We start from the raw sequence: 144,179 nt of genomic DNA on the forward strand, positions 1-144,179 counted from the left end.
GCCTACAATGTATTTAATCACAACGGTAACGGAATGTGCAGTTTATTTCTTCTATACACATAAAAACCAATAAACTCACCAAAGTAGGCTGAGAAGCTGGAGAAGCTCTAAGAAATCTACAACATTGTGCAAATTGTGTGCATGTGGACTGGTCATTAAAATTAAGTAAAATAAATGGGGTTCTACATATTCAATCCCGATCCTAAGGCACAGTTTGTTATATAAAACGTTTCTGAGTCAAGGGCTGTATCTTCATATCTGCTCCTGGAATCGGAAATTGGCTGACGTCATGTTGACAACTTGGCAGCCAATTAGTGATCATAGCGGGCGGCAGTAGTGGTTTATGTCTATATAGGCAGAGTCGCTGAGCTCCGTTATTGACTGCCGCACTGTCATGTTGTGAGCGCTGCAGCTAATATCAGATTGGACTTGTCACATGACTGTATTTTCTGTCTGAGTGCTGTCCTTGAAAAAAAATGTTGTTCATTTGGGTAGTGCAGATGAGTTATTCTTTTCATTGACTGAATCTGCATGTAAGGAAAATAGAAGCATGCCCCAGTTCCTTCCGTAAGTCGCCAAACAAGTCTATGGATGTGGGAAAAACCCCAGATGCCATCCTGACCCACAGTATATGATAGCATCTGATTTTTACAGATACATTGCAATTCTGTAACATAGGAAACTAAATGTTCTTCGTAATCATTAAATAGCTGCTGCTATAAAGAAAAGCAGACTGCATACGCATGTCAAGTGAGAAAAAAATCATCCCAATTTATTGGATGAAATTCGGAAGGAGTTTTTATACACTCGTGTGAATCTACCAATACTAAGTGAGTAATGTGTTGTTTGCTTATTTTGTGCAGGTTCTAGGTCCTTCATACTATGTTGGGCTGCTGTGTGGGCCATCATACTATGTGTGGGGAGATCTAGGGGGGATCAAATTGTGTATTGGAAATAATAATGTATGGAGGGAGCTGTTCATCATGGTACAAGGGATGAATAACTGGAGTAGTATGATTTACTGCTTTTTATATACTGTATTTTTCGGATTATAAGACTCACTTTTCCTCCCAAAAATTTGTCTTATAATGTGAATGTAGCTTTCTGGGAGGTGGAGAATAGGCGCTGTGCTGGCGTGGTGGGGGCTGTGTGGAGCAGGACGGTGCGCCGGGTGAGATGCACTGTCGGCGTTGTGGGCTTCAAATAATGGTGCCTGGAGTTGGCCCAGGCACAGATGGATCTCTCGGCTCAAGATCTCATCTGTGCACGCTCTGCCTCTGGCCCACTGATCTCCCAGCAGCGGACTTAAGGAAAATGGTGCCCGATGAGATCTCGGCTTGTGTGTGTCTTTGTTTGGGTTAAAAAAATACAATTTATGGGCGGACAGGAACCTGCAAATGAAGAATTAAATTTGACTGAGGCTGAAGAGCAGGAGTGCTCAATCAGAAGGCATAACCCTATAATCTAAGAAAAAGACTAATATGGCACATCCTATCTTTCTAATGTAAACAAGGGCAAACTGAATATGAAACACTAGAAGGTGGCCCGATTCTACGCATCGGGTATTCTAGAATTTACGTATTGTGTAGTTAATGTATGATTTTTGTTATATATATATATATATAGATGTTGTAGTGTGTAGTTACCAAGTGTTTGTGTAGGGCGCTGTACATGTTCTGGGTGTTGTCTGGGTGTGGCGGGGGGTGAGAGCGGTGTTGTTTGTGTGTTGCGTGTGTTGCGTTATTTGTGGAGCCCTGTGTGTCTGTAGCGTTGTGTGTGTGTGTTGCGCGGTTTGTGTGTGTGTGGGGTGTGTGTGTGTTTTGAAGGGAGGTATGTTTTGTGCAATGTGTGTGTTGTGCGGTATGTGCGTATATTTGTGTGTGCCGCGGTGTTTGTGTGTTGGGTGTTGTGTGTGTGCGGCGTTGTCTGTGTGTGTGGGTGTCTGTGTAGGGCAGTGTTTGTGGTTCCCAGTGTGTGTGTGGTGTGTTGTGCAGTGCGTGTGTGGCGGTGTGTGTGTGTGTTTTGGGGGAGGTGTGCACCCTCCATCATGCTCCATCCCCCATGCTGCGCACCCCCCATCGTGCTCCATCCCCCATGCTGTGCACCCCCATCGTGCTCCATCCCCCATGCTGCGCAATACCCATTGTGCTCCATCCCCCATGCTGCGAAACTCCCCATTGTGCTCCATCCCCCATGCTGCGCACTCCCCATTGTGCTCCATCCCCCATGCTGCGCACTCCCCATCGTGCTCCATCCCCCATGCTGCGCATTCCCCATCGTGCTCCATCCCCCATGCTGCGCACTCCCAAACGTGCTCCATCCCCCATGCTGCGCACTCCCCATCGTGCTCCATTCCCCATGCTGCGCACTCCCCATCGTGCTTTATCCCCCATGCTGCGCACTCCCAAACGTGCTCCATCCCCCATGCTGCGCACCCCCCATCGTGCTCCATCCCCCATGCTGCGCACCCGCCATCGTGCTCCATCCCCCATGCTGCGCACTCCCGATTGTGCTCCATCCCCCATGCTGCGCACTCCCCATCGTGCTCCATTCCCCATGCTGCGCATTCCCGATCGTGCTCCATCCCCCAGGCTGCGACTCCCAAACGTGCTCCATCCCCCATGCTGCGCACTCCCCATCGTGCTCTATCCCCCATGCTGTGCACTCCCAAATGTGCTCCATCCCCCATGCTGCGCACTCCCCATCGTGCTCCATCCCCCATGCTGCGCACCCCCCATCGTGCTCCATCCCCCATGCTGCGCACTCCCCATCATGCTCCATCCCCCATGCTGCGCACCCCCCATCGTGCTCCATCCCCCATGCTGCGCACTACCCATCGTGCTCCATCCCCCATGCTGCGCACTCCCCATCGTGCTCCATCCCCCATGCTGTGCACCCCCCATCGTGCTGCACAGTCACACATCAGACAGTATACACGCACACATCTGATCGCATACACTCACACCCCACTTCTCCCTGTGCCCACCGGTGGGCGGTCCCAGCAGCTGTGCTGCACGTCGTGCTCCTCTGCCGACACTCACAGATCCGATCGTATACACTCACACACACACACTCACACACACTCACACATCAGAACACACTCACACACATTCGATCACATACACGCACACACACACTGACGATATCGCACATACGCGCTCACAAAATCACAACATCCGGAGATACCACATGCTTCCGGCCATGTGATCCTCCGGCAGGTCCTGGAAGGTCACTGCACGCACAGTATCGCCGCCGAGAAGCAAGCGATATCACGGGATGTTGTGAGTGTGTGGATGCAATCTGATGTGTGTGTGAGGTGTGTGTGAGATTGAGTGTGATCTGATGTGTGTGTGTGTCTGTTCTTATGTGTGTGCGTGTGTGTGTGTTCCGCCGCTGCAGGACCTTGATGCGCTCACCTGGGAGCCGGTGTACGCTGGTAACCATGCTACAATATTACTCGATGTGTTCCATGGTTACCAGCGTACCCCACTCGCACGGGAGCCCACACCAGCGTACGCCGGCAACCCCAGCAATGCTGGGTTGCCGGCGTACGCTAATGTGGGCTCCCGGGGGTACAGCACTCACCTGGGAGTCGGTTCGGGGAATGCGTGTGGGGGGCGGGGCCAGAGTGAGCGTGCAATGCGTGAGGGGGGGCGGGGCGTGGCCGAGTTGCCAATGCGTGCAGGGGGCCAGGGCGAGAGGCCAATCCGTGCGAGGGGGCGGATCCGAGGCGAGGCAAGTGGCCAATCCGTGCGGGGGGTGGGGCCATGGCGAGCCCAGCAGCCAATCCGCTGTTTGTCACCATAAGGACACAATTTTGGAGCAAGACAGACAGACAGACAGACAGACAGACAGACAATCAGAATAAGGCAATTATATATATAGATAGTAACAAAAAGGAGACAGTTGCTCATTGCAGTGCTAAGATATGTGGAACAATGAATATGGGATATAGACATGCATTACTGCTATGAAAAAACATGTAAAAATTGAAATGTAAAACTCCGCCCATAAATTGTAGGTTTTTTTAACCCAAACAGAGGCATTAATTTGATAAGGACCCAAACAACATGATATCACCTTGCCGCTGGCTGTTGGGCTTACATGAAATCTGGCCAATTGGTGTGCTAAGTATCTAATTTTTTACATGTTTTTTCATAGCAGTAATGCATGTCTATATTCCCATATTCATTGTTCCGCATATCATAGCACTGCAGTGTGCAACTGTCTCCTTTTTGTTACTATGTTTCATATTTAGTTTGAACCTGTTCACATTAGAAAGATAGGATGTGCCATCAGTCTTTTTCTTAGGTTGCAGTCCATGAAAAGACACAGAAATGTGAATAGCACCATAAATTATAATGGGTATATGTATTAGTGCAAAAAACAGATACAACACATACACTATATGCAGCATGGATGTCTGAATGAGGCTGTTCTGTTGTTGTGTCTCTCAGTAATCACACTCAGTGGAGATCTTCAGGTATTAGGCCTGTTTCACACGTCAGTGATTCTGGGACGTTTGTGCTTTTTTTTTAAACGTACCAGAATCACTGACATACGGAGACCCATTATAATGAATGGGTCTGCTCACACAACAGTGATTTTTCACTGCACGTGTCTCCGTGCGGCGTACCCGGGTGTGCGTGTTTGCCGCACGGAGACATGTCCATTTTTTTCTGGCATCACTGATGTCCCCCGGACCACGCAGTGGTGTGGTCCGTGAAACACGTGCCAGAAAAAAACGTGCTTTTAAAATAAAAATCATTTCTACTCACCCGGCTCCAGCAATGTCCTCTGCAGCCCGTGCAGCTTGATGCTTCTGAGCCGGCTCATTACTGTCGCGCATATTCATGATGCACGACACAGCCGACCCGGAAGCAGCTGCTGCGGGGGTCAGCGCCGGCCGGATGCTGCACCGCGGGAGGATTCAGCACCATGGAGAGCGGGAGCGGGCGCAGGTGAGTTAATCTCTAAGTGCAATCACGGGCCACGGAGAACGGAGCCCGGATTGCACTTAGACAACCCACGTGTGCCGTGATTCACGCCACACGGAGGGACATGTGCGTGTTTTACACGCCAGTGAAAAACGTCAGTGTTTTTCACTGACGTGTGAAACAGGCCTCAGGTGGTATTGTCAGCCATTGCATCTCTCCCTGCTGCCTGCACTCTGTCTGCAGTACCAGCGAGTTCCCCCTTGCTCGTGAACACACACAAGAAGAGAGACCCCTAGAGGCCCCTAGGGGACATACAGCATATACATATTGCTACAGAGGCCTTACAATAATTCTAAAATAAAATATAGGAATATAGGAGACAATAAAATCTGAATTAAGTTCAGCCAGTTGGCTCAGCCCTCCACAAGTGCCAAGGTCTCTCATGTGGCTCCTTGAAAAAATTATTTGCCAATCCCTGTTGTATACCATATGGATGGAGTTTTTCTTCCCTTGACAAGTTGTTTTTAGAGGAGAATACAATGGACACAAAACTAAGCTTAGAACAGTAAGTGTAAAGGAATTCATACATGGTTTTCTAATTATTTGAAAATATAAATCTTAAAATTGGGATGTGCATTATAGCCCTAAATGAAATCCTGAGTGACCAATTGCTACTAGAAGTCACATAATTAGAAATCTGAGTCCTTCTGTGTGTAATTTATTCTCAGTATAACTACAAATGTTCTGTGAAGACCTCAGAGGTTTGTTTGAGAACATTAGGGATAAAGTTGTGGAGAAAATTAAAGCAAGGTTAGGTTATAAAAAAAATAGCCCTAGCTCTGAATATTTCACAGATCACTGTTCAATCAATCATCCAAAATGGAAGGAGTATTTCACAACTAGAGCTGAGCAAACCAGTGGAAGTTCAGGTTCTACTGGTCCAACTGAACTTTTTTAAAGTTTAGTTTTGGACCTGGACTTGACTTAAACTTCATTTAAAGTCACTGATTGACAGTTCGGATCTTCACCCACATGCAGCCAGCCATAAACAGAACACTTCCGGGGGTAGATGGGCAGGTTTTTATCATTTTCATTTATTTATTTTTTTAGCTGGGTTGCACACCACATCTGATCACGCTCTTGTTACCCCCAGTGTGAGCCGTTCAAAAACTGCAAGCGGATCGCTCTGGGACGAGCACCGTGAATATCCAAGCACAGCGATGCTCGTGTGAGTGTTTTGCATTAGTAAAGCACTCGAACTTTGAATCTGAACTTTGTTTTCTTGGAAAAGACTGAGTTTGTTCGCTCATCTCTAGTCACAACTGCAAACCTACCAAGACATAGCCGTATACCTAGACTGACACCCCAAGCAAGAAGAGCACTAATTAGAGAAACAACCAAAAGACACATGGTCACTCTGGAGGAGCTGCAGAGATCCACAGCAGCTCAGGTCGAAAAATCTGTCCACAGGAAAACTATTAGTCATATACTATACAAATCTGGCCTTTATGGATGAGTGGCAAAAACAAAGCCACTGTTGAAAGGAAGCCATAAGAAGTCCCATTTGCAGTTTGTGAAAAGAAAATTTAGGGGACAGAGCCAATATGTGGAAGAAAGTGCTCTGGTCAGATAAGATCAAAGTAAAACTTTTTTGGCTGAATGCAAAACATTATGTGTGATGGAAAACTAACACTGCACATCACAATGAAAACACCATCCCCACTGTCAAACATGGTGGTGGCAGCATCATATTGTGGGGATGCTTTTATTCAGCAGGGACAATGAAGCTGGTCAGAGTTGATGGAACTAAATACAGTCAAATCTGTAGAGGATGCAACAGACTTGAGACTGGGGTGTAAGTTCAGCTTCCAGCAGGACAACAACCCTAAATATACTGCCAGAGCTACAATGGAATGGTTTAGATCAGGGGTCTCAAACACGCGGCCCGCGGGCCGCATGCGGCCCTTCAGGTGGCTTCTTGCGGCCCGCTGGCCCGTGGACCCGGTAAAGATGGCGACCGGTGCAGGGGCCGCAGCTGCCAGCTATCTATTTCACTTTACAGTTTTGCCTTTGCCAGGCACAGTAAAGTTCTTGCTGCAGAACACAATAACAGCCGCCTGCCAATCAGAGGCAAGCACCTGCTCCATATGACCTCAGATGCTTACCTATGATTGGCCAGTGGCTGTTGAGCAGTGAGAACTGCTCTGAGTGCTCTGCACGCGCCGGCAGGAAGTTCAGCAGTGACAGGCAGGAGCTCTGATCATTATCGGGTCCACATGCCTGCATGCTGCTGAGCCGACGGAGGATAGGTGAGTAGAATGTTTTTGTGTGTGTGTGTGTGTGTGTTTCTGCCGCTGGCTGAGCCTGCACAGTGTGTGTGTGTGTGTGTGTGTGCTGAGGCTGCACTGTGTGTGTGTGTGTGTGTGTGTGTGTGCGCGCGCGCGCTGAGGCTGCACAGTGTGTGTGTGTGTGTGAGCTGAGGCTGCACAGTGTGTGTGTGTGAGCTGAGGCTGCACAGTGTGTGTGTGTGTGTGTGTGTGAGAGCTGAGGCTGCACAGTGTGTGTGTGTGTGAGAGCTGAGGCTGCACAGTGTGTGTGTGTGTGTGTGTGTGAGCTGAGGCTGTACTGTGTGTGTGTGTGTGAGCTGAGGCTGCACTGTGTGTGTGTCTGTGTGTGTGTGTGTGTGTGAGCTGAGGCTGCACAGTGTGTGTGTGAGCTGAGGCTGCACTGTGTGTGTGTCTGTGTGTGTGTGTGTGTGTGAGCTGAGGCTGCACAGTGTGTGTGTGTGTGTGAGCTGAGGCTGCACAGTGTGTGTGTGTGTGTGTGTGAGCTGAGGCTGCACAGTGTGTGTGTGTGTGTGTGTGTGAGCTGAGGCTGCACAGTGTGTGTGTGTGTGTGTGTATGTGTGTGTGAGCTGAGGCTGCACAGTGTGTATGTGTGTGTGTGTGTGTGTGAGCTGAGGCTGCACAGTGTGTGTGTGTGTGTGTGTGTGTGTGTGTGTGTGAGCTGAGGCTGCACAGTGTGTGTGTGTGTGTGTGTGTGAGCTGAGGTTGCACTGTGTGTGTGTGTGTGTGTGAGCTGAGGCTGCACAGTGTCTGTGTGTGAGCTGAGGCTGCACAGTGTGTGTGTGTGTGTGTGTATGTGTGAGCTGAGGCTGCACAGTGTGTGTTTGTGTGAGAGCTGAGGCTGCACAGTGTGTGTGTGTGTGTGTGTGTGTGTGAGCTGAGGCTGCACAGTGTGTGTGTGTGTGTGTGTGTGTGTGTGTGTGAGCTGAGGCTGCACAGTGTGTGTGTGTGTGAGCTGAGGCTGCACAGTGTGTGTGTGAGCTGAGGCTGCACAGTGTGTGTGTGTGTGTGTGTGTGAGCTGAGGTTGCACAGTGTGTGTGTGTGTGTGTGTGAGCTGAGGCTGCACAGTGTCTGTGTGTGAGCTGAGGCTGCACAGGGTGTGTGTGTGTGTGTGTGTGTGAGCTGAGGCTGCACAGGGTGTGTGTGTGTGTGTGTGTGTGTGTGTGTGTGAGCTGAGGCTGCACAGTGTGTGTGAGCTGAGGCTGCACAGGGTGTGTGTGTGTGTGCTGAGGCTGCACAGGGTGTGTGTGTGTGTGTGTGTGTGCTGAGGCTGCACAGTGTGTGTGTGTGTATGTGTGTGTGTGAGCTGAGGCTGCACAGTGTATGTGTGTGTGTGTGGGTGTGTGTGTGTTAGCTGAGGCTGCACAGGATGTGTGTGTCAGCTGAGGCTGCACAGGGTGTATGTGTGTGTGTGTGTGTGTGTGTCTGTTAGCTGAGGCTGCACAGTGTGTGTGTGTGTGTGTGTGTGTGTGTGTCAGCTGAGGCTGCACAGGGGGTGTGTGTGTGTGTGTGTGTGTGTCAGCTGAGGCTGCACAGGGGGTGTGTGTGTGTGTTAGCTGAGGCTGCACAGGATGTGTGTGTCAGCTGAGGCTGCAGAGGGTGTGTGTGTGTGTGTGTGTCAGCTGAGGCTGCACAGGGTTTGTGTGTGTGTGTGTGTGTGTCTGTTAGCTGAGTCTGCACAGGGTGTGTGTGTGTCAGCTGAGTCTGCACAGGGTGTGTGTGTGTGTGTGTGTGTTTGCTGAGGCTGCACAGGGTGTGTGTGTGTGTGTGTCAGCTGAGTCTGCACAGGGTGTGTGTGTGTGTGTGTTAGCTGAGGCTGCACAGGGTGTGTGTGTGTGTGTCAGCTGAGGCTGCACAGGGTGTGTGTGTGTGTGTGTCTGTTAGCTGAGGCTGCACAGGGTTTGTGTGTGTGTGTGTGTGTGTGTGTGTCTGTTAGCTTAGTCTGCACAGGGTGTGTGTGTGTGTGTTAGCTGAGGCTGCACAGGGTTTATGTGTGTGTGTGTGTGTCTGTTAGCTGAGTCTGCACAGGGTGTGTGTGTGTGTGTGTGTGTTAGCTGAGGCTGCACAGGGTGTGTGTGTGTGTGTGTGTGTTAGCTGAGGCTGCAAAGGGTTTGTGTGTGTGTCTGTTAGCTGAGGCTGCACAGGGTTTGTGTGTGTGTGTGTGTGTCAGTCAGCTGAGGCTGCACAGGGTGTGTGTGTGTGTGATTACTACAAGAAGACATGCATGGGGCACATTAATACAAGACAGGGACCTGCATGAAGCACATTACTATAGGAAGGGGACCTGCATATGGGGCACATTACCACAAGAAGGGGACCTGCATGGGGACACATTATTATAAGAAGGGGACCTGCATGGGGCACATTGCTACAAGGGGGCAAGGATGCGCAGATTTTTACAGAATGGGGAACAGGATGGGGCACATTACTACAAGATGTTGGCCAAAATTACTATGCAGTGCTTATTGTAAATAAAACTGTATTACTTACAAAAAAAAATGTGTGTGTGTGTATATATATATATATATATATATATATATATATTATATATATTATGGTACCACTACCAATGTCACTTTGTCCTGAAAAGAATGCGGCCCCTCAAATTATTTTTTTTCTGTGTGCGGCCCATACACCCAGCTGAGTTTGAGACCCCTGGTTTAGATCAAAGCATATTCTTATACTCCATATATGCTTGGAAACTAATGTGTAGTCACCCGTCAGGGCTAAAGGAGAAGGAATATTATATGAATTTTGGAGCAAAGTTTTGCTGGAATAGATTTTGGGTGCCGTGTCGCATTTGTAAAACCCCAAGGTGACAAAACAGCAGAAATCTATATTGACATATATTGATACCACAAGTGCTTTACAGAACTTTATACCATTGGCCATGAACCCTTGAAATTGTTCCAGAAAATGAAGCATTTCTCCCAGAAAATTATTGCAGTTACACATTTTGTTATACACATATTTGGTTTTTTTGTGTGTTTTGGAATAACACAAAAAACAGATAATAAGGTAAATTGAACATAATTTCATACAAATCTCCAAAAATTGGCTGGACAGAAGCTGACACCCTCAACTTAATATTTGATTGCAGACCCTTTGGAATAAAAAAACTGGGATCAATCGCTTCCTATAACCATCAACAAGCTTCTTACACTTCTCAACTGTAATTTTGGACCTCTCTTCTTTTGCAAACTGCTCCAGGTCTCTCATATTTGGCCGTCTCCCAACAGCAATTTTAAAATCTCTCCACAGGTGTTCAATGGGATTTAGATCTGGACTCATTGCTGGTCACTTCAAAACTCTCCAGCACTTTGTTTCCACCCATTTCTGGGGGCTTCTTGAAGTATGTTTGCAGTCATTATACTACTGGAAGACCCATGACCTAGAATGCAAGCCCAGCTTTCTGACACTGGGCACTACATTGCAACCCAAAATTCTTTGGTAATCTTCAGATTTCATGATGCCTTACACACAGTCAAGGCACTCACTCGTAGAGGCAGCAAAACAACTGTAAAGCATCTTTGAACTGCTACCATATTTTACTGCAAGTACTATGTTCTTTTATTTGTAGGCCTCATTCCAATTTTAGTAAACAGTAGAATGATGTGCTTTACCAAAAAGCTCTATCTTGGTCTCATCTGTCCACAAGATGCTTTCCCAGAAGGATTTTGGCTTACTCAGGTACATTTTGGCAAACTGCAGTCTAGCTTTTTATGTCTCTGTGTCAGCGGGGGAGGGGGGGGGTGGTGTCCTTCTGGGTCTCCTGCTGTAGTAGAGGGGCGGCATCCCACTGTGTACTTGTACTATGTTTTATAGACTATTGAATACTATAAGATGTACTGTTGAATTACCTCCACAGGTGTGTCTCTGATTAACTCAGATGTTGCATGTTCTACACCTATTAGAAGCTTTCAAAGACATGACATCATCATATATTTAAAGGTATAGTACTCTAAAGGGTGCTTTACACACTGCAACATCGCTAACAATATAGCGTCGGGGTCACGTCGTTAGTGACGCACATCCGGCGCCGTTAGCGACATCGCATTGTGTGACACCAAGGAGCAAAGATCAACGATCGCAAAAGCGTCAAAAATCGTTCACACATCGCTCCTTTTCATAATATCGTTGGTGGTACATGCCGCTGGTTGTTCGTCGTTCCTGCGGCATCACACATCGCTATGTGTGACACCACAGAAACGACGAACATCTCCTTACCTGCGTCCACCGGCAATGAGGAAGGAAGGAGGTGGGCGGGATATTCCGTCCGCTCATCTCCGCCCCTCCTCTGCTATTGGGCTGCCGCTTAGTGACGCCGCAGTGACGTCGCTATGACACCGAACGCACCTCCCCCTTGAAGGAGGGATTGTTCGGCGGTCACAGCGACGTCGCTGAAAAGATATGTGCGTGTGACGCTGCCGTAGCGATAATGTTCGCTACGGCAGCGATCACCCAATGTCACACAAATAAGGGGGGCGGGTGCTATCGCGCACGACATCGCTAGCTATCGCTTGCGATGTCGCAGCGTGTAAAGCACCCTTTAGTGTAAACTTTTGACTTTGCAGAAAGTAATACAAATGCCTTAAAACATTATCTTTCTTTCATTATTCTGGCATTTGGCAAGTATAAATAATTCTGGCAATCCTAAGTGACCTAAAACGGGAAAGATTTATTCCAATTTCATGTCAGATACTGATAAAAACATGCATATGTGTCTTTTTAAATGGTGAATGTAAACTTCTAATTTCAACTGTATATGTTTGTATCAACAGCTAACATCTAGCAGCGGGTTGACTTTAGATTAGATGTTAGATAAGATATGATTAAGGCAGTGGAAAGTAGGAGTGGCAGATGGCGCTCGGTCCAAGGGCTTGTCAGGAAATCCTAAGGCAACCTTAAGAGATCCGGAGCCTACGGTTCACTCCAACTTAGAGATTTGTCTGACTTAAAATGCGATCAGGACCCAGCAGAGGACGAAGGCGGGAGGAAGAGGGAGAAGAAAGACACAGACCCTGGAGCTTGAGAACAAAATCCAAGATAGTGGGGGGGGGGGAGACAGGTCTAGAGGCAGTAGCCTACACCGAGCAAATGAAGGAAAAGAAGGCCATGTCTGTCATAACAGTGTGAAGAATAAAAGTGAACAATTCTAGTTGGCCAAGTAAACGCCTGTGTTGAGTGTGTTACTGTCTACAACGGTAACTACCAACGGGGTGATGGACACTGGCCTGAAGAAACTAGTAAGTGTTATGCACCCCATCTGAAGTCACATATCTGCTCACGGGGTCTCATTGGCAAAGGAGTGCAGCATCTGAGCAGCCCGGTGCCTCCCAACTTCAAGTGGCACTGCGAGCAGGGTTGTTTTATGCACAAAGAAAGACTGTGGCGAAAACACCAAAGATTAAAGGACTTCTGGCAGCAAAAACAAAGATGGTAGGACATGGCCTGGGACAGGAAATGAGCCCCACCCATCGTGGGTGGTACAGGGGAAAAAGAGCACAAAGCTGGACCCTGTGTTTGCTCGAAGGCTGGGGATTAAGAAATGCTTCATGTTAAGTGGTACCTACCTTTGGCGAGTGTACTGAAGAGAGAGAAAAGCCCCTTCTAAGAAGCTGATGGGTATGGGAGGTGGCTTTGAAGAAATGAATGGAGGAGCCAGAAGAAGCCCCACCAGGAGGGTGTAGCCCGGAAGATGGAGACTCCCCTGACAATATAGATTTGCACCATTTCTGTGGACATCACAGAGCGCTATGAACCGAGATAAGAGCATGGAGCCATTTATAGCCAGGGATGATTGCTAGTACGAGCTGTGCACCTGTAGCAGCCGTGGCCAAGGTAGTTGGTAAGACTGTGTTGCCGAAATGACCTCAGAGGCAAAGGAAAGGCAGCTGGGAGGTCTGCAGCTGTGGAAGGAGGTCCCAAGAAAGAAAGAACTGTGGCACCATTTCGCAGCTGCTATTGACCAAGCCCCACTATTTCAGGCAACAGTCGCTGCAACAGCTCCAAGCCCTGCAGCCATGGAGAGAGGATCCAGCAGCTGCAGGCATCGTGGGCGGCGAAAGAGCCAGGACCCGGATAAGAAATATGGGACCAAGAGGTGCCCCTGAAACCACGGTCATCCTTGAATGCACCAACTGTAAGTGAACTCCCCACTAAAAGTCCCCTAACCAGAAACAGACCTCAGAGTTTGAAGACGAGATTAAAGGTAGCAATGGGGGACAGATCGAGAAGCAATAATCCACACTGAGCGAAGGAAGGAAAAGAAGGCCATGTCTGTCATAACGGTAGGAAGAATAAAAGTGAGCGATTCTGGTTGGCCAAGTGAACTCCTGTGCTGCGTGTGGTACAAACTGTCTACGATGGCGACTGCTAGTGGGGTGATGGACACCAACCTGAAGAAATCAGTAAGTGTCAAGCACCCCACCCGAAGTCACATCTGCTCACAGGGTCTCCTTGGCAAAGGAGTGCGGCACCCAAGCGGGCACCTCCCTCCTTCACTGCCAGAGAGTTTCATATAATTTACAGGTCGACTTATAAATTGTGCTAACAATGATGTACCCTGAGCCTGCAGGAGATCTTGAATTTCTTTGGAACTTGATTGAAGCTGCTTATCCAGCATCCAGGCTATCCTGTATTGCAACCTTTAATCAATTTTTATCTGCTGTCCAAGTCCAGAGAGATTAGTTACAGTGCCATGGGTTGAACACTTGTAACTTATGTTATGTGGACAAAGGAACATTGCGATCTCTGGAGATGGACTTGTAACTTTGAGATTGTTTATATGTTTCAACAAGTTTGGTTTTCAAGTGCTGAAACAGTTCTCCTCTTATCTGTTCGCTGTGCTTAGTGTGGCACACACAGACACACAGTTCAAACATTGAGTCAACTTATGCACTTTTTATCTGGCTTCAGATGTGATTTTCATATTGTCCACACCTGTTACTTGTCAAATGCTTGAAACAAAGTTTACCCACAATTTTTGAAAGGTGCCAACAATTTTGTCTGGTCCATTTTAGGGATTTTGCGTGAAATTATGTCCATTTGACTTTTTGTCTCTGTTTTGTGAGTTGTTCCAATGCACACAAAGGAAATACAAGTAAAATATATATGTGTATAACAAAATATATGCAAGTGCAATTATTTTCTGATAGAAATACTTCATTTTTTGGAACAATTTCAAGGGTGCCTACATTTTTGGATATGACTGTTAGGCTATGTGTCCACGGTAGAATGTTGCTGTGGATTTTTCTGCATGAAAATCCGCGACTTTCGCGGCAAATCCGCACCTTTTTTTTGCCGTGGATTTACCGCGGATTTACCGCGGAATTGCCGCGGATTTTGATGCGGATTTTTTTTTTTTCCCCCATTCTATAGCCAAAATCCGGATCAAAATCCGCAACAATAATTGACATGCTGCAGATTTTTCCGGATCAAAATCCGCGGCAAATCCGCCGCGGAAAAATCCGCAGCATGGACACAGCATTTCCAAAATGCCATTGAAATGGCTTGGAAGTGCCGCTGCTGCAGATTTTCGGAAAATCCGCGGCTTTTCCGCGAGAAATCCGCGGCAAAATCCGTGCATTTTCCGCAGCGTGGACACATGGCCTTAAAGCAACAACAAAATAAATAATAATCCTTTTAAGCACTATAATGTTGTTCTAAACCCAGATGATTAATTTTCAAAAGGCATATAATAAGTCTTCATAATTTGTTATACAATTCTTCCAGTTGTGGCAATACCCCATATCTGGTTGTACATTAATGTTTGGGAATACGGCTTTGTTTGCAAGGGAACAACTGTTATCTGATTTTTCAAGAACAAATTTTCTTGGAATAGTTTTAGTACTACTGTGTATTTTGGTGTCAATACTGTAGAAATCCCACTCTAATTTTGGAAATTACACTCCTCTATGAATTCTTCTACAGGTGAAGTGGCTATTTTGAATCTACAAAGCTTTCAAGAAATAAGCAAACAGTTGCTGAATGAAAATTGCAAATATGCCAGTTTAATGCCCAATAGAATGTGCCCGGCTTGTGCTTCCGGAGACACTAAACCAGTAAAAAAACACAAAGAAAGTAAACATTCCAGCTCACCAATCTGTAGATCTAGATGTCCATTTGGGCCGGTATCTGTGGTTGGATTCCACAGGTGTAGCAATTATTGAAGGGAGGAAGGGGTAGAAACAAATCCAGCACTGATGTCCATAAAAAATTATTTTTCTTTATTTCAAATTCATCATAAAAATTAGAATGGATCAATCCTTCCAAAAGCCCTGATTACACCTTACGCGTTTCATTTGCCTATGATTAAGGAGTATTTTTTCTGAAACGCGTAATGCGTAATCAGGGCTTGTGGAAGGATTGATCCATTCTAATTTTTATGGTGAATTTGAAATAAAGAAAAATAATTTTTTATGGACATCAGTGCTGGATTTTTTTCTACCCCTTCCTCCCTTCATTGATTACTAAACCAGTAAATTGTTAAGTTAGTGCCAAACATATACACTATAGGGTTCTGCGAGGTTTGGGGCATTTGTATTTGGCAATTGCAGATTTGGCTGGATTTATTTTTGTGGGTGACAATGTCGCATTTCCATGGTTTTTTTCTTGCCAGTAACGTTGAAACCTGCAATATTTCTATTGACAGGAGGCTTGTTTATTCTGGGTTGAGTGATAGGTCATATTGGTACCATTTCAGGTACATTACATCTGGGATCACTTTAATGCTAGCTTCACGTTAATCCAGTGCTCTGTGCTGTGCTCTTCAACCAGGTATCCATCTAATCAGCATAATGCATAAGGCCGCTCTCACATCAGCGGTATTTTGCCGAAAAGCCAGATCCGGCACAAATGTGTTTCAGTTCCATTCATTTACAATGGAATCGCGCAAGATGCTGTCACATGCAGTCACGTGCGTCTCACGAGACCGCATGTAAGCGCATCTTACAGCGATACCATTGTAAATGAATGGAACTGAAACGCATTTGTGCCGGATCTGGCTTTTCGGCAAAATACCGCTGATGTGAGAGCAGCCTAATTCAGACGAAACCCCTGATAGAAAAATTTCCTGTAATGAGGCAGGCAGACTTATGTTGGGCTCTGTCTTTTCAGTGGTTCCGTTTGTTGTTTTTATAAGGGCAGAACACTGTGGTTGACTGCGCTTTTGTTCATGCCTAAAAAAGATGGTACACCACTGAACAGGGGCCAAGTAGAGTCTAAATTGACTCCACCTGCCTCAGTATAGTCAGTCATTACATCTGGGCTTTTGTCTGAATTCTGTTTTTCAGAGATGAAAAATGGTAAGTTCCCAGCGTAGAGCGGAATAAAAGAAGAAGAATATAATAGAGTAAGTATGAATGTGTTGCTTTGTTTGTGAGGCAGAACATATGAACAGGTTTTTTTCTTTACACCATTTACTATGTCGTATCGCACAGCTTTATTCTTCAGGTCAGTATGGTTACAGGAATGTCACACATATAGGCTTTTTATGTTTTGCTAATTTTACTAATATTTTAAAACGCTTTTCTTGAATAAAATATATTGCATTGCCATATTTTGAGACATATACTTTTTCTATTTTTTTATGAATTCAAGAATTTATTCGTACCATTTTGGGGTATATAGCATTTTATGATTGCTTTATATTCCGATTTTTGGCAGTCAAAAGACAAAATAGCAATTCCAAATTGTCTTTATTTATTTATGTTTTTCCGCTGTTGATCATGAGGTTAAAATGATAAGACTGCTTTATTTTTAAGATCAGTAAAATTACAGTCATACCAGATATATATTGTTTTTGTATCATTTTGCTGCTTTTGCACACTAAAAACAATTTTGTATCAGAAAAAAAAAATGTTTATGCATCACCATATTCTGAGAGCTACAGCTTTTTCCTCATTTTTTCTACCAACAGAGCTGGTGATGCTATTTTTTTTTATGTACAATATTTGAATGTTTTATTCAGTGGTGTAATATGATGAAAAAAATGCATTTTTGCCTTGTTTTTTTTACAATGTTCCATGTAGAGGTATTTTTGACATTTATTTTTGTTCTTGCATAATTATGCCATCTGACTTATTAAAGAGAACCGATCACCAGGATTTTTGAATATACGCTAAAGCCAGTGCTATACTGGCACTATCAGGCTGAGTCTATACATACCTGTAGTATTCAGCTCGGATGTTTAGGTTTTGAAATCCAAAAAGTAAAGTTTATAAAATTACCTGCTTCTTGAGTGGCAGCTGCAATGGAGCAGATAATATATTCACAGTTATCCCCTCCCCCTGTTAGAATTAGCATAAGTATTATACAAACGATTCACTTTGTCTTTTGCAGGACCTGTGTGAGGTCATACCCATGTGACCAGAAGGGGGTGGGGCCTCAGCCAACAAAGCTGGATACCAGGTCACATGGGTATGACCTCACACAGGTCCTGCAAGAGACAAAGTGAATCGTTTGTATAATACTTATGCTAATTATAAAAGGCTGAGGGGATAACTATGAATATATTATCTGCTCCAGTGCAGCTGTCACTCAACAAGCAGATAATTTTATAAACTTTACTTTTTTGGATTTCATAACCTAAACATCCGAGCTGACCATTACAGGTATGTAGAGAATCAGGCTGATAGTGCCAGTATAGCACTGGCTATAGGTTATATATGAAAATCCTGGTGATTAGTTCCCTTTAAAGGGAACCTGTCACCAGGATTTTCTTTTATGAGCTGCGGCCACCACCAGTGAGCTCTTATATACACCATTCCAGAATACTGTATATAAGAGCCCAGGCAGCTCTGTATAAAGTAAAAAACATCTTTACGCCATGTGCGCACTAGAAATTGACTTTTTCTCAAGGAAAATCCGGACCCTCTTTAACAATCCCGCACCTGCGGTAAAAAAACGCAACGAAATCCGCATGTGGTTTTGCCGCATTTTGGTGCGGATTTGCCGTGGTTTTTCCACAGGTTGGTCCCTGCAGATTTTTACCATTATCTATGGCAAAAACCGCAGGTACCTGCGGAAAAGAAGTGACATGCACATTAATTCCACAACGGAAATTTCGTGGGTAAATCCGCAGGTATAAAAAAAAGCAGTGAGCGCACAGCATTTTTTTATACCCATAGGTTTTGCTGGGGCATGACTGCAGAAATGTTAGACACATTTTCTGCAGCAAATCCGTGGCAAATTCGCGGTAAAATCCACGTAAATCCGCATTGTGCGCAGATAGCCTTATAATACGCACCCTCAGCAAGGCAGATCAAAGTGCGCATGCGCAAAAGTGCAATGGAGGCCTTTCTGTGAATGATGCAGGACGCGTCATGCACATGGGGCTGGGCAGGAGGACGACAATCCCACAAGATGGAAGAGGCGCAGGACTGGAGTAGCGACACCTATCAGACCGGACCGCCCCCTTGGTGAGTATTATAAAATTGTTTTTTACGTTATACAGAGCGGCCTGGGCACTTATATACAGTATTCTGGAATGCTGTATATAAGAGCTCATTGATGGTGGCCGCAGCTCATAAGAGGCAAAAACCAGGTGTCAGGTTCCCTTTAAGCAAAAATAGACTTAAAAATATTGGTACCTTGAGTAGCTTCAACTTAAGAAAAAAAAATAAAAGCCCAAATATCACAGAACTCAGAAAAATAGCTGAAGACTTTAAAACTATATAAGTGTAGCATCACTGTAATCATACTGACCAGAAGAGTAAAGCTGTCTTATCAACTATAGCACAGAATAAATGGCATAAAGATGAATAAATGGCGTCTATGCATTTGCAGCAACTACCACACTTAGAAAATAAGATGCCCTGATTTTTATACCATGGGGTACTCATGACATTTTGTTTACTTTTCATTGCATTTTTTTAGGGAGCTCCTGACCCCTCTCCATACATTGGCACGTGATGCATGATGTACATGTACGCAACATACACTGTGTGCAGAATTATTAGGCAAATGAGTATTTTGATCACAATACTTTTTATACATGTTGTCCTACTCCAAGCTGTATAGGCTTGAGAGCCAACTACTAAGTAAATCAGGTGATGTGCATCTCTGTAATGAGGAGGGGTGTGATGTAATGACATTAACACACTATATAAGGTGTGCTTAATTATTAAGGGTGCTTTACACGCAACGATATTGCTAACGATATGTCGTCGGGGTCACAGAATTTGTGACGCACATCCGGCGTCATTAGCGACGTCGTTTCGTGTAACAGCTACAAGCGAGTGTCAACGATCAAAAATACTCACTTAATCGTTGGTCATTGACACGTCGTTCATTTTCAAAAAATCATTGCTCGTGGACGCTGGTTGTTCGTTGTTCCTGAGACAGCACACGTCGCTACGTGTGACACTCCGGGAACGACGAACAACGGCTTACCTGCGTCCTCCGGCAACGAGGTGGGCGTGTCGTAAATGTGGCTGGTCTCCGCCCCTCCGCTTCTATTGGTCGGCCGCTGTGTGACTTCGCTGTGACGGTGCACGAACCTCTCCCTTAACAAAGAGGTTGTTCGCCTCCCACAGCGACGTTGCTAGGAAGGTAAGTACGTGTGACGGGTGTTAGCAATATTGTGCGCCACGAGCAGCGATTTGCCCATGACGCACAAACGAAGGGGCGGGTACGCTCACTAGCGATATCGCTAGCGATATCGTAGCGTGTAAACCAGCCTTTAGGCAACTTCCTTACCTTTGGCAAAATGGGTCAGAAGAGAGATTTGACGGGCTCTGAAAAGTCCAAATTGTGAGATGTCTTGCAGAGGGATGCAGCAGTCTTGAAATTGCCAAACTTTTGAAGCGTATTCACCGAGCAATCAAACGTTTCCTGGCAAATAGCTAACAGGGTCACAAGAAGCGTGTTGGGCAAAAAGGCGCAAAATAATTGCCCATGAATTGAGGAAAATCAAGCTGGAAGCTGCCAAGATGCCATTTGCCACCAGTTTGGCCATATTTCAGAGCTGCAATGTTACTGGAGTAACTGGAGTAACAAGGTGTGCCATACTCAGGGACATGGCCAAGGTAAGGAAGGCTGAAAAACGACCACCTTTGAACAAGAAACACAAGATAAAACGTCAAAACCTGGCCAAGAGATATCTTAAGACTGATTTTTCAAAGTTTTTATGGACTGATGAAATGAGAGTGACTCTTGATGGCCCAGGGGCTGGATCAGTAAAGGGCAGAGAGCTCCACTCCGACTCAGACGCCAGCAAGGTGGAGGTGGAGCACTGGTATGGGCTGGTATCATCAAAGATGAACTTGTGGGACCTTTTCGGGCTGAGGAAGGAGTGAAGCTCAACTCCGAGACCTACTGCCAGTTTCTGGAAGACAACTTCTTCAAGCAAAAAACAAGAAACATAAGATAAAACATTAAAACTGGGTCAAGAGATATCTTAAGACTGATTTTTCAAAGGTTTTATGGACTGATGAAATGAGAGTGACTCTTGATGGGCTAGAGGCTGGATCAGTAAAGGGCAGAGAGCTCCACTCCAACTCAGACGCCAGCAATGTGGAGGTGGGGTACTGGTATGGGCTGGTATCAAAGATGAACTTGTGGGACCTTTTCGGGTTGAGGAAGGAGTGAAGCTCAACTCCCAGACCTACTGCAAGTTTCTGGAAGACAACTTCTTCAAGCAGTGGTACAGGAAGAAGTCGGTATCATTCAAGAAAAACATGATTTTCATGCAGGATAATGCTCCATCACATGCACCCAACTACTCCACAGCTTGGCTGGCCAGTAAAGGTCTAAAAGATGAAAAAATAATGACATGGCCCCCTTGTTCACCTGATCTGAACCCCATAGAGAACCTGTGGTCGCTCATAAAATATGAGATCTACAGGGAGGGAAAACAGTACACCTCTCGGAACAGTGTCTGGGAGGCTGTAGTGGCTGCTGGATGCAATGTTGATAGTAAACAGATCAAGCAACTGACAGAATCTATGGATGGTAGGCTGTTGAGTGTCATCATAAAGAAAGATGGTTATATTGGTCACTAGTTTTTTGGGGTTTTGTTTTTGCATGTCAGAAATGTTTATTTCTAAATTTTGTGCAGTTATATTGGTTTACCTGGTGAAAATAAACAAGTGAGATGGGGAGATATTTGGTTTTTAATAAGTTTTCTAATAATGCTACACAGTAATAGTTACCTGCATAAACAGATATCCTCCTAAGATAGCCAAAAACCCCACACTCCAACTTCCAAAAATATTAAGCTTTGATATTTATGAGTCATTTGGGTTGATGAGAACATAGTTGTTGATCAATAAAAAAAATCCTCTAAAATACAACTTGCCTAATAATTCTGCACACGGTGTATTGGGAAGAGGTTGAACATTAAAGATAGGTCTTTATTCAGGACTTGAGAACTTTACTGCGAATCAGTGAGTAAAATCAGTAAGATTTTCACTCATGCACTCAACTCAATGTGGAAATTCTGCAAAAAAATCTACAACTCTTCTCCAACATAAATTGACATGCCGCTAATTTATAAATCTTTACTGCAGGTCAATTTATATGAAGACATTTTCAAACAAATCTTATCCATTATGCGAGTGTATTTTCCACCTCATATCGAGACAGAAAATATTAACAATCCTTCATGAAAAGGCATATTTAGGATCTAGTAACCCTATTTAATCTTAACAAAATTCTCATGGAGCTATGAAGACAACTTTTGTAAAGGATTTAAAAGTATATTGTTCTAGAGAGAACTGGCATCATTGTGTATTGCTGGAAAAGCAAGAACAGGTGTGCAAAATAATAAAATAACCTAAGAAGTCACATGGGACCAGGATGCACCAGACGTGATGATTGTTGCTTTGTTTTATACATTGAGACATATGTTCAATTATTATTCATGTAAAAGAGCTCAAAGTAAGAAGGGAAAAACATCATTTGTTAATGTGTCCTTTCACATAAATGAATATGTAGAATCACTGAACACATTACCTATAAGGTCAGCAATGAAAAAAATCTCTACCGGCCACGTTGCATCAAAAAACTAAGTTAAATGCTATAAAACTACACAGTTAAAAAAGAAAACAAATCAATGAATTGCTCATTTTTTTTTTCCTTTCCAGACACATTTAGGCTATGTTCACACGTTCCATTTTTGCTGCGTATCTTCTGTTGCCAAAACCTTCTCTCTTCCAAAAAGCAGGTTTACTACTTTTTTTGCTGCTTTTTTTGTTGTGTTTTTGGCTGCTTCTTTTGTCATTTGTCTACAGTACATGTTAAAATAAATTTAGTTTCATTCACCATAAAAGCACCAAAAACGCAGCTGTCGCGTTTTTGAAGTGTTTTGCATCTTCTCTTTGCTTTCAGTGGTGAAGGAGACGTCAGGGGAAAAAAGTGTGTGAAAAAAACGCAGCAAAAACCCTATGTGTGAACATAGCGTTATGCTTCATTCAGACATCCTTTTTTTAATATATGTAAGAAAAAAAACCTAATTTCATCAGTGTATTTACATTAGGGCTCTTCACTTGCGTACCGCTTCCGATGTGAGAACATCGGAAACAATATCCTAATGACCTTGTGCTATGGGTGTCAGCAGAGGTTCATGCGACTGTTATGTGATCTTGCGATCGTATCATAGCCTCGGAGAAGAGGGAGAGAGCACTTTCTCCCATCTCCTCCACTGTCTGTCTCTGCGTATATCACACTGCAGTCACATAACATGTGAGTGCAGTGCGATGTTTCACACACTCCCATAGGCTTGAATGGATATGCATGAGCCGAGACTCACTGCAAAACGCAGCATGCTGCAATTGCACTGAGAGCTAGATTTGTGACGAAGAAAAGCAAGAGGATACTGCCTCATTGATTAACACTGGTGCGAGTGCGATCTGTTGTTTTATCAGATCGCACTCGCACATAGAAATCACAAGGGGAACAGAGCCCTTACAGACACAATGTACACATTACACACTAGCACAATTTGGCAGTTTAGCGTTACATAGATTGACTGTTACAAGAGAAAAAGTTTGGGTACCATGTTAGCCAGTTGAAAAATGATTGATTGTTCTCAGTGAGAGAAACAAAATTATAAGAAGAGTCTGGGAGTACAAATTCATTAAAATGTTTAACTCTGTGGACACAGGACTTAACCTATCAGGAGGATTTATGACTCACTACAAAATCTGAGGAGTCTGTTCCAGAGACTTCTAGGGCACCATGCCTCTGATCCTATATGGATATTGGGACAATAAACCTTTCACACCACTAATCAAAGCTAATTAAAGATTCACTCTCAAAGCTCAGTGTTTGGTTATTTAAATGTCCTTTTATTATGCCATCCCTCTGCTCTTTTTGTGTATCTATTTTTGTGTCTTCAGATATTTTGTCATACCATGCCTGATGAAGGGACCTGAGATGTCTCGAAAGCTTGCTTTGTAACACCATTTTATTTTATTTTAGTTAGCCATTAAAAGGTATCACAACTACAAAATCATAATTTTGTTTCTCTCACTGAGAACAATCAATCATAGATTGACTGCAGACTTCTTCTCTTCACCTGAAAACTCCTTTAATGGTTACAACAAAGTAGATGAGAGTTATAGAAATCTCATGCACACTGTGATTTTTTTCACCACTAAGATAAAACTATACATGTTTAGTATCCATGGACTCGTACTGACCTGGGGTATCATATTGCCTGGTCAGTTTCACCATATAGTGAACATGGTAAATTAAAATAAAAAAAAAATAGTGAAATCGCACTGTTTTTGCTATTTCACTTCACTTGGAATTTTTGTTTCCCATTTTTCAGTACACTATGTGGGAGTTATTCAAAAGTACAAGTCCAAAACAATCCCTTATATGACTACATTGACTGAAAAATAAAAAAGTTATGGCTCTTGGAAGACAGGGAGGAAATAATGAAAGGAAAATGGAAAATCGTTCGGGGGTGAAAAGTTTAAAGCATGACATACCAAAAGGAAACAAACTGCAGCATCAAAAATGAACTAAGGGTATGACCGCACTTTGCGTTTTTACCTGCTTTTCTGCAGCATTTTGAGCTGCAGCATTTTCATGCCAAAAGGCATGCGTTTTGCTTTTCCATAATACTCTATGGAAAAGGTTGTTTTCTAGACCGCACTTTGCGTTTTAAAACGCTGCATTTAATTTGCATATTTTGTGGCAAAAACCATGCGTTAAAAGAAGCAGCATGTCAATTGTTTTTGCCATTATGGGTGCGTTTTGCTAACATTGAAGTCAATGAGAAATGGCAAAAACCAAGAAACTTCAAATTTCCTGCGTTTTACCTGCTTTTTAGGTGCAGAAAACATGCGTTTTGGACATCAAAAACGTATGCTTTTCTGACATCAAAATAATGGAATAATATGTCCCTTTACACACACATAGTCCGACAATTAAATTAAAGAAAATTATGATTTTATTGCTATTTTAGTATTAAATATTATAAAACCGCTATAATTTCATGAAATATAACTATTTTCTTTATTAAATCCAAAATTATATGTTTTTTTTCTCTTTTTTCATTCTGTTTGACTATTTCATCTTTATTTAGCAGTGTCTTGTTTAAAACGCATCTGTCAAAACGCAGGTGAAAAAGCATGTAAAAAGCGGTGAAAACGCATCAAAAACGCGGTAAATACGCATGCGTTTTTAGCGCTAAATTTCTGGAAAAGGCAACTTTGGCTAAATCAATTAAGGCAAAAACGTGCATTCTAAACTGCATGTAGGGTGACGCAAAGTGCGGTCATAGCCTAAAGGTCTCCCTGAGAATTTGCCTCCAGCTTAAATACCACTCCAACATTTTTTTTTATTTCGCTGCTGGAGTGCTGCTTTAAATGTAAGTCCTCTGCCCCCTGTATTATACTCCCCTTCTGACGACTTCATCTTCTGCTACTGCCAATCCTGTGATTTGTGACCTGCCGGTAGCTCCAGTATTTCATGAAGTACGCCAGAGGTCACAGCTAGTGATGAGCAAATACCAACAATTCATGTTCAGATTATTCGTAACGAATCCCAAACTACTGTTCTGGTATTCGTCACAAAAAAATAACCTAATGCAAGTCAATGGGGGACCCAAGCATTTTTCTTGAAAATTTCCCAGAAAAATGCTCAGGTTACCATTGACTTGCATTAGGTTTGTTATTTGTGAAGAATACCGTAATAGTACCTTGGGATTCATTACAAATAATCAGATCATGAATAGTTAGTATTTGCTCATCACTAGACACAACTCAGTACATATCTATAAGATCCTCACTCTGTCCACCTTCTGGCTCTCATAGAGTTACATTGAGAGCATCTGTATGCCGGTCAGTCAGAAATTACAAGCACAAGATGGCACCGTGGGAGCAGAGCACTGTCAGTAAAAGGAGAAACTGCCGGAAGCTGAGTATATGACAGGGGGCTTATATTTAAAGCGCAACTCCACCACTAAATAAACTCCCAAAAAATGCTGTAATGATGCTGTAAATGAAAGGAGGTGTTATTGTTGAGGATAAAGAATTGAGTATCCAAAAATACTTAATTCAGCCATTTCATAGACTCAGTTATATAGTTCAGTAGATGTGAACTAACACACATATTTGTGAATGCTTTTGTTTTTTACTAACATGTATATATGTATATTGCATATTCAGTGTATTTTCCTTAGACTCAGTATATACTAGGATATATATATATGTATAGCTTGAAGATGGCTGCTATTTCCTGTTCTACACCCAAGACAGATGGACAAAGGAAAATTCCTGGAGTCTGGACCGACCAATCCAAGGAGGATGTGTAGATCTCTCTACGTCATGAAGCCCTGCCCTGCGATATTTGATTGGACTAAAACTTTTGTTTACACCCCCTTACTGCTCGGTTTAGAGTTTCTTTCAAACAATAAAAAACACACTTGGTTAAGAGCCAGTCATGGAGATAGATGTAACTGACTTGCTGTCTAGTTATTTAATCTCTAAGTGCACTCATGACATTTTTAATTAGAAACAGCAGCCGGATATCGAGAGATCCTTTGAGTCTCATCATCATCGTCATTCTGACCGTGACAGTTGGCGCGCCAAGTGTGGGGCCACCGAGAAGAGTGAGTCAGGGCTTCCACTTTCCGGACGTCTGGGGCTACTTCACAAGTATCCAGGTGTCGCTCGATAGGATTGATCACCCTTCATTTCGCGGTAAGCATCATATACATTGTGTGTGCTGTTTTACCTGTGGATCGAGAGACACCTGGCGAAAGGGGGTGGTCACTAGTCCGGAGAATGGTAGTGCACCGGAGACCTAACGGTGTGACTGTCACTCGCCGGTGAGCTAGGACCCAGCTTCTATAGGGGCTAGGTGTAGGTTTTAAAGTATCCGGCTGTCTGTATTTCTGAGCTGTAAGTAAGGTAGAAATGGGGGGCTTTTTGAGTAGCTCTTTATTTGTATATCGTGTATGGTTAATCAAGCTTGTAGATTCTACGCTCTGATTTAGTTTTCAAAGTGTTAATTGCCTGTAGTTTTTTTCTTCTTCGCTGTGAATAAAGGAAGCAAGGAGAGTGTAGAAGTCCACAGACGCAGCCTACCCCCCTGCATTTCTTCGCTGTGTTAGAGAGAAGGGGGGTTGATAGTGCCCATACAGACGCAGCTGCTGTCTTTGTTCTGTGGAGGAGAAGGGGGGTCAGTGTGTGTTGGCCATTGCCCACCGGCTGCTTGAGAAAGAGTAGAGATCGAATTACATAGCTATGTCCCTGCTGTCTTTTAGCTGAGAAGCAAGGGGGGTGGAGGGTGAAGAGGCAGACACCGGTGGTCAAGACAGCGCAGCTCTTTGGAGTGAGGAGAGAGGAGGGGTCAGTGGGCTAATATACAGGAGATGGCGGCAGCCTTTGTATAGTACAGCAAACAGAGTTGTAATGATTTGAAAGAAAAACAAGTGTTATTTCGGTTTGGATTAGAGAGAAATTAACGGGTTCATGCATTTTTCAGTCTTTTCAAATTGTTTGTTTTTGAACAGAAGTATGAGAACTAGCGATTCCCCTGTGTTGCGGATAACACATCCACTGTTTGTTAGATATTAGATATTAAATATTGAATATTAAATATTAAATATTGAATATTGAATGTTGGATAGATAATAGACGAGGCGGGAAGGGTTCTGTTACCTTAAAGTGGATTTAGCGTATTCCCCTGCGGTTCAGGCGCATGTCACTGTCTGCGTGGCAGACGAGGCGGGAAAGGAACTCACTTTAGTTAAGTTAAGGGTGCTGGAGTTAGCGGATTCTCCTGCGTATTAGATGCGAGTCACTGTCAGCGCGTTACAAACGTGGACGAGGCGAGAAAGGACTCCGTTGGAACGGCCGGTCCAATTAAGCACTGTATACTCTGTTCAAAAGATAAATATGTTGTTTTTAGTAGGAGCTGAGAAGGCTGTCGCCCTAGTTACAAAAAACGGAAAAAATATAAAAGATTGCAAAAAGTTGTGTAAAATCGTTGGACTACCACTAGATGGCAGGCTGCAATCCATGTATTGAAGTTCAGATTAATCTCCAGTGAGAGTATACTGGAGGACAAAGACCGTATTCACTGTGTGTTGCTGTTTGTAGAATCACTAAATGTTTTTCTCTAGCGGTGCCTCATTGTTTTTCTCTAGAAGTCATTATATCTGGTGCTAATCAAATCTCTCTTTTGTATGCTGAAATGCAAATTTACAGGCACTAAAAGTATCCCTGGTTTACTACGTAGTTCCAGCCACTCCCAGTACACCCAGGGAGTCACAACATGGATGCTACACCCGGAAGTCAGGTGCCTGGAATTTCCTGTGGCAGCCGTCTTGCTACACCCACTGATGGCAGTACACCTCATAAGCCACACCCCTCGCAATGGCTCTTTGTTCAAAGCTCTCCACCCATCCCCGGTGGGAGGTGTTCTGTGGTATAAATGACTAACACATTTGAATAAGTATAAATTGTATATTTGTTTACTCAGCTATCCCATAAATGCAAGTCAAAAATAAGTAAGTGAAACTTTTACAGAATTGATGTGGAAAGATATCTGTTCACATAAAATCAATTAGTATTTTAGAAGTCCTACAGCATTATATCATAAAATAAAATAGAGGAAGGTAAATATATATATCTTTGTACTGTGTTAGTTAATTTAAAACAAAAATTGTAAATGACTTACCCTTACTGATGCCAAAATGTATCAAATCCATTTGTAAAAAGGAATTAAGAAAAATGTATAATGCATCCAATGTAGATATGGGAAATGGATGTGTTCACTGCTATGTCTTTGTTATAACTAGAGTTGACCGCGGTTCGTGGTTCGTGGTTCTCCAGTTCGCGGCTCGAGTGATTTTGGGGCATGTTCTAGATCGAACTAGAACTCGAGCTTTTTGCAAAAGCTCGATAGTTCTAGAAACGTTCGAGAACGGTTCTAGCAGCCAAAAAACAGCTAAATCCTAGCTTGGTTTCTGCTGTAATAGTGTAAGTCACTCTGTGAATCAAACTATTATCACATTTCAGTGTATAGTGTGCGTGAACAGCGCCTTCAGATCACTGCTGTTTCTATAATGGCGATCGCCATTTTTTTTTTTTTTTTTCTTGTCTTCCTTCCCTAAGCGCGCGCGTCTTGTGGGGCGGGCCAGCATGTCAGCCAATCACAGACACACACACTCCTAAGTGGACTTTGAGCCAGAGAAGCAACGGCATGTGTGATAGGATCTGCATGTCACATGTCCCTGCATTATAAAACCGGACATTTTCTTCACGAACGCCATTATCTGCCTTCTGCGTCTTTGGTGTCAGACATCAGTGTCGCAGCTCCGTTCTCCTGAGTCCTATAGCCGATACAGCTGTATGCGCTGCATACACAGCGTTAGACAGCTTAGGGAGAGCACATTCTAGCAGTCCTTTTAAGGGCTCAAAGCGGCAGGGTCAGAGAGCCATAAGTGACAGGTCCTGCAAACAGCAACAGCGTCTGTGTAGCCCAGGTCAGGGATTTCCTCCCTGCATTTCACCATTAGGAGGGAATAGAAAGGCAGGCTTCCATTCCTCTACCCAGAGCACCACAATCCTGCCACTGTACCCTCTTGTCCTCTGCACACTCCAACTCATTCTAAGTAAGCCATTATACTAGCAAACATTCAGTGTACCTAGTGGCATCCTATACGTGGCTATTGGACTTTGCTATAGTCCCACTAGTGCAAAGACATTTGCAGAGCACGTCTGCCTGCATTGCACACTACAACTTTTTTAAACTAAGCAATTTTACTAGCAAACACTCAGTGTACCTAGTGGCATCCTATACGTGGCTATTGGACTTTGCTATAGTCCCACTAGTGCCAAGACATTTGCAGCACGTCTGCCTGCGTTGCACACTCCAACTAATTATAACTAAGCCATTATACTAGCACACACTCAGTGTACCTAGTGGCATCCTATACGTGGCTATTGGACTTTGCTATAGTCCCACTAGTGCCAAGACATTTGCAGCACGTCTGCCTGCGTTGCACACTCCAACTAATTATAACTAAGCCATTATACTAGCACACACTCAGTGTACCTAGTGGCATCCTATACGTGGCTATTGGACTTTGCTATAGTCCCACTAGTGCCAAGACATTTGCAGCACGTCTGCCTGCGTTGCACACTCCAACTAATTATAACTAAGCCATTATACTAGCACACACTCAGTGTACCTAGTGGCATCCTATACGTGGCTATTGGACTTTGCTATAGTCCCACTAGTGCCAAGACATTTGCAGCACGTCTGCCTGCGTTGCACACTCCAACTAATTATAACTAAGCCATTATACTAGCACACACTCAGTGTACCTAGTGGCATCCTATACGTGGCTATTGGACTTTGCTATAGTCCCACTAGTGCCAAGACATTTGCAGCACGTCTGCCTGCGTTGCACACTCCAACTAATTATAACTAAGCCATTATACTAGCACACACTCAGTGTACCTAGTGGCATCCTATACGTGGCTATTGGACTTTGCTATAGTCCCACTAGTGCAAAGACATTTGCAGAGCACGTCTGCCTGCATTGCACACTACAACTTTTTTAAACTAAGCAATTTTACTAGCAAACACTCAGTGTACCTAGTGGCATCCTATACGTGGCTATTGGACTTTGCTATAGTCCCACTTGTGCCAAGACATTTGCAGAGCGCATCTGCCTGCGTTGCACACTCCAACTAATTATAACTAAGCCATTATACTAGCACACACTCAGTGTACCTAGTGGCATCCTATACGTGGCTATTGGACTTTGCTATAGTCCCACTAGTGCCAAGACATTTGCAGCACGTCTGCCTGCGTTGCACACTCCAACTAATTATAACTAAGCCATTATACTAGCACACACTCAGTGTACCTAGTGGCATCCTATACGTGGCTATTGGACTTTGCTATAGTCCCACTAGTGCCAAGACATTTGCAGCACGTCTGCCTGCGTTGCACACTCCAACTAATTATAACTAAGCCATTATACTAGCACACACTCAGTGTACCTAGTGGCATCCTATACGTGGCTATTGGACTTTGCTATAGTCCCACTAGTGCCAAGACATTTGCAGCACGTCTGCCTGCGTTGCACACTCCAACTAATTATAACTAAGCCATTATACTAGCACACACTCAGTGTACCTAGTGGCATCCTATACGTGGCTATTGGACTTTGCTATAGTCCCACTAGTGCAAAGACATTTGCAGAGCACGTCTGCCTGCATTGCACACTACAACTTTTTTAAACTAAGCAATTTTACTAGCAAACACTCAGTGTACCTAGTGGCATCCTATACGTGGCTATTGGACTTTGCTATAGTCCCACTTGTGCCAAGACATTTGCAGAGCGCATCTGCCTGCGTTGCACACTCCAACTAATTATAACTAAGCCATTATACTTGCACACACTAAGTGTTTTTTAGTGGCATCCTATACGTGGCTATTGGACTTTGCTATAGTCCTACTAGTGCCAAGACATTTGCAGAGCGCATCTGCCTGCGTTGCACACTCCAACTAATTATAACTAAGCCATTATACTAGCACACACTCAGTGAACCTAGTGGCATCCTATACGTGGCTATTGGACTTTGCTATAGTCCCACTAGTGCCAAGACATTTGCAGCACGTCTGCCTGCGTTGCACACTCCAACTAATTATAACTAAGCCATTATACTAGCACACACTCAGTGTACCTAGTGGCATCCTATACGTGGCTATTGGACTTTGCTATAGTCCCACTAGTGCCAAGACATTTGCAGCACGTCTGCCTGCGTTGCACACTCCAACTAATTATAACTAAGCCATTATACTAGCACACACTCAGTGTACCTAGTGGCATCCTATACGTGGCTATTGGACTTTGCTATAGTCCCACTAGTGCCAAGACATTTGCAGCACGTCTGCCTGCGTTGCACACTCCAACTAATTATAACTAAGTTACATTGTCAGGGATATTTATTCTTTATTATTCTGCTGTTAATAAAGCTAGACCACCACTGCAATCTTCACCACCTCTCAATTTTTACTACCACATTTTCAGTCCACAATCTTGTCGCAATCAACATGAGTGGCAAAATGACAGATGCTGGTGGAAAGGGGAAGAGGCGTGGTGGAAAAGGCAAAAAAGGTTTTGTCAGTGGGGAAGGTGCCAAAGCTCCATTATCATCTGCTGAAGATAGACCATCTACTAGCAAAAGTAAGATGTCTACTACTTATTGTGGACAATCCGATGTGCTCCCTTTTTTACGGACACGAACAAGAGGAACAAAGGTAGATGATGGGCAAAAAAGGAAAATGCTTGAATGGATCTCAAGTGGTCCAACAAGTGCCCTCTCAGCCACTTCAAGTACCGCATCCAAAAAACACCATTCCTCTGAGTTGTCATCCCAATCACACTTGATTTCTCCCAGCTCTGAAGTCTCCATCAGCCCTGCACAGTATGGTGGAACTGAGATGGCTGAGTCTGCAGAGCTGTTCAGTCACACTATAGCCTGGGAATCAGAGGTCTGCTCCCAAGCTACAGTGAGTACAGAACAGGAAATGGTCTGCAGTGATGCCCAGAACCTTTGTGACTCAGATTCAGGCCGTGAGGACCAAGTTTCTGAGCATAATGTTGACCCTTTGTCACAAACTGTAACACCTGTGGTTATAGACAATGAGGAACATACTGATGAAGATGAGACGCAGATACCCGATTGGGATGACAACTTAAATATTCGGTCAGGGCAAGAAGAGGCTCGGTCTGAGGGGGAGGGGAGTGCGAACACAACAATTGATGATGACGTTCTAGATCCCACCTACTGTCAACCCCCAGTCAGGCACTCGAGGAGGTCAACAGAGGCGGTGGAGGAGGATGCAACCGACGACGAAGTTACCTTGCGCCTTCCTGGACAGAGTCGGAGCACTGGTAGCACGTCTACAACTGCATCCTCAGCCACCACTCTGCCTATGAGCATTATTCGGGGTGGATCAACAGGTCGCATGGCCTCTAAGCCTTGCCTAGCCTGGGCCTTTTTTCACATCGAAAAAGATCGCCCAACTCATGTGATATGTAACATTTGTCATGATTCTGTTAGTAGAGGTCAAAACCTCAGCAGTTTGACAACTTCTTCCATGAATCGTCACATGAATAAATATCATAAGTCCCGGTGGGAAGCTCACCGTGCTGCAATGCCGGCTAGCGGAGCGAACCATCCACCGCCCGCCCCTTCCAGTGCATCCGCGCGCTCTTCATCTTCTAGGACTGTGGGGACAGCTGTCACACCTGTTTTTCCACGCAAAACTTCCACCACTGTAACCGCAACAGGCAGTTTGCTTGTAAGGTCGTCAGTTGGTTTGGAAGGGGAAACAAGTGAGTGTGTACAGCTCTCTCAGACATCGATAGCACCAACGTTGGATGAAGGCAACATCATGTCTCCGCCTGCACTTTCCTCACAAACCTGCATTTTTCCAGGGACACCCTACTCAACACCATCTACACACAGCAGCCAGATCTCTGTCCCTCAGATGTGGTCAAATAAAAGGCCACTTCCTCCGACCCATGACAAAGCTAAGAGGTTGACTCTATCCCTCTGTAAGCTGTTGGCTACCGAAATGCTGCCTTTCCGCCTAGTGGACACACAGGATTTTAGAGACCTTATGTCTGTCGCTGTGCCCCAGTACCAGATGCCTAGTCGCCACTACTTCTCTAAGAAAGGTGTGCCCGCGCTACACCAGCATGTCGCACACAACATCACCGCTTCCTTGAGAAACTCTGTGTGTGAACGGGTGCATTTCACCACCGATACTTGGACCAGTAAGCATGGACAGGGACGTTACATGTCGCTGACTGGGCACTGGGTAACTATGGTGATAGATGGTGAAGGGTCTGCTGCACAAGTCTTGCCGTCCCCACGACTTGTGTGTCAATCCTCTGTCTGTCCAAGTTCCGCCACAGCTTCTGCATCCTCCACCTCATCTGGGTCCTCCACCTCCGCCCCAAGCCTGCCTGGTCAGGCCACCAGCGTTCTCACTGCGCAGAAGGAATCACGCACGCCTCATTACTATGCTGGCAGCCGAGCGCAACGGCATCAGGCGGTCTTTAGCTTGACATGTCTTGGTAATATGAGTCACACAGCTGAGGAGTTGTGGTCAGCTCTGCGGTCCGAGTTTAATAAATGGTTGTCTCCACTCAACCTGCAGCCTGGTAAGGCCGTGTGCGACAATGCTGCAAACCTGGGTGCGGCCCTTCGCCTGGGCAAGGTGACACACGTACCTTGTATGGCTCACGTGTTGAACCTTGTCGTGCAGCAATTTTTAACACACTATCCCGGCCTAGATGGCCTTCTGAACAGGGCACGAAAACTGTCTGCTCACTTCCGGCGTTCAAGCGCCGCAGCTGAGCGACTTGCATCGCTACAGAAGTCTTTCGGCCTGCCGGTTCATCGCCTGAAATGCGATGTGGCGACACGCTGGAATTCAACTCTCCACATGTTACAGCGACTGTGGCAGCACCGCAGAGCCCTGGTGCAATACGTCATGACGTATAGCCTGGGCCAACGAGATGCAGAGGTGGGGCAGATCACCCTGATGGAGTGGTCTCAGATCAAGGACCTATGCACCCTTCTGCACAGTTTCGACATGGCGACGAATATGTTTAGCTCTGACAATGCCATTATCAGCATGACGATTCCAGTCATTTACATGCTGGAGCACACGCTAAACACTATTCGGAGTCAGGGGGTGGGACAACATGAAGGGGAGGAACTACAGGAGGATTCATATGTGCAAGGGACAACAACATCACCAAGGTCCAGACGTTCATCATCACCAACGCAGCAGGCATGGGACCATGGGGAACAGGGATCGACAAGGGCGCATAGTAGCAGGCGAAATGTTGAGCAAGGTGCAGGAGAACATGAAGAAATGGAGGACGAACTGTCCATGGACATGGAAGACTCAGCGGATGAGGGAGACCTTGGTCAAATTTCAGTTGAAAGAGGTTGGGGGGAGATGTCAGAGGAAGAAAGAACGGGTAGCACCTCTATGCCACAAACACAGCGTGGACTTGGTCCGCATGGCTGCGCAAGACACATGAGTGCCTTTTTGTTGCACTACCTCCAACATGACAGTCGTATTGTCAAAATTAGAAGTGATGATGACTACTGGATTGCCACACTATTAGATCCCCGGTACAAGTCCAAATTTTGTGACATAATTCCAGCCATAGAAAGGGACGCACGTATGCAGGAGTATCAGCAGAAGCTGTTACTCGATCTTAGCTCGGCTTTTCCACCAAACAACCGTGCAGGTGCAGGGAGGGAATCTCCCAGTTGTAACTTGACAAACATGGGACGGTCTCGTCATCTTCACCAGTCTACCCGTACCAGTAGGACCGTATCTGGTGCCGGTAACAGCAATTTTATGGAATCTTTTCATAATTTTTTTAGACCCTCTTTTGCAAGGCCACCAGAGACAACAAGTCTGACACATACTCAACGGCTGGAGAGGATGATACAGGAGTATCTCCAAATGAACATCGATGCCATGACTGTGCAACTGGAGCCTTGCTCCTTTTGGGCTTCAAACATAGAAAAATGGCCAGAGCTCTCCAGTTACGCCTTGGAGATTTTGTCGTGTCCAGCTGCCAGCGTTGTCTCTGAACGTGTATTCAGTGCTGCTGGGTGTGTGCTGACAGATAAGCGCACGCGTCTGTCCAGTGACAATGTGGACAGACTGACGTTCATCAAAATGAGCAAGTCATGGATCCAGAAGGAATTTACTACCCCTGTGTCATCCTGGGGAGAGTAAATGCTTGTGGATTTGGAATGTGCTTGATGCAAATCAAAACATCCTGTTTGCAACTAGGGCCCAAGTGCTGCCACTGATGGGGTGGGTGTCTGTGTGGCCCAATTTTTGGAAAAAAGGGAGACTCCGCTTGGAGTAACCCTTGCTTACATTGTTTTTAAAAGAAGCCAAGATGAACAAGTCATGGGTCAGCAAAGACTTTGCTACCTACCCCGGTGTCATCCTGGGGACGGTTAATTATGGGGTATTTTTGAATGTGATTGATGCAAATGTAGCTGTGAAGTGTACAACTAGGGCCCAAGTGCTGCCACTGATAGGGTGGGTGTCTGTGTGGCCCAATTTTTGGAAAAAAAGGGAGACTCCGCTTGGAGTAACCCTTGCTTGATGTGTTTTTAAAAGAAGCCAAGATGAACAGAGCTGGGATCAGCAAAGACTTTGCTACCTACCCCGGTGTCATCCTGGGGACGGATAAGAATGGCGTATGTTTGAATGTGCTTGATGCAAATCAAAACATCCTGTTTGCAACTAGGGCCCAAGTGCTGCCACTGATGGGGTGGGTGTCTGTGTGGCCCAATTTTTGGAAAAAAAGGGAGACTCCGCTTGGAGTAACCCTTGCTTGATGTGTTTTTAAAAGAAGCCAAGATGAACAGAGCTGGGATCAGCAAAGACTTTGCTACCTACCCCGGTGTCATCCTGGGGACGGATAAGAATGGCGTATTTTTGAATGTGCTTGATGCAAATCAAAACATCCTGTTTGCAACTAGGGCCCAAGTGCTGCCACTGATGGGGTGGGTGTCTGTGTGGCCCAATTTTTGGAAAAAAAGGGAGACTCCGCTTGGAGTAACCCTTGCTTGATGTGTTTTTAAAAGAAGCCAAGATGAACAGAGCTGGGATCAGGAAAGACTTTGCTACCTACCCCGGTGTCATCCTGGGGACGGATAAGAATGGCGTATTTTTGAATGTGCTTGATGCAAATCAAAACATCCTGTTTGCAACTAGGGCCCAAGTGCTGCCACTGATGGGGTGGGTGTCTGTGTGGCCCAATTTTTGGAAAAAAAGGGAGACTCCGCTTGGAGTAACCCTTGCTTGATGTGTTTTTAAAAGAAGCCAAGATGAACAGAGCTGGGATCAGCAAAGACTTTGCTACCTACCCCGGTGTCATCCTGGGGACGGATAAGAATGGCGTATTTTTGAATGTGCTTGATGCAAATCAAAACATCCTGTTTGCAACTAGGGCCCAAGTGCTGCCACTGATGGGGTGGGTGTCTGTGTGGCCCAATTTTTGGAAAAAAAGGGAGACTCCGCTTGGAGTAACCCTTGCTTGATGTGTTTTTAAAAGAAGCCAAGATGAACAGAGCTGGGATCAGCAAAGACTTTGCTACCTACCCCGGTGTCATCCTGGGGACGGATAAGAATGGCGTATTTTTGAATGTGCTTGATGCAAATCAAAACATCCTGTTTGCAACTAGGGCCCAAGTGCTGCCACTGATGGGGTGGGTGTCTGTGTGGCCCAATTTTTGGAAAAAAAGGGAGACTCCGCTTGGAGTAACCCTTGCTTGATGTGTTTTTAAAAGAAGCCAAGATGAACAGAGCTGGGATCAGGAAAGACTTTGCTACCTACCCCGGTGTCATCCTGGGGACGGATAAGAATGGCGTATTTTTGAATGTGCTTGATGCAAATCAAAACATCCTGTTTGCAACTAGGGCCCAAGTGCTGCCACTGATGGGGTGGGTGTCTGTGTGGCCCAATTTTTGGAAAAAAGGGAGACTCCGCTTGGAGTAACCCTTGCTTACATTGTTTTTAAAAGAAGCCAAGATGAACAAGTCATGGGTCAGCAAAGACTTTGCTACCTACCCCGGTGTCATCCTGGGGACGGTTAATTATGGGGTATTTTTGAATGTGATTGATGCAAATGTAGCTGTGAAGTGTACAACTAGGGCCCAATTGCTGCCACTGATGGGGTGGGTGTCTGTGTGGCCCAATTTTTGGAAAAAAAGGGAGACTCCGCTTGGAGTAACCCTTGCTTGATGTGTTTTTAAAAGAAGCCAAGATGAACAGAGCTGGGATCAGCAAAGACTTTGCTACCTACCCCGGTGTCATCCTGGGGACGGATAAGAATGGCGTATTTTTGAATGTGCTTGATGCAAATCAAAACATCCTGTTTGCAACTAGGGCCCAAGTGCTGCCACTGATGGGGTGGGTGTCTGTGTGGCCCAATTTTTGGAAAAAAAGGGAGACTCCGCTTGGAGTAACCCTTGCTTGATGTGTTTTTAAAAGAAGCCAAGATGAACAGAGCTGGGATCAGCAAAGACTTTGCTACCTACCCCGGTGTCATCCTGGGGACGGATAAGAATGGCGTATTTTTGAATGTGCTTGATGCAAATCAAAACATCCTGTTTGCAACTAGGGCCCAAGTGCTGCCACTGATGGGGTGGGTGTCTGTGTGGCCCAATTTTTGGAAAAAAAAGGGAGACTCCGCTTGGAGTAACCCTTGCTTGATGTGTTTTTAAAAGAAGCCAAGATGAACAGAGCTGGGATCAGGAAAGACTTTGCTACCTACCCCGGTGTCATCCTGGGGACGGATAAGAATGGCGTATTTTTGAATGTGCTTGATGCAAATCAAAACATCCTGTTTGCAACTAGGGCCCAAGTGCTGCCACTGATGGGGTGGGTGTCTGTGTGGCCCAATTTTTGGAAAAAAAGGGAGACTCCGCTTGGAGTAACCCTTGCTTGATGTGTTTTTAAAAGAAGCCAAGATGAACAGAGCTGGGATCAGGAAAGACTTTGCTACCTACCCCGGTGTCATCCTGGGGACGGATAAGAATGGCGTATTTTTGAATGTGCTTGATGCAAATCAAAACATCCTGTTTGCAACTAGGGCCCAAGTGCTGCCACTGATGGGGTGGGTGTCTGTGTGGCCCAATTTTTGGAAAAAAAGGGAGACTCCGCTTGGAGTAACCCTTGCTTGATGTGTTTTTAAAAGAAGCCAAGATGAACAGAGCTGGGATCAGGAAAGGCTTTGCTACCTACCCCGGTGTCATCCTGGGGACGGATAAGAATGGCGTATTTTTGAATGTGCTTGATGCAAATCAAAACATCCTGTTTGCAACTAGGGCCCAAGTGCTGCCACTGATGGGGTGGGTGTCTGTGTGGCCCAATTTTTGGAAAAAAAGGGAGACTCCGCTTGGAGTAACCCTTGCTTGATGTGTTTTTAAAAGAAGCCAAGATGAACAGAGCTGGGATCAGCAAAGACTTTGCTACCTACCCCGGTGTCATCCTGGGGACGGATAAGAATGGCGTATTTTTGAATGTGCTTGATGCAAATCAAAACATCCTGTTTGCAACTAGGGCCCAAGTGCTGCCACTGATGGGGTGGGTGTCTGTGTGGCCCAATTTTTGGAAAAAAAGGGAGACTCCGCTTGGAGTAACCCTTGCTTGATGTGTTTTTAAAAGAAGCCAAGATGAACAGAGCTGAGATCAGGAAAGACTTTGCTACCTACCCCGGTGTCATCCTGGGGACGGATAAGAATGGCGTATTTTTGAATGTGCTTGATGCAAATCAAAACATCCTGTTTGCAACTAGGGCCCAAGTGCTGCCACTGATGGGGTGGGTGTCTGTGTGGCCCAATTTTTGGAAAAAAAGGGAGACTCCGCTTGGAGTAACCCTTGCTTGATGTGTTTTTAAAAGAAGCCAAGATGAACAGAGCTGGGATCAGCAAAGACTTTGCTACCTACCCCGGTGTCATCCTGGGGACGGATAAGAATGGCGTATTTTTGAATGTGCTTGATGCAAATCAAAACATCCTGTTTGCAACTAGGGCCCAAGTGCTGCCACTGATGGGGTGGGTGTCTGTGTGGCCCAATTTTTGGAAAAAAAGGGAGACTCCGCTTGGAGTAACCCTTGCTTGATGTGTTTTTAAAAGAAGCCAAGATGAACAGAGCTGGGATCAGGAAAGACTTTGCTACCTACCCCGGTGTCATCCTGGGGACGGATAAGAATGGCGTATTTTTGAATGTGCTTGATGCAAATCAAAACATCCTGTTTGCAACTAGGGCCCAAGTGCTGCCACTGATGGGGTGGGTGTCTGTGTGGCCCAATTTTTGGAAAAAAGGGAGACTCCGCTTGGAGTAACCCTTGCTTACATTGTTTTTAAAAGAAGCCAAGATGAACAAGTCATGGGTCAGCAAAGACTTTGCTACCTACCCCGGTGTCATCCTGGGGATGGATAAGAATGGCGTATTTTTGAATGTGCTTGATGCAAATGTAGCTGTGAAGTGTACAACTGGGGCACAACTGCTGCCACTGAAGGGGTGGGTGTGTGTGTGGCCCAATTTTTGGAAAAAATGGAGACTCCGCTTGGAGTCACCTTGCGGTGTTTTACATGATTTTAGAAGGGCGTGCCATGCCTATATCTGTGTGTCCTCCTCTTTTTCCTTGTCCAGCTGTTTTGTTTTCGCATGAGTATATGTCCTTGTCACTTTCCAATGTGTTTGAGTTGTTTGTCACCTTTAGGACACCTTTGAGGGTGTTTTCTAGGTGTTTTTCTGTGTTTGTGATTGCCTGCCATTGTTTCCTATGCAGTTCGAGTTCGGTTCGTCGAACGTTCGACGAACCGAACTCGAACGGGAGGTCCGTTCGGCGAACCAACATCGAGCCGAACCGCGACCGGTTCGCTCATCTCTAGTTATAACAAAGGATGAGGGTTTTTTTTTTTTTTTTTTCTTCCTCTCTCGCTTTTAAGAGATAAGGATGGAATGTGTCTTGATGGAATGTGTCTTTCCCCAATAGTGACGTAAGTTTGGTTTAACCCTCAGAGTTCAGGATTTCACATTTTTAGTTTGCTGTTTATACCGGAATAGGGCATATTAGATTTCATGGGATGTGCGATATAATTTGTGTTGTTTTGTTTTTAATGGTGATTTATTTGAACAATATATTTTTATTTTGTGACTCTATCACCTTTTCTGTTTTTATGATTATTTCTAAACAATTTATATATTTTTGCAGGTTAGTCGCCTAGTCACAGCTGTCATTTCATCATGTCTCAGTTGTTTCTATTATGAAAGGTTTTTCTTTTCTTTCTGGATACAGTGTTTATTGTAAGGTTTTAAAATTTCCCAGTAATGTATATTGTTGTGAGATATACGTTATTTTCAGTGTTTGTTCTTTTTAAGTTTTAGTATGTGGCTGTCACGCTCCCCGGGTCCTCTGCTCCGCTCCCCGGGTCCTCTGCTCCGCTCCCCGGGTCCTCTGCTCCACTCCCCGGCTCACCTGCCACGCTCCCCGCTCCCCAGCCTCCAGTACCCGCGCTTCCCAGGCCTCCTGGTCCCCGCTCCCGGCGCCCGTCGGCTTCCCAGTCCCTGGCCGGCTCTGCTGCGTCCTCCTCTCAGCTTCCTGCCCTGGCTTCTGGCACCCGGGCCGCGCGCATGCGCATTAGGGCGCGCGCGCGGTCACTGACCCTTTCTTAAAGGGCCAGTGTCCACTGACAGGAAATGATGCATACAGGTACAGGGTATAAAGGGGGTTAATGTCCAAGGGAGCGGGGCCTGTTCTTCGTGTTTTCCCAAGCTAGGAGTCAGGTCTCCTTGTGTTCTGTGAGATACTTACCTCTCTGTCTTCTAGAGCCGATCCTGCATCGCCATCCGGTCCTGCTGTATATCGAACCCCGAACGCTGCCCATCTGCCATCCTGACAGTCCGTACCATCTCGGTTCCCTGCGGTGACCCGTCATCTCGCTCCAACGGTTCCGGACCCCGCCTGACATCATCACGGCTTCCGAACCTGAGCTCCGTCACCCGGACCACCATCAGTGACCTCGTGGTCCCAGGGACTTCTCCATTGCGTTCCAGTGCACGGACTGTCCTGCTACCTAAAGTGCTCCGGCTACCGGACTCCTTTCCCTCATCGGGGAGTTCGGCCCAGTGGATCCACCTCCCGAGTCTGCCCGTCCATCTGGCCCTAACAGTAAGAACAGGCCATGGATCCCGCCGAAGCACTAGCGGCCTTGCATGAGGAACTCCAACGCCAGCGTGAAGTCCAGACCCGCATGCTGAACTTTATGACCTCCGTGGACGCCCGCTTGAACACGCTACAAGCCTCGGTCACATCTTCAGCGCCCCGGGTCTCCACTAGTCAATCCACGGCCCCCGCTCCCGTGGCAGCCTCCTCGGATGCTTCCAGACTGCGTTTGGCCTCACCACCCCGGTACGCCGGAGATCCCAAGACCTGCAGGGGGTTTATAAACCAATGCTCCCTCCATTTCACGCAGCTGCCACATTTGTTTGCCTCCGACCAAGCCAAGGTCGCCTTCATCATGTCTCACCTAGAGGGCGAGGCACTGGCGTGGATGAACCCCTTGTGGGAGAAGGAGGACCCTATGACCAAGAACCTCCAGGAGTTCCTGCAGGCCTTTCGCAGCACCTTTGACGAACCCGGACGCGCCTCCGCGTCTGCTTCATCTCTTCTCCGGTTACGTCAGGGAACTCTGACGGTGGGTCAATACGCCATCCGTTTCCGCACCTTGGCTTCAGAACTCGGGTGGAATAACGAGGCCCTAACCGCCGCCTTCTGGGAAGGACTCTCGGGTCGAATCAAAGATGAGCTGGCTGGACGTGACGTACCGTCCACCCTGGACGCCCTGATTACCCTAGCGACTTGAGTGGACATATGCTTTCAGGAGCGGTCCAAGGAGGTGTCCCGTGAGAGACGTCCGGTAAGGCATTCCTCTCCTCCACAGAAGCCCGCCGTACTCCAGTCAACGGCCTCTGGTGTCTCCGTCCATGAGCTCATGCAGATCGACCGTGTGCGACAGTCTGAACAACGCCGAGCAGAGCGGCTCGCCAAGGGTCTCTGCTTCTACTGCGGAGAGGGCACACACCTGCTACGCTCCTGTCCAGAGAGGCCGGGAAACTCCAAAGCCTAGGGTTGGTAGGAGAGGCCACCCTAGGTGCTGGGACTCTCTCAGACCCAGTTACATGGACTGTGCAAGTGACAACGGGAGAGACGCGGTTTACGGCTGAGGTGTACCTCGATTCTGGGGCAGCAGGCAATTTCATCCAGCAGGCCACGGTGGACAAGTACCAGGTGCCTGTTACTCCACTCGCCAAACCTCTTGTGATTGCCTCTGTGGATGGGAGACCCCTCTCTGACACATCTCCTGGATCACCAAGCCGCTTGAACTGCATATCGGTGCTCTGCACACCGAGAACATCGCTCTCTACGTCCTCCCACATATGTCACATCAAATCCTGCTGGGCCTTCCTTGGTTGCGGACACACGAGCCTTCAGTCAGCTGGGGCACTGGCGATATCACTCGATGGGGGTCTTCTTGCCATGAGAACTGTCTGAAGACCATACAACCTATCCGGCGACCTCCGGTTCCCGAGTCCCTACCGGGACTGCCCTCAGCCTATTGGTCCTTCGTGGACGTCTTTGATAAGAAGGAATCCGAAGTACTTCCGCCACATCGTCCTTACGATTGTGCCATTGACCTGCTCCCGGGAACTACACCACCTCGAGGACGGATATATCCACTGTCTCCAGCCGAAACAAGGGCCATGTCTACGTACATCACAGAGAGCCTGGCTAAGGGATTCATTCGGAGATCCTCCTCTCCTGCTGGAGCAGGCTTCTTCTTCGTAAAGAAGAAAGAGGGCGACTTACGCCCATGTATAGACTACCGGGGATTGAACCTAATCACCGTAAAAAACAAGTACCCCCCTGCCGCTCATCCCCGAATTGTTTGATCGGCTCAGAGGAGCTCGTGTGTTCACCAAGTTGGATCTTCGGGGTGCCTACAACCTGGTCCGTATCCGCTCAGGGGATGAATGAAAGACCGCGTTCAACACTCGCGATGGGCACTATGAATACTGCGTGATGCCCTTCGGCCTGTGTAACGCACCAGCAGTCTTCCAAGAATTAGTGAACGATGTGTTCCGGGACCTTCTCTACGTTTGTGTGGTGGTATATCTGGATGACATCCTTGTTTTCTCTCCGGACCTCCAGACCCACCGAGAGAACGTGCAACTGGTTCTACAAAGACTGAGAGAGAATCGCCTGTACGCCAAGTACGAGAAGTGCGTCTTCGAACAGTCTTCTCTCCCCTTCCTGGGTTACCTCATCACCGATACCGGACTGCAGATGGATCCAAAGAAGGTCTCTTCCGTTCTCAACTGGCCTCCTCCTTCTGGACTGAAGGCAATCCAACGCTTTCTGGGATTCGCCAACTATTACCGCCAGTTTATTCCTCACTTCTCGGCTCTGACTGCTCCTCTTTCCGCCTTGACCAAGAAGGGGGCTAATCCAAAGGACTGGTCACCTGCGGCCGACGCCGCGTTTGGCTCTCTAAAGCGAGCCTTTGCCTCCTCTCCTGTACTCCACCGTCCAGAGTTAAACCGCCAGTTCCCCTTGGAGGTGGATGCCTCCTCCTCGGGAGCCGGAGCAGTGCTCATGCAGAAGTCCTCCTCCGGGAAGATGGTGACTTGCGGTTTCTTCTCCAAGAGCTTCTCAGCGCCTGAACGCAACTACACCATCGGTGATCGAGAGCTATTGGCAGTCAAACTGGCTCTGGAGGAATGGCGCTATCTTCTGGAAGGAGCAGTGTACCCCGTCATTATTTACACGGACCACAAAAACCTGGAATACCTGCGGACGGCTCAGCGACTGAACCCCCGGCAAGCCAGGTGGTCCTTGTTCTTTGCCCGGTTCGACTTCCAGCTCCATTTCCGACCCGCGAACAAGAATGTACGCGCTGATGCCTTGTTTAGGTCTTTCATGCCCATGGAGCAGGAGGAAGAGACATTCCAACCCATCATCTGTCCTAGTAAGATCATTCCGGTGGCTCCTGTCACCCTGGCCCAGATACCGCCTGGGAAGACCTATGTCTCTGAGCCTGACAGGCAAAAAGTGTTACATTGGGGCCATGCCTCGAAAACAGCCGGTCATGCAGGTCAGAAGAGAACATGGAGTGCGATTGCACGTCATTACTGGTGGCCATCTCTTCGCACGGACGTCGCCTCTTTTGTCTCTGCCTGCTCCTCCTGTGCCAGGAACAAGACTCCCAAACACCTGCCATATGGCCGTCTTCTGCCTCTGCCCATACCCTCAGTTCCCTGGCAACACATAGCGATGGACTTTATTACGGACTTGCCATTGTCCTCCGGACACACAGTCATATGGGTCGTGGTGGATCGGTTCTCTAAAATGGCCCATTTCGTTCCTATGGCTGGACTGCCCTCTGCCCAGGAACTCGCGGACGCCTATATACATCACATCTTCCGCTTGCATGGCTTTCCATCACACATAGTGTCCGACAGAGGAACTCAGTTCACCTCCCGCTTTTGGAGGGCTCTCTGTAAACATCTGGGAGTGGCTTTGGACTTTTCATCGGCCTACCATCCTCAGTCGAACGGCCAAGTGGAACGGGTCAATCAGATATTGACCTCTTTCTTACGTCACTACGTCAACGCCCATCATGACGATTGGTCTACGCTTCTTCCTTGGGCTGAATTCTCCCATAACCACCACGTCAGTGAGTCCTCCTCCAGTTCTCCCTTCCATGTTGTCTACGGACTTCAGCCGTCTGTCCCCTTGCCTGTATCCTCTTCCTCGGACATCCCTGCTGCTGATGCAGTACTCCGTGACTTTACAACCATTTGGGACTCAGTTAAGGCCTCCCTTGCACGTGCATCCCTGCGGATGAAGAGACACGCGGACAAGAGACGTCTGGATCCTCCGTGTTTCTCTCCGGGAGATCTCGTCTGGCTTGCTTCCAAATACATCCGACTGAAGATACCATCCTACAAGCTGGGACCTCGCTACATCGGACCATTTAAAGTCCTCGGCAAGATCAATGAGGTCTCCTACAAACTACAGCTCCCGGCCACGATGAGGATACCCAACTCCTTCCACGTGTCTCTGCTCAAGCCGGTTGTCCTTGGTCCCTTCTCCGCTGCCGCCAGTCCGGCTCCTCCTCCTATTGCTGAGGACGACATCTATGCGGTAAGGGATATCGTGGCCATGAAGACCGTACGAGGTCGACAGTTCTTCCCGGTGGACTGGGAAGGGTATGGTCCTGAGGATAGGTCCTGGGAGCCCAGGGAGAACGTGGGCACTCCTCTGATCCGTGCCTTCCTGTCCCGGTTGCGGGGAGGGGGGCGTGGGGTGGGGGTACTGTCACGCTCCCCGGGTCCTCTGCTCCGCTCCCCGGGTCCTCTGCTCCGCTCCCCGGGTCCTCTGCTCCGCTCCCCGGCTCACCTGCCATGCTCCCCGCTCCCCAGCCTCCAGTACCCGCGCTTCCCAGGCCTCCTGGTCCCCGCTCCCGGCGCCCGTCGGCTTCCCAGTCCCTGGCCGGCTCTGCTGCGTCCTCCTCTCAGCTTCCTGCCCTGGCTTCTGGCACCCGGGCCGCGCGCATGCGCATTAGGGCGCGCGCGCGGTCACTGACCCTTTCTTAAAGGGCCAGTGTCCACTGACAGGAAATGATGCATACAGGTACAGGGTATAAAGGGGGTTAATGTCCAAGGGAGCGGGGCCTGTTCTTCGTGTTTTCCCAAGCTAGGAGTCAGGTCTCCTTGTGTTCTGTGAGATACTTACCTCTCTGTCTTCTAGAGCCGATCCTGCATCGCCATCCGGTCCTGCTGTATCTCGAACCCCGAACGCTGCCCATCTGCCATCCTGACAGTCCGTACCATCTCGGTTCCCTGCGGTGACCCGTCATCTCGCTCCAACGGTTCCGGACCCCGCCTGACATCATCACGGCTTCCGAACCTGAGCTCCGTCACCCGGACCACCATCAGTGACCTCGTGGTCCCAGGGACTTCTCCATTGCGTTCCAGTGCACGGACTGTCCTGCTACCTAAAGTGCTCCGGCTACCGGACTCCTTTCCCTCATCGGGGAGTTCGGCCCAGTGGATCCACCTCCCGGGTCTGCCCGTCCATCTGGCCCTAACAGTGGCTAATTTATTACCTGCTGTTTTATTTTTTCTTTTAGGGAATACCAGTATAAAAACGCTGAATTTTGCCATATTGGTAGATAAACAATTAAACAAGGGGGGAATAAGGTATTAATTATATTCTCCAGTTTCTTGGAGGGCGCAGCAGGCATATTAGATAGGTTTTGAAGCTGACCTTTTTCCCACAGGCTATGTTTATTAGATTACTATGAGGTATATCTGTTAACTGAAATAGGAAAGTCTTGTCTTATATGTTTATTTGTTTATTTATTTGTTTATTTATTTAGTATTCTCAGTCATGTGAAGTATAGATGACCACTAACTGTATTGTGATCAGAGATAAAGTTATAAGAATGATCTAATGTATATTTTTTTAAGTTTTTGTTTTTATAGATGAAATCAGATGGTGGTCGATTCTGCACTGGATATGCTGCTGTTTACACCACATGAGGTAGTCTAAATTCGGCCACTCCCTCCAATCCTATTGATACAGGAGACAGTGATGCATTAATGTCTCTTTTGATGGGTAGAACAGGAGTGGGTAAGAGTCTTTAGAGGTGTATGTAGGTTGTAGATTTTTTCCTGTTGTCAAATGAATTAGGTATGCCGAAAAGAAAGTCTAGATCTGAGCTGATGAATTCGGATGGAGATCCTCGCACAGGTGCAGCTGACCAAGAAGCAGTGAACGGGCCTAGAGTTGAGAGTCTTTCACCAATACCGACCATGCCTTGGTGACACCGGTCACGTCAGTGACTTCTGTCACTCCTTGTGTTCTTAAATGTCTACAGGAACAAGCAAATCAACAAGGAATGGAGTGTGACATGCAGGGAGCCAGCTGACTGAGGAAGGTCTGTGGATAAAGGGTGGTAAGCTTTCTCTGCCATGAGAGCTCTTCTTAATGATGGCCCAGGTAACATCTGTAAAAGACAATTGTCAGTGTGTGCTTTGGTGACACCGGGTTCAGTACCCAGGTGGGCAGATTCACCCAGTCTTGTGAGACAAGTGCCTAGAACGAAGTGAGAAAAAACTGTAAAGAGTCCGTAGAAACACCCTGCACCTACTCTACCCATTCTTAGAGACTGCAAACTGATTATAGATGTATATCATGAGCACGTTGTATGCAAGTCTGTGCGTGTTGTGTAAGTTTCTCTCCAGGGTTGGTCAGAGGCATTCCAGTGCAGAAAATGATATTATTGTTGAGAAGCACATGAAGGTGGTATGTAAAGAAAAATGTGTTTACAAAAAGTGTATATTTTATAGAAAAGTGGAAACTAGTAAATTGTGTATAAAATGTATATGTTTTGTTTTCTTTTTGCAATAAGCAGGTCTTTATGTAAGATGTTTTTTGGTTTAGCACAGACATGTATATTTTTATATAATTGACTGAATAGTGTACTAAACAGGTGTATTCTCCAATTCCAGATTTTAAATCAAAGCTATTAACATATGGTCTCCAGTCAGGAGCCTGATTGATCCTAAAGGACAAGCGAGAAAGAGCTATGAGTCAACACTAGAGGAGCTGATCCAACCACAGAAACATCTATGGATCCACACCTCGCATTGTAGAAGGGTTAATCAACCAGAGCTGCACTGAGCGTCCTGCTCCTACTTATCCTTTTCGGAAAACCCTGTACAGTCTTAGACCAGCATTGCCAGAACAGTTAGAAGAGAGGACTTAGAGAACCTTGAGACATGGGAAAGTCCAACTACAAAGGGTGAGGACTCGCCTAGGAGTCCTTGTTCTCAAACCGGTGAAGAAAACCCCTTTCCCCTTTCCGCCCATGCCTCAACGTTCAGTTAGGCAGGTTTTCCAACAGATCTTTCTACCTCTCTTCCTAAGGGAACACAGTACCCTTAGAATTTAGAAATGGCAGAAGTAAGTTTTTAGGGGGGACTGTTGAGGATAAAGAATTGAGTATCCAAAAATACTTAATTCAGCCATTTCATAGACTCAGTTATATAGTTCAGTAGATATGAACTAACACACATATTTGTGAATGCTTTTGTTTTTTACTAACATGTATATATGTATATTGCATATTCAGTGTATTTTCCTTAGACTCAGTATATACTAGGATATATATATATATATATATATATATATATATATATATATATATATAGCTTGAAGATGGCTGCTATTTCCTGTTCTACACCCAAGACAGATGGACAAAGGAAAATTCCTGGAGTCTGGACCGACCAATCCAAGGAGGATGTGTAGATCTCTCTACGTCATGAAGCCCTGCCCTGCGATATTTGATTGGACTAAAACTTTTGTTTACACCCCCTTACTGCTCGGTTTAGAGTTTCTTTCAAACAATAAAAAACACACTTGGTTAAGAGCCAGTCATGGAGATAGATGTAACTGACTTGCTGTCTAGTTATTTAATCTCTAAGTGCACTCATGACATTTTTAATTAGAAACAGCAGCCGGATATCGAGAGATCCTTTGAGTCTCATCATCATCATCGTCATTCTGACCGTGACATTATCAGTGTGAGACATGTAGATGTACATGTAGCTCATTTAAATTAAGGAAAACGTGGATTTCTCATGGAAAAAAACCCACTGGATTGCATATATCAAGGTATCATTTTATTCAGCTTCCTATGGCCTACATGCCCATATAGACAGCTTAGTGGGGTAAATGTTATTGACAGATTCCTTTTAAACAAACATACAACAATGATATTACAATACAGAAAGTCGGCTTTGCCAAAATCTCAGTTTGCACTTAAGCCTCCTCTATAATAATATTTTATTGGACCACTACAATGCCAAGTGTGCGCCAAGCACCCTTACTTGTATAAAAATAAAGATCATTTTTGGGATGACTGTAACAAAGAGAAGTACACTATAAGTAAGAGTTTTCTAGAGGCTACATCCACTATTTGATCAACAGATTACAGTACTTTAGAGTTTTGTGGGTAACAGAGAGTTTGTGTCGGGAGCAGCAGTGGGAAATTTGTGTTGGAAGCAACGGTGGAGAGTTCGTCTTGGGAGAAGCGGTAGAAAGTTTATGCAGGGAGCGGTGGTGGAAAGTTCGTACTAGGTGCAGCGGTGAAGAAATTGTGCTGGGATCAGCGGTGGAGAGTTCGTGCCGTACGCAGCGGTGGAGAGTTCATGCCTGCAGCAGCAGTGGAGAGCTTGTGCCAGTAGCAGCAGTGGAGAGTTCATGCCAGGAGTTGCAGTGGAGAGTTTGTGCCAGGAGCAGTAGTGGAGAATTTGTGCTGGAAGCAATGGTGGAGAATTCGTCTTGGGAGAAGTGGTGGAAAGTTTATGCAGGGAGCAGTGGTGGAAAGTTCATACTAGGTGCAGCGGTGGAGGAATTGTGCTGGGATCAGCGGTGGAGAGTTCGTGCCGGACGCAGTGGTGGAGAGTTCATGTCTGCAGCAACAGTGGAGAGCTCGTGCCGGTAGCAGCAGTGGAGAGTTCATGCCAGGAGCTGCGGTGGAGAGTTTGTGCCAGGAGCAGTAGTGGAGAATTTGTGCTGGAAGCAATGGTTGAAAGTTTGTGCTGGGAGCAGCGGTGGAGAGTTCATGCTGGGAGCTGTGGTGGAGAGTTTGTGTGAGGAGCAACGGTGGACAAATTGTGCCAGGAGCAGAGATAGATAGTTCGTGCCAGGAGCAGCAGTGGAGAGTTCATACTGGGAGTAGCAGTGAAGAGTTCGTGCCAGGAGTAGCAGTGGAGAGTTTGTGCCAGGAGCAGCAGTGGAGAGTTCATACTGGGAGTAGCAGTGAAGAGTTCGTGCCAGGAGTAGCAGTGGAGAGTTTGTGCCAGGAGTAGCAGTGAAGAGTTCGTACTGGGAGTAGCAGTGCAGAGTTCATGCCAGGAGTAGCAGTGGAGAGTTCGTACTGGGAGTAGCAGTGGAGAGTTTGTGCCAGGAGTAGCAGTGGAGAGTTCGTACTGGGAGTAGCAGTGGAGAATTTGTGTTGGAAGCAATGGTGGAGAGTTTGTGCCAGGAGCAGCGGTGGAGAGTTCATGCCGGGAGCTGTGGTGGAGAGTTTGTGCCAGGAGCAGCGGTGGAGAGTTCATGCCGGGAGCTGTGGTGGAGAGTTTGTGCCAGGAGCAGCGGTGGAGAGTTCATGCCGGGAGCTGTGGTGGAGAGTTTGTGCCAGGAGCAGCGGTGGAGAGTTCATGCCGGGAGCTGTGGTGAAGAGTTTGTGCCAGGAGCAGCGGTGGAGAGTTCATGCCGGGAGCTGTGGTGGAGAGTTTGTGTCAGGAGCAGCGGTGGACAAATTGTGCTGGGAGTAGAGATGGAGAGTTCGTGCCGGAAGCAGCAGTGGACAGTTCGCACTGGACCCGGAGACATTGATTAAACAAACTGAGTCCAAGGATCTGGATTTTGTGATTTTAAATACATAGGTAATTACATGTCTGACATACGGCACAAGCGCTGTATCCAGCTTCTACGTCTGTTGATGAGAATTAAGAAACCTTGAAGGTTATTACTTTTGTTCTCGCCGACATCCATACATTGCTGTCTACACAGTAATACAGTAGTAAACAGTTTTTTCAACATCTCAAGGTGACATATTAAATGTAAATGTATTTTCTCTCATAATATTCCCATCAAATTTCTGTATTGTAGCCGCCAATTACATTTTATTGTAACCTAGTTTTACAATACAAAATGTAGAAAATTGAACTAAATTAAATGTGCAAAAATACTTTTGTCGTTCAGAAGCAAATAGCAGCGAGGTGGTTACCATAGAAACCTCTATTTCTGAAAAGCAGATTAATACTTTACCACAAACTTCACACACGTGCAGTAATTTCTTAGTGGGCATATTCCATTCTTACCCACACAGAACAGCTGAGTACAGTTATATTTAGCACATAACTATCCTCGTGGTTGTACGGTTTATGTACATATGGTGATAGCCCACCATAAAATGGCAGCTAGGTATGTGCATCAGTCAGTCCATTGGATAGCTGACACTTACCCATAGTAGAGCATCAGTTGTTATTCTGGGGGTCTTGGATGCACAATTACAGACAGGTATATTTTTCTCAGAAATGTTCCAGCAATTCATAGGAAAAAATAGTCACAAAAACCAATGTCCTTATTGTGTTGGTTCACTAGTTAGTTTTCATAAGCAGATCGATATTATGTTGGGAAACAAGGTTTCTCTCAAATTTCTTGTGTTGCCAATAGTGCCTGTGAGCGGCACTATTGTGCTTCCTTCGCTTATCCGTTTGCGTGACCCCCGGGGACCTGTAACCTCTAATGTCCAGTGATGTCATGTCAACTTTCTGTTGACCTGACATTACCGCGGCTAGCCCTAGTCTTCCTGAGTCACTGGGCTGTGGGCAACGTGTCACCGCTCATCAAAGCCTAGCATTGCTCCTGTTTGCGGCGCTCTGCAGTGAAGCAGTGAGCAGAGAGATGCTTGGCTGTGATGAGCAGTGACACACCGCCCACAGCCCAGTCACTCAGGAAGACTGGGGCCAGTCGCGGTGATCTAAGCTCAACAGGAAGAGTTGACATCCGAGGTCCTGGAGCCCGGGGTCATGCGTCGGGTATGAGCAGAGCACAATTGTGCCACTCACAGGCACTACTGGCAACACAAGGTATTTGAGAAAAAACATGTTTTCATGTTTTTCAATATAGTATTGGTGTGCCTATGAAAACTGACTAGTGAACCTCCCCTTTAAATAAGGGTGCACTTTTGTTAGGGTTACCACCAATAGTTTTGGAAAAAAAAATGTGTTTTATTACATTATATAAAAAATTAAATACTCATATTGTGCTTTTGTCTCATTATTCCAATTTATTATGGAAGCCTATTTTTTCTGTGACCTACAATATTAACTACAGTATTACCTGGGATACCCATCCATCCTTTTCCTATACTCAGTGGTGTACCACCAATCGAGACAGGCCACACCACTGCTATGGGGGCCTATGAGCCGGGGGGGGCATCTGTGGCTGCCCGCAGTGTTAGCATCAGCACCGGGCCCCCCGCCCAAGATTGCACTTTTAAATGTATTGACATTGCAGATGCCGATACATTTGAAAGCAACAATGGGACCGAGCACAGCGCTTATTTCTCATCATTGTCCCACTGGTGTCTGTGCTCTCTGACAGTTCAGCACAGGGGTGACGTCCCTACTGCTTGACAGTCGCCACTGTGTTGAGATGTGCAGAGCACAGTGGGAGGAAGAGGAGCTATGGTGGGGGACCGAGGAGAGGTAAGTATGCAGTGTCAGACTGGTCCACCAGGACAGTAGACTGGTTAACAGCTGGCTGCTATCCGCAGGCTGGGCTAGGGCATGGGGCCCCACGCGGCTCCACCAACGGCTGTGTCGGGACTGCCTGTTTCTGTGACAGCCGGGGCTGCACTGCGCCTTCAGTTGTTGTGCTGCCTGGCCGGCAGTGTCACAGTTAACAACAGACGCTGCTGTGTCTGTTAACTGTGATGTCACCCTGTGCGCCCTGGCCTCCTACTTCCTGCTGAAGAGCATCTTCAATAGAACCTGCAGGCAACACAGAAGACCAGCAGCAGGAAGATAAAAGCGCCCCTAATATGTGTGTATGTTTGTGTATATTTATGTCTGTTTATATGACTTTTTTGTATGAATGAGTATATACAGTATCTATGTACATGTGTGTATGTAAATGACTGTGTGTCCATGTATTTATGCTTGTCTGTGCATGTGCCTGTATTTGCGTTATGTGTACATGTATGTGCCTACGTGTGTGTGTCCATGTATACACTCCACATACACACACCACATACAGTGTATGCAGGCTTGTGAATGTTTCTACGTATATGTGCATGAGTGCGTGCATGTGCCTGTGTCTACATATGATTGCGTTTCTGTGCATGTGTTTTCCTGTCTTCATGTCTACATATGTGTGTCTGTGTGCGTGCATGTGCCGGGCTGCGTTCTTGTGCAAGTCTACATATGTGTACGTGCATGTGCCTTTCGGCATTTTTGTGCGTGCCTATGTGTGCTTGCGTCTGTCTGCATGGTTATGTATGTGTGCGTGTCTGTGTGAATATGTGCATGTCTGTCTATGTGCACCAGTCTGCATGTGTGTACATTTTTCTGCATGTCCAGTGCATGTCTATGTGTCTGCCTATGTGTACGTGCTTGTCTGTTTGTGTCAGCATGTCTGTACATTTGTCTGTGCGTATATGTATGTAAGCGTACATGTATGTGCGCATTTCTGTGTCTACATGTGTCTGTCCTCATGTAGGTGTGCATATCTTCATGTGTGTTCATGCCTGTGTGTTTACGTATGTATGAGTGTGTGCTTGTCTGCATGAGTGTTCATGTCTGCGTGCATTTGTCTGCATATTTCTGTGTGCATTTGTATGCACGTGCCGGTGTGCATATGTCTGTGTGTCTGTATGTATGTGTGACGCCCTGGCAAAACCAGGTAGTCAAAGGTAGGCCCCCGCATAACACCCTTCCCTCACCTAGGTAACACACAGCCGACCTTAAACCCTAGTCACCCCCCTTAGGGAATGATAGGCATACCAGTGGTCGTGACCAGGCGGTTGGACACGCCCACCCCGGGGTCTAGACAGCCCGGGGCGGGAAAACAAGCAGAAAGAGTTTGTATTTCAAGTTGAGAGGAGTGTGGGCTGGAGCTAGGTGTAGCTCCAGCAGAGAAAGTTCAAGCTGAACGGTGCCAGGGTCGGAGCCCTTGTGCCTTTGGCTAGGTGGCAGACGGTTGTCTCCGTTAGCAGGAGACGGGAAGACGGCTTGGCAGATCCAAGGTGGACCGGGACAGGGTTGTAGCCCACCGGTATTGACACGGAGAACTGACCCGGAAACCATAGCACAGAGGGGGTATTCAGACACTGAAGCCAGGACCGAAACCAGTGGCCTAGCTAATTAACCGATTGAAGGCAGGATTATAGGTCCTGTCCCACTCAAAGCCCCTAAAGAAGACAACAGCCCACCGATAGGGGTAAGGCCACCGCCAGGGCCCATAGATCCTACGGACCAGCGTCTGCGGGCACGGCTCCTTAGGCCACATCCAGCCGGGAGTGGACTCCTGAGTTCCAGACCGGGCAGTCCACCATACACAAAGCAAGTGCAGAGGGAAAAGACAGCGACCACCAGCCCGGGTAGGGGACCTGAATGCAACCGACCGCGGCGGCCGGCCACCAGCACTTTGGTTTACCAAAAGACTCGTGTGATTCATTTACTGTAAGTAACAAAACATCCCTCCGCACGTTCGGGCGCGCTGACCCTTGCTATCGCTATACCCTGCATGAAGACACTGGGCCCCCGGGGCAACCATCCCTACCCACAGAGGGGTTAACATCCAGCTGCCACTACATCTCCCCCGGGGCCCCACAACAGCAGCGGTGGTGTCCCACCTCACCACACACCGTGGGTGGCGTCATGAACTTAATACGGCCTTGCCCGTGCATAAACGTTCCCACCCCTTTTTTTCGGTGTGGCCGCGAGACCCCCGGGTCCAGAGACCCCCGAGCCACCCACAGAAGGTAGGGATCCCAGCAGCGGCGGCTGCTGGCACGGGGGCGACACATATGCATTTGTCTGACTGTCTTTGTATATCTGTGTGTCTACATATGTGTGTGTGTGTGCATGTATGTATATGTGTCTACATGCATTTGCATGTCAGTACATCTGCATATATGTGCTTGTGCTCATCTGCAAACATGTGTCACTGTGTGCCTGTCTGCATCTGTGTGCATATCTGTGTGCTTACATCACATCTTTTAACATCTCTGGTATGCACCGTGCTCTGATGTCAGCTCAGATGGGTGGGTTGGCCATTTAACCGCTCTGGATATAAAGCCATAAGAGGACGCCGGGGGAGCGCAGGGAGGTGAGAAGAATCTTTTTCTTTCTCCCTCTGTGAATGGACAGAGTAGTGGATATAGGAGCCCAGGATGGGGCAGTTTAGGGGCCTGGGATGGAGGAACATAGGGGCCCATAATGTGGCAGTTTAGGGGCTTGGGATGGAGGAACATAGAGGCCCATAATGGGGCAGTTTAGGGGCCTGGGATGGAGGATCAGAGGGGCCCATGATGGGGCAGTTTAGGGGCCTGGGATGGAGGCCCTGGATGGGGAAACATAGGGGCCCAGGATGGGAAAACATAGGGGCCTAGGATGGGAGACATTATGAAATACAGGGGCCCAGACATTATTGGTTTATGGTGGCAAAAAGTAGAGATAATTACTGTAGGGGCAAATTATGGGACATTATTACTGCCACAATATAATTTAATTTTGAGGATACTATCTTCCATGGGGGGAACAAAAGTCTGACGTAGTGTAGAAATTGGTGGCAAAGTGTGGCATGTGCTCTGAGAGTGATTGGCTATAGGTGACTGTGTGTTATTTTCGGTAGAGTTGAGTTATTTCCAGGAAGAAGAGGAAAAGCAAAGATGAATAACCTCAGCTGAAGACGTCACTGGTAAGTCAGTGTATTACATGTACACACACTATACACTGTATACAGGGCTCTTGTGAATAATGTCACTGGTGATTACTGTATTACCAATATACAGATCTCCTGTCTATAAAGTCACCAGTAATCACTGTATTACCTGTACAGTATATACAGAGTGCATGTGTATAATGTCAATGGTGATCATTGTATTACCTATACATTATACACATACACTATATACAGAGCTCCTGTGTATGTTGTCACTGGTAAGTCAGTGTATTACATGTACACATACGCTATATACAGAACTCCTGTGTATAATGTCAGTGGTGATCACTGTATTATCTATATACAGATCTCCTGTCTATAAAGTCACCGATGATCACTGTATTACCTGTACACTATATACATAATTCCTATGTATAATCTCTAGAGTTGAGTGATGTTCGAGTGATTTTGGGGGATGTTTGAGTCATTCAATGAACTCGAACGATTTGCTTAAAATTCGTCAGTTCGAGTTACGTTCGAGAACGGTTTGATCACCAGAAGCATAGCTTTTCACAGTAATGCTATGTGCGCACGTTGCGTATCTGCATGCGTCCTGTGACCCCAGCACAATCCCTCTCTCTTTCCTACTCACCGATCACGGGCGCCTCGCTGCACGGCTGTCACAAATCTCCGACGGCTTTTCCTCTTTTGAAAATGGCTGCCGCTTCATTATTCAATCAGGTATTCCCTGCCTTCCCCGCCCACCGGCGCCCATGATTGGTTGCAGTAAGACACGCCTCCATGATGAGTGACAGCTGTCTCACTGCAACCAATCACAGCCACCGACGGGCAAGTCTATATCGTGAAGTAAAATAAATAAATAAATAATTAAAAAAAAATGCAGTCCCCCCAATTTTGATACCAGCCAAGATAAAGCCACATGGCTGGAGGCTGGTATTGTCAGGTAAGAGAGCTCCATGTTATGGGGAGCCCACCACCCTAACAATATCACCCAGCAGCCGCCCGGAATTCATCCATTAGATGCGGCAGTCCCGGGACTCTACCCAGCTCATCCCGAATTGCCCTGGTGCGGTGGCAATCGGGGTAATAACAGGGTTAATCATGACAAGCATCTCCCCGAGACACCTTCCATGATCAACCTGTAAGTGAAAGTAAATAAACACACATAACGAAAAATCCTTTATTTGCAATAAAAGACAAAAAAACCCCTCATTTACCTCTTTATTAATCCCCAAACAACAATCCAGGTCTGAAGTAATCCACACGACACTGTCAGCTCTGCTACATCAAGATGACAGTAAGTGTCGTGGAGCGCTTTGTGTCCTCTCCATGCAGCACCTGAAGTGAGCCGCGCTGTTACCAGAGACTTCACTCTGCATTGCAGAGGTCAAGATAACCAAATCTTCCTATGCTTCTGATTAGAAGTAGTGGCTCAATGGTTAGAGCTACTGCCTAGGGAGCATTACTTCACGAGTTCAAGTCCCGGCCGCCCTGGACTTGAATTATGCACTGAGGGGAGGAGCTGGACATCAGCTGTGAGTCCTGGGACACACCTGTAAAATCGGAGCAGTTCACGGAATGAGGCTGTCATTGCTCTCTCTTAATTCTCCTCTCTCTCTCTTTTTCTCTCTTTTTCTCTCTTTCTCCCTCTCTCTCTTTTTCTCTCTTTCTCTCTCTTTTTCTCTCTTTCTCTCTCTTTTCCTCTTTCTCTCTTTCTCCCTCTCTCTCTCTTTTTCTCTCTCTCTTTTTCTCTTTCTCTTTCTTTCTATTTCTCCTTTTTTCTCTCTTTTTCTCTTTTTTTTCTCTTTCTCTCTCTTTTCCTCTCTTTCTCTCTCTTTTTCTCTCTTTTTATCTCTTTCGCCCTCTCCCTTCTTCTCTCTTTCTCTCTCTTTTTCTCTCTCTTTCTCTCTCTTTTTCTCTCTCTTTCTCTCTCTCTCGCTCTCTTTCTCTCTCTTTTTCTCTCTCTCTTTCCCTCTTTTTCTCTCTTTCTGCCCCTCTCTCTTTCTCTCTCTTTTTCTCTTTCTCTCTCTCTTTTTCTCTCTCTCTCTTTTTCTCTCTCTTTTTCTCTCTCTCATTTTCTCTCTTTTTCTCTCTTTTTCCCTCTTTTTCTCTCTTTTTCCCCCTCTCTCTCTTTTTCTCTCTTTGTCTCTCTCTCTCTTTTCTTTCTCTTTTCTCGCTCTTTTCTCTCTCTCAGACTTGGTGATGATCAGCTGATGCGGTCACCTGACGGAATTAGCTGACACTATAAGTAGAGCGGTGAGGCCGGCTTTTTACCGCCCGGCTGGCTAAACTATCAGCTGCTGTTGTCGGACAGGAGTCTGCACAGAAGTGTGTAGTTTGTTTTTTGGTTTTTCTTTGTACTGATGCATCAGCTGATTGTATAAAAGCCGTTTATACAATCAGCTGCTGTGTCATGTGATTCAGGCCTTTGAACCTGACACATCATCTGATCGCTTTGCCTTCTAGCAAACCGATCAGATGATATTGAATCCGGATTGGACGGCGTGGGACCCTTGACCCAGGATTACTGCGGAGGGGGAGTTCTTTATTTCAATAAAGATGGAGTCACTAATTGTGTTGTGTTTTATTTCTAATAAAAATATTTTTCTGTGTGCTGTGTTTTTTTTTATCTGTGCTAGAAATTCATGGTGGCCATGTCTAATATTGGCGTGACACCATGAATTTCGGGCTTAGGGCCAGTTGATAATATACAGCTAGCCCTAACCCCATTATTACCCAGCAAGCCACCTGTCACTAGGGCAGCTGGAAGAGTTGGATACAGCACCAGAAGATGGCGCTTCTATGAAAGTGTCATTTTCTGGGGTGGCTGCAGACTGCAATTCCCAGCAGGGGTGCCCAGAAAGCTTAGGCACCCTGCGCTGTGGATTCCAATCCCCAGCTGCCTAGTTGTACCTGGCTGGACACAAAAATTGTGTGACGCCCACGTCATTTTTTTAAAAATTATTTCATGAAATTCTTGAAAGAATTAAAAAAAAAAAAAGGCTTCCCATTATTTTTGGTTCTCAGCCGGGTACAAATAGGCAGCTGGGGGTTGGGGGCAGCCCGTAGCTGCCCGCTGTACTTGGCTAGCATACAAAAACATGGCGAAGCCCGCGTAATTTTTTTGGGGGGCCAATAACTCCTGCATACAGTCCTAGATGGAGTATGCTGAGCCTTGTAGTTCTGCAGCTGCTGTCTGTATGGAGGAGAGCAGACAGCAGCGGAACAACTACAAGGCTCAGCATGCTCCATTCACTAGTGTATGCAGGAGAGCAGACAGCAGCTGCAGAACTACAAGGCTCAGCATACTCCATCCAAGACTGTATGCAGGAGTTTTTTGCCCCCCCCCAAAAAATGACGTGGGCTTCGCCATATTTTTGTATGCTAGCCAGGTACAGCAGGCAGGTACGGCTTACACCAACCCCCAGCTGCCTATTTGTACCCGGCTGGGAACTAAAAAAATAGGGAAGCCCTTTTTTTAATTATTTCATGAATTTCATGAAATAATTAAAAAAAAATTGACATGGGCTTTGCCCCATTTTTGTGTCCAGCCAGGTCAACTAGGCAGCTGGGGATTGGAATCCACAGCACAGGTTGGCCCGAGCTTTCTGGGCCCTTCTGCTGCGAATTGCAGTCCGCAGCCGCCCCAGAAAATGGCGCTTTCATAGAAGTCCCATCATCTGGCGCTGTATCCAACTCTTCCAGCAGCCATAAAGCCAGGTGGCTTGCTGGGTAATAATGAGTTAATACTAGCTTTGTTTTACTTGTTAGTATTATGCCAGAGATTCTTAATGTCAGGCAAGTTTGACCCAGCCATTAAGAATCTCCAATAAAGCGTTAAAAAAAGACACCACAGAGAGAAAAAATACTTTAATAGAAATAAATACACAGACACATTAGAGACTCCATGTTTATTACTCCCTCTCATCCCTCCATGATCCTGGTCTTCTGTCTTCTTTCTCCTTCAACCCATGCAGCTCTGCTACATCAGACAGCACTGCATGGGAGGAAGACGCTGCTGCTCTCCGTGCAGTCTAATCACTCAGTGAGTGAGCAGAAGCTGCGGGTTGTAAGTGATGACGTCACCGCTGACAGGCGGTTACTATAGCAATGGTGCTCCGATCACGTGATTCCCGGTGCCGCAATTCACCGGCTGTGGCAGCCAGTCCTTGCATGTGGGCTGACTCTGTAAAGAGCGAGCATATGCAGGAACGGGAAAGCCAATCATGTGCCAGAGCATCTCGCCGGTACACGGAGATGCACAAACGAGCACCGCGTACCGGAGAGATGCACTGACAGGACCTAGCATGACGTCTAGCCATGAGACCAGTATGTAGCCAATGAGATAATACACACGTGACTGGTCACATGCTGTTTTGACGTCACGGAAGGTCCTATCATCAGTGCTGGTTACCGGGAGGACGCAGCAATTATCGGAAGGAAAAGCGGCGGGAGACAGAGTGCACGGGGACCTGTAAGTGTAATGGCAATGTTTATTAACTGTATGTGTATATGTAAAATGTGTTTTTATGTGTTTGTGTTTGCCTGTCATTGTTTTCAATGGGGTTCGAAGGGGTTCGCCGAACGTTAGTCGAACGTTCGCCGAACGGAGCCTCCGTTCGACGAACCAAACCTAAATTGAACTCTAGGGGGCTGGCTCATCTCTAATAATGTCACCGGTAATCACTGTAATTACCTGTACACTGACACTATATACAGAGATTCTTGTGTCACTGATTTCAGTTAATTGTGACCTTTTCTATACGTTAAAGATTTTCTGCACCTATTATCTGCATTACATTATATGATTTCTTTTCTTTTGCGTTTTTAATTATTTTATAATTTGGTTTTGTGATTTTTTTTGTCATTTTAGTATCTCACATTTTAAATAAAGCTGCTCTGTTTTTGATAATTCCTGATTTTTGGCCTTGACAAAACTTTACACTCATGTGCGGATTACATGAGTTTTAACCTGCGGATTCTCCACATCTAATGCAAGTTTACAGGGGAAATCTGTACATAAAACTTAGCATGCCGCAGATTTGAAACACACCACGGGTCAGTATATGCAGCTAAAAAGAAAGCACAGTGGATATGAGATTTCTATAAATCCTATCCACTTTGCTATAACTGTAAGACACTGTTTTTTTGAGCAGTGACAATAATGCTTTGCTAAAAAGTAATTAAAAACTCATCGTAGGAACTTAGCCTTAGGCCCCCTTCACACGTCCGTGATACACGTGCGTGTTTGGTCCGTTTCCGTATGTACCGGAGACACGGCCAAACGTGCACCAATGTTAATCTATGATTGTGGTCACACGTGCGTTATTTCATTATGTCCGTGTGTGCGTGTCCGTGATCCGTATGTGTTTGCGTTTTGCACGGATGCATGTCCGTTTTCTGCACGGAGCACGCACACATGGGCACAATGAAAGTCTATGGGTATGTGCACACACGTTAGTAAACACGTATGCATCTACCTATAGTCCGTGTCCGTTTGGTGTTTTTATTTCTAGTGATGTCGGCTATTCTTTCTATTTCTGTGTATGTCGGTCAATCTCCCTGAGTCCGTCGGTCGGTCTCTCTGTCTCTCTGTCGGTCTCTCTGTCTGTCTGTCCCTCTCTCACAGTCTGTCGGTCAGTTTCCCCCCCTCTCTCATACTTACCGTTCCCCGATCTCCGGCGCAGCGCTCCAAGGCATGCACACTGCTGCGGCGGCTTTTACTATTTTGAAAAAGCCGGCCGCTCATTAAACAATCTCCTATTCCCTGCTTTCCCCGCCCACCGGCGCCTATGATTGGTTGCAGTGAGACACGCCCCCACACTGAGTGACAGGTGCCTCACTGCACCCAATCACAGCAGCCGGTGGGCGTGTCTATACTGTGCAGTAAAATAAATAAATAAATAATTAAAAAAAAACGGCGTGCGGTCCCCCCCAATTTTAATGCCAGCCAGATAAAGCCATACGGCTGAAGGCTGGTATTCTCAGGATGGGGAGCTCCACGTTATGGGGAGCCCCCCACCCTAACAATATCAGTCAGCAGCCGCCCAGAATTGCCACATACATTATATGCGACAGTTCTGGGGCTGTACCCGGCTCTTCCCGATTTGCCCTGGTGCTTTGGCAAATCGGGGTAATAAGGAGTTATTGGCAGCCCATAGCTGCCAATAAGTCCTAGATTAATCATGTCAGGCGTCTATGAGACACCTTCCATGATTAATCTGTAAATTACAGTAAATAAACAAACACACACCAGAAAAAATCCTTTATTAGAAATAAAAAACACACACATATACCCTGGTTCACCACTTTAATCAGCCCCAAAAAGCCCTCCATGTCCGGCGTACTCCAGGATGGTCCAGCGTCGCATCCAGCGCTGCTGCATGGAGGTGACAGGAGCTGCAGAAGACACCGCCACTCCGGTCACCTCCACGCAGCTAATGAAGACAGCCGTGCGATCAGCTGAGCTGTCACTGAGGTTACCCGCTGTCACTGGATCCAGTGACAGCCGGTAACCTCAGTGACAGCTCAGCTGATCGCACGGCTGTCTTCATTAGCTGCGTGGAGGTGACCGGAGCGGCGGTGTCTTCTGCAGCTCCTGTCACCTCCATGCAGCAGCGCTGGATGCGACGCTGGACCATCCTGGAGTACGCCGGACATGGAGGGCTTTTTGGGGCTGATTAAAGTGGTGAACCAGGGTATATGTGCGTGTTTTTTATTTCTAATAAAGGATTTTTTCTGGTGTGTGTGTGTTTATTTACTGTAATTTACAGATTAATCATGGAAGGTGTCTCATAGACGCCTGACATGATTAATCTAGGACTTATTGGCAGCTATGGGCTGCCAATAACTCCTTATTACCCCGATTTGCCAAAGCACCAGGGCAAATCGGGAAGAGCCGGGTACAGCCCCAGAACTGTCGCATATAATGTATGCGGCAATTCTGGGCGGCTGCTGACTGATATTGTTAGGGTGGGGGGCTCCCCATAACGTGGAGCTCCCCATCCTGAGAATACCAGCCTTCAGCCGTATGGCTTTATCTGGCTGGCATTAAAATTGGGGGGGACCGCACGCCGTTTTTTTTTAATTATTTATTTATTTATTTTACTGCACAGTATAGACACGCCCACCGGCTGCTGTGATTGGGTACAGTGAGGCACCTGTCACTCAGTGTGGGGGCGTGTCTCACTGCAACCAATCATAGGCGCCGGTGGGCGGGGAAAGCAGGGAATAGGAGATTGTTTAATGAGCGGCCGGCTTTTTCAAAATAGTAAAAGCCGCCGCAGCAGTGTGAATGCCGTGCAGGGCCGCGCCGGGGATCGAGGAACGGTGAGTATGAGAGAGGGGGGGAAACTTCAGTTACTCGGGGGATTAGCGGTCACCGGTGAATCCTTCACAGGTGACCGCTAATCAGTACTCGACACAGACAGAGCCGCAGTATGAGGATGAAGTCGGGTGAAGTTCACCCGAGTTCATTCTCATCGCGCAACTCTGTCTGCTGTCAGCCGACGTTTATAAACGACATTGTGCATCACACACACGGAAATTCCACACGGACATTCCACGTACACATACACGTTAATTCCACACGCACACACGGACGTTCTGCACACAAACACGGCTAGCATACGCAATTCACACAGGTGCCACACGGACCATAAAAACGGACACAAAAACGGGACACGGACCCGAAAAACGGCCCGTAACACACGTGCGTGTTTTTCACGGACGTGTGAAGGGGGCCTTAAAGGGTTATCCCACGACCAAAGTTCATCTTATTCATCAGCTCTCAGAAAAGATCGGGGTCACATTAACATACAGCATCGAATAAATCGACAGAATTGGATCCTATATGCTAATGACACTCAGCTCAGTCTCTGCTGTGAGCGTGTGTGTGGCGCCCCTGACCTGGTCAGGCACCACTGAGTACTGCACCCATGCTGGGTGAGTACAAACAGTTAATCCCAAAGGCTGAGTAGGGTGTGTACACACAGGCACACTTTAACTAGGACACACACACATATTAGAGGGGACGCCTGGGCGGACCCAAGAGGGGGCGTGGCTTCCACATCTCAGCTAGTGGCGCTGTAGTGAAGCTGGAAGAAGAAGGTGTGTAGTGGCAGTCAGAGGAGTAGAAGTGGAGCAGCCGAGTCTGAAGTGGAGGGCAGAGAGCGGAACACTGTCAGACCCTGCACGTGTAGTGGCTACTGGCGGGGGAGTACATTGCCACACAGTCAGTCTGAAAAACACCCGAAGAAAGAGAGCAGTAAGGAGTTGAGTACGAGAACTCCTGGCAATGAAAGCATGCACGGGGGACAGGCCCCTAGAGCCAGACACCCATTTAGTGGTCTGCTAAATCCTGCAGGTGGTGGGACTAGAGGTTCCACATCAACCATCACAGAGCCCAAGCATCAACAGCAACGAGGGGGCCCATAAGGAGGATTGAACCTGGAGCTATCTTTTCCTTGGTCCACGCTGTCAGCAAACAGGTCAGAAAGGTGAGAAAAGGCAGCTGCGACTTCCCTGGATGAATCCCACGGTACTTTATGTCAGGGGTTGTATGAAACAAAAGTGCTAGGAAGGCGAGTCAGCAGTCACCCCTATATCAGCCTGAAGGATACCTGGTTCTTCCTGGTTAAACTCAGCATCGCCCGGGTTGCCTCACTCTACCAGCAAAAAAGTGAGTAAACAAGTTGAAAGACATTTCTGGACTGAGACTGAGTTATTCTGCGACCTGTAGTTCTACGCACATACACCCGAGCCCCTGGGGCCGACCTCACTCTCGGGGGGCCATACCACCAGACTGCAGACACCACCAGCTCCAGACGCTCGTTAAACTAAAGTGGCGGTCACTACCCTGACCGCAAACCGAGAGTGGCATCACGGCTCTTATGAAAGTGAACCTGACACACCTGTTGTCAGAAGGGTCCCTACAGAGAAGTCCCCGCAGTGTCCTGCAGGCGACCGCTGCAGCGCTGTGGTGGGCGACTCATGTACAGAGTGTTATGCTACTGTGCTCCAATTCTCTCACATGAGATTTGGATCACAGGTGTGGCGAAGATGGAGAGATTAATTTCTCCATCTTCTCCCTTCTCTGTCTTGGCGTATATTGGACTGCACTCAGAAGATATGCGAGTGCAGTCTAAGGGGTACTTTACATGCTGCGACATCGCTGCCGATATATCGTCGGGGTTACGTCGTTAGTGATGCACATCCGGTGCCGGTAGCAACATCACAGCGAGTAACACTAATGAGCGACGATCACGAACGCAAAATCGTTCCAAAACGGTGATCATTGACACGTCGTTGATTTCCTTATTATCGCTGCTGCCACCGGTACAATGTTGTTCGTCATTCCTGCGGCAACACACATCACTATGTGTGACACCGCGGGAGCGACGAACATCTCCTTACCTGCGTCCACCAGAAAAGGAGGAAGGAAGGAGGTGGGCGGCATGTTCCTGCCGCTCATCTCCTCCCCTCCTTTTCTATTGGGCGGCGGTTCAGTGACGCTGCTGTGACGTCGCTGTGACGCTGAACGAACCGCCACCTTAGAAAGGAGGCGGTTCGCCGGTCACAGCGACGTCGCAGAGCAGGTATGTGTGTGTGACGCTGCCATAGCGATAATGTTCGCTACGGCAGCCATCACCACATATCGGCCGTACGACGGGGGCGGGTGCTATCGCGCTCGACATCGCCAGCAAATGCTAGCGATGTCGCAGCGTGTAAAGTACCCCTTACGTTTTGCATGCACCTATTGACTTGAATGGCTGCACAGCATCTGATATACGCTGCCAATCACAGCAAACAACGATTGTTTTCTCATGCTGAATCCGCATGTGAAAAATATGCTAGTTGGCACTGCCCTATAGTAAAAAATGACTTAGCCTTCTGTGTTATATGGTGGTTTGAGCGAGCCCTAAGAGCCACAATAGGATTTGTTTTAAAAGAAAAAAATTTCTGTGCTGAGACAATCTTATACAGTATATGTGTCCCTGCTATGTACTGTGTAATGGCCGTGTCTGACCGTACAGGGACATGGTCTGATCATACTACATCTCCTGAGCAGGGGATGAAGCAAAAAAGTGTACAGGAATTACAGCAGGGGATCGCAAATGTTTCTTTCTTTGAAGTAAAACAATGCCTTAAAACAGGTAGGGAACTGGTTTACCTCACAAAAAGAATCAGCTGTGATCGACTGCTGTTCTATCTGTATATTTTCTTTTCCTTTCTCCCCTGCCCAGGAGGTGTGGTATGATCAGACCATGTACCTGTATGGTCAGACACAGCCATTACACAGAACATAGCAGGGGCACATATATAAGATTATCTCAACAAAGGAACATTTTATTAAACACATGGGTCTCCTGACCTGAACTAGGTAACCTCATAGGCACATTTGAGGCTATCTAGTTGGGGTTTGGAGACCTCTGGCAAGTCTACGCATCGCGGTTTGTAATTGAGCAGTGTTTCATGGACATCTGAATGAGGCCTTAGTGTTTGGTCAGTGTGTCAGTTTTTCCAATGTTTCATCAGTTTTTCTCATGCAAACTTCTAATAGGAAACAGACATGACAAATGGACAGTGCCATGATTGAACGCAGATGGCATCACTGTGCTGTTCAGGTTTTTCACAGACCTATACAAAACACGTGATCAATTTCATAGGCTATAATGGATACATGTTCTATCCATGAAATACAAGGAAAGGACAAGAACACGTAAATGAAAACTGCACGTCTGAATGAGGCCTAAAGCTAAGGTGTTTTTTTTAATGTAAAATTAAGTGAAAGCAATAACTTTACCTCTACTATACTGTGAGATCTTATCTCCTTCTAACCACTATTACTGGTGTATATTTAATATATTACCACTCTACTTGGAATGAGGCAATGAATACCAATGATCCTCAATGTACAAGCTAATTAAAGTTTCTCCACAGCTGCTAAAAAAAGTGGATGCCAGTAGACTAATGAGACTTTAAGTGACAGCACTGAACTAATTAACTTTTTGACTGTAATAAAGGCTGTCTGTTGAGTTATGGAATTTGTGGTGAAGATGTAATCACTTTATGTGTCTGCTTTCAATGCTTATGCAAGTCAACTAGTAAAGATGTCAGATAGAAAAAAAAGGCTAGAACATTAAATAATGGGAGAACTACCCAGACCTGACATGCATATGTGTTTGGTGTGTTTACAGCATTTGTTCAAAAATCCCCATTTTTACTGTTGTAGGAGTTGATCATGTTTCCCCCCCAACCGTATTGAGTTTTATGTTAATTGTGTTTTATATGTGATGAGTGGCGCTGCTGTGGGAGGATGCGGTTTCCCCGAATGTAGCAGAGTTGGAGTTGTGCAGCAGTAGGCGCCACCTTGTGCTAAGGCCTGGTAAAGCCAACTTTATGTATATCATGTTGTAGCTGTACTGTGTATGTGGTAATCTGACTTGTTATGTGCTATTAGTGTGTTAACAGTGTTATGTAGAGTACAGGAATGTTATTTGGATAGACTTTGATAGTAACCTATATAGCAGTGATGTTGGAGTCTCTGGGAATAGAGGGAGCTAGGAGCAAAGGTGGAAGGAGTGACAGATGGCCAGAAGGTTGGCTGGAGAGATGGGTCTCTTGGGAGTCAGTTCTACATTTGGGGTTTCTGGAGTAAACATGTGTCCTTGTAACTTGGGTCTGTTGGGGAACCCGGAGGTATCCTCCAAGGGTCCGGAGCCTAGGGACTAGGTCCCAGTTAGCAAGATAGGCCAGACTGCGTACCTCGGGAAACAGCGGCAGCAGAACTGTATAAGTGAAACCATGTCTGTCGTGAAAGTGGAAGAAGTAATAAACTGTTTACAGTTATTTTACCAAGAGTTCTCCAGTGTCCTGTGTCTACTATATTTATGATGGCGACCTGCTCTGGGGTGTAGATGCTGCACTGAACAGTACAGAAAAGGGTGCTTTACACGCTGCGACATCTCTAGTGATAGCTAGCGATGTCGTGCGCGATAGCACCCGCCCCCGTCGTTCGTGCGACATTTGGTGATCACTGCCGTAGCGAACATTATCGCTACGGCAGCGTCACACGCACATACCTTTTCAGCGACGTTGCTGTGACCGCCGAACAATCCCTCCTTCAAGGGGGAGGTGCGTTCGGTGTCATAGCGACGTCACTGCGGCGTCACTAAGCGGCCGCCCAATAGCAGAGGAGGGGCGGAGATGAGCCTCCGGAATATTCCGCCCACCTTCTTCCTTCCTCCTTTCCGGTGGACGCAGGTAAGGAGATGTTCGTTGTTCCTGCGGTGTCACACATAGCGTTGTGTGATGCCTCAGGAACGCCGAACAACATCGTACCTGCAGCAGCAACGATATTATAAAAAGGAGCAACGTGTCAACGATCAACAATTTTTGATGCTTTTGAGATTGTTGATCGTCGCTCCTTGGTGTCACACGCTGCGATGTCGCTAACGGCGTCGGATGTGCGTCACTAAGGAAGTGACCCCGACGATATATCGTTAGCGATGTCGCCGCGTGTAAAGAACCCTTAAGTGTTGCACGCCCCGCCCAAAGTGGTCTACAAGCATTGGCTCTCTCTGACGAAGGCGTGTGGAGCTCTCACAGCCCGACGTCCGCACCTTCCTTCACTGTTACAAAACATTAGGTGCTCTGTGTGGCTCCATATCTCTAATATAGTTCATCCAGACACTATGGGCTTGATTCATCAAGACTGACATTGTTTACCAGGATTGGCTTGAGTCAAATGCTCCTGATTTATGAAGAGGTGTGTGACCATAGATGAATTCCAAGTGGGGTGTAGTTAATTGTGGGGAAATCTGCTGTTCTGGAAGTCTTGGGGTACCGCATATAGCACATGCAAACTACTCCAGGAGCACCTGTATTCCAAAGTCAAAGATTGCTCCAACTCTTCCAAGCCCTGACATGTGCCCAAATCACATATGAGGTATTGCCTGATTCTGAAGAAATAGAGACAAGCAGTATCACATATCTATGGGCATACACATGAGTCTGCAGATATTTGCGTTCAGTATGGTTCAAAACTATTGCTAAGTAAAAACTTACAATATCAACACAAAACTATGATTTTGGCAATAAATTAAAGGTGTTGTCCAGGATATTTGCCTAATCACATGGAATGCTATTGGCTGTGCTATGAATCCCCAGAATGGTGTCCATGGATTGGCAAGTTTTGTAAGATATGAGAATTATTTCTTTTTATTACATAGCATTTGTGCTAGTAGAAAAGGGATCCGCGATAACCTGTAAAATGGCAACTGTTAAAATAGATAACCATGTTCACCTAAAATTAAAACCCTAGGTCAAATATTTTTAATCTTTTATCCTATCCGAGAGTTATTGTCTCTGGTGAGAAGTCTTTTTGGGAAATCTGTGGATAACACCATCGCAGTGTCCAATTTAGCCTATAATTTAGCATATAACGTATAGTACATGCACTGATTACAACTGAAAGACATTGCAAACATTTTACCCAGAACAAACGGCTCTATAAAAATATAACAAAATTGTGAACATACTTTGGATTTGAGCTCTTCATCATATCCATGTCTGCCAAGCTGGACCTACTGCTTCTATAATAACCTAAAGTAGGATACAAAGTGTGTCACAGGGCCTAAGGGAACGTCAGCATTGTTCTCAGGCATAATCCCTTTTACTTCAGCTCTGATTACTGCAATATTGTATAACATTAGAAGCATATTTTAGGAAACACTTTTGCTGTTGTGAGTTAAATAATAAAAAAGCTTAATTCCTCACAGTTAATTACATTACATAATGTTATATGCAAGCCATGTGTCCAGAATTAGCTAAACAGCACCACTAAGGGTTTTTTCAAGATCTTTGAAAACTTGTCCACCAATAATTATAAAATAAAAAACCTCTATACTCTGCTATTGAATTTCCTCCGGTCCAGTGTAGTATTCTAGGTCCTTCCAGTCTTCCGTTTACTGGCCCGAAGTTGACAGCCCCCATTCACTGGCCTATATGATATACCACTTGAGACCGATGAGGCCCATGAGGTAATGGGACCTAATTTCTGCAGTCAGATAAACTGAAAAATTACATTTATTAGGTACTGTATATACTCGAGTATAAGCCGAGGCACCTAATTTTACCACAAAAAACTGGGAAGACTTATTGACTTGAGGATAAGCCTAAGGTGGGAAATGCTCAGCTACTGATAAATATATATATATATATAAAAAAAAAATATATACCAATAAAACGTAATCTGCCCCATCCTTGTGCCCTGTAGTAATGTGCCCATATTGTCCCCTGTAGTAATGTGCCCATATTATCCTCTGTAGTAATGTGCCTATATTGTCCCCTGTAGTAATTTGCCCATATTGTCCCCTGTAGCAATGGGTCCATATTGTCCCTTGTAGCAATGTGCCCATTTGGTCTCCTGTTCTAATCTCCTCAGTCCGGTCCCATTCTTGTCCCCTATTATGCCATTGTTTACATGCAGACACACAAAAATTCTCACCTGTCTTCCGGTGCCCTCTTAACGTTCGCGCCACAAAGCATTCAACTGATGTAAAGCACTGATGACAACAGTGGTAGCCCCTGCACTGGCTGCGATCACCAAGGGGTCTATTGGGCCTACCCTCTGCAAGAAGCAGTTAAGAGGGCACCGCAGAAATGAAGGACAGGTCAGAATAATTTTTTGTGGGACCCTCACTCGATTATAAGCCGACATGGGGCGTTTTCAGCATAAAAAAATGGGGTGAAAAACTTTGCTCATACTCGAGTATATACAGTCATATGAAAACGTTTAGGCACCCCTATTACTGTTAACCTTTTTTCTTTATAACAATTTGGGTTTTTGCAACAGCTATTTCCGTTTCATATATCTAATAAATGATGGACTCAGTAATATTTCTGGATTGAAATGAGGTTTATTGTACTAACAGAAAATGTGCAATCCACATTTAAACAAAATTTGACCGGTGCAAAAGTATGGGCACCCTTATCAATTTCTTGATTTTAGGCCCCCGCTGTTTTTATCATGTTCTCAGAAGTGTTTGTGTCTCAAGTTACTTTATTTGTACTCAGTAATGCTGGTAGAGGGGCCAGGGTGTGGATAATAACATGTGAGGATGTCATGTGATTTTTGGAGGGAGTGATAAGGCCATGACATCACCCCAGGTCCTCTGAACACAGTAATGAGCTGTGTATAGAGTACTGAGGACAGTATACACTGTGAGCTAATAGCTGAAGGACCTGTGATAAGATAAGCTGTTGAGAGGACATCTGATTCATTTTCAGTTTCTGTTTCTAAGAAGCTTGCCTTGCAAAGGCTAGAGCTTGTGAGCCACAAAAATCCAGAGAATTGTACACCACCTAAAAGTATAAAAGGTAAGAGCTGCTTAGGGTGAGAGGAAGAAGGGGGGACATTACACTTACAGTGTGTCACACACAAGCAAAGAGTGGACAACTCTGATTGTGTTCATTGTTTTTTGTTTTAGTTTGCTAACATCTTGTCAGCAATGGCACAGTCTTCCTCCAAGTGTCTGACTGACCAAGAGATTGAAGCGATTATGTTTCAAAGCGATGATGAAAGTGAACTATCTTTGTCTGATGAAGAATATCTGCCACCAGCTAATCAAACATCCTCATCCAGTGATTCTTCTGATGATGAAGAAGTAAATCTAGTGGATCCTCAAGAAGTGATAAGTAGAACATCCAAAACGAATGTTTTTTGGGACAGTAATCCTACATTATTCAGACGTACTCCAATACACTATTGTGAGACAGGCTCAAGGAGCTGTGGGAAGTCCCAGTTACTTTACCCCTAAAGATGTATTCTGTACTTATTTTTCTGACAATATTGCAGAAGAGGTCCTATTTTGTTCAAACCTAGAAGGAAGACGTATCGCTTCTGCAAAAAATAAGTCCTGGAAAAATATCTCAAAAGAGGAACTTTATGCATATATTGGACTTTTACTGCTGGCAGGGAGTCAAAAATCGTATGATGTCCCAATACGAGAAATATTTCTGAACCCACTTTCTGATCCACACTATAAGGTGACAATGTCAGTGGGCAGATATGAGGAAATTAGAAGAATCATTTGCTTTGATAATAAGCAAACTCGTGCAGCGAGGTTTGAAACAGACAAATTAGCCCCTATCAGTTATATCTGGAACATATTTATCAAAAATTGCACAAAACTTTACAATCCTAGTACTAATGTTACTGTAGATGAGCAAGTTGTACCGTTCAGAGGACGTTGCAAATTCATACAATACATGCCCAGCAAGCCAGCCAAGTACGGAATAAATATCTTCTGGATGTGTGATTCTGCAAATTATTATGGCCTAAATGGCGTAATCTACTGTGGCAAAGAGGTTGGTGCACCAGTACAGAAGAATCTGGGGTCTGAAATAGTCAAAACTCTTGCTGTTCCAATATTCAATTCAGGCAGAAACATCACCATGGACAATTATTTCACCAATGTTGAACTAGGCAATTTTCTGCTTGCAAAAGCTATTACACTTGTTGGTACTATAAAGCAAAACAGACGAGAAATTCCAGCACCACTCAAACACAATCGTCAGCGAGCACTTTACAAGAGTGTCTTTGGATTCAATAACAAAGCGACTTTGGTATCTTACAAGGCGAAGGAGAAATATGTAATTTTACTCAGTACCATGCATCACGATTGCAGTGTTGACAGCAATAACCAAAAATTGAAACCAGAAATCATCCTGCATTACAATGCAACAAAAGGAGGTGTAGATAAAATGGATGAGATGGTGGGAGAATATTTGTGTAAGAGGCAAACAAAACAATGGCCTGTAGTACTATTTTCAAATATGCTTGATGTAGCAGCCCTAAATTCATTCATTATTTATACAGAAACTCATCCGGAATTTCATGCACAGAGGAAGGACAGGAGACAGGAGACACATATTCTTGAAGGACCTTTGTCATGAACTTGTAATGCCTCACATGATAGAGTGAAGCGACTTGAAATGCTTGCCAAAGCAAACTAAAGAAGCAATGAAACGGTGTGGTGTACAGTTTCAGATTATTCCAGAGCCAGGAGAAAGAAAACGAAAGCGTTGTTTCATGTATCCAAGAAACATAGAGAGGAAAACTGAGCGATATTGTTCCACTTGTAAGGAAACTGTTTGCAAAGAACACTCTTCTGAAAAAATAACATGTCAGAATTGTTTTGAAGACTAATATAATAGAAAAGAAAGTTAGAATAAAAATGTAGCTGCAGCTAGTTTGCTATACATTTCTATGCGTTTTTGTGTGTTTTCATGTCTTTGCGTGAGATTTGGGAAAAAAAAAAGATTTTTTTGGTGTTTTCTGTAAAAATTATAATTAAAATTTTGTCCACTATTCATATTTTATTGAGCAATTTTGAAATAAACTTGTGAAAGTTATTTAAGTGTGTTTTTCTATATTATGTGCATGGGGGCCTAAAAGGCCCCCAATACGGTAATATGTATATTTTTAACGTCATGCGTTCTAGGGTTAAATGCGGATTGCACATTTTCTGTTAGTACAATAAACCTCATTTCAATCCAGAAATATTACTCAGTCCATCAGTTAGATATATGAAACTGAAATAGCTGTTGCAAAACCCCAAATTGTTATAAAGAAAAAAGGTTAACTTTAATAGGGGTGCCCAAACTTTTTTCATATGACTGTATGGTATTTAGACACGTTTTATGCCTCACAAGACACTTTTAGGTTTGCATAAGGTGCAAATCATACAAATACATGTAGGGCACAGTGTCTGGCTTACAGCCTATTAGTGACACCCATATTATTAGATCACACCGGCTGTCCAGCACTATGTAAGTGCTTGCACACCCAGAAGAATAAATTCCCTATTTTCCCTGATCAACATTTAATAGCATGGCTGCATCCTATAAAGATCATCTGGCACCATAAAACATAAACAATATCCTTAATACTTGAGATGATAGCTATGCAAGAATGAGGCTCCATAGGATTCGATGGGTGTCATAGGACATTACACCACTGGGTTACACCTGAACTTCGAGGATTTCTTTTTAATTAAAAGAATGGTGTACAAGGGAGTGTGGTGGAGTTTTTATTTACCATTGGATTACTTTGGAACTTCAAGGATTTTTTTTTAAATAATACATTTGTGAACGAGGGAGTGTGAGACAGTCTTTATTCAAGTAAACAATTTTTTTCCTGTGTATTTTTTTAACTCTACACTTACCAGGTTAGTAATGGGAGTGTCTTATAGATGCATATCCATTACTAACCCCTGGGCTTTATGCCAGCTGTCAATTCACAGCTAACATCAACCCCAAAAGTATTACCCTGGTAGCCTCCACACCAGGACAAGGAAGAGCTGGGCAAAGCGCCAGAATTGGCACATCTAAAGAAAACACCACTTCTGGGTCTGCTATTTTTGCTGGGAAGGGACAAATAACCATGGGCCTTCCCATCCTGATAATACCAAACTCCAGCTGTCTGCTTTACCTTGGCTGGTTATCAAAAATAGGAGGGACCCAACATCGTTTTTTTAAGTTCTTTAAAATAATAATTAAAAAAAAGATGTGGGGTCCCATCTATTTTTTTATAACCAGTCAAAGAAAAGCAGACAGCTGAGGGTTGCAGTCCGCAGCTGTCTGCTTTACCTTGGTTGTTTATCAAAAATAGGGGGAACCCCAGGTTGTTGTGTTTTTAAATTTATTCCCTATCCACCATTGTTTGAAAGTCAATCATCCTGCTTTTACCCACATTTTGCTTCCTTTTGCAGCCACCTAGCACTTATTATGACCATTTTACAACCATTTTACAGCACCAAACTTTCGGCCCCCATTGACTTATATGGGGTTTGGGGTTAAAGATGTGGTTCACTACAGTAGTGACCACTTCTATGCAAAACTGATATGGGAGGCTTTTTCTAAATACATTGACTAGTGAAATTCTGCCTGTGAGCAGTCCGCTCATCCCCATGCAGTGACCCCCCCCCCCCGGGCTTCATGACCTCTGGTATCCTGAGATGTCAGGTCAACTTCCAGGTGTCCTGACATCACTGCAGCCTGCCTCAGTCTTTCTGAGTGACTGGGCTGTGGGTGGCATTTCACTGCTCGTCACAGTTCAGCATTGCGCCTGCTTGCGGCAGTCTGCAGTGATGGAGAGTGTGCGTAAATGCTGCGCTGTGATGAGCGGTGAAACACCGTCCACAGCCCAGTCACTCAGGAAGACTGGGGCAAGCCGTGATGATGTCAGGTCAACTGACATGGGGGGGTCACTGCATGGGGATCAGTGGACTGCAACAGTGCTGCTCACAGGCAGAATTAGCTAATGAAGGTATTTAGAAAAAGCCTTCCCTATCAGATTTAAGCCTGTTTCACACATCAGTGATTCTCGTACGTATGTGCTAGTTTTTATATGCACCTGAATCATGGACATACGCAGACCCATTATAATCAGTGGGTCTGCTAACACATCAATGATTTTTCACAGACCATGTTTCCGTGCGGTGTACACGCGTGTCCGTGGTTGCCGCATGGAGACATGTCCATATTTTTCTGGCATCATTGATGTCCCACGGACCACACTATTGTGTGATCCGTGAAACACGTACCAGAAAAAGACAGACATTGAAAATAAAAAAACATTTTAAACTCACCTTCTCCAGCGCTGCTTGTCTCCAGCCTCTGCAGCCTCTGCTTCAGAGCCGGCTGCTTATTCTCATGCATATCCATGTATGCATCCTCAGCCGACCCGGAAGTAGCTGCAGCAGGGGCGGAAACACAGTAGAGTCAAAGAGTTCAGCACCACGAACAGCAGGAGTGGGGGCAGGTGAGTATACGTCCATGTGCAATCACGGATAACAGAGCACGTATCACAGATAGCACATGGACAACCCACGTGTGCCGTGAATTACGTAACATGGGAGGGACATATGCGTTTTTTGCACGTCAGTGAAAAACGTCTGTGTTTTTCACTGACATGTGAAACAGGCCTTGCAGGGAAGTGGTCACTACTGTAGAGTAGTGAACGACCACTTTAAGGTTGGTGAAGTCTGGGTCCCAAACCAAACTTTTAACTAAGGTCCGGCCGATCCCAGCGAACCCAAACTTCCACAGGTCCGGTCATGCCTACTGTTGAGGTGATAAGTTGCTAAAATATAGCAACTTCAACAATAATGATAAAAATAAATTTTGAACCATCAAATATTAATTAAAAAAATAAACCAAGGTGGACTCTACATCAGATATCGGTTTACACATCTGCTTTACTATTTCCATCCAGCCTTGAATGCAATATGCCAGATATTTGGTAAGAATCTACAATTACATACAGTTTATTTAATATCTCTTGTTCTTTCCATAAGTTGCTCTAGTATTAGGCTGTAAATTCTACTAAATCTATTACAAAAAATGGCAACAAAACAAGCTTGTGATTACATTGTGGAGGTCTGATTTTTAGCCATTGCTGTTGTGTTAGAATTTGGAAGCCGGCACAACATTAGAGTTACATTTTCACAGTATTGGAAATAATAATTAGAAATAATTCACTGCTCATTGTCTCCTAGCAACATCGCGGTCTTTGACATGGTGTTTTCCTAGCAGTCAGTACAAATTTACTGCTTTTTGCACCTTCATCTGTACAAGTGCAAATGTTCTTGAACTGAGAGCAGAAAACGTAGAAACGGGAACGATGCTGACAGCTTTCCTGCCTGGTAGCCGGCCTGGACTCATTAACACTGAAAGGTTTCAGGGCACTGTGGAATTTCAAATAAACTGGTATTGCCAAAGTGCACACACGATGGGATAACATTGAGGTGGTGTCTAAATAAGACCCGTCCCAGGATAACTGACTCGTTCAGGTGAGAATCTTGTAAAATGGAGCAAAAATGTGGACACACAATTCACTCTTTACTTGTTTACAGTTATTTACAATACAAAAAAGTATGTGAAGGTAATGAAAAAAAAAGTATAAAAGAAGCGCTATTTTGTATTACACTATTACATATAAACTTATAATGGATTGTAGGAGACAACAGTCTACAGAATCTAATGGGATAAGTCAAACAATGTGGACTTTAGAGCTCCTTCAGTAAAGCATATTATACTGGTGTGTGCTGCCAAGGAAATATCATATAGCACACACAGGGACCTTCCAGCACCCGCTCCAACGCTGCGCGCCACTGGGTCCTCAGTCAGTTCCCGCATGGCCACAAGACGCCGGCGCCGCTACTGACGCTCAGCCATCTCCTAAGTGTGTGGCCCTGGGCAAGCCAGGGGACACAGGTCACAACACCACCACACCCCAAACTCCAGGTAGGCACATCACAGCTAACCACAAATCCTTGTTGCCTTCCTCCAGAGGTTGATGATGCACACCAGGGGGTGGGCCAGGCGGTTGGCTCCGCCCATCGAGGAGCTCACAACTCTGGAGGCAGGAAGTAACCAGGAGAAGAGCTCAGAGAGAGCTTGAGTGAGGAGTCAGCTCAGGGACGAGCTTGAGTAAACAACAGAGTTCAGCTCAGGGAGGAGAGGAGCTAAGAAAGTGAAAGTGAAAGTAGTAAGGGAGGAAAGCAAGTAAAGTAACAGAAGAGAAAGACAGCCTGAAGGGTCCAGCTTTGTGAGGGCCAGAACAGCAAGGTCAGCAACGGCGGTGACTGTCTGGAGGGGGACCGTTTGGAAGTTCCTGGAAGGACCCCGTTGGCTGTGTGCCCGGTGGTCTGGAGCAGTGTTCCGAAGGACAGTCAGCACCAGGGCAGGGGCCTCTCGGACCCCGGCAAGGCTAGGAGTCGCCAGATTTGCCAAATCCGTCAGTGACGGGGACGCAGATCCCCCAACAACCAAGTCCCGATTGAAGGCAACAGCCCAACCCGTATTGGAGAGACACCGCCACCGCCACGGCACAAGTTTCTCAGGGCCAGCGCCTGCGGGCAAAGTGTAGAGCTCCTCCGGCCCAGATTGCAGCCGGGGAGCGGGTAACCGGAGGGAATCCACCGCTACCATCAGTCAACACAGGTGCAAGGAAGAGAGACATCACCGTCACCTACCGGGAGTGCAGGTGCAGCCGTCTGTGGGACCGTCCTACCAGCCGTTGGTTTACCGTACAAACTGTGTCCGTGTGTCAGGCTGAGTGAGTACCATAGTGCCGCAAGGCACAGCGCTGCCCCCGCGTCCCTGCGCCCTCCAGGCCCTACACTTTACATCTCATCACCGGGCCCCGGGATCACCAACCCCTACCCACGGACGGGCAACACAACACCTGGCTGCTCCGCATCACCATCCCCGGGACCCCCACACTGAGCAGCGGTGGTGCAATCACCACAACCGTGGGTGGCGTCACGAACTATAACAATCCCTTCACCCAACAAACACCCCCTTTCACTCACGGGCGAGGAGTGTCGCTCGAGAAACCCCGGGATCCGGCCCACAGCTCGAGCCACCAGGAGCAGCTGCCGGACCCGAGCAGAAGGGGTGAGCGCGGTGTGCTGACACCCTCCTCCCCGCCCGCGACAACTTGGCGTCACGAACAGGATCTTACCGCTCTGCCGTCAGGTAGAGGTTTGCCTTGTTACCGCCGGAGGCATCCGGCAGAAAAATTTCAGAAGCCGCCATCTTTTGGCGCGAAAAGTTCCCGCTCGAGCGTCTTCTCGAGCAGTAGAGGCGCGAAGGCCAAAACCCCGCCCCGAGAGAGGAGGGGCCGGAAAGAGCTAAGGGGGACGGAAACAAGATGTCTGCGCCCGACGGAGCCGCTGGAGGAGCGGTGGTCGCAGCCGCAGCGGCACCCGCGGATGGGAATGGGTCTGCCCAGGTCCCGGTCGTACCGGCGGGAGGTGCCGCGGCCCCCGCGTTTGCTCAGGTCATGCCATTCTCCTTGCCCTATGCGCCCGGAGCTGCCTGGCTACCGCGGTATGACGGGAAACCGGATGCCCTACAGGCCTTCCGGAAAAAGCTTAACCCGTTGCTAGAGCTGTATCCCCTGACTGATAAGCAACGTGCAGCGATAGTGCTAGGCCAGTTAACCGGTGCGGCGGAGCAGGAGGCGGAGACCTGGGCCGAGGGGGACCGGCTCTCTGTAGCCACCATCTTCGAGAAGCTACAGACTGCCTTCGAGACCCGGACTGAAGCTGAGCTGAGGATGCAGTTTTACCAGTGCCGGCAACGAGCTGGAGATAGCATTCGGGACTATGCTCTACGTCTGCAGACCGCCCTCCGCACGCTGAAGCGGGTGAACTCTATTAACGAGGCGGATAGCAACAAGATGTTAGTGGAGCAATTTGCGCAGGGGATGAGGTCCCCTGAGGATCGTAAACAACTCCGGCTGTGGGCCCTGGAACACCCTGATGTGGACTTTGCTGTGTTAAAGGAGCGGGCTATCAAGGCACTACAGCCCCCAGCTGCTGAAGTCCTGGAACCCGTCCCGTGGCCCGTTGAGACAGCTCCCGTTGTGGCGGCCCCAGCCAAACCAACCTCCTTAATACCTGCAGCCCCGAGCAGCACCGTGGAAGAACTGGCAGCCCAGGTCCGTCGCCTGGACGGAGACCTTGCCAAGATCCTTGCTGCGCTACAACCTCTGACCAGATCTCAGCCTCCAGCGCAGATACAGCTTGCTGACAGTCCCGAAGATGTTCCCTGGATGCAGCGGAGAAGCGCTAACAACCCGCGGAGCAGACCTCCAATCTGCTACAAGTGCCGTAAGCCGGGCCATTATTACCGACAGTGCCCGTTAAACGAGCAACCCCTGGGGCCCCGGGCCAATCCTCAGGAGTAGAACACCGTGGCCCCCCGGACTGGCGAGACCGATATGTCGGGGCCCGCCCTATCATCCCCGTGGCTGTGGACGGCATACCAGTGATGGCTCTCTTGGACACTGGATCACAGGTAACTACCATACCGTACACGTTGTATCGGCAGTATTGGGCCACAGACGAGCTGGCGCCTCCAGACAATAGTATAAATTTGATTGCCGCTAATGGACTTCCATTGACCCAGGTGGGGTATAAACAAGTGGCTATGACAGTGGGGCAAGCTGAACTGCAACACCAGGGTATGATTGTGATCATGAATGAACCCAGTGATCATAACCCGAAAATAGTGCTGGGAACCAATGTGATGGAACACTGCATGGCTGATGTGTTGAACCTATTGCAACAGCTAGCCGCCACAGCGGCGGGGAGCCGGCAGAGGGCTGTGCAGCGTGAGATCCGCGCCCTGATGTACCGCCAGCATGTAAGCTCAACAGGAGGGGAGATTGGTGGAGTGAGAGTGATGGATGTTGCTCCATTGACTGTGCCCCCTAGGAGTGAGATGATGATCTGGTGTAGGGCAGCAGTAGGGCCTCAGGGGCGTGACTACCCTGCAATGATGGAGCCCATGCCCTCCGAGCACTGGCCCACTGTAGTGGCCGCCCGAGGGGTGGTAGATGTGAAGAAAGGGAGAGTGCCCGTGAGAGTGTTGAACTGTGGGGAGGAAGAAGTCAGGCTCCCCCGGTATGCCACCATTGCCAAGCTGCTCACCCTGGACCCTCACACTATCCAGGAAGCCAGTCCATCCACACTCCCACCTACCCCCAGCACTTCCCCACCCCAGGGGGACACAAAGGAGTGGCACCAACAGCTACATGTAGGCACTGATGATACCCCTACACATCACAGGGCCGGGGTACGCAGGGTGGTGCAGGAGTACGAACAGGTTTTCAGTAAGCACCCCCTAGACTTTGGGCGGATCAAGGGGGTTCAACACCACATTCCCACAGGTGAACATCCCCCTATCAAAGAGAGGTATAGACCTATTCCCCCTGCACATTACCAGTGTGCCAAAGATATGTTGAGGAATATGAAGGAGGCAGGGGTTATTCGGGACAGCTGTAGTCCCTGGGCCGCTCCGTTGGTACTGGTCAAGAAGAAGGATGGTACCATGCGGATGTGTGTGGACTACCGGAAGATCAACCAGATAACCCATAAAGATGCCTATCCCTTACCTCGTATTGAAGAGTCTTTGGCTGCACTGAGAACCGCAAACTACTTCTCGACCCTTGACCTCACCAGCGGATACTGGCAAGTGGCCGTGGCCCCAGAGGACCGGGAGAAGACCGCCTTCACCACCCCGATGGGACTCTGCGAATTCAATAGCATGCCGTTTGGGCTGTGCAATGCCCCTGGGACCTTCCAACGGTTGATGGAGTGCTGTCTGGGACATTTAAACTTCGAGACCGTCCTGCTGTATTTGGATGATGTGATTGTTTATTCCCAGACGTATGAAGCCCATCTGGAGCACCTGGCCGAGGTGTTCGCGTCCCTTGCCCAGTACGGGATGAAGTTGAAGCCCTCAAAATGCCACCTGCTGAAACCCAGAGTGCAGTATCTAGGGCATGTGGTGAGTGCGGATGGTGTCGCCCCCGACCCTGAGAAGATTACTGCCATCCAGAGCTGGCCGAGACCAACTACAGTGAGGGAAGTAAGGCAGTTCCTGGGTCTGGTGGGGTACTATCGGCGCTTTATAAAGGGATACACGAAGATGGCTGCCCCCATGCAAGATCTCCTCGTGGGACAGACCAAAGGTGGTAGACCCATTGGGGCCCCACTGTCGTGGGAGGACAAGCATGAGGAGTCCTTTTGCCAGTTGAAGGCGGCCTTGACCGGAGAAGAGGTCCTGGCGTACCCTGACTATGGGAGCCCATTCATCCTCCACACGGACGCCAGTAATGTGGGGCTAGGAGCGGTCCTATCCCAGGTCCAGGATGGAAAGGAGAAGGTGATTGCCTACGCTAGCCGAAAACTCCGGCCGACCGAAAGGAACCCTGAGAACTATAGCTCCTTCAAGCTTGAGCTATTGGCGTTGGTGTGGGCTATCACGGAGCGGTTCCGCCACTACTTGGCGGCAGCCAAATTCACAGCGTTTACGGACAACAACCCGCTGACTCACCTGAACACGGCCAAGTTGGGCGCGCTGGAGCAGCGGTGGGTAGCCCGGCTAGCCAACTATGATTTCACCATAAAGTACCGAGCTGGTCGTGTCAACATAAATGCTGATGCACTCTCCCGGATGCCCCATTTGTCAGAAGAGGGGTGCGAGGATGACGACCTCGAGGAGATCGAGTTGCCTGCGTTTCACCAGCTGCCTACTGAGAGGGTACAAGTCTGTCAGCAAAGGGTGGATCTGGACCCGCGGCCCAGTCAAGAGTGGCAGGACGTCCAGGACCAAGCGCCGGCTGTCCGCCTTGTCAAGACTCTGGTGGAACAAGGTGCTATGGGAATAGACCCTGCCGCTCCAGCCAAAGCTCAACGCTTGTGGAAAGAACGGAAACGGCTTTACCTACACCAAGGGAGGCTGTACCGTGAGTTGATCAACCCGAAGACCCATGAGAAGATATGCCAGTTGATCGTTCCTCAAGCTGAGGTTGCTACTGTCCTGCGAGCATACCATGATGGTGCTGGTCACTTCGGGTGGAAGAAGCTGGAGATGCTGTTGAGGGAGCGGTTCTATTGGAGTGGGATGCGTGAATCGGTGGAAGCCTGGTGCCGAGAGTGCGGTCCTTGTACGCTGAGGAGAAAGGACGAGACTAGCCAGAGGGCACCGTTACATCCCATAGTCACCCATCAGCCGCTGGAGCTGGTCGCCCTGGACCATGTCAAGCTCACCCCTAGCCGAAGTGGGTATACCTACGCATTGACCATGGTGGACCACTACTCAAGATTCATGGTGGTGGTCCCCGTTAAGGACCTAACTGGTCGAACCGCTGCTCGAGCGTTCCAGGCTTATTTCTGCCGACCCCATGGGTACCCCGAGAAGGTACTGACTGACCAAGGCCCGGCTTTCGAAGCAGAGGTGTTTCATGAATTCTGCCAGTTGTACGGCTGCAAGAAGATCCGGACCACTCCGTACCACGCCCAAACCAACGGCATGTGCGAGAAAATGAATCACTTGGTCCTGGGGCTCCTCAGGACGCTACCGCTGGAGGAACGGAACATGTGGCCGGAAAAGCTACCTGACTTGGTCGACATGTACAATAATATCCCGTCCAGCTCGACGAAGTGCACCCCAGCATATCTGATGAGGGCTCGGCCTGGCCGCCTGCCGGTGGATCTGGAGATGGGGTTGGAAGCCCCAGAAGCACTCCCTTCAACGGCAGAGTGGGAAAGTCGGAGGAGGGCACAGTACCGGCAAATCCAGGAGTATGTGGAGAAGAACCTCAGTCGAAGCCGAGAGCAGCAGGAGCACCGGTTCAACCAGAAGGCGCCCGCAGGTCCTTTCCAGCCAGGGGATGTGGTGCTGAAATGGAAGAGGAAAACCCACAAGCTGGATGATCAGTGGGAGCAAGTCCCTTATGTCATACAACCCACAGAATGGGGAGACGGGAAGACTTACCAGATCAGTCGTGACCAAGGGGACACCCTAGCCACCGTTTCCCGGGACCATCTAAAAAAATGCCCCCCAGCGCTGAAGGCAGAGGCTGAAGTACCGGTTCCTCCACCAGTGGAGAAGGCAGCAGAGGTAATCCACACTGTAATGGGTGACTTCCCAGCAGACTGGCCTACACAGGATGGCGCAGTGATTCTTCCAGTGATACTGTTCCCACAACCCGTGGATGAAGAAGTAGTGGAAGCGGTCAACCGTGAGCCAGAACCAGTGCCGGTGCCCAGGGATGAACCTGTACCCAGCCCCCCTGCACCTCCGCCTGCTCCACACTATAGCAGGGAGGAGGAACCGATTGTTCCCTCTACCCCACTATCTAGCACCACTGACACCGGGCCCCGAAGGTCCACCCGTTCCAACCTAGGTAGACCCCCACTTAGGTACAGGGAGACCGTTCTATGAATGAAAGGGGTCCGCAAATGTAAGAGTGTTGCAGTTTGTTTGAAAAAGTTTTGAAAAAGTTGTTGAAAGAATGATAAGTGAAATGATACCGAGTACTTCACCAGATTTGCTTTGTGATTTGTAACCGGCTGGAGCCGGCACCGTTGTCCCCGTGGGGACCGTTTAAGTTTATTGGCATGGGAACTATCCATGGACAAGCCCGTGAACTTGCAGGGCACCACAAACGTTAAGTGGCTTGTAAATATGTTGGGTACCGTTACCGTTTCCGCTATACCGCCTCCGGAGAGGCAGGTTGGAGGGAGGGCCCTGAGCAGAGCAGGCTAGGGCCCAGCCACCAAAGGAACCGGTGGCCACCCTCTGGAGGGGAAGGACAGATCCCGCTCGGGTGACTTGTGCTGGACTGTGGGTTAAGGGGTGCTGCCTGGGTTTTAGGGGCAGCATCAGGGCCAGGTTGCTTGGGTGGGAGAGAGCGGAAACCGTGACCGTATACCGTTGTAACGTTTAAGTAAATGTGCCTCCCGTCTTGGGAAGAGTTTTTGATTAAAAATGTATTTATGTTTTGCTTAACCCTGTTACCCCCTTTTTACAGAAAAATAAAACCGGTGTAGGACGGCAGCCCGCGGACGGTCTGCATTTTGCTAAGGGGGAATGTGTCGCCCTGGGCAAGCCAGGGGACACAGGTCACAACACCACCACACCCCACACTCCAGGTAGGCACATCACAGCTAACCACAAATCCTTGTTGCCTTCCTCCAGAGGTTGATGATGCACACCAGGGGGTGGGCCAGGCAGTTGGCTCCGCCCATCGAGGAGCTCACAACTCTGGAGGCAGGAAGTAACCAGGAGAAGAGCTCAGAGAGAGCTTGAGTGAGGAGTCAGCTCAGGGACGAGCTTGAGTAAACAACAGAGTTCAGCTCAGGGAGGAGAGGAGCTAAGAAAGTGAAAGTAGTAAAGGAGGAAAGCAAGTAAAGTAACAGAAGAGAAAGACAGCCTGAAGGGTCCAGCTTTGTGAGGGCCAGAACAGCAAGGTCAGCAACGGCGGTGACTGTCTGGAGGGGGACCGTTTGGAAGTTCCTGGAAGGACCCCGTTGGCTGTGTGCCCGGTGGTCTGGAGCAGTGTTCCGAAGGACAGTCAGCACCAGGGCAGGGGCCTCTCGGACCCCGGCAAGGCTAGGAGTCGCCAGATTTGCCAAATCCGTCAGTGACGGGGACGCAGATCCCCCAACAACCAAGTCCCGATTGAAGGCAACAGCCCAACCCGTATTGGAGAGACACCGCCACCGCCACGGCACAAGTTTCTCAGGGCCAGCGCCTGCGGGCAAAGTGTAGAGCTCCTCCGGCCCAGATTGCAGCCGGGGAGCGGGTAACCGGAGGGAATCCACCGCTACCATCAGTCAACACAGGTGCAAGGAAGAGAGACATCACCGTCACCTACCGGGAGTGCAGGTGCAGCCGTCTGTGGGACCGTCCTACCAGCCGTTAGTTTACCGTACAAACTGTGTCCGTGTGTCAGGCTGAGTGAGTACCATAGTGCCGCAAGGCACAGCGCTGCCCCCGCGTCCCTGCGCCCTCCAGGCCCTACACTTTACATCTCATCACCGGGCCCCGGGATCACCAACCCCTACCCATGGAGGGGCAACACAACACCTGGCTGCTCCGCATCACCATCCCCGGGACCCCCACACTGAGCAGCGGTGGTGCAATCACCACAACCGTGGGTGGCGTCACGAACTATAACAATCCCTTCACCCAACAAACACCCCCTTTCACTCACGGGCGAGGAGTGTCGCTCGAGAAACCCCGGGATCCGGCCCACAGCTCGAGCCACCAGGAGCAGCTGCCGGACCCGAGCAGAAGGGGTGAGCGTGGTGTGCTGACACCCTCCTCCCCGCCCGCGACATAAGCAACAGGCCTGCGGCCTAGGAGAGGAGGAGTGTCAGAGGGAGGAGAAATGTCTCCTCCGCTCCAACAAAACTTTGAACTGGCGACGCGATCACACAGACAGTTCAAAGTGGTTGAATGTGGTGACAGCGCGCGTGCCGACAGAAAGGGCTCTGCGTGCCCAGTCTAGCATGCGTGCCATAGGTTCGCCATCACTACTCTAGGGTATCTGCCAGAGAAAGGATACAGTCCAATTATTAGTGAGCAGGCTCTTCAGGTGGTTTGTCTGTTGGTTGATATGCTTCAGCTTTCTGCAGCAAATAAAACATCTGTTCCATCACATCATATTGTGTATAAGCAGTGCTGCTGACACCTCAGCTACTTGTTCTAGTCCTAGCACTGGCACAGGTGGGGGAGCTTAGCTTTGCCGGGAGCAAAGAGCAGCCTCATGAACAGACATGTAGTCAGCAGGCGTTTGCTGGGTGGAAGTTTCACCAGACAGGGAACCCAGCTTTTTCTGGTAATTCCCCAATTTTGACTCCCTTTTGGAAATTGGAAAAAAATCCCCTATTTTACATTTATAGCATGGATCTAAAAGCTTGGGAATATTGAAAAAGAAATAGGTCCATTAAGTTCAATCTTTATGTACCAGTAATGCCATTTGTTGTGAGAAAAGGTTATAACCCTTTTTAAATGCTGATATAGAGTAGTATCCGCCATTGCTACATCTTGCTGTTAGGCATTTCACAATCTGATTTCTCTAACTGTTAAGAAGCCGTTCCAATTTTAGGTGCTGGAATCGCCTTTCCTCCATGTAATGAATGTCCCCTGGTCCTCTGTAAGGTCTGACACTTTACACTCAATGCCATCCACAAGGTCATTAATAAAGATAATAAAAAGAATAATTCCTAACACTGATCCTTGATCCCCACTGTTGACTATAGTAAAATACCTTCCATTACAAAAGCAACTGAGCATGCAGCTTGCTATTTTCCACATACAACCAGGGCCCCTGTTGCTTAACTGACGACACCCATGGTTGATTTCCTTAATGCTGCTTTACACACAACGATATCGGTAGCGATCTCGTTAGCGATGTGACACGCCCAGATCGTTGTTACGATTTTCCGAGATCGCTCATAGGTCGTTTTGTAGCGGTCACACGTACACATCTCACAAACGATGCTATATCGTTCAGCAATATATTGTTTGACCAAGGCGGTTGTGTGTATGTTGTTCGTCGTTGGCAGGGTGTCAAACGTAGCAATATGTCTGCTGCGTTCCAAACAATGAACAATATTTTGAAACTGAATGACGTGTCAACGATCAACAATTTTCACTTTATTTGCGATCGTTCGGAGTCGCACGTAGGTGTCACACGCAACGACATCGCAAACGCTGACGGAAGTGCGTCCTGAAAATAGTGATTCGAGACGACATATCGTCAGATAAATCGTAGCATGTAAAGCGGCCTTTAGTTGATGTCTTAACCATCAATTTCACTGTCCTTTCAGCTTTGTCCTATAACTGGGATAACTCAATTGCTCCTTCCACATCCATCTGCTGTTGCTCCTCCTCTCTCTTCCATATGTTGCATGTAAAATTTAGTTTGATGGTTCCCAACAGTCACAGGGCGGCAATGACCATGAAGGAGTTGCTGTTGGCCATTGCCTGTTGCATCGTTTAGCGATTTTTCCCATAGAATTGAGGAGGATGACAGCATTGATGCCACAGTGGTCACTGTTGACAAATTGAGTAGCCTCTTTGCAGGACTTCAGAAGGTGTCTGTCACGGCCAAGATAGACGCTATACTGCCCGTATAGTGCAATACAAAAGGAAGTGGAAAGGAGTACCCTATCGCTAGAGAAAGGGGGAAGTGAAGTGGTGACCCCTGACAATAACCTGCAGCTCACCCTCAGTGCCCTCACCAACTCTATACATGGTCCGCACCTGTCACCGAGCAGGAATACCTCACCCTAGGCAAACCCTGATCTGGACCCTAAGTAAGGATGGCGGGTATGAGTGCTTGTGAACACCATTAACCCTAAGGGAGAAAAGGAAACAATATAGGGGAAATACAAATGATACCACCTGAGCCCAAGTAGATATCAAAAGTCAAACACTTATCTTAGGAGCAGCTACCACAGGATTCTCAGGAACAAGAGGGGATAACCACAGCAGACAACAGCCAGAAACAACTATAAACTGCACCCAAACCACCCCAGGGTAAGGTTTATAAAGGAAGTCAGAGGCTGGCAATTGAGAGGAAAAACTGACAGTTTCCCAGGGTCATAGAGTCCACTGCTGCAGAAACAGGGAACTGTCAGATAACAACACATGCTGCCAATCTCTGGAATTTTCTAACACTCACTGCCACTGGATTGTCTGCTGGCCATTACACCTCTGTGACAGTGACATGCATCTATGATCAGCTGCTAATAGCAAATTTCAAAGCATACCAAGTTAGGGTATGTGCACACGTTGCTTTTTTTTCCGCGCGGAAAAAAACGCACCCTCTGGCAGAGGGGAGAATAGTAAACAATGCTTTTTGAGAAACAACGCATCGAAAACGCATGCGTTTTTCATGCGTTTTTCATGCGTTTTTCATGCGTTTTTCATGCGTTTTTTTAGGTGCGTTTTTTAAGACTTGTCAGTGTTAATAAAGTTGGTTGAACACAGACCTTTGGAAAAAAAAACCTGTGATGTCATTTCCTTCTCCACATTCTGTTTGGATAAATGGGAGGGCTTGGAATGGAAGGAGCACCATTTGAATTTTGGAAAAGTTGAAATAAACTTCGCGCACCAAGCCCCTTAGGTACCTATACGTCAGAAAACCCCCACAAGTGACCCCATTTTGGAATCTGCATCCATCAAGGATTTTATTCAGGAGTATATTAAGCATTTTGAATCCACAGCTACTTCACCCAAAATGTTGCTGTAGCAACAATATTCTCACTTTTAGGCCCGTTTCACACGTCAGTGAAAAACACTGACGTTTTTCACTGGCGTGAAAAACACGCACATGTACCTCCGTGTGCCGTGAATCACGGCACACATGGGTTGTCTAAGTGCAATACGGGCTCTGTTCTCCGTGGCCCGTGATTGCACTTAGAGATTAACTCACCTGTGCCCGCTCCTGCTCTCCATGGTGCTGATCGCTCCCGCGGTGCAGCATCCGGCCGGCCTTGACCCCCGCAGCAGCTGCTTCCAGGTCGGCTGTGTCGCACATCATGAATATGCGCGACAATAATGAGCCGGCTCAGAAGCAGCAAGCTGCACGGGCTGCAGAGGACATCGCTGGACGCCGGGTGAGTTAAAATGATTTTTATTTTAAAAGCACGTTTTTTTCTGGCACGTGTTTCATGGACCACACCACTGCGTGGTCCGTGGAACATCAGTGATGTCAGAAAAAAATGGACATGTCTCCGTGCGGCAATCACGCACACGCGGGTACGCCGCACGGAGACACGTGCAGTGAAAAATCACTGACGTGTGAGCAGACCCATTCATTAGAATGGGTCTGCGTATGTCAGTGATCCTGGTACGTTTAAAAAAAAGCACAAACGTACCAGAATCACTGACGTGTGAAAGGGGTCTAAGGCTATGTGGCCATGATCCAGCGACACGGCGTCTAGTACACAGTGTCAGCCTTCCTGCAGCTGCCCATGCCCACGATTTGGGTTCAGGCCGCTGTGGAGCTCTATGCTACCTGCAGAGAACACACATCTACGCAGCATAAATTGACATGCTGAGGCTCGGGAAGCTGCGCCACCGGTCGGTTTATGCTGCGGAGAAGAGAAGCACAGTGGGCATGAGATTTCTAAAAATCCTTCCACTGTGCTTCTACTGCACAACGCAGCGTCATGGACGCAGGGAAAACACTCTGTGCCCAAAACGCTGCAAACCCCGATTGTGGGCATCCAGCCTAAAAAGCGTCAATGGAGGTCAAATATATATACAACGTCCCACCCCCCCCCCTGCATATTCTAAGCTGGCACCTTTAGTACCTTTCATGTGGCACTAAAGGGTGCCTAGCCTAGTTTTTATCACAAAAACAAAAAAAAAATGGCATGGGGTCCCCCCTATTTTTGATAGCCAGTCAGGGTAAAGCAGACAGCTATAGCCTGCAAACCACAGCTGGCAGCTTCATCTTGTCTGGTGATCTATTTGGAGGGCTCCCCAGGTTTTTTTTTTTATTTATAAATAAAAATAATAAAAAAAAAACAACATGGGGTCCCCCCAAATTAGATCACCAGCCAAGGTGAAGCTGACAGCTGAGGTCTGGTATTCTCAGGGTGGGAAGAGCCATGGTTATTGGACTCTTCCCAGCCTAAAAATAGCAGGCCACAGCCGCCCCAGAAGTGGCGCATCCATTAGATGCGCCAATCCTGGCGCTTCGCCCCAACTCATCCCGCGCCCTGGTGCGTTGGCTAACGGGGTAATAAATGGGGTTGATACCAGATGTGTAATGTCACCTGGCATCAAGCCCAGCAATTAGTGATGTCACGGCGTCTATCAGACACCCGACATAACTAATTGACAGTAAACAAAAGCAAAAAAAGACAACAAAAAATTTTTTATTAGAAAAAACACTCCCCAAAACATTCCCTTGTTCTCCAATTTAATAAAAAAAATGGGTCTGCAGAAATCCATATGGATGTCCCACGTCGCCTCTGGACCTTCTAGAATATGGGGGCACGTTCAGGGAACGTACCCCCCATTTTCTAGGAGGGCAGACCCTCCATTTGAGGAGAGTGGGTGCAAAAATCTGCACCCACTCTCCCCGGGTCACAGCTGCAGACTGCCGAGCAGCCAGCACAGCTCTCTGAACACAGTGCTGGCTGTCAGCTGCTCTGCACATGTGACCGGCCGGCGTCTGCTGTGAAGGAGGAGGGGGCCGCGGGGGATCAGCGCTGCGACCGGACAGGTATGTATGACACCGGGGGGAATTGGGGTGAACGGGCAGGGCCTGGGGAACAGTTTTCTGTCGCATGTGTTATTGCACATGCGACAGAAATCATAGGAGCAGGGCGGCCGGTGCGCTACTGTGCGCGCGGCCATGTTGGATTTTCGGGAGGGGGGTCGGGGGTCGGGGCGGGCACTTTGGTGACACCGGGGGCTTTGCCAGGAAGTGAGGTCAACAGGAAGCCTCTTGACCTCACTTCCAGGTAAATGCCTGCGTTCTGGCGTGCCGACAAACAAAGGCCGCGGACCGCAACAAAAAAGCAGGTCCATGCGGTGTAGCTGCGTTCTGACCCCACATCATTGATTTCAATGGGGGGAGAACGCAGCCACAACGCACAAAAGAAGTGACATGCTGCTTTTCTTTCCGCACTGATTTTTGGCATCCAAAACGCTGCGGAAAGAAACGCAGCGTGTGCACTGATTTTTCAGCTTTCCCATACACTTTGCTGGGAAAGCTGAACGCATGCAATTTGCCACTGAAACTCTGCGGTTCAAAACGCAGCGTTTCCGCGGTAAAAAACGCAACGTGTGCACACAGCCTTATAGTTGGGATATAATCATTACCACTTTACACTGTTTTTACAATCATTTCAACATATGCAGTGTTCAATTCCATTGTGTTGCAACGTCACAAATTAGAAATTGCTCAGTCAGACTATTCTGTTTTTTTTGCAAAGCTTAGAAGACATGCTTCGCCATGTAAGGACAGCTGAAATGCCCAGACACACTCCTGACCATTACCATCACTTCCTTCAAGCAAGTATATTGTTTTAAAACATTTTGCATGATTAAGTTCAGGATATGCTAAATGAAGGGAGCACTAGTTACTTTGTCCAAACTTAGTGCAGCCAGAATGTTCCAGGCCATGTATGCTATGACAACACCCAGTTGCAGTGTACATGACGTTATTCAGTGTGATCTTTGCTGCTTTACGCAGAGGAGCAAATTTTAAACTGTATGGCTTTTTGTTGCCAGTTACGCAGCCCAATAAGTCAGACATTGCTGAAATCTGTGTTTCTGTATCATGGGTGTGTCATGGTTGACAGACAACTCTGTGCCATCCACCTTCAGAAGGTCACTGCGTTTGGCTGCAGAAACTGCTCCTTGATATTCCATCTTTTCCTATGTGGTGTGAATGGCGTTGTGTGTTTCTTCTCTGTAAGGATTTACTCTTTCCCCTTTAGAACCCTGTTTAGATCTTTTCCTTTCAGCTGAAAATCATTATCCCTCACCCTCTTTGTCTTTATATACCTGCATTTCCCCTTAGTATTTTGCTGGTTATAGACTAAAGTTTCTGTACGGTCGTGATTGCAAACAGTTGGCTTGTAACCATCTGGAGAAATGGTGTTGTATGTTGCTGTTCCTCTCCCTAAGTTGTTTTGGAGATAAGTTGTTACTTTACTTTCCCATTTGTTTTCCCTATATGTTCTTTAGGACTTAGTGGGGTTGACTAATGCTAATTCCGCCCATTCATTACCTAGGGCCCAATTTAGGGTTAGCCAAAGCGAGGTATCCTGTTCATCACAAAGGTGTGGAACCTATCTAGAGATGTCAGAGGAGCCAGGGGCCAGCGGAAGGTTATAATCAGGGGTCACCACCTACTCCTCCCTTAGACACAGGGTTTTCCTTTTCCGTCCCTTCTCTTTTCACCATTCGCTCAGTATTTCCCCATACCTAGTGTGATACTTTGCCCTTACATCATGCTGCCGTCAGATTAGCTGGCCAAACCTGGTGACAGATTGCCTTTAATTCTTCATGCTCTATAAAGTACTAAGCTAATGCAATACATTTGAAAGTAAAATATAATACATTTTATTTTCTCTATTTCTCCATCTCACTCTCCCTCTCATCATGTCTTTGTTATTCACGACAACTACACTCATCAGCTTCACTGCTGCAGTATAGCATACTATTTCTGGAATATTTGTTTTATAGCCTTTCTCTCACTATCTCAATTGCTAAGCTGTGAACTCTGATGTCCTTCCAATACAATGACTCACCCTAAAATTGCTGCTGCATTCTATGCCTCAGCTTTTATACAAGCTGTGATAATCCCTCCTGGTTGGCTGCGTTATACAGTGCTTTGCAAAAGTATTTGGCTCCCTTGAATTTTTCAACCTTTTCCCACATTTCAGGCTTCAAACATAAAGATAAAAATGTTAATGTTATGGTGAAAAATCAACAACAAGTGGGACACAATTGTGAACTTGAATGAAATTTATTGTTTATTTTAAACTTTTTAAAAAAATAAATAATTGAAAATTGGGGCCTGCAATATTATTCGTCCCCTTTACTTTCAGTGCAGCAAACGCAATCCAGAAGTTTATTGAGGATCTCTGCAATGTTGTCCTAAATAACTGATGATGATAAATATAAGCCACTTGTGTGTAATCAAGTCTCCGTATAAATGCACCTGCTCTGTGATAGTCTCAGTGTTCTGTTTAAAGCGTAGATAGCATCATGACCAAGGAACACAACAGGCAGGTCCGTGATACTGTTGTGGAGACGTTTAAAGCCAGATTTGGTTACAAAAAGATTTCAAAACTTTAAGCATCCCAAGGAGCACTGTGCAAGCTATCATATCGAAATGGAAGGAGTATCATACCACTGCAAATCTACCAAGACCCGGCCGTCCATCCAAACTTTCATCTCAAACAAGGAGAAGACTGATCAGAGATGCAGCCAAGAGGCCTATGATCACTCTGGATGAACTGCAGAGATCTACAGCTGAGATGGGAGAGTCTGTCCATAGGACAACAATCAGTCGTATACTGCACAAATCTGGCCTTTATGGAAGAGTGACAAGGAGAAAGCCATTTCTCAAAGATATCCATAAAAAGTATTGTTTAAAGTTTGCCACAAGCCACCTGGGAGACACACCAAACATGTGGAAGAAGGTGCTCTGGTCAGATGAAACCAAAATCGAACTATTTGGGCACAATGCCAAACGATATGTTTGGCTTAAAGGAACACAGCTCATCACCCTGAACACACAATCCCCACTGTCTAACATGGTGGTGGCAGCATCATGGTTTGGGCCTGCTTTTCTTCAGCAGGGACAGGAAAGATGGTTAAAATTGATGGGAAGATGGATGAAGCCAAATACAGGACCATTCTTGAAGAAAACCTGTTGGAGTCTGTAAAAGACCTGAGACTGGGACATAGATTTGTCTTCTAACAAGTCAATGATCCCAAACATAAAGCAAAATCTACAATGGAATGGTTCACAAATAAACGTATCCAGGTGTTAGAATGGCCAAGTCACAGTCCAGACCTCAATCCAATCGAGAATCTGTGGAATTAGCTGAAAACTACTGTTTACAAACGCTCTCCATCCAACCTCACTCAGCTCGAGCTATTTGCGAAGGAAGAATGGGCAAGAATTTCAGTCTCTCGATGTGCAAAACTGATAGACACATACCCCAAGCGACTTGCAGCTGTAATCGCAGCAAAAGGTGGCGCTACAAAGTATTAACTTAAAAGGAATGAATGATATTGCATTCCCCACTTTTCAGTTATTTATTTTTTTAAAAAGTTTAAAATAAGCAATAAATTTCATTCAACTTCACAATTGTGTCCCACTTGTTGATTCTTCACCATAATATTAAAATTTTTATCTTTGTTTGAAGCCTGAAATGTGGGAAAAGGTTGAAAAATTCAAGGGGGCCGAATACTTTCGCAAGGCAATGTACCATGTGATAGGCAAGATATTATGTGGATAACCATGCAGGAGGTATTTTGTACCTTTTCTGGTTGAGGCAATTTATTATTTTCTGTAAGAAGGGGGCATTTACTTATTGGCAATTTACATGAATTGTAAATTGTTGAAAATCACGTAGACAAACTAATTTCCAAAAATTCAACACTAATGCGAATAACATTGAATCGATTCGCTGATCTCTATTTCATAATATAATAGCTGATATATTTAAATAGTACCCTTCATGATATGTTGTTTCTTAGAATATTTAATGTAGAAATGCAAACTGTAAATGTGAAGACTGCATTTTTTCATGCATATCACATCCCATAAAATGCATTTAAAAACCTTCATTTACTTTCTAAACCTCATATGGAAGTAGTGCATCAAATGATTCAATGTCTGATTTGTTACTGCAAGGTCTTATTTTCGTAGTCACCATGGCAGCTGCTCCCCCATCCCTGCCTAATAACACACATGTCTAGACAGTACAAGCAAGCTACAATTTCAGCTGCCCCTGTTACATAATTATGCTACAAGTGCAGGTTTGTTAAAGGTGTACAGACAACTTTAATTCAAAGCCAAATACATTTTCTGTTTTAATTTAGAGATTATTTTGAGTAACATTGAGAGCTTATATATATTTCAATGTGGTCAGGCGATATATTGCATCACATAGGCTGGTTTCACACTCACCAATTTACAATATTTGTAGTGCTTTAATTAGCATTTTAGTATTTTGCTTTTTTTTTAGTTAAAAGATGCTTCTGAAAGATGTTACTTTAACCCCTTCCCGACATGTGACATGGATATACTGTATATCACATGTTGGGTCTGTAAGCATGGAAGAGGCCCATAAGTTGAGCTCACTACATTCTCGTGTTAGGGCTGTGTCATCATTACAGTTTACACACATTTCATTAGTATTTGGTACCATTGCCCTTAAACTGTATGACTTGGGTCAAATGTTTTGTATATCCTTCTACAAGATTCTCACAATAGTTGGTAGGAATTAGGACCCATTTCTCTTGACAGAATTGGTATAACTGAGCCATGGTTGTAGGTCGCCTTGCTCGCACCTGCCTTTTCAGCCTTGCCCATAAATATTCAATAGTATTGAGATCACGGCTTTCTGATGGCCACCCCAAAAAATTGACTTTGTTATCCTTAAGCCACTTTGTAACGGTTTGGTAGTTTGCTTTGGATCATTGTCCATTTGGAAGACCCATTTCCACCCAGGCTTTAAGTTCCTGGCTGATGTCTTGAGATGTTGCTTCAGTATTGCCACATAATCTTCTTTCCTCCATGATGCCATTTAGTTTGTGATGTGCATCAGTCCCTCCTGCAGCAAAACAACCCCACAACATGATACTGCCATCCCCATGTTTCACAGTTAGGATGGTGTTCTTAGGCTTCAAAGCTTCTCGCTTTTTCCTCCAAACGTAATGATTATCATTTTTAGCCAAACAGTTCAATTTTGGTTTTGTGAGAGCACAGGACATGTCTCCAAAAATTAAGTTCTTTGTCCTGTGTACATTAGCAAACACTTAATCTGGCTTTTTTTATGTTTCTTTTGGAGTAATGGTTCTTCCTAGCAGAGTGAACTTTCAGCCCATGTTAATACACTACTAATTTCACAGTGAATAATGATACAATCTTACCAGCTTCCACCAGCATCTTAACAATGTATTTTGCTTTTGTTCTTGATATGCACATGTGGCGCCCCTGAGGCTTCAGGCACCACTGGGTACTGCACCTGATTTTAGGTGCTGTGCTCATCCTGGATACCTAGGTGACCACTGCCGGTTCCACACAACACCACAAACTACACACAGCAGACTTCCCTCCCCAATGGTGACTGGCACCAGAGTCGGGTCACAAAGGGGGTCACCACAGCGCTTGAGTCTATAGGATGCCACTGCACATAGGGACTCCCTATCCACTGGGTCCGGGACTCAGGATCAGGGATGAGGAGTCACCGAAGAGTGGGAGGAACAAAAGAATAGTTAGTGACAGTTGGAGTTAGGGAGTCAGGAGGGACTTCGGTGGAGAAAGGAGCTCACCTAGGGACGTCGGTGGGACATAGGAGTTACGGTCGCCGGTGGGATATAGTGTCAGTTCCCCCGGGACCAGCGCAGTCGGGGTGTAGAGCCCTAAGTTAGGGGATGCTTCAAGCTTGCCTAATAAATCTACCAGGAGAGAACATTCTACATTTATTCACCCACCACAGTGTCTGGGGTACAGCAGCATATAGAGCTCGAGAATTGAGACTTAGATCCAGCCCACTACCGGTACGCGCTGGGACAGACTGGGACTTTTTACACAAAAGAAGGGGGCCCCAAGTAGCTTCAAGCCATGGGGACCCGCCAACAACAGAGCACATAGAGGAAGGGCCCACCAGTCACAATACCGGCACTGAGATCCGAAGAGTTCGGGATCGTCTGGAGCCCATCTTGGCATAAAAGGCAATCAGTGAGTAAACAACTTGAACCGCAGCTCCTGTGTGATCTGTTTACTTGCTGTCGCCCTGTGCCTCAGCGCCACTATCACTACGACCACCATCATCATCCCTGCGGCCTAGCTCTGCTTGCGGAGAGCTGAAACATCTTAGCTGCATCACACCATCAGACCCAGCAGTGAGAGAGACTACGCAGCGGCGGCTCCCTCTCATAGCCGCACACTGCAAGTGGCATCAAATAACTCCCATCATCATCCCCTTCATTTATTAAAGACAATGCCAGGGTCACGGAGCCGAGGACTGCCACTGCTGACATCCCCGGACTAATCCGGCCTGGTTCCGAGTGCTCCTGGCCCTGGAGTGGGCGTGTCAATTTATCATCAAAAACAGGATTGAACTAGGCCCGGTAACCCGGGGTGACGTTTGCCTTGGATTGATTTTCTTGAACTGTGAGTTGAGCCGCCATTATTATGCCACAGAAATTAAATTGCGTCATGCAGAGGGAAGTTGAAAAGGTGGGTGAGGATAAGCCCCGCCCCGTGCTCTGCCGAGCACTGACGAACACTGTGTGCTAATGGACTGGACTGATTAAAATAGACACAGTGGCGACCAGTGAAAATAACAGTCGCCATGTGCAAGGTAGAGGTCAGACAAGCTAAACCCGGCCCAACTCTGCCCCAGGAAGGGGAGAGATCCTGTCAGAGCAGTGAAAGGTGGACCGGTGGTGAGCGCTCCAGACAAGAGTTGGCGAGCGGTAACCGGGATGACCTGGATAGCAGCTTGGCAGCGGCCAAAGTCCCCAATCCACCGGGAGGTGACCTGGGACCGCGACCAGTCCTGGACCCGAGCTTCCTGGCCGAGGAGGTGAGGCGGCTGGGGCAGCAGTTGCTGAGGCTCGAGACCGGAGCCAAGCAGCGAGCAGCTGAGGCGGAGGTAGCAGAAATGTAGCGTGCGCCAGCAAACCAGGCAGCATCCAGCACCACAGGAGGAGAAGCATCCCCAGCTGTAGCGGCGGAGACCGGTGAGCAGACGACCCCAGCAATCCCGCAAAGCCCGGACACCCTGGTGGGGCCCATTCCCAGTCCTCCGGCCCGAGCAACCAACACAGCACCACCCTGCCTCCCATGGGATGACTTACCGGTCAGCGAGAGTGGGCTGGCAACTCTACTGCGGCCTGTCTTCACCCAGACAGCCACCGAGATCTCCTGTAGGTGGCAACTGGTCCAGTAGCAGGCGGAGTGGGAGCAGCAGCAGGCTCAGTGAGAGGAAATGGAAGCCAGCAACCTGGCAGACAAACAAAGGCTGCGCAGAGCCAGACGATCCGACCGTGGCCCATTGAGACAGGGCCAAATGATAAACTTCATCCTGGAGATGGGATGGGGCTTTATCCACGAACCGGAACTATGGATTGCATCTGTTGTGCTCCCTACCAGAATTAAGGTGGGAGTGTGCTGCTAGAAAAGTCACACTTAAAGGGAAAGGTGCACCGGGTATGTGCACCAAAGACTCCAGTATATGTGCAAAGTTTTATAAGTAATGTGAATATTGAGTGTAATGGCCATGAAAATGTTAAATGTTATGTAACGTTCAAGTCAAAGTGCCTCCCATAAAAGGAAGATCTGTTTTTGTTTAATACTATGCATAGTTAAAAAGCAATGTAGTACCATTGGTAAATTCCGTGGACGTGCTGGAATTTACCAAGGGGGAATGTGGCGCCCCTGAGGCTTCAGGCGCCACAGGGTACTGCACCTGATTTTAGATGCTGTGGTCATCCTGGATACCTAGGTGACCAGTGCTGGTTCCACACAACACCACAAAGTACACACAGCAGAGTTCCCTCCCCAATGGGGACTGGGACCAGAGTCGGGTCACAAAGGCGGTGACCACAGCGGTTGGATCTATAGGATGCCACTGCACATAGGGACTCCCGATCCACTGAGTCTAGGACTCGGGGTCAGGTAGGAGGAATCCCCGAAGAGTGGGAGGAGCCAAAGAACAGTTAGTGACAATTGAAGTTAGGGAGTCAGGAGAGACTTCAGTGGAGATAGGAGCTCACCTAGGGACGTCGGTGGGACATAGGAGTTACGGTCGCCGGTGAGATATGGTGTCAGTTCCCCCGGGACTGGCACAGTCAGGGTGTAGAGCCCTAAGTTAGGGGACGCTTCAAGCTCGCCTAATAAATCTACCGGGAGAGAAGAGTCTTCGTTTCTTCACCCACCACAGAGTCCGGGGCACAGCAGCACATAGAGCCTGGGAACTGAGACTTAGATCCAGATCCGCACTGCCTGCAAATGGACTGGGACTTTTTACACAAAAGAAGGCGGACCCCAAGTAGCTTCAAGACACAGGGACCCGCCAAAAACAGAGCGCATAGAGGAAGAGCCCTCCAGTCACAATACCGGCATCGAGATCCGAAGAGTTCGGGATCACCCGGAGCCCATCTTGGTGGAGACTGGCACCCCGTGAGCATAAAAGAAAACCAGACAATCAGTGAGTAAACAACTTGAACCGCAGCCCCTGTGTCGTCTGTTTACTTGCCGTCGCCCTGTGCCTCAGCACCACTGTCACTACAACCACCATCATCCTCCCTGGGGCCTAGCTCTGCTTGCGGAGAGCTGAAACATCTTAGCTGCATCACACCATCAGCCACAGCAGTGAGAGAGACTATGCAGCGGCGGCTCCTTCTCATAGCCGCACACCGCAAGTGGCATCACATAACTCCCATCATCATCCCCTTCATTTGTTAAAGACACTGCCAGGGTCACGGAGCCGAGCACTGCCACTGCTGACATCCCCGGACTAGTCTGGCCCGGCTCCGAGTGCCCCCGGCCCCGGAGTGGGCGTGTCACACATGTTTGACCAAAGCACATTCATCTCGGGTACAGAGAACCCATTTCCTTGCTGAGCGGTATAATGGCTGGACATTCCAATCTTGTTTGTACTTGTGGATAATTGTTTGTACAAATGAACAAGGAACTTTCAGGCATCTGAAAATGGCATCCAAAATAAACCAGACTTGCGCAAGTCCACAATTCTCTTCCTGAGATCTTGGCTGATTTCTTTTGTCTTTCCCATGATGCTACACAAAGAAGCAGTGTGTTTCAGGTGTGCATTAAAATACATCCACAGGTGTGTCTCTAATTAACTCTTATGTTGCCAATAAACCTATCAGAAGCTTCCAAAGTCATAACATCATCATATCGGCTCTCCCAAATTGCTTAAAGGCATAGTACTCTTAATGGTGCTTTACACGCTGCGATATCGGCAACGATATATCGTTGAGGTCACGTCGTTAGTGACGCACATCCGGCGCCGTTACTGACATCGCAGCGTGTGACACCAAGGAGCGACGATCAACGAGCACAAAAACGTGAAAAATCGTTGCTCGTTGACACGTTGCTCCTTTCCATAATATCGTTGCTGCTGCAGGTATGATGTTATTCGTCATTCCTGCGGCAGCACACATCGCTGTGTGTGACACCGCAGGAATGACGAACATCTCCTTACCTGTGTCCACCAGCAATGAGGAAGGAAGGAGGTGGGTGGCATGTTCCAGCCGCTTATCTCCGCCCCTCCTCTGCTATTGGACGGCTGCCGTGTGACGTCGCTGTGACGCGGCACGAACCGCCCCCTTAGAAAAAAGGCGGATCGCCAGCCAGAGCAACGTCGCAGGGAAGGGAAGTCCGTGTGACGGGTGTTAGCGATGTTGTGCACCACGGGCAGTGATTTGCCCATGTTGCACAACTGACGGGGGCGGGTACGCTCGCTAGCGATATCGGTACTGATATCACAGCGTGTAAAGTACCCTTTAGTGTATGTAAACGTTTGACTTTGCAGAAAGTAATAAAAATGCCTTAAAACATTCTCTCTCATTATTCTGTCATTTGGCAAATATAAATTAATTTTGGTTCCTAACTGACCTAAAGTGGGAAAGGTTCTGATTTCATGTCAGATAGTGAGAAAAACATGCAGCAATACAAAATATGTGTATATTTTTTTATTTTTTTTTAACCCTTTAATTTTCAATGGGGCAAGTGGGAGGATGATTTGAACTTTTAAGTTTTTTTTAATTTGTTTAATTTTTTAAAACATTTTTCTTACTTTTTATTTATTTTACTAGTACACCTAGGGGGCTATAAGGATCAGCAGTTTGATCGCTTGTTTATTTCTCCTAATCAGAGCTGCACAGCTCAGACCAGTAGAAATGCTTGTCTTCTGTTACAGCCAGTGCTCTGTCTGCTGTAACAGGAAGTGAGTCATGATAGCGACAGGTGTCATCACATGACTCTCTGCTACCACGGCAACCATCGGCTCCCTGTGATCACGTCACAGGGCCTCTGACTGCGGCGAGTAAGTGCGCGTTACCCGCTGTGGTGCTTTAAATCGTGCTGCCACATGGCGGTGATTATATCGACATGAGCCATGATGTATCCAGTACGTCCAATGTCAGTAAGAGGTTAATAACAAGAAAACATCAAAGGGGTGACAGATTCCATTTAATAAATCGCCCCTTTAACCTAATTACAATTTTCGACATCTGTCAATGATAGCCGTAATTAGATATTTCATAGAATCATAGAATAGTAGAGTTGGAAGGGACTTCAAGGGCCATCGGGTCCAACCCCCTGCAAGTGCAGGTTTTCCTGAATCATGCCAGCTATATCTATATCCAGTTTCTGCTGGAAGATTCCCATTGATGGAGAGCTCACTACCTCTCGTGGTCGCCTGTTTCACTCCCTGACTGCCCTCACAGTCAGAAAGTTTTTCCTAATATTTAATATGAATCTCCTTCCTTTAAGTTTCATCCCATTGCTTCTTGCACTTCCTTGTGCTAATGAAAATAGGGTGGCTCCCTCTGCACTGTGACTACTTTTCAGATATTTCTAGACTACTATTAAGTCTTCTCTCACCCTTCTCTTTTTCAAACTAAACATTCCTAGTTCTTTTAGCCGTTCTTCATATGACCTGGTTTGCAGACCTTCTTCCACTTTGGAATTGCTCCAATATATCAATGTTTTTCTTGAATTGGGGTGCCCAGAACTGTACACAGTATTCCAGGTGGGGTCTGACCAGGGCAGAGTATAGGGGAAAAATTACCTCTCTTGATCTAGATTCAATGCTTGTCTTGATACATCCCAGAATTTTGTTGGCCTTTTTAGTTGCAGCACAGCATTGTTGGCTCATGTTGAATCTGGGATCCACTATTATGCCCAAGTCCTTTTCGCCTGTGCAGTCATCTAGTTCTATTCCTCCCATACTATATGTGCTTTTTACATTTCTTTGACCCAGATGTAGAACTTTGCATTTGTCCCTGTTAAAACCCATCCTGTTCTCCTAGGCATTGTTCGAGTGTGTCTAGATCCTTTTGAATACGATCTCTTTCCTCTCTAGTGTTGGCTACTCCTCCTATCTTAGTATCATCTGCAGATTTTATGAGTTTCCCAATAATTCCGTTATCCAGATCATTTATAAAGGTATTAAACAGTACTGAAGGTGCTTTTACTCAAGGTGCTCAGATATTTAAATGGAATGTGTTCACATTAACATAATTCAGTTTGGACAGTTATTTAAAGGGGTATTTCCATCTCCAAGATCATATCCGAATATGTAGTAGGTGTAATAATAATAATATTAGCAAATACCTCTAATTAGAAATGTAGTATAGTTCTTCTGATTCAGTATGTCACTTACCTCATGTTCAGGGTATTGCAGGACCTAATGTGATGCTAGACACTACGAGCAGTATGAATAGAAGGGTAGTCAGACAAGACGGGATAATACGCCAGGATGTAACGTATAAGATTCAGGGAACAGACAGAGACGTGATCAGGAAGAGGTCCAAGGACAGAGCCGGGAGTTAACGTATAACGTTCAAGGAACAGACGGAGACGTGGTCAGGAAGAGGTCCGAGGTCAGAAGCTGGGAGGTAATGTATAAGTTTCAGGGAGCAGACAGAGATGTGGTCTGGAAGAGGTCCGAGGTCAGAAGCCAAGATTAGAACACTTACACCAGACAGGAACCAAGAGCATACTGAGCAAACATGAATTATAACTGGTGAAGTTCAGACAGAGCAAGCCTAGTAAAGAAACAGAGCAATCACCAGGACTGAGGCGGATCTGTGAAGGCACCTTGCAAAACCAGTGTGGACCCTAGTGCTGAAAGACAACCTGTCAGCAAGTGCAAAAGACACATAGCAGAACAAAATGCTCCACACAGAGGAGCCGTGACAAAAATTGCAAATGCAAAATACTCTGCACAGCAGAAAGGTGATGTCTTAGGTATCCATGGTTATGATCACTAGCAACTAACTGTGACTGTATGCGTGGTGGTAACCAAGGATAGCTAAGGTCCTGCAAAGTCATGAACATGAGATAAACGACATAGTGAATCAGAAGAACTATACTATATTTCTAATTGGACGTATGTGCTAATATTATTTTTATTACACCTACTATATATTAGGATAGGATATTGGAGATGGGAATATCCCTTTAACTGCAGTAATACAATTCAAGGATATAACTTCTGTAATGGGTTATGGCGCTACTTCTCAGTTAAACCCCCTTACAATATTATAGGCTGTCACTGTCATCTCTCCCCTGTACAGCCTTCCAGTAACCCCAGGGATATCACCCTTCTTGGCCATGATAAAGGATATGTTCTGTAATAGTCATCTTTAGATCTTTAATTTTTCTATGAGAAGGAATATGGGTGGTGGAACACCTAACCACCCCTATTTGTATACTCTGTCATTTTGGCAACAAGATTTTCTTTTTTGCTCTACATAGTTCTAATGAATATGTAAATCCAAGTGCATGTAGTGACTTTAAGTCTGTTGTGTATGGGGGTCTCACTGGCGGTTGTTTTTGCTCTCCTCTGCCAGCTGCTCTTTCATAGAGAACACAGAAGCGCACTGCGGAGCTGAGAATTTTTGTTTATGATGGAGTCAGGAGAGATGGCTGACAACAATTGAATGTGTTTGGGACCATTGTGTGTAAACAGAAAACCACTTGAGTTATTTAAGATTATGTCACACTGACTTTTGCACAAACTTGGCCTACTGTCATGGCGGTGTTAAGCGCTGGTCAGATTGCAGATTCCGACACTCCGCCCTATGGTTTCTTTGGTGTCTGAGATCAGCACAGGAAGATTTGGGCGTCGACTTGCTAAGTGCTGATTCATAGGCAGGTTCTCGAGTTAATTTCTGCTGATCTGCTTGCTCCTTAGGGGCACTTTGCCCCTTGCGACATCGCAGGCCGATGCTGCGATGCCGAGTGCGATAGTCCCCGCCCCCGTCGCAGCAGCGATATGTGGTGATAGCTGGCGTAGCGAAAATTATCGCTACGCCAGCTTCACACACACACTCAGCTGCCGTGCGACGACCCTGTGGCCGGCGACCCGCCTCCTTGTTAAGGGGGCGGGTCGTGCGGCGTCACTGCGACGTCACACGGCAGGCGGCCAATCGGAGCGGAGGGGCGGAGATGAGCAGGATGTAAACATCCTGCCCACCTCCTTCCTTCTGCATATCCTACGGAAGCCGCGGTGACGCCGGTAGGATATGTTCCTCGCTCCTGCGGCTTCACACACAGCGATGTGTGCTGCCGCAGGAGCGAGGAACAACATTGGACCGTCGCGTCAGCGTAATTATGAATTACGCCGACGCTGCACCGATGATACGATTACGACGCTTTTGCGCTCGTTAATCGTATCATCTAGGCTTTACACACTGCGATGTCGCATGCGATGCCGGAAGTGCGTCACTTTCAATTTGACCCCACCGACATCGCACCTGCGATGTCGCAGTGTGCAAAGTGCCCCTTAGATCACATGTTATGGGGAGACCTATCACATCTCCTCCCCTCCTATAGTGCTGGCCAAAAGTATTGGCACCCCTGCAATTCTGTCAGAGAATACTCAGTTTCTTCCTTAAAATTATTGCAATCACAAATTCTTTGGTATTATTATCTTCATTTATTTGCTTGCAATGAAAAAGCACAAAAGAGAATGAAACAAAAATCAAATCATTGATCATTTCACACAAAACTCCAAAAATGGTCCAGACAAAAGTATTGGCACCCTTAGGCGGGCTTTGCACACTACGACATCGCAGGCCGATGCTGCGATGCCGAGTGCGATAGTGCCCGCCCCCGTCGCAGCAGCGATATGTGGTGATAGCTGGCGTAGCGAAAGTTATCGCTACGCCAGCTTCACACACACACTCACCTGCCGTGCGACGTCCCTGTGGCCGGCGACCCGCCTCCTTGTTAAGGGGGCGGGTCGTGCGGCGTCACTGCGACGTCACACGGCAGGCGGCCAATCAGAGCGGAGGGGCGGAGATGAGCAGGATGTAAACATCCTGCCCACCTCCTTCCTTCCGCATATCCTACGGAAGCCGCAGTGAGGCCGGTAGGAGACGTTCCTCGCTCCTGCGACTTCACACACAGCGATGTGTGCTGCCGCAGGAACGAGGAACAACATCGGACCATTGCGTCAGCGTAATTATGGATTACGCCGACGCTGCACCGATGATACGATTATGACGCTTTTGCGCTCGTTAATCGTATCATCCAGCCTTTACACACTGCGATGTCGCATGCGATGCCGGAAGTGCGTCATTTTCAATTTGACCCCACCGACATCGCACCTGCGATGTCGCAGTGTGCAAAGTGCCCCTTAGCCTAATACTTGGTTGCACAACCTTTAGCCAAATAACTGCGAACAATAACTTCCGGTAACCATCAATGAGTTTCTTACAATGCTCTACTGGAATTTTAGACCATTCTTCTTTGGCAAACTGCTCCAGGTCCCTGAGATTTGAAGGGTGCCGTCTCCAAACTGCCATTTTGAGATCTCTGCACAGGTGTTCTAAGGGATTCAGGTCTGGACTCATTGCTGGCCACTTTAGTAGTCTCCAGTGCTTTCTATCAAACCATTTTCTAATGCTTTTTGAAGTGTGTTTTGGGTCATTGTCCTGCTGGAAGACCCATGACCTCTGAGGAAGACCCAGCTTTCTCACACTGGGCCCTACATTATGCTGCACAATCTGTTGGTAGTCTTCAGACTTCATAATGCCATGCACACAGTCAAGCAGTCCAGTGCCAGAGGCAGCAAAGCAACCCCAAAACATCAGGAAACCTCTGCCATGTTTGACTGGTGGGACCGTATTCTTTTCTTTTAATGCCTCATTTTTTTTCCTGTAAACTCTATGTTGACGGCTTTTCCCAAAAAGCTCTACTTTTGTCTCATCTGATTAGAGAACATTCTTCCAAAACGTTTTAGGCTTTCTCAGGTAAGTTTTGGCAAACTCCAGCCTGGCTTTGTTATGTCTCAGGGTAAGAGGTGGGGTATTCCTGGGTATCCTACCATACAGTTCCTTTTCATTCAGACGCCGATGGATAGTACGGGTTGACACTGTTGTACCCTCGAACTGCAGGGCAGCTTGAACTTGTTTGGATGTTAGTCGAGGTTTTTTAGCCACCATCCACACAATCTTGCGTTGAAATCTCTCGTCAATTTTTCTTTTCCTTCCATATCTAGGGAGGTTAGCCACAGTGCCATGGGCTTTAAACTTCTTGATGACACTGCGCACCGTAGACACAGGAACTTTCAGGTCTTTGGAGATGGACTTGTAGTCTTGAGATTGCTCATGCTTCCTCACAATTTGGATTCTCAAGTCCTTAGACAGTTCTTTGGTCTTCTTTCTTTTCTCCATGCTCAATGTGGTACACACAAGGACACAGGACAGAGGTTGGGTCAACTTTAATCCATGTCAACTGGCTGCAAGTGTGATTTAGTTTTTGCCAACACCTGTTAGGTGCCACAGGTAAGTTACAGGTGCTGTTAATTACACAAATTAGAGAAGCATCACATGATTTTTCAAACAGTGGCAATACTTTTGTCCACCCTCTTTTTTATGTCTCAGGGTAAGAGGTGGGGTCTTCCTGGGTATCCTACCATACAGTTCCTTTTCATTCAGATGCCGATGGATAGTACGGGTTGACACTGTTGTACCCTCGAACTGCAGGGCAGCTTGAACCTGTTTGGATTTTAGTCGAGGTTCTTTATCCACCATCCACACAATCTTGCGTTGAAATCCCTCGTCAATTTTTCTTTTCCTTCCATATCTAGGGATGTTAGCCACAGTGCCATGGGCTTTAAACTTCTTGAAGACACTGCGCACCGTAGACACAGGAACTTTCAGGTCTTTGGAGATAGACTTGTAGCCTTGAGATTGCTCATGCTTCCTCACAATTTGGATTCTCAAGTCCTCAGACAGTTCTTTGGTCTTCTTTCTTTTCTCCATGCTCAATGTGGTACACACAAGGACACAGGACAGAGGTTGAGTCAACTTTAATCCATGTCAACTGGCTGCAAGTGTGATTTAGTTATTGCCAACACCTGTTAGGTGCCACAGGTAAGTTACAGGTGCTGTTAATTACACAAATTAGAGAAGCATCACATGATTTTTCAAACAGTGGCAATACTTTTGTCCACCCTCTTTTTTATGTTTGGGGTGGAATTATATCCAATTTGGCTTTATGACAATTTTTTTTTTCATTAAAGACAAATTAAATGAAGATAATAATACCAACAAATTTGTGATTGTAATCATTTTCAGGAAGAAACTGAGTATTCTCTGACAGAATTGCAGGGGTGTCAATACTTTTGGCCAACCCTGTATTTATGCTAGTTGGAATCTTCCGCCCATCCCAGCTATAGTTTATTCTATGTTGGTCTTTGAGGTGTGGCAGACTAACTGGTGAAAGTTGTGCTCATTGCTTAGTACGGTTGTGGAGTTTACCTATGTTGTTTTGTAGCTTTCTTTCTGCTCTTGTTTTACCTCCTGAACCTCTTATTCTCTTTACCTTTGAATGTGCGTACAGTGTGGGACAGGCTCAGGAAAGGGGAGTGAGAGGAAGAAAGAAGAAGAGCCCAGGAACCAACCGGAAATGCAGTTCTGGCACGAAGGAGAAGCAGCACACGGACGTGCAGGCTGAAGGACAGAAAGAGGTCTTTCCTGCAGAAGATTTGAGCGGCAGAGAGATGACTCCAGAGGATACTGGAACAGGTATTCCACAAGTCACGCACCCCTGCACCATCCAGCAAGACCACCAAGACCCTCACACCATCCAGCAAGGTCCCTGCACCATCCAGCAATACCCTCCAGACTCCCAAGACCCTGACTACGCCTGTCAAGACCCCCAAGACGCCCGCTACGCCTGTCAAGACCCCCAAGACCCCTGCTACGCCTGTCAAGACCCCCAAGACCCCTGCTACGCCTGTCAAAACACTGACTTTGCCTGTCAAGACCCCCAGACTGGACTGCGTGGGCAAACCTCAGACATTGCCAGTCAAAACAGGCACCCGTGCGTGACCCGACTTTGCCGGGCTGTTGCTTCCTTCCCGGCCGTGCAGTACTTAATGCGGGGACTGTATGGATAGTGGTTGGAGCTTAGCGTACTGTGCAATTCAGTGACTGTAACCCATAAAGACAGGAAATGTAGGGTCTGGGAACTACGGACGGAGGCACTGACATTTCTATACTGTTTCCCACAAGAATTAATGTGTTTATCTCTTGCCCCTGTTCAGCTGAGTTACATATGCTACTGTGTTGTTACTTTCTAGTATAACCAGAAATTAAACTATTCTTCCATTGTGATAACCTTTCCTTGCCTTCTATTTCCCTATCCCTGTCAGTAAATTAGTAAATTGAGTCACCACTGTTCCTCCTTCTCTGTGTGCTGAATTTTGACCCTGCTCCTACACACACTGTTGTCCCATCCCTCCCTGGGGGAGAGGGAATCAAATCAGGACTGGTCAGGAGCAGGGCCAGGAAGGAGACTCAGGCCTCTCCACCATCAGGAGTATCTATAAGATTAGGGATAGCATAAGGCCCTCTAGCTTGAGGGACAGTTTAGAAGCCCCGATTCCTCACTATCCTATAGTCATGACAGGTTACCATTTAAAGACAGGTTTTTATATAACGTATACATTTCATTGCACTACATTATGCCTTATGCAATATAAATGTTCCACCATTTGTATTTAATCAAGCAGAGTTCATTGGTCATGCCACATAGGCGAGATACATTACTGCTTTATTTTTAAGTTTGGCATCTCTGCTTTGTGTCTGCTGTACATCCTCAGTAGTGACACACACCAGATGAAAAATGTCATCCACAACAAATAACACGAGGACCAGATGGGATAACTCTAAAATTATTATCTTAAACGATGTATAATTATTTGCTATAATTGGTGCTGCTTTTCTGTCACTGCCATAATGTACAGTAATTATTTTGGAGATTTATGCAGTTATGGATTTTATTGCTCTCTAACGTTTTCAATAGGCTTATTAGGAAAATGTGCAGTAAACTCATTTCTAAAGAAGCATATCCAGTACTTGTTCTGAACTCTATATCAGTGGAACAGAAAAACAACAAAAAAATTACTCAGAAAAAAAACTATTTTAGTATGACTGGAAAAATAAAGTGTTAGAAAAATGGATAAAGGGGTGAAATAGAAAGGAGCAGACGAAGGTAAGAAAACAGGATTTGACTGTTGTAACTACAAAGAGGCAAAAAAAGACACTAGGGCAGAGATGTTGAAGTGTTGACTTGCCAGATCTGGGGGTTCACGATGAAAAAAAGGGGTTCTTCCATTTCATTTTAAAAAAATTTACATATTTTTAAATTGATGGCAGCAACACATCTTAAAATATTTTTGCTAGGGCCATGTCTACCATTGTGTAGCATCCTTCTTCTTTATACAACAGTCTGTAAACATCTGGAAAGTGAGGAGACAATTGCTGGAGTTTTGGGAGAGAAAAGTTGTCCTATTCTTGTCTGATTTAAGATTTTAGCTTCTGAACAGTCCTGGGCCTTCTTTACCAGATTTTTCGTGTCATAACTCACCAAATGTTTTCTATTGATGAAAGTTCTTTTATAGTGAAGTGACCAGCCAGGGAGGCCTCTGGCTGTGTAGTCGTGGCAGCACTGTATTCAAGGCACATCCCTGGCTTCATCACTTCTTTAATGTTGAGAGAGTGTATGTCGGTGTCTTCATCGGCCGATGCACAAAAAGGCTGCAGGCAAAAGTCCAGATGCAATAAAAACGACATTTATTCTCAAAGATAAAACACTCCGGTCAGCGGATTCCGGCAATATTAGTGGAGCTGGGGACAACCTGCCCAAACGCACCCTCTGGTGGGGATATGCCCAAAGTACTCTACTTCCTCCGGGCTCCCACTCTTCAGCCAAGCATACACCGGACCCACACCGGCAGAATAGGCTCTGAGGTTACGTCCACCTCCTGATCTCCGGTGTCCCTTGATGGTCCGCTCACACAATCGCACTTGCCGCTGCAGATGTGCACTCTCCGCTGACCCGGATCCTCTCTCCCTCACACACATTCAGACCTTGCCTAGATATCCGGCCGACTCCTCCTCCCCGGTGGCAACAGCCGTCCCACCCGGCCACTAGGGGGTGCCCTAACACATCATATAACAATAGTAAAACATTTTTAATAACAACAGTGCCGGGTTATCTATGCTAGACTAGTAGGGGGTAGGCTCACCCACTACATGCCTCCCCTCTTAAAATCCGAGCCTCCCGGCAAGGCTCTTAAACACATAAAAACATAAACACATAAAAACCTTTCGGTTCAGTCCTCAACAGCGGCACCAGTTCAGCGGCGCTCCCGGTCTTGAGGGGCGCTTGATGGCGCAACAGCGCTCCCGGTCTCTGGATAGCGCCCGGAGGCTCAACAGCGCTCCCGGTCTTAGATGGGTGCCCGGAGGCTTCAGTAGCGCTCCCGGTCTTCGCTGGAGGTGCCCGGAGGCTTCAAGAGCGCTCCCGGTCTTCGCTGGAGGTGCCCGGAGGCTTCAAGAGCGCTCCCGGTCTTTGCTGGGGGCAACAGGCCCGTAAAACTTTACAACAACAGAGGAACTTTCTGCCGGTCTGGAACAACACCGGTCTCGGCAAGTGCTGGAGGCAACAACTTACTCTGGGGGCCAGGCTCTCTTCCATTCTTCCGCTTGAGCCTGGATGTAGGCCCCCAGAGTTTGTCCCGGTTGGCGGCGGATTCGCCTGAAAGACACCGGGGCGTAGGACGGTTCCTCCGGCACAGCTGCTGCAGCTCCTCTTGGCGGTGACGGTGTTCCTGCCCGGGATGGTGGGGGTGCATCCAGCATAATGACCGGCTTATTAGTCACGTTTTGGGTCACCGCTACCACGGCTGGGAACTTCTCCGGATCAGGAGCCGGTTCCCTCACTGCTTCCGGGGCAGCAGCCAGGACGCGCTGGGGCTGAGGAGGCGCGGGCGGGAGCGGTTTGGCATGGCTCCGGCGCCGCTCTTGCTGCTCCTCCCACTCTATCTCCTCCTGCCACTGCTCCGCTTCCCGGGTGGTCGGCATGCGGGAGACGCAGACGGCAAACAGGCCGCGGCTACTGGCATCCGGCAGGAAGGTGACTTTTTCGCCCGGCCAAAGGGTGTGAAGTCGCTTAGGGAGTCCTTCGACGTCGAGATGAACCCGGTTATAAAAATAATCATCCCCGGTCTCTACTTCTCGGATGAAGCCGTATCCCTCTTGCTGATTAAACTTGACTACCACCCCGGTCACAAACTGCTGGGCTAACTTCTCGCCACCGGAACCGAACAGCATTTCCCGGGCAACAGTCTCAGCCAGGAGCCGTTCTTGGACGGGGTCAGGCTTCGGGGGCGGAACACTGGGGCGCGACTCCTCCGGTGAGACGATGACTGGATCCCAGAAGAAGCCCAGGTGATCTTTCTCCAAGCGCTCAGCAAACTCCTCAGCCGGCTCCGGCACAAATGGGGAAGCGGCGGCGTTAAGCTGCGGGGTCTCCCATGGGAAAACAGCAACCCCCGGACGGCTTGGCATGGGCGGGGTAGCATAGGTCGCCTTCACCTCTGTGATGGTGCTCCCGGTTTGAGCATCCCATGAGGTCTTCCAGGAAACTTTGTCTGGCCTCGTAGAACCTCCCGGTCCAATGGGAAGGTCCGCTATCGCGGCCTCGCTAGCAGGGGCGAACCGAGGTCGGCCTCGACCGAGGCTGATGAGGGCCATCGTCGTCGCCAACTCCGCAGGTTGCCCAAAGTTCTCCATCTCGGTTTCCGACAGAATCGCTATTAATGGCGGTGGTGTCGACGCTGAGGCTGGAGGAAGTGGAGGCGGGTCTTCGTTTCCCGCTCTTAAACGGACTCCACCCCCAGCCTCACGCATCATCTTGACTCCTCCGCTGAGGTACTTCTTTTTCTTCTTCTTCCATGCCCTGGAGCTGGCGCCTCCCCTCTTTGGGCGGAGTACTCCATGCTTTCTCTTCGGCACCGGCCAGCCCCAGGCTCTTCTTTCGGCGCCAACTTTCCGCGCCTTTTCTTCCCCACAGATAACGGCCTCCTTGCCGCCATCTTGTACCCGGTCCAACGCTACGGGTACTAGGTTCTCTTCCCACCACGGGACTGGAAATCCTGTATCACGGTCCGGATCCTGTGCTTCAGGCACGACCCGATCTCCAGCCTCCTGGGTTCCTGGCAGGGGAATCGCATCCTGCCGACTACGCCACTTGAAGTGACCAGCCAGGGAGGCCTCTGGCTGTGTAGTCGTGGCAGCACTGTATTCAAGGCACATCCCTGGCTTCATCACTTCTTTAATGTTGAGAGAGTGTATGTCGGTGTCTTCATCGGCCGATGCACAAAAAGGCTGCAGGCAAAAGTCCAGATGCAATAAAAACGACATTTATTCTCAAAGATAAAACACTCCGGTCAGCGGATTCCGGCAATATTAGTGGAGCTGGGGACAACCTGCCCAAACGCACCCTCTGGTGGGGATATGCCCAAAGTACTCTACTTCCTCCGGGCTCCCACTCTTCAGCCAAGCATACACCGGACCCACACCGGCAGAATAGGCTCTGAGGTTACGTCCACCTCCTGATCTCCGGTGTCCCTTGATGGTCCGCTCACACAATCGCACTTGCCGCTGCAGATGTGCACTCTCCGCTGACCCGGATCCTCTCTCCCTCACACACATTCAGACCTTGCCTAGATATCCGGCCGACTCCTCCTCCCCGGTGGCAACAGCCGTCCCACCCGGCCACTAGGGGGTGCCCTAACACATCATATAACAATAGTAAAACATTTTTAATAACAACAGTGCCGGGTTATCTATGCTAGACTAGTAGGGGGTAGGCTCACCCACTACAATAGCATTCACAATACTGTATAAAAGACATGTTAACTTTTATTGCAAGTCAATTTGATTATAGTGATACCAAATTTGTTTAGATTTTTGTTTTGTCACTTGCAGAATAAAAACCCTTCATACTCTCATTTGTGTTGTGTCCATTTTCTGAGAGCCATAGTTATTTTTTATTTTTCTAATCATTGGAGCTATGTAAGATCTCGTTTTGTATTTTTTGTATGCACTGTCTTGGTTTACATCCAACTTTATTTTTAGCACATTTATTCTATTTTATGGAGATGCAAAGCATTGTATAATGAAAACAGTTTACAAATGTTTTTACCCTATGAAAAATGTAGTAAAGAGGTGTTCGCCAGGGATACTCACCTTCACATTGGCAAAATACTTTTGTTGTATGGTTTTATTATAAATTAGCTGTAGTACCCGGGCGTTAACCGGGATAGTAACTGTCTCTTTGTCTCTCTCTCAGTCTGTATGTCTGTGTCTGTCTGTCTGTCTATCTTTTTCTGTCTGTGTGTCTGTCTCTGTCTGTGTGTGTGGCTCTGTCTGTGTGTCTGTCTCTTTCCCTGTCTGTCTGTGTGTCAATCTCTATCCATGTCTGTCTGTGTATATCTCTCTGTCTGTCTCGTTCCAGGTCTGTCTCTTTTACCCCTCTGTCTCTTTTCTCCCTCTGTCACTTTCCCCTCTGTCTCTTTCCCCCATGTCTCTTTTCCCCCTCTGTCTCTTTTCCCCTTCTGTCTCTTTTCCTCCTCTGTCTCTTTTCCTCCTCTGTCTCTTTTCCTCTCTGTCTCTGTTTCTTTTCCAGTCTGTCTCTTTCCCCATCTGTCTCTTTCCCCATCTGTCTCTTTCCCCGTCTGTCTCTTTCCCCCTCTGTCTCTTTCGCCCTCTGTCTCTGTCTCTTTCCCCCTCTGTCTCTGTCTCTTTCCCCCTCTGTCTCTGTCTCTTTCCCCCTCTGTCTCTGTCTCTTTCCCACTTTGTCTCTGTCACTTTCCTCCTCTGTCTCTTTCCCTCTCTGTCTCTGTCACTTTCCCCCTCTGTGTCTTTCCCCCTCTGTCTCTATATGTCTCTTTCCCCCTCTGGCTCTTTCCCCCTCTTTCTGCCTCTTTCTCCCTCTTTCTCTCTCTGTCTCTTTCCCCCTCTGTCTGTCCGTCTCACCACCGACATCTTATTACCTCACACATAAGCTTCTTATTCTAACAATTTATTTTGTTCCTATAGCAACCACTTACAGCTGCTATTAATAAGCTGTAGCACTTATCTCCATTGACTTTAATGGAGACAGGATTTTTGGAGTGTAACTGTAAAGTGCAGGGTTAAATTTTCCTGTAAAAACATAGTCTATGAAAATCACACCTGAAACTATATAAATAGGAGACGTTGACTCAACATTTGTATTGTATGTCAGTGTGTGCAACACTAAACATGGAAAACAGAAAGAGAAGAAGAGAACTGTCTGAGGACTTGAGAACCAAAATTGTTGAAAAATAACAACAATCTCATGGTTACAAGTCCATTTCCAGAGAGCTTGATGTTCCTTTGTCCTCTGTGTGTAATATAATACAGGGTTACAGCTCAGGGCACTGTAGCAAATCTCCCTGGACATGGACGACAGAGACAAATTGATGAAAGGTTGCAATGCAGGATAGTGCAAATGGTGGATAAGCAGCCCCAATCAAGTTCTCCAAACAATCAAGCTGTCCTGCAGGCACAAGGTGTATCAGTGTAAGAGCAATCTATTTGTCGACATTTGAATGAAAGGAAACTCTAGGGTGCTTTACACGCTGCGACATCGCTAACGATATATCGTCGGGGTCACGTCGTTAGTGACGCACATCCGGTGCTGTTAGCGACATCGCAGCTTGTGACACCAAGGAGCGACGATCAACGATCGCAAAAACATCAAAAATCGTTGATCGTTGACACATCTCTCCTTTTCATAATATTGTTGGTGGTGCATGCTGCTGGTTGTTCGTTGTTCCTGCGGCGTCACACATCGCTATGTGTGATGCCGCAGGAACGACGAACATCTCCTTACCTGCGTCCACTGGCAATGAGGAAGGAAGGAGGTGGGCAGCATGTTCCAGCCGCTCATCTCCGCCCATCCTCTGTTATTGGGTGGCTGCTTAGTGAAGTCGCAGTGACGTCGCTATGACGCTGAACGCACCTCCCCCTTGAAGGAGGGATTGTTTGGCGGTCACAGCGACGTCGCTGAAAAGGTATGTCTGTGTGATGCTGCTGTAGCGATATTGTTCGCTACAGCAGCGATCACCAAATATCGCACGAACGACGTGGGTGAGTGCTATCGCGCACGACATAGCTAGCTATCGCTAGCAATGTCACAGCGTGTAAAGCACCCTTATGGGAGAAGGTGGGCGAGATGTTCATCTCCGCCCCTCCACTTCTATTGGCCGGCCGCTTAGTGACGTCGTGGTGACGTCGCTGTGACGCCGTACGCACCTCCCCCTTGAAGGAGGGATTGTTCCGCAGTCACAGCATCGTCGCTGACCAGGTATGTGCATGTGAAGCTGCCGTAGCGATAACGGCAGCAAGCACCAGATATCGCATGTACGACGGGGCGGTTGCTATCGCGCTCGACATCGCTAGCAATTGCTAGCGATGTCGCAGCGTTTAAAGCCCACCTAAGCCAAAATCCTTCTGGGAAAGCATTTTGTGAACATAGGAGACCAAGATCTGAAAATAGAATAAGGTCTACAAAGAAAAGAACACAATACCTATAGTCATATATGGTGGAAGTTCAAAAATGTTTTGCAGTTGTTTTGCTGCTTCTGGCATGGAGTGTCTTGACTATGTGCATGGCATCAAGAAGTGTGAAGGTTACTAAAGGATTTTAGGTTGTAATGTAGTGCCCAATGTCATAAAGCTGGGTTTGCATCCTAGGTCATGGACAAAGACCTCAAACATACGTTAACCTACTTTAAGAAACACCCAAAATGTATGAAAACAAAAGCACTGCATAGTTCTGAAGTGGCCAGCAATGAACCTGGATCTAAATTCCATTGAACATTGAATCCTAAAATTGCTGTTGGGAGAAGGCACCATGGAGACCTGGAGCAGTTTGCAAAAGAAGAGTGGTCAAAAATTCCAGTTGAGAGATGTAAGAAGCTTGTTGATGGTTATAGGAAGTGATTAATTGCAGCTATTTATTCCAAAGGGTGTGCAATCAAATATTAAGGTGAGGGTGTCAACAATTTTTTTGACTCATTTTTGAGTTTTGTGTGAAATTATGTACAATTTGCCTTTTTTCTTTGTTTTTTTTGTTTGAGTTGCCAATACATACAAAGGAAATAAACATGTGCATGACAAAACATGTGTAATTGGCATAAGTTTCTGGAAGAAATACTTAATATTCTGGAAAATCAACCTGATGATGTTGATTTTCTCTGTTGTCCTGATGAAGGAGGCTGCGACCTTAGAAATGCATTTGTGGCGCCCCCGTGGAAGCAGCCGAGCTGCTCGGATCCGGGTTCACTGTGGCTCGAGGGGCTCCGGACCCAGGGGTCGTGTGGCCACTCAAATTAAAGGGGGTATTTACAGGGGAGTTGATGTATAGTTTGTGACACCACCAGTGGTGTACGGTAAATTGGGGAGTACCGCCACTGCCGCTGGGAATACCCGGGGTGATGGAGTGGGTCAGCAAAGTGTTGTAACCCTCCACGGGTAGGGGGTGCCCCAGGACTCGGTGAGGGGTGCCGTGGGATGCAGGGGTCACTCTCATACTCACTCAGTTCATAAGGAGATACCAACAACCAGATAAAACAAGTCTCTGGGTACCGCTGCCGCCGAGGGGAGCTTGTCCGGGTCCTGTCCTCAATGGTGCTGCCTAGTGATTCGTGACCTGCCTCCTGGCACTTAGTTTGACTTCAACTTGATGGCCCGGTAGCATGGAACTAGTCGGGCCCCGCTCTCTACTATGGCTAAGTATGGGAGCTTGTTTTCAGGGCTCACGCTTGGGATTTTCTGGACCGTTTTGGATTGGAAAGTCCTATCCCCCTTGTTGCGCTAATGCCCCGATTCTGGAGCGGGTGGGAACAAATCATAAAGGCTCCGTTCTCCTCAGGTGAATTGTCGGGTTGCCTGAAGCTACTCCCCGACCCAGGGTCCGTGTACCCTGTCGTGCCTTTGGTCCCGGACCGGGGATGGTGCTAGGCTGCCGGCTGTCCTCGTCGACAGGTCCGAGCACCTCGCTACAATCCCCTGCGACCGGGGGTCCGACTCCTCTAGGCCCAGACCACCGTCTGCAACCTGGACAGTTCCTTCAGGAGTTGCCACTCCCGACTTCCTCTGAGCTCATCACAGCTTGAGGGTTACTTCCCAACCTCCCTCCTTCAACTCTCTTCTCAACTCGCTACCACTCAACTGACTACACTCCTCACCTTCCCTCCCTGACTCCCTAGGTTGGCGAATCTATTCCACTCAAGCTGTCAACTGGTGTGTCTAGTGGGTGTGGTGCAGGGTGTATCTTGGATTTGATTTGCTGTTGGAGGCAACACCATTTAAGGGTGCTTTACACACTGCGACATCACTAGAGATTGCTAGTAGTGATGAGCGAGCATGCTTGTAACTACTCGGTACTCGCACGAGTATCGCTGTACTCGGGCTGCTCGGCGGGGACCGAGTAATCTCGCGATACTCGTGCTGTACTCGTGGTCTTCATCCCTGCATGTTGGCGCTCTTTTGAGAGCCAGCCCTCATGCAGGGATTGGCTGGCAGACCACTGCAATGCCGCAGCCCTGTTAGTTGTGGAATTGCAGTGATTGGCCGGCCTGCACAGCATGACCGAGCCTTTATACCGGCCGGCGCGCTGTGCTCTGCTCACAGCTATCCAGACAGTGAGTGCAGGGAGAGTGTCGCTGATTCAGGGAAAGCTTTGCGGCCCTTTATAGTTAGTTCCGGAGCAGGGCTGCAAACAGTGTGACCAGAAGTCCTTCTCAGGACTATTCTAGTTGTATACAGGCAGGCAGGGTATAGCCAGGTCGGAGTACAGTAGCAGAGTCCTTCTCAGGACTATTGTTGCTATATACAGGCAGGGTATAGCCAGGTCGGAATACAGGCTAGTGACCAGAAGAGTCCTTGTCAGGACTATTGTAGCAGTATACAGGCAGGCAGGCAGGCAGGGTATATAGCCATTCCTAGTGGTGACCGTATACCAGCCTTCATCATATCTGGGGCTGGTGTACACAGTCTAAAACAGTCCAGATAGTGTCAGACTTCTCAGTAATTGTCGCTCCTAAAAACCAGTTAGGTTCTTATTGCGTCCGTGCTTGCATTTAAAAACCGCACGTGTGTGCCTGTTGGTGGCAGCGTACAGGTGCACTTGTGTGCGTTTTTCACAAACTATTATATAACGCACAAGTCTAGTGTATAATACATGTCAGTCAGCAGTGTCTGATAGTGTCAGACTTCTCAGTAATTGTCGCTCCTAAAAACCAGTTAGGTTCTTATTGCGTCCGTGCTTGCATTTAAAAACCGCACGTGTGTGCCTGTTGGTGGCAGCGTACAGGTGCACTTGTGTGCGTTTTTCACAAACTATTATATAACGCACAAGTCTACTGTATAATACACGTCAGTCAGCAGTGTCTGATAGTGTCAGACTTCTCAGTAATTGTCGCTCCTAAAAACCAGTTAGGTTCTTATTGCGTCCGTGCTTGCATTTAAAAACCGCACGTGTGTGTCTGTCGGTGGCAGCGTACAGGTGCACGTTTTGCACAAACTATTATATAACGCACAAGTCTAGTGTATAATACACGTCAGTCAGCAGTGTCTGATAGTGTCAGACTTCTCAGTAATTGTCGCTCCTAAAAACCAGTTAGGTTCTTATTGCGTCCGTGCTTGCATTTAAAAACAGCACGTGTGTGTCTGTCGGTGGCAGCTTACAGGTGCACGTTTTGCACAAACTATTATATAACGCACAAGTCTAGTGTATAATACACGTCAGTCAGCAGTGTCTGATAGTGTCAGACTTCTCAGTAATTGTCGCTCCTAAAAACCAGTTAGGTTCTTATTGCGTCCGTGCTTGCATTTAAAAACCGCACGTGTGTGCCTGTTGGTGGCAGCGTACAGGTGCACTTGTGTGCGTTTTTCACAAACTATTATATAACGCACAAGTATAGTGTATAATACACGTCAGTCAGCAGTGTCTGATAGTGTCAGACTTCTCAGTAATTGTCGCTCCTAAAAACCAGTTAGGTTCTTATTGCGTCCGTGCTTGCATTTAAAAACCGCACGTGTGTGTCTGTCGGTGGCAGCGTACAGGTGCACGTTTTGCACAAACTATTATATAACGCACAAGTCTAGTGTATAATACACGTCAGTCAGCAGTGTCTGATAGTGTCAGACTTCTCAGTAATTGTCGCTCCTAAAAACCAGTTAGGTTCTTATTGCGTCCGTGCTTGCATTTAAAAACCGCACGTGCGTGCCTGTTGGTGGCAGCGTACAGGTGCACTTGTGTGCGTTTTTCACAAACTATTATATAACGCACAAGTCTAGTGTATAATACACGTCAGTCAGCAGTGTTTGATAGTGTCAGACTTCTCAGTAATTGTCGCTCCTAAAAACCAGTTAGGTTCTTATTGCGTCCGTGCTTGCATTTAAAAACAGCACGTGTGTGGCAGTCGTTGGCAGCGTCAGGCTCCATATTGTCCCTGGATAGAGACGTGCATGATGGCCTGTAAACATGAAGTGCCCATTGTAAGGAAGTGGGTCTATTGTAGTATAGCCCTTAGGCAGGGCAGCCAAAAATTTGGAGGCTCCACATTGTCCCTGGATAGAGATGTGCATGAGGGCCTCAAAACATTGTTCCCATTGCAAAGGAGCGGGTCTCCTGTCGTTGTAATGCCCATTCAGAAAGAATGGGCGAAAAAATTTACCACTGGGGGTATACCTGAAACAACGGCTTAACTATTGTAACGGTCACCATGATGGCGCATGAGGAGAAGGAGGAGCAGTCCAGCGATTAGCCAAAGTCCAGAAGTGTGTTACCATGGGTGAGTGGAGGTACATGGCAAATTCCCGTTACAAACTTTAAATTCCGCTGTCATTTGCTGGTGGTGTGTGGTGAAGTCTGGCCAAATCCAACCCTTGTTCATCTTGATCTGAGTCAGCCTGTCAGCATTTACAGTTGACAGGCGGGTGCGTTTATCTGTAATGATTCCACCTGCGGCACTAAAAACACGCTCTGACAAAACGCTAGCGGCAGGGCAGGCCAGGACTTCCAAGGCGTAGAGAGCCAATTCATGCCACGTGTCCAGCTTGGATACACATTAATTGTAAGGCACAGAGGAATGTCGGAGTACAGTTGTTTGATCTGCAAGGTACTCCTTGAGCATCTGGCCAAACTTAGGATTTCTTGTGGCACTACCCCTCACCTCAGGGGCTGTGGTATGTGAGGGGCTGAGAAAACTGTCCCACATCTTAAAGACTGTTCCCCTACCTCTGGCGGATTGGACTTTTGCCCCTCTCGGCTGTACGCCTTGGTTGTCCACTGATTCCTGACCTATGCCGCTAGCGTTTTGTGAGGGGAATGCTTTGCCTACTTCCGTGACTATGGCCTTCTGGAACTGCTGCATTTTGCCTGACCTCTCCGCCTCGGGAATAAGAGACATAAAGTTCTCCTTTTAGCGTGGGTCTAACAGTGTTACCAACCAGTAATGATTGTCGGCCAAGATGTTCTTAACGCGAGGGTCACGAGACAGGCAGCTTACCATAAAGTCAGCCATGTGTGCCAGACTCTTAACAGCCATCACTTCAGTATCCTGACCAACACGATGACTGAACATGCTGTCCTCCTCCTCCTCCTCCTCATCATCTACCCTGTCCTCTGGCCAGCCACGCTGAACCGAGGATATGACTGCATGTCATATCCTCAATTTGGCCAGAGAGTTGCTCCATGTCTTCATCCTCCTCCTCGTCATAGTCCTCCACTGCACGTTGTGATGAGACGAGGCTGGGCTGTGTGTTATCACCCACACCCACTACTGTTTGTTGCTCAAACTCATCGCGCTCCGCCTGCAATGCATCATGGTTGTTTTTTGAGCAGAGACCATTTTAGAAGGCAGAGAAGCGGTATGGTGACGCTAATAATGTCGTCATCGCCGCTCACCATCTTGGTGGAGTCCTCAAAGTTTTGGCGGATGGTGCATAGGTCGGACATCCATCTCCACTCCTCAGGTGTTATGTGTGGAGTTTGACCCATTTCCCGACGGCTTAGGTGATGCAGGTACTCAACAACTGCCCTCTTCTGCTCACATATCCTGACCAACTTGTGCAGAGTTGAATTCCAACGCGTGGGGACATCACACACCAGTCTGTGTGCCGGAAGATGCAAACGGCGTCTTAAGCCGGCAAGGCCGGCTGAAGCAGTAGGTGACTTTCGAAAATGTGCAGACAGGCGGCGAACTTTTACCAGCAGATCAGACAGCTCTGAGTATGACTTTAGAAACCGCTGAACCACGAGGTTGAGCACATGGGCCACGCATGGAACATGTGTCAGCTGGCCTCGCCTCAAAGCCGCCACCAGGTTCCGGCCATTGTCACACACGACCTTTCCTGGCTTTAGGTTCAGAGTTGTGAGCCAGTGATCTGCCTGCTGTTTCAGAGCTGTCCACACCTCTTCTGCATTGTGGGGTTTGTCACCTATGCAGATTAGCTTCAGCACTGCCTGTTGCCGCTTCGCCGAGGCAGTGCTGCAGTGCTTCTGTGTCGCCCTGGACAAGCCAGGGGCCACAGAGCACAACACTTAAACACCCCACACTCCCAGCAGGCATATCATAGTCAAAACACAAAATCCTTGTTGCCTTCCCCAGGGGCTGTTGTCCACACCAGGGTGTGGAGCCAGGCGGTTGGTCTCCACCCACCGAGGAGGAGGGAAAACACAGGCAGTGAGAGTTAAGCTAAGGAAGTGGAAGGAGGAAAGTAGTAGAGAGGAGAAAAGTGACAGCAAAGAGCCTGAAGTTGGTCCGGGTGTGTGGCCCGGACAGGACAGCAAGGTTGGCAGGATGTGGTGACCGTCTGCAGTGGAGGCCGATTGGAGTCTGCCGTAAGGACCGTGGACGGGTGGTGACCCGGCCGTACCGGACCGGTATACAAAGAGAAGCCAGCACCATTGGCAGAGGACTTTCGGATCCCGGCAAGGCTTGGTGTCGCCGTGAATTTGCCAAATCCGTTAGTGAAGGGGACCTCAGGGTTTCCAAACAGCCAAGTCCAGATAGAAGGCAACCGTCCAACCGTGAAGGGGAGACACCGCCACCGCCAAGGGCAACCGTCTCCCAGGGCCAGCGCCTGTGGGCAAAAGGGGCTCCTCCGGCCCATATCCAGGTCGGGGAGCGGGTTACCGTTGGGAAACCATCACTACCAACACTTAACTTAGGTGCAGGGAGAGACAGTCATCACTAACCTGCAGGGAGGAACAACCGCAGCCGTCCAAGGGACCCGTCCATCCAGCCACTTGTTTTACCGTGAACTGTGTCATCATCATTGGGCTGAGTGAGTACCTCCGTGCCGTGCGGCACAGCGCTGCCCCTGCGACCCTGCACCTCATCAGGCCCCGCAACCCGCCTGTCATCCATCTCTACCCCATCACCAGGCCCCGGGACAACCAACCCCCCTACCCACGGAGGGGAGAAATAACAACAAAGCTGCTCCCTGTCACAGGCTCCCGGGATCCCCGTCCAGAGCAGCGGTGGTGTCCACACAATCACCACAACCGTGGGTGGCGTCACGGACAATATCCCCAAAACCCAAACCACCCCTTTTCACTCACGGGCGAGTAGCGCCGCTCGAGTCCCCGGGATCCGGCCATCGCTCGAGCCAACGAACAGCAGCAGCCGTAGAGCAGCATCAGCCGGACCCGAGCAGTGGGAGAGCGCACCGTCCCCTCCTCCGCCCGCGACACTTACAGCTTGGGACTGGTGTGGAGGGTAAAGTGGATCAGGATGCGCAGGAGGAGGAGGAGGCTGAGGAGTATGACATTCCGGAGCTGTAGAGTGTGTGTGAAACCCTGACTGAGGTAGGGCCTGCAAAACTTGGTGTGTGAAGGACGTGTTCCGTCCCTCGCTCAGACTGGGTCCCAGCTTGCACAATATTAACCCAGTGTGACGTCAACGAGATGTAGCGGCCTTGCCCACATGCACTTGTCCACGTGTCTGTGGTTAGGTGGACTTTGGCTGAAACAGCGTTGTTCAGGGCACGTGTGATGTTTTGTGACACATGGTTATGCAATGCGGGGACGGCACACCGGGAGAAATAGTGGCGGCTGTGGACCGAGTAACGTGGGACAGCTGCCACCATCAGGTCGTGGAATGCTTCTGTCTCAACCAGCCTAAAAGGCAACATTTCCAGCGCAAGCAGTCGCGAAAAGTTAGCATTTAGAAGTGTGGCATGTGGGGCGTTGGCAGTGTATTTGCACCTGCGTTCAAAGGTTTGCTGAATGGATAACTGAACGCTGCGCTGGGACAAGGACGTGCTTGATGATGGTGTTATTTCTGCGTGGGTAACTGCAGGTGCATGGCCGGAGGAGGCTTGTTCGCAGGCAGCATGGACAGGGGATTGGCTCGCATGCACAACCAGCGAAGACGTAGCAGTGACATCAGCAAGCACTGCTCCTCGACTCTGTTGTACTTCCCACAAAGTCGGGTGCTTGGCTGACATGTGCCTGATCATGCTGGTGGTGGTCAGGCTGCTAGTTTTGGTACCCCTGCTGATGCTGGCATGGCAGGTGTTGCAAATGGCCTTTTTAGAATCATCTGGAGCCAACTTAAAAAACTGCCAGTGTCAGAGTTCCGGGTTTTCCAGTTTTCTTTTGAAAGAGCTTGCCCTTTGTTAACATGGAGTTTTCTGTTCTGTTGCCCTACTTCCTGTCCATCTGTTTAAAAGCCGCCCCTAAAGCTTAGTCCAGTGCCTGAGTATACTGCTTCCTGTGTGCTCCTGCCCTGCTGCTTTTGGTTCCTGATTGTTATTCGGATCCTCTTGGAAAACAACCGACACCGACTCTGGACTTCATCTGGTATCATCTAGCTGTGCCCGGACTCCGTTTGCCGTCTTTGGTCGGCACTTCTGCCCGGTTCCTTCCGTTTAATACCACTCTGGACTCACATCACGTACGGACATTTTTGGACTTACCTATTGCCCTTTTGTGTCCCGGCTGCTGCGCATTTAGGGCTTCTGGGGTGATTGCCAGACAGTCCCTGTATAGGGGTTCGCTCTTGGTGGTCTCCCTGGGGGAGTCCGGTGCGCGGTCCCGGGAATTCCCTTTCGCTCCGTCCCTGGAAGGTATTTCCTGTATTTATGTTCTACTGTGTTTTTGTTCCGTTTATGTACATATTTGCTGGTTGCATATTATAAACGTCTTGCACCAAGAACTCGTCTCTGGTTGTCATTGCCCTAACGCAATCGAAATCCTCAATACATACAATAGTATTACAGCCAGACTCGGGAAGACCTAACATTTGTACAGGCACCTTGTGTCGTGTTGTTCCGGGGAACAGTTGCCTGAAGCCTGCCTGGGGCCACCACTCTGCTTCTTACTGCCTGTTGGGATGCTACGCCTCCCTCCCCCTGTGCACTGCTGTCCTCGCTCTGCATATCCTCCTGCCAGGTTGGGTCAGTTACTGGATCATCCACCACGTCGTCTTCCTCTTCCGCACCCTGCTCCTCCTCCTGACTTCCTGACAATTGTGTCTCATCATCGTCCACCCCTTGTTGAGACACGTTGCCAACTTCGTGAGAACGTGGCTGCTCAAATATTTGGGCATCTGTACATACAATCTCGTCATGGCCCACTTCAACAGGAGCTGGCGAGAGGCCAGAATTTGTGAATGGAAACGTGAACGAACAGCTCTTCCGAGTGTCCAAGTGTGAGATCAGTAATGTCCGTGGACGTGTACTCGGCCTGGTGGTAGGAAGGAGGATCAGGTTCTGAAATGTGCGGTGCAGTATCACGGCTATTGACACTTGACCGTGTGGAAGACAGAGTGTTTGTGGTGGTGCCAATCTGACTGGAAGCATTATCCGCTATCCAACTAACAACCTGTTGACACTGGTCTTGGTTCAAGAGCGGTGTACTGCTGCGGTCCCCAAAAATTTGGGACAGGACGTGCGAGCGACTAGATGTGGCCCTTTGTTGTGGCGAAATTAGAGCTTGCACACAACCTCGGTCTCTGCCTGCACCACCATCACGTCCACTTCCTTGTTCGTTGACAACGCCCTTGCGCATTTTGCAATGCTGTGCTGATGTGTATTCACTAGACTTGTGCGTTATATCCAAGTTTTTGCAAAACTCACACAAATGCAGCGGAAAGCTGCCACCAACAGGCACACACGTGCGGTTTTTAAATGCAAGCACGGAGGCACTAAGAACCTAACAGGTCTCTATCCAGGGACAACGTGGAGCCTCCCAATTTTTGGCTGCCCTGCCAAGGGCTATACTATAATACATCCACTTCCTGACAATGGGCACTTCAGGTTTACAGGCCATCATGCACGTCTCTATCCAGGGACAATGTGGAGCCTCCCAATTTTTGGCTGCCCTGCCTAAGGGCTATACTATAATACACCCACTTCCTGACAATGGGCACTTCAGGTTTACAGGCCCTCATGCACGTCTCTATCCAGGGACAACGTGGAGCCTCCCAATTTTTGGCTGCCCTGCCTAAGGGCTATACTACAATAGACCCACTTCCTTCCAATGGGCACTTCAGGTTTACAGGCCCTCATGCACGTCTCTATCCAGGGACAACGTGGAGCCTCCCAATTTTTGGCTGCCCTGCCTAAGGGCTATACTACAATAGACCCACTTCCTTACAATGGGCACTTCAGGTTTACAGGCCATCATGCACGTCTCTATCCAGGGACAATGTGGAGCCTCCCAATTTTTGGCTGCCCTGCCTAAGGGCTATACTATAATACACCCACTTCCTGACAATGGGCACTTCAGGTTTACAGGCCCTCATGCACATCTCTATCCAGGGACAACGTGGAGCCTCCCAATTTTTGGCTGCCCTGCCTAAGGGCTATACTACAATAGACCCACTTCCTTCCAATGGGCACTTCAGGTTTACAGGCCCTCATGCACGTCTCTATCCAGGGACAACGTGGAGCCTCCCAATTTTTGGCTGCCCTGCCTAAGGGCTATACTACAATAGACCCACTTCCTTCCAATGGGCACTTCAGGTTTACAGGCCCTCATGCACGTCTCTATCCAGGGACAACGTGGAGCCTCCCAATTTTTGGCTGCCCTGCCTAAGGGCTATACTACAATAGACCCACTTCCTTACAATGGGCACTTCAGGTTTACAGGCCATCATGCACGTCTCTATCCAGGGACAATGTGGAGCCTCCCAATTTTTGGCTGCCCTGCCTAAGGGCTATACTATAATACACCCACTTCCTGACAATGGGCACTTCAGGTTTACAGGCCCTCATGCACGTCTCTATCCAGGGACAACGTGGAGCCTCCCAATTTTTGGCTGCCCTGCCTAAGGGCTATACTACAATAGACCCACTTCCTTCCAATGGGCACTTCAGGTTTACAGGCCCTCATGCACGTCTCTATCCAGGGACAACGTGGAGCCTCCCAATTTTTGGCTGCCCTGCCTAAGGGCTATACTACAATAGACCCACTTCCTTCCAATGGGCACTTCAGGTTTACAGGCCCTCATGCACGTCTCTATCCAGGGACAACGTGGAGCCTCCCAATTTTTGGCTGCCCTGCCTAAGGGCTGTACTACAATAGACCCACTTCCTTACAATGGGCACTTCAGGTTTACAGGCCCTCATGCACGTCTGTATGCAGGGGCATTGGTGAACCTCACAATTTTGGACTGCCCTGGCAAAGGAAAATACTACAAAGACTCACTTCCTCAAAATGGGCACATTAGACTCAAGAGGCCTTCATGTACGTCTCTTCTCAGGGACATCGGAGTGCCACACAATGTTTTCACGTAAAATCTTTCATGTATTAATCTCAAAAAGTAACATACACCAGCTCTATCTCACTATTGGGTATGTGCCCTTAACATTTCCGCCATGAAAAATCATTTTGGGGTCATTTTGGAAGGTTTTCTGGTGAGTCCGTAAAAATGGCGTAAAACGCGGACAAAATTGTTCACAGCTGTGACTTTTCAGTGATAAATGCTTCAAGGGGTCTTCCCCATGCTGTTGCCATGTCATTTGAGCACTCTTCTGAGACTTTTGTGACATTTTTAGGGTTTCTCCATGCTGCCGGGGGGTCATTTCACAAAAATACTCGGGTCTCCCATAGGATAACATTGGGCTCGTTGCTCGGCCCGAGTACACGAGTATCTTGGGAGGCTCGGCCCGAGCTTCGAGCACCCGAGCTTTTTAGTACTCGCTCATCACTAATTGCTAGCGATGTCTAGCGTGATAGCACCCGCCCCCGTTGTACGTGCGACATTTGGGGATCGCTGCCGTAGCGAACATTATCGCTATGGCAGCGTCACACGCACATACCTTGTCAGCGACGTCGCTGTGACCGCCGAACAATCCCTCCTTCAAGGGGGAGGTACGTTCGGCGTCATAGCGACGTCACTAAGTGGCCGGCCAATAGAAGCGGAGGGGTGGAGATGAGCGGGACGTAACATCCCGCCCACCTCCTCATTCCGAATTGCCGGTGGAGGCAGGTAAGGAGATGTTCGTCGCTCCTGCGGTGTCACACATAGTGATGTGTGACGCCGCGGGAACGAGGAACAACATCGCTACGTATGAGACAACGATTTTTGGTGTTTGGACGACCTCTCCAAAACCAATGATTTTTGTCTCTTTTGCAATCGTTTAAGGTCGCTCATACGTGTTACACGCTGCGATGCCACTAACGACGCCGAATGTGTGTCACAAACACCGTGACCCCGACGATAAATCGTTAGCGATATCGTAGCGTGTAAAGTACCCTTTAGTTAGGGACCCAGGACCAAGAGGCGGAATACTGCATGGAAGGGCAGCTTGTGCAGTACCCTGTGACGACCTGATAGTCCATGGGCGTCACACATTGACATGAGCTGCACATGAATAAAGAGAACATTTAATCAAATCGCTTCCTGGTGATAGTGTGGCAAAAAAAATCCTGATTCCTTCCTTCATCTTCAATTTAGAAAAAAAGGATTCCATTCTGGTTGAGTTGAGAAGTTGTTTCTTGAATGCCTCTTAGAATTTGTCTGATTTGACGAATAATTACAAGATTTACAGAAGTATGACAATTCCCTGTTGAGCATCAAACTGTAGTTTGAAACCCCAAGAAACAATTTCTTCAAGACTGAAGGGACAGTTGGATTAAAATTTTAAAACCTGTCTCTTTCTATTTCATAAAAACTGAGAACATGTGGGCAAAGAACACAAGTCTCTTTCCATCCATGGTTCAGAAAAGTCATAAGATTGGTTTCTGGCTTAATCATTAAAAAATTAAGTTTGCCTAGTTGTATGGGTTTTCTCCAGAGAAACCGCTATGTTTGGCAGCTTTGTGTAACTTATTTTATGTTTGCATCGTCACACACAATATTTATCTGTACTGCAGTTTTGTGGAATAATGGCAGATTCCTTTGGGCATGGAGTTGGGGTACTTTACACGTTGCGACATCCACTATATCGTCGGGGTCACGTCGTTAGTGACGCACATCCGGCGCTGGTAGCAACATTGCAACGTGTAAATCCTAGATGGAACAATGAACGAGCACAGAAGCGTACAATCTCGCTGATCTGTGTAGCGTTGGTCATTTCCATAATGTCGGATCGACCGCAGGTACGATGTTATTTCTCGCTCCTGCAGCTCCACACATCGCTGTGTGTAAACCCGCAAGAGCGACAAACATCTCCTTACCTGCGTCCCAACAGCAATTCGGAAGGGAGAAGGTGGGCGGGATGTTATGTCCCGCTCATCTCCGCCCCTCCGCTTCTATTGGCCGGCCGATTAGTGACGTCGCGGTGAAGGAGGGATTGTTCGGCAGTCACAGCGACGTCGCCGAGCAGGTATGTGCATATGACGCTGCCGTAGCGATAATGTCCGCTACGGCAGCAATCACCACATATCGCATGTGCGATGGGGGAGGGTACTATCGCGCTGGACATCACTAGCCGATGCTAGCGATGTCGCAGCGTGTAAAGTACCCCTTAAACTTGACTCATGGTTGGAGCAAGAATCTGCTGTTTAGTTTTAGCACAATGATGGTGCCATTTCTCTGTATTCTAGTCATGGGGTGTACCTTGTAAAGATATCTGGGAAAGCCGGATGCATGGTGGGCTGAGCAATTTGTACCTTATATACAGTATATACAGTTAGGTCCAGAAATATTTGGACAGTGACACAAGTTTTGTTATTTTAGCTGTTTACAAAAACATGTTCAGAAATACAATTATATATATAATATGGGCTGAAAGTGCACACTCCAAGCTGCAATATGAGAGTTTTCACAACCAAATCGGAGAAAGGGTTTAGGAATCATAGCTCTGTAATGCATAGCCTCCTCTTTTTCAAGGGACCAAAAGTAATTGGACAAGGGACTCTAAGGGCTGCAATTAACTCTGAAGGCGTCTCCCTCGTTAACCTGTAATCAATGAAGTAGTTAAAAGGTCTGGGGTTGATTACAGGTGTGTGGTTTTGCATTTGGAAGCTGTTGCTGTGACCAGACAACATGCGGTCTAAGGAACTCTCAATTGAGGTGAAGCAGAACATCCTGAGGCTGAAAAAAAAGAAAAAATCCATCAGAGAGATAGCAGACATGCTTGGAGTAGCAAAATCAACAGTCGGGTACATTCTGAGAAAAAAGGAATTGACTGGTGAGCTTGGGAACTCAAAAAGGCCTGGGCGTCCATGGATGACAACAGTGGTGGATGATCGCCGCATACTTTCTTTGGTGAAGAAGAACCCGTTCACAACATCAACTGAAGTCCAGAACACTCTCAGTGAAGTAGGTGTATCTGTCTCTAAGTCAACAGTAAAGAGAAGACTCCATGAAAGTAAATACAAAGGGTTCACATCTAGATGCAAACCATTCATCAATTCCAAAAATAGACAGGCCAGAGTTAAATTTGCTGAAAAACACCTCATGAAGTCAGCTCAGTTCTGGAAAAGTATTCTATGGACAGATGAGACAAAGATCAACCTGTACCAGAATGATGGGAAGAAAAAAGTTTGGAGAAGAAAGGGAACGGCACATGATCCAAGGCACACCACATCCTCTGTAAAATATGGTGGAGGCAACGTGATGGCATGGGCATGCATGGCTTTCAATGGCACTGGGTCACTTGTGTTTATTGATGACATAACAGCAGACAAGAGTAGCCGGATGAATTCTGAAGTGTACCGGGATATACTTTCAGCCGAGATTCAGCCAAATGCCGCAAAGTTGATCGGACGGCGCTTCATAGTACAGATGGACAATGACCCCAAGCATACAGCCAAAGCTACTCAGGAGTTCATGAGTGTAAAAAAGTGGAACATTCTGCAATGGCCAAGTCAATCACCAGATCTTAACCCAATTGAGCATGCATTTCACTTGCTCAAATCCAGACTTAAGACGGAAAGACCCACAAACAAGCAAGACCTGAAGGCTGCGGCTGTAAAGGCCTGGCAAAGCATTAAGAAGGAGGAAACCCAGCGTTTGGTGATGTCCATGGGTTCCAGACTTAAGGCAGTGATTGCCTCCAAAGGATTCGCAACAAAATATTGAAAATAAAAATATTTTGTTTGGGTTTGGTTTATTTGTCCAATTACTTTTGACCTCCTAAAATGTGGAGTGTTTGTAAAGAAATGTGTACAATTCCTACAATTTCTATCAGATATTTTTGTTCAAACCTTCAAATTAAACGTTACAATCTGCACTTGAATTCTGTTGTAGAGATTTCATTTCAAATCCAATGTGGTGGCATGCAGAGCCCAACTCGCGAAAATTGTGTCACTGTCCAAATATTTCTGGACCTAACTGTATTTGCCTGTGTCCTGCTGATGCAGTGAGCTTGTTGGGCTTGACATCCTGATACAGAGCCATGACAAAGTGAAGCATCACTCAGAATTGAGACAGCTTTGGAAAAGTGTGTACTGCGGGGTCATTTTTGTAGAAGTGAGCCAACAATTAGGCAGACAGAGACTGTAGGCAGACAGGTTCAAAGTTGCTTATCTTGTAGATAGCTCCATCAATCCCCACCAATAAACTGAAGCTTGGAAACAGAATTCATAGTGCACTATAGCACATCCATTAAAAAGTCTTTACTTCAACGAGGAGGTAATCACTGTTCAAGGCATATCTGCCACTGACTTTGCCAATCAATTAATTGGTGTGAATTGTACTAGAGTGCTTGCTCCATCCATCTGAACTCTATCTATCTTTAAATTTGGATCAGTACCCAGTACCTATGCCCCATATGAAAAGAGCAACAGTCTAACATTTGCACCACTTCTTCCTTTATTGTTTATGGAACTGACAGTCTGATGTCTGAACAGTATGCTTAGCTCTCTCAAGCAGTTTCAAAGACAATAAATGAAGAGGGGATGTGCATTTTCAGCAATCAATCCATTCAAAGTGGGTATGCCAAAGCCCCACTCTTACATTTATCACAAATAGGTGACAACTTATTAACTGGTATAACTTAACTTGGTACAATCCCTTTATCTGGATTTTTCAATCCTGGTGCCAGATCCATAAACTATTGCGCTCTTGCGTAATAATTGAGCATTATACTAAGGCCAGTAAAATATCCCAGCCTTCATTGTATACAGTATATAATATGTAAACCTCCAGTAAATGAGGTATTACTTGACGCGGCTACTGGGCTGATATAGCAATGGCCATTTTTGTATGCTAAATATCCTCAATTTTTCATAGATTTCTTTAAGCAGTAATGCATATCTATATTCTTTCATTCACTGTTTGCATGCTTTAGCATTACAGAGTGCAACTGTCTCTGTTTTATTATGTCATGTACAGTTTTGCACTGTTCAGACTGCATTTTGCGAGTGCCGTCAGTCTTTTTGTCTAGATTATGGTCTATATAATACGTGTATTTTCTTGTAAATATTTGGAAAATACAAGAAAATCATATGTCTTATTGAATATTTTGAGCAATTCTTCTTGCACGGAAATAATTTGAACAGACAGTTCTGGAATTTTGTAAACAACAAAAAAAATGTCAATTTATGCTTCAGGTAAAATTAGTCTTTGGCCACTGAGCCATAATTGGTAGCTAATGGTCCATGACTGGAGATTTTCTGACCTGCCATGCCGAAGCGGTGACCTGAGCTGTTACAGTAAATTAGTATTAGGTAACTCAGGCCACCCATAGTCTTCATATGAAAGAAGCTGAAAGGGGTTTTGAAATTTAGAAATAAAAAAGGAAACATACATTTACTAAAAATCTATAATGAACAGAACTATAGATTTGAAATAAAATATTTTTGTCTTCTTGCCATTGTGTACAATAAGTAAAGAAATATGCTACATAAAGGCTACAGTGCCAAAATCACATGAAAATCACTGAAAAATCAAAGTTGCAAATATCTGTGTGCATCGGTCTTGACTTTAGTTGAAAGGTTGTTTTTTGCTTACTTTTCCATATAGAACCACTGAAGTTATGTCGCTATTGCAAATGACCTTATAACGCCATGTTGCCCAAGCCGTACTCGGTCTTTTGTTATATCACTAATTAAAATAAACAAAATAAATGGAGAAATAAAACAAAAAGCTGTCTTCGTAATGAAATCCTGTTCTCATTGCCACCCAAAAATTTTAGATTCAGTGACGATAGACACAATTGGCTGATTATCCGGTACAGTTGCTAAGGAAACCATAGAATATCCAAAGCCTCTATTACAAAGCTCCTAAGCCAAAATAATTGGAGGTTACTTTTATATTTCTATCGTTTTTATTGATTTGTTATTCAGTCATACAATGCGTGTCTGGAAAGAGGATAACACATTATCATTACAAAAACCATGTACAGTGACTTGCGAAAGCATTCACCCCCTTGGCATTTTTCATGTTTGCTACCTCACAACATGGAATTTCACTGTGTTTTTTTTTGTGGTTTGCATCAGCTCATGCTTGAACATGACTTTTTAGAAGCAAACAACAAACTAACTGAAAACTTCAGTGTGCATAACTATTCACCCCCTAATGTTAATACTTTGAGAAAACCAAAAAACCTCATAACCATTATAATATTGTATAACCACCAGAGACTGCCTCAAGTGAGGGGCTCTGTGGTGAGCACCTACTCATTGAAACACATAAATACACAGGAGAAACAGAGGCTCCAGCTTCATCAGGAATAGGCGATGAAGCTGAAGCCACTGTGATTACACTACCAAGCGAAACGTACGTTGAAGGATGGCCTCAGGGTAGATTGGATGGTTATATCCCCTTGGGAGCTCTCTTTGCCTCTGACAGCACTTTGCCTCAGGACAACTACCTCAGTATTACTGCTCATGGTATTCATTATGTTATGATTTAGCACATGCACTTTACTAGTTTGAATATCCAATTCCATGATGTTTTAATGAGCAATGATTTTTCTATACTGAATATGTCACTTTTTACTTCATGGATGGTTTTTTTGTCCTTGCTATTCTATAACTGGTATTTTTCCCAGGCAATCCGAGCCCCATAGAACACTTACCCCTTTATGTGGTTTTATATGTGGTTTTATTCTGGCCCTGATGATTTTTTGTGGGTCATTTTAATCATGCACTATAATAAACTTTGTTATAACTTTGCACCTTATACACTCTGTTTCTCCTGTGTATTTAAATGTTAATACTTTGTAGAGCCTCCTTTTGTAGCAATTACAGCTGCAAGTCCCTTTGGATAATTCTCTATGAGCTTTCCACATCTTGCCACTGGGAGGTTTGTCCATTCCTCAAGGCAAAATTACTCCATCAAGTTAGATGGGCTCCTCTGATGAACAGCAATATTCTCAATTGGATTAAGGTCTGGGTTTTGACTCGGTCACTCCAATACATTTACACATTGCCTGTTAAGCCACTTGAGTGTAGCTTTATCAATATGCTTTGGGCCATTGTCTTGTTGAATGTGAACCTCTGTCTCAATCTCAAATAACTGATAGACTGAAACAAATTTTGCTCACTAATATCTCTGTATTTTGTGCCATTTCTTTTTCCTTTCGACTCGGACCATTTTCTCTGTCCCTGCTGTTTAAAAACATCCCCACAATACCATGTTGCCACCACCATGTTTCACGCTGGGGATGGTGTTCTTGGGGTGATGAGCTGTGTGGTTTGCTGACAGACATAGAATTTACCTTGGTATCCAAAAAGTTCAATTTTGGTCTCATCTGACCACAGCACCTTCCTCCTTACATTTGGAGAGTCTCCCACATGTCTTGTACAAACTCAAAACGAGTCTTCTAATTTTTGGCTACAAGTAAAGTCTTTTGTTCTGGAAATTCTTCCATAAAGACCAGCTCTATGGAGTGTAGGGCTTATTGTGGTTGTATGGACTGATACTCCAGTCTCTGCTTAGGAATTCTGCAGTTCCTTCAGGATTATGTTTGGCCTCAGTGCTACCTCTCTGATTAATGCCCTCCTTGCAAGGGCTGAGAGTTATGGTGGGCATACCTCTCTCGGTAGGTTTGTTGTGGTACAATATGCTCTTTCTATTTGATGATAATGGATTTGATGGTGCTCTGGGGACCATTGGAGATTGGGACATTTTTTTTTTAGAACCCAACCGATTTGTACTTCTCAACAACTTTGTTTATGACTTGTTTGGAGATTTCCTTGGTTTTCATAGTGTTTGGTTAGTTGTGCCTCTTGGTTAATGATATTGCAGCCTCTGTGGCCTTTCAAAAAAGGTATATATACCGACAGTTTATGTGACACTTAGTTTGCACACAGGTGGGCTGCCTTAAGGGTGCTTTAGATGCTGCGACATCGCTAGCGATAGCTAGCGATGTCGTGTGCGATAGCACCCGCCCCCATCGTTCGTGCGACATTTGGTGATCGCTGCCGTAGAAAACATTATCGCTACGGCAGCGTCACACGCACATATCTTTTCAGCGATGTCACTGTGACCGCCGAACAATCCCTCCTTCAAGGAGGAGGTGCGTTCGGCGTCATAGCGACGTCACTACGGCGTCACTAAGTGGCCGCCCAATAGCAGAGGAGGGGCAGAGATGAGCGGCTGGAACATGCCGCCCACCTCCTTCCTTCCTCATTGCGGGCGGCCGCAGGTACGAGGTTATTCCTCGTTCCTGCGGTGTCACACATAGCGATATGTGCTGCCACAGGAACGACAAATAACATCGCAACTGACCAGACAACGATTTTTGGTAAGTGAACGACGTATCACAGACCAACGATTTTTGTCTCTTTTGCGATCATTTCAGGTCGCACATAGGTGTTACACGCTGCGATGTCGCTAATGACGCTAGATGTGCGTCACAAACACCATGACCTGGACGATATATCGTTAGCGATATCGCAGAGTGTAAATGGCCCTTTACACTAAGCATGTGACTTAAGAAGGTAATTGCTTGCATCAGAAATTTTTAGGGGCTTCATACCAAAAGGGGTAAACACATTCATGTGGCAATTTTTATTTATTTTATCTCATGAATTTACTTTTTGACAATATTTTTCTCATTTCACTTAGACTATTTAGTGCTGATGTATCTCACACAAATCAGATTAGAAAAATATTTTAAACACAGGTTGTGATGTAACAAAATAGGTAAAAAGACAAGGGGGTAAATACTTTCACCAAGCACTTTAGTGCAACTCACGTGTAGCCAAAGGGAAACATAGATTTGCAATGGTGATGGTACTATAAGTAAAGGAAAAGAGTAAATTCCAGCTTTCATTTGAAATACATAGAAAGACATTGTTCTCCCAGATTATGGTGCCTGTTCATTGCGGGTGACCATAATCTAGTCTGAAATGAGCAGCATAACTAGGTCAACTAGGATGGATTTTACTACGGGCATGAATAAGTATTTGAAATGATGGTTGAATTTTACTCTTCTTTTTACTTACAATACTAACAGAAGAATACAAGACACTCCCAAAATTGGCTGCAACGTGTATTTATGTAATGTGCATAACAGAACGTTTTCGGTCCAATATGGACTTTCCTCAGTAGCACATAGGTGGAGTGGAGTTTAGTGTCGGGTGATTAGCGCGGTATCTACCGCCGCATGGAAGCCGCCATGGACCGAAAACATTCTGTTATGCACATTAAATAAATACACGTTGCAGACAATTTTGGGAGTGCCTTGTATTCTTCTGTTGACATAAGGCCTTGGAACATGAAGCGTACTCCAAAATTTACTATCATCTGCACGGAAGAAGTGCCATTTACTTCTTATTTTACTTACAAAACTAGCATAAAGCATACTATCAACTGCGAAAGAAAAGTAAAAATTAAAAGCACTGCCGTCGATAAATTCAAAACAGCCCATCAGTGTACAGAAAGAGAACAAAATCCTTCCTGTGTACAGATAAATCCTTAGTAGAGAGAAAGAAAAAGAAAGGTAACGGATGGCGAGTCCCACTAGAAAACATTCCAACCAAAACCCCAGAGCGTAAACCTGAATCTAAGGTTCCCAAATCTCAAAAAAATTGTCATGTTTATTATTTACAATGCTGAAAAATGATCATTTACTTTTAAACATTTTCAGAACTTAGCTATGACAATGTTGATGGCTGAAAATATACATTGTATTACACGTTTATAAACTGGGAAGCATTAAAGAGGAACAACCACCAGGATTTTCATATATAAACTAAAGCCAGTGCTATCATGCTGATTCTAAACATACCTTTAATTGTGAGATCAGATGTATAGTTTCTGAAATACAGGCAAGTAAAGTTTGTGGAATGCACTGTTATTTGATTGAAAGCAGCTACAGAATATGTATTAGGTGGGTTGAGGTTTGCTAGTTATTGCCGTCCCTGTCTGCCTGCCTGTTCTTTTTTTCTAAGCTTCACTAAAGAAATATTTTAGCCTTTGTAATGGACTTGAGAACAGCTGCTTATGATGCAATTTTTTTAGATTTTCAGGTGGTAACATACTTTAGATAGTTGTTGGCCGAACAGCTATTTTTGCATGTGAGTCATTTCAAGGGAATCTGATGATTCCGAAATCTGCCAAAGTATGGTCTTTGCTGAGGACTTTCTGCAAAAAAAAGTGTTCCACGGGATGTGAAGAGGTAACTTGGAATAGAGGCGCCTTCACTGGCCCTAGGACTAGAGGGGCCCTAGCTGTCCCTGTTCCTAAAGATACATCCAATGATGATGATGTTTGCGCCACTTTCCTAACTCTAGCTCCTGAAAAGCCCTGATCTATACCCCCTCTCCCCCACCATCGGGGAGGGTCGGTACAGGAATGGTTTATCTCACACAAACAGACATGGAAAAAAACACTCAAACTCACTGCACACACACTCAGAGGTATGACAATATGTTCTCAGGAGGAAATACAATATCAGGGAGCAAATAACAAACAACAAAGATATTTTCATAACACAACAAATATGGAACAGGAGATCACCAGAACTAGATCACCACAGCACAAGGACCGGCATTCACAACTGAAGCTATAATTGGCGTGGGGGTACAGGCACCACCATCTTTTAAAGGGTGGAGGCAGCTGTGATAGGTCTCCTGTAACCTGTGACACTAGCAGCAATCCACAGACTAGCAGAAATTTAACTCCTGCTAGACTGATCAGAAATAAGCACACAACTGGATGACGCTCAGGTCTAACTGTGCAATTGAAATGCACAAGGGAAACCATAGTGTGACGTGTCCGACTCTGCAGTGTGAACAGGGCGAGAAGTCGCCATTACACTCGGTGAGTTTAAGGCTGAATACTCTGTGACAAAGTTCCGGATAGTTTAACTATCTGCTGGATAGTTTTGTAGAAAACATATTTTATATAAATGAGACTCTCAGGGCACTGTGGGTGGAGCTACTCAATATAAACACCCTTCTTTTGCCAGTTGCAGCGCAAGATTGGCGGGAAGAGCAAGTTATGAAAAACTGTTGGAGGAAAGGTGCTTTGGATCAACTCTCCCACAATGCTTTGAGCACCTTATTTGCATAAACAGCATGAAGATTGTTTTCTCAAACTATCCTGAGAACTTTTAAACTGTGGTTCATTTAAGCACAAGGTCCCAAACTAGAACCAATGCTTAAAAGGAGTCCGAAACTAATAGTGATTTCATACAAAATGTTTATGTAGTTTAATAATATTTTAGCATTGTTATAATATGGTTTAATTAAAACCATAATGGCTTAAATTAAAAACTTCATACCCTTCCCTCTCTATTTTATCTACTTTATTCCATTTTAATGACGCTTTGTTTCTGAATCCTCAGTGAATACTGGGACATTCAAACAGGACGTCATTAGGTGGTGGGTCTGGTCTCTGCTAGCTTGTTCTCTCTTTACAATGCTCACTGACAGTGCACTCAGTTACCAACTTGTTGCTTCTAATTAGAGCTAGCGAGGGAGTGCACTGTCACTGTGCATTAAGAAGAATATTTCACAGTAGCAAGGGAGCTCGTACTGAGCACACGTCAGAATTGACAACCGGCCTATATTCAGAAAAGTTCGGACTAGCTAGCTTCTGAAATGGACATCACTGTTGACACTTCATTTCATGGACTGAGACTGTGGCAGTGACAGCAGCCTCTGCCCCGATGACGCCCCTTTTGAGTATTCCAACATGTTTGGGGATTCTGAAATGAAGGGTCATGAAGATGGAAGTAGGTTCAAAAAGAAAGAAATAAAGCAGCTAGATTGGAGAGGGAAGGGTGAGGACTTTCTATTTATATTTTTTAACAAAGGAAAACAATGATATTGTTAAATAAGAGATAGACCTTTTGGATGAAAATCGGTATTAGTTTTGTACCCCCTCTTTAATTTGATTTTTGAGGAGGAAAACCATATATTGCAAATAAAGTTAGAAAATGTTTAAATGTGCTAAGGAACATATTCCAATTGAATCTCCTAAAAGGATAACAGTCATAAATAAAAAAACAGCTAAAACAAGCTGTTTTTAGGGAGCGGGTGGGTGGATTGAGGTTACATTTTGTAGCTATGTTTTTGAAGTTTGCCATTGCCAGTGAAAACAAGGAAGCGGTTGTGTACCTTGAATTCTCAGTCAAATAACGTGGAAATAGAGATGTGCAGCTGTGTTTGGTGAAGGGGTCTCATACATACGAAAGTGAATCATTTATTGGAAATATGCTTACAAAATTGTATGAAACTGTTTTAGAATTAAGGTTTACTGTCAATTGTGTCCTAAAATATTTTTTAATAAGGATATTAAACTGTCCCATAGCATTGTGTTTTAATATTTTTAAATGTCATTATTTTTTATTTGTAATTGGGGATAGGATCGTTTTTCGTTTCAAATCATACCATTAGTTTTGCTTTATGGGCAGTCACAATGTGGCTCATGGGCCTCTATCATGTAGGTTCAAGGCAGCTAATTCCATGACAAACAGCTACATTTTTTATGGCTGCTGCTTGGCTGGTAATATGTAAATTCCTGTAAGGATTTATCTCAAGTATTGATTTTCATCACTTTTTTCTCTCAATTAATTGTGAGTCACATATTAAAAAAAAAACACTTGAGTGATGGATCCTGGAAAAAAATAATCATAACAGATTGACCTACAGTACATGAAGTGCTGCAGCTCAGCTCCTATAGAAATCAACAAGAGCTGAGTTGCAGTACTCGGGAACATCTACTACATATTAGGCATCCTTCACACGTCTGTGTAAAAAATGCACGTGTTCCATGATCCGTTTTGGACATCCATATGGCTGTCTGTGTCTGTGTGTGTCATCGTGTGACACTTCCGTGTGATCATCGTCTGACAGCCATTTGACCGGTACCGGAAAAAAATGCATAATACTGAAATTAATGTTTTTTTTTAATGTATAAAAGATGTGCAAAGCTAGAAAAATGATAGATAAATGCTAGCTAGACAGACAGACAGTCAGACAGATAGATAAACAGACAGACAGACAGACAGACAGGTAGAGGTCAAACACCTATACACCCCCCTACATATTCTAAGCTTGCACTCATTGGTGCCTTTCATTTAGCACTAAAGAGAGTTTAGCCTTGAATTAAGCCACAAAATAAATAATTACATGAAAAAAACAACGTGGGGGTCCCCCTATTATTGGTAGTTAGCTAAGGTAAAGCAGATAACTGCACCCTGAAGCTCGCAGCTGGCAGCTTTACCTTGGCTAGAAATCCAAAACAGAGGTAATTAAAAAAACAAACAAACATGTGGTCCCCCTCATATTGGATCACCAGCCAAGGTGAAGCTTACAGCTTGGGTCTGGTATTCTCAGGGTCGTAAGGGCCATGGTTATTTGACCCTTCCGATCCTAAAAATAGCAGGCCGCAGCCGCCCCAGTAGTGGCGCATTCATTAGATATGCCAATCCTGGAGCTTCGTCTTGACCCTTCCCATGGCACTGGTACGCTGGCAAATGGGGTAATATATGGGGTTGATGCCAGCTGTAAATTGACAGCTGGCATCAAACCCTGGTATTAGTAATTGGTGGGCATGTCCCAGACACTCCCATTACTAACCTACTAGATGTAAATAGAAAATAACACACACACAAAATATTTTATTTATAAACGACCCCCCTGACACTAGCCCTCATTCACCAATTTATTATAAAAAATAAAAAACCTTGAAGTTCCACCGTAACCCTTGTGGAGGTCCCACAACATTTCACAAAAGCAACCCTAAAAGAAAGAAAAATTCAGAATTAGTAATTTACAAAACCATTATTTTTTAGGGACCACATCACATTTGAAGTGATTTTGAAAGGCCTATTTGACAGAAAATATCCAAATAAGACACCATTCTAAAAAGTGCACACCTCAAACTGCTCAAAATCCCATCCAAAAAGTTTATTAACCCTTCAGGTGCTTCACAAGAACTAAAGCAATGCAGAAGGAAAAAATACATAAATGTTACTTTTTACCACATAAATGTGGTGGATAACTACTGTTTGGGAGCTGGCAGAGTTTGAAAGGAGCACCATTTGAAATTTGGAATGCAAAATTGGTTGGTATCGCTAGTGGGTACTATGTTGAGCACTAATTGAATTTTGGAGTGCAAAATTGTCTGGAATAAATACTACACCTCTTAAGGAATTTATCTTGGGGTGTAGTGAGCTATTTTAATTCTTTGGTGATTCATGGAAGTGTGTACACTAGGCTGTGAAAATAAAAAAATATATATAATTTTTTCCACTAAAATGTTGCTTTGAAGCAAAAGTTTTAATTTTCAAAAAGGGTAATAGGAGAAAATGAACCATACAATTTGGTACACAATTTCTACTGAGTAAAGTGATATGCCATAAGTGGTCATATACTACTTTTGAGGCAGAGTGCAAAGCTATGAAGGGAAGGAGCGCCATATTGAGTGCCATGTCACATTGCCAAAAAAGTAGGCTCCTCGTAAGTGACCCCATGTTACAAAGTACACCCCTCAATGACTTAATTGTTTTTTGTGGGATAAGATGACATTTTCAGCAATACCATTTTTATTTACATATGATTTTTATTCCACTTTTTTGTCAGCTGTATGATGAAAAGACATAGTCTGTGCTATTTTTTATGGTGTTCATTGAAGGGGCTAACTGGTGTGACAACAGTATAGATCGGTTTCTTTTGCATGCAGCGATATCAAATGTGTGTATTTTTTTGTTTATTTTGTTTTTTACAGAAATATACATATTTATTGGTATAATATTTTTTTCATTATTTTGTTCTTTTTTTTCCTGATTTTTGTTTAAATATTTTTACAGTTTTTTTAATTTTTATTTTACTTTTTTACTTAGTCCATATATGGGCAATGAACTTTTATTACTCTGCGGGTATAATACATTGAAATACCGTATACCTGTCAGTGCTGCAGTGACAGAAGTTTCTTACACTATCTCCTGGCATAGTCTGCAGTAGATGGCTGACCCAGAAGTCATTTTGATGTCCTCAGGTTGCCATGGCAACGATCAAGCACCTGTAATCACGTCATGTGGGTCCCGATTGTATGGGAAAGGGAGTGCACTCTCTCAGCCCCCTTAATGCTGTGATCGCTATAGATCTGGACAATCTGGACATTTATGGGGTTAAACAGCTGGGGGCAGCATGGAGACTATCCCAGGTTGTGACAGCCAAAGCTCGGCTATAACTTACACGGAGCTCCTGGCGGCAATCATGTGGGCACCACTGGTGTGCCCACATGAACGCTATGATGTACATTTATGTCATTTTGTGAGAACCCCTTCCCGACCATGACATAAGTGTATTTCAAATGTCGTGAAGGGCTTAGGCTACTTTCACACATCAGTTTTCTGTATTCAGGTACAGTCCTTTTTTTTTCCGTATCCAACGTTTCCGGTTTTGTTGTGTAAACCGGACCCACCGGATCCGTTTTTAAGCGGATCCGTTGGGGACGGATCCGGAATAAAACGGATCCGGTGGGTCCGGTGTGCATCCGTTTTGCATCCGTTATGTCCGTTTTTTTACGGATCCGTTTTTTAAACACTAAACAAACAATTAACGCGTTCCGTATTCTGATTGGCTATTGGGAAAATATAGTATATATACAGTATTTTGAAGCATATATTACAGAATGAAGACAGAGACAAGCAGAAACCATGGATGTTATTCTTGCAAATTACACAAAGATCGCTGCAGATTTTATATTTGAGGCAAATCGCTTGGGTATCATCGTCAGAGAAAAGGAGCGACAGCGACTGAGGCGTCAGCGACATCGACGCTTTTGGATCCATCCCCTGACTGCCCAGAGACTGACACGTGGGGTGTTTTCAACCCTATACCTGGAGCTCCGTGGAAACGATGAAAAATTCACAAGCTATGTCCGGATGGCAGTGAATAATTTTGACGTCCTCCTTGGCCTTGTTGCGGACAACATACGTAAAACGGACACCTACAGCCGGTTCTCTATAACACCCGAGGAGCGTTTGCTGGTTACGCTTAGGTAAGTTTTTTTTTTAAATTGTATCCTCCTGTTAAATTGAGTTTTAACTGTAATGTGTTTGCTATTATTTTTTTATAATTATTGTCTTTCCTTTACAGATTCCTTGCAACTGGAGAGTCCCTTTCGTCCCTTCACTACCAGTTTCGACTAGGAATTTCCACCATCTCGGGAATCATTAGAGACACTTGCCAAGCCTTGTGGGATTGCCTCCATGAGGATTTCATCCCCCAGCCCACCAGGGACAGATGGCTTGCAATTGCCGAACAATACTACAACATTTGTCAGTTTCCAAATTGCCTTGGCTCAGTGGACGGCAAACATATAAGAATTGTGAAACCTGCTGCTTCGGGGTCAGAATACTACAATTATAAAAAGTATTTCTCAATTGTCCTAATGGCAATAACGGATGCGGACTACAAATTTATCTCAGTGGACATTGGCGCATATGGGAGATCCAATGACTCTCAGGTCTTTAAAATGTCCCCAATGGGGCGGCGAATCTATGGGAATACTTTTGATTTCCCTCCTGCAAGACCTCTTCCTGGCACATGTGAGCCCCCAATGCCCTTTGTTTTTGTGGCCGACGAAGCCTTTCAACTCTTCCAACATCTATTAAAGCCATATGCAAGTCGTGGATTGACGCAAACACAAAAAATATATAATTACCGATTATCCAGAGCCAGAAGAATGGTGGAATGCTCCTTTGGGATACTAACCAGCAAATGGCGAGTGTTGTTAACAGCGATTAATTTAAACATTGAAACTGTTGATGAAATAGTGAAAGCATGTGTGGTACTGCACAATTTTGTTTTAACAAAGGAACCTTTGTCCTTGGATGACCAGAGTTTGGAATCCACCTCTTTGACTGACTACACCAGTCCTGGATTTAGGAGTAGTGTTGCCTGTTCAACAATACGTGACAAATATGCTGACTATTTTGTGTCCCCAGAAGGTAGAGTAGATTGGCAAGATCAAATGGTATAAGATTTTTCTTTAGTTTTATAACAAATAAAAATAGTTAAAAATAAATTAAAATATATCTTGTTAACCTTGTTAATTTTAATCTTTGAATCTCTTTAAAAATTTGTAATTTTTACACCGTCAAATTACAACATGTTATGTTTTTGTATTACCTTATTATTAACTTAACTTGCAAAATAATATTCCCCCCCAAAAAAAACAAGAACAAATAAATACTTTTCAACAAAAATCTTTTATTTTTTATTACATACATAAATTATAAATTT

Source organism: Anomaloglossus baeobatrachus, chromosome 1, assembly GCF_048569485.1.
Source record: "Anomaloglossus baeobatrachus isolate aAnoBae1 chromosome 1, aAnoBae1.hap1, whole genome shotgun sequence".
Taxonomy (NCBI): Eukaryota; Metazoa; Chordata; class Amphibia; order Anura; family Aromobatidae; genus Anomaloglossus; species Anomaloglossus baeobatrachus.